General features: G+C 41.8%; 4 protein-coding genes and 3 long non-coding RNA genes across 9 annotated transcripts; 3 read left to right on the top strand and 4 right to left on the bottom strand.

The window, feature by feature from the left end:
* Positions 1-3,316: 3,316 nt before the first annotated feature.
* Positions 3,317-20,895, bottom strand: LOC137847693 (uncharacterized). Its single transcript, XR_011091028.1, has 3 exons — positions 18,489-20,895; positions 9,604-13,400; positions 3,317-9,514 (listed from the first exon to the last, which is right to left on the bottom strand). It is a non-coding gene; the product is annotated as an uncharacterized lncRNA (long non-coding RNA).
* A 6,418-nt stretch (positions 20,896-27,313) lies between these two features.
* On the bottom strand, positions 27,314-32,663 carry LOC137847694 (uncharacterized). Its single transcript, XR_011091029.1, has 3 exons — positions 32,321-32,663; positions 28,194-30,198; positions 27,314-28,115 (listed from the first exon to the last, which is right to left on the bottom strand). It is a non-coding gene; the product is annotated as an uncharacterized lncRNA (long non-coding RNA).
* Positions 32,664-62,528: 29,865 nt separating this feature from the next.
* C1QTNF3 (C1q and TNF related 3) lies at positions 62,529-78,024 on the top strand. 2 transcript variants are annotated; one of them, XM_068667080.1, is made up of 6 exons: positions 62,529-63,049; positions 68,064-68,175; positions 70,367-70,521; positions 74,045-74,174; positions 75,627-75,726; positions 77,199-78,024. In XM_068667080.1, the coding sequence occupies exons 1-6, from the start codon at positions 62,762-62,764 to the stop codon at positions 77,356-77,358; spliced, it is 945 nt and encodes a 314-aa protein (XP_068523181.1). In that variant the 5' UTR covers positions 62,529-62,761; the 3' UTR covers positions 77,359-78,024. The 2 variants fall into 2 exon arrangements, with proteins under 2 accessions (XP_068523181.1, XP_068523182.1); XM_068667081.1 differs by having other exon boundaries at positions 62,538-62,845.
* An 8,824-nt stretch (positions 78,025-86,848) lies between these two features.
* On the top strand, positions 86,849-107,091 carry AMACR (alpha-methylacyl-CoA racemase). The gene is made up of 5 exons (XM_068666461.1): positions 86,849-87,277; positions 89,516-89,659; positions 92,232-92,392; positions 97,158-97,344; positions 106,067-107,091. Exons 1-5 carry the CDS (start codon positions 86,995-86,997, stop codon positions 106,474-106,476), a joined length of 1,185 nt encoding a protein of 394 aa, XP_068522562.1. The 5' UTR covers positions 86,849-86,994; the 3' UTR covers positions 106,477-107,091.
* On the bottom strand, positions 96,380-102,772 carry LOC137847856 (uncharacterized). Its single transcript, XR_011091098.1, has 3 exons — positions 102,661-102,772; positions 96,582-96,734; positions 96,380-96,542 (listed from the first exon to the last, which is right to left on the bottom strand). It is a non-coding gene; the product is annotated as an uncharacterized lncRNA (long non-coding RNA).
* Positions 107,092-107,231: 140 nt separating the features above from the next.
* On the top strand, positions 107,232-126,276 carry SLC45A2 (solute carrier family 45 member 2). Its single transcript, XM_068666460.1, has 7 exons — positions 107,232-109,041; positions 110,169-110,345; positions 113,248-113,564; positions 117,361-117,504; positions 118,144-118,267; positions 119,226-119,431; positions 122,409-126,276. The coding sequence occupies exons 1-7, from the start codon at positions 108,603-108,605 to the stop codon at positions 122,631-122,633; spliced, it is 1,632 nt and encodes a 543-aa protein (XP_068522561.1). The 5' UTR covers positions 107,232-108,602; the 3' UTR covers positions 122,634-126,276.
* Positions 126,277-132,771: 6,495 nt separating this feature from the next.
* RXFP3 (relaxin family peptide receptor 3) lies at positions 132,772-138,129 on the bottom strand. Of its 2 annotated transcripts, none has more exons than XM_068667139.1 (2): positions 135,572-138,129; positions 132,772-134,852 (listed from the first exon to the last, which is right to left on the bottom strand). In XM_068667139.1, exon 1 carries the CDS (start codon positions 137,964-137,966, stop codon positions 136,626-136,628), a length of 1,341 nt encoding a protein of 446 aa, XP_068523240.1. In that variant the 5' UTR covers positions 137,967-138,129; the 3' UTR covers positions 132,772-134,852; positions 135,572-136,625. The 2 variants fall into 2 exon arrangements, with proteins under 2 accessions (XP_068523240.1, XP_068523241.1); XM_068667140.1 differs by having other exon boundaries at positions 135,861-138,129.
* Positions 138,130-141,546: the final 3,417 nt, after the last annotated feature.

Raw genomic sequence — 141,546 nt, 5'->3', positions numbered from 1 at the left:
AACTTGCTGTGATTATTGTGCAATTGTTTTTAATTCCGGTTATTTTTAAAAGCAAAATACACGTGTACAATATGGTTAAAAAATATCCTGCCTGCTTCTTCAAACACCAGCAAAATTACATGTAATTGTGCGTGACCAACATGAAAATGATGTAATATGCAAGTATAATCTCTTACATTTTGAGTAGTTTGACCATTATGAAGTTTTACCTGCTTTCATAATGCCAGAATATCATGAAGATGGTTTTTCAGTATGTTTGCATAGGATGGTCACATACAACACCTTAATAACAGTTAATATATTTTGGCTATGGTGTGATAAAACATTCATTCCTTGAGGATTGGGAAATACAGTATTTACTAGTTCCCAGAGAAGTGTTTTTCACCATCTCATAAACTGTGGTCCAGGATAAAGGCTTTGGGCTTTGTAGTGGCAGCTAGCTTAAATTTGTCAAACCAGACTGATGCCTTACAGGTCCTGACTGCCCTCTAGGTTAGTCTCCTTTAATGGAAGACTGTGCTTTCATCTTTTCTTCTCTGAGCTCCCTTTTGGGTTCCTCTCCAAGGGCAGGGCACTGCCTCTGGTTCAAAACACTCCTGTGTAATTTTGTGCCTCTTCAGGCAGAGCGCGAGACTGGGAGTCAGGAGATTTCATGCATAAAGCTCTGGGGTAGCCACCTGTGCCACTACTATCTATCTACTGGGTGAGAACCATTCTTTGAAACCTGTAGTTAACAAATGCTACCTGTGAGCTAACAAAAGTTGTTAGTAAAATGGAGACAATCTAATCTGCAAGAGGCGGAAGGTAGAGCATATCCAACACAAAAAAACAAAGTCAAAATGACAGTATTAGCATGTCAGCTGTGTGACGTGCCTGTCCCATCTCCCTCCAACCCTTTGTACCACAGGCATGCAAAGAGGGTGGGAGAGGAAGAGAATATTGTCTTCTGCTCAGCCTCTCCTGGAAAAGCTGGTGTGCTTGCTGCCAGTTGTGACTTGGAGCTGCTGCCCACCACAGTGAGGGTGTAATGAAACCACCTGTGCTTTCCTTGCTGCTTTTCCAGAAGGAAAAGGCCTGGAAGTGGCTTAAAGATGTCTTCAATCACACCTTATCACTCTACTGCCTTGATAGCATCTGCTAATTATCTTACTTGGCATTGTTAATTTTTTTTGCTGCTTCTGGCTACTGCCTTCTGTAGAACACAAAGTGCCAGTCACATCTCCGCTTAGAAATCATTTGCAAAGGAAATCATGCTCCTGAACAGGTTCATCACTTCCCTGCCATCTTGCAAGCCGCATAAACTTGTTCTGTGAGCCCCAAGTTCCGCATATTGTCTTCCCTCATTGAACTTGTTTTGGTCTGATTGCTTCCAGCCTGAATATAGTTTGTTTTGCTAATCCTGGCTGATATTTTTACTGAAGAACAATTTAAATAAAGTTTATTTTTAGATTTTGAGGCTTTTTTTTTTCTTTTTTCTATTTTTTTTTTTTCCCTGAACAGTTCTTTGCTTACAGGAAAATATTTTTTTTTCACACTTTGTGAAAGATGTCCCCCCAAAATGCAGGAATCTCTGTGGTAACAAATGAGAGATAGTTAAAAAGTGTGTTTTGTATCTGCTTCTGCCAGAGCACTTTCTTTTTTAAAAAATTTGTTATCACAGTACAGTTACTTGATGTCTCTCTTCTGTCTCAGTTCACAGCATGACATGTTTCACCCAGTGGGGAATTTTTCTCCTTTCCTGTTCTGGTACCACTTGTGTAGCACCAGCAATGGGCCTTCTGATGCGTAAGAGAAACAGGGACAGCAGAGGAAAATAATGAAAACTGATAAAAGTCACAACTGGAGATGCTCAGACAAAGCTTTTAACTGAGGTGACACCTTGAGAGTGAGGACAATCTGTCTAGGGACTTGTTTTTCTCTGAAGTGACCTTTTAAAGGCTAGAGAAGATAAGTCCAGAAATAGTTGCAGGGAATTTTCTAGATTATTTCAATTTTCACTTGTTAGATGGGTATTTCCTTTGCCTCCATCAATCTTCCTTCTCCATCATGGCTTTTACGTGACGTTATTCTTTTCACACCTTTCTGCATGGAATCCCAGTCCCAGTCCCAGTCCCAGCCCAGTCCCAGTCCCACAGAGTCTTTGACACTCATGGGACCTCTTTATGGTCCCAGGTAATATTTCTAGAAAAATTGCATGGCAATTCACTTGTTTTGTCAGCTTCTTTCTGCACCACTGAGCCCTGCTTTGCCATGGCAGGAGATACTGCAAGGCTGGGCTGCCATCAGCCGGGCCTCATAAATCTCTATATTCCTCCTCTGCCATAGGAGCAGAAATAGGCTGTTTGTGTCACTGTAGTTACATTCTTCAGGAGTTTTGCAGCAAAGATCACCTGGACCTTGGGGAGCCACCCTTAAAGAGCAGCCTTACCTGGGTGGGACTGAAAGGATCAGAGCTTGAGCTTGAGCATGTGTCTGGTTAGGAGGGCGAACAACCCTCCAGAAATGTAGTTTACTCTTCTGTCCCTATGAGACGAAGGACATTATCTGCCTCTGGATATGTTTTTTTTCAGTTTAGCTTTAGCCACTGGGATATACAAAAGGAATTAATGCAATCCTTCTTAACTACAAAGAGTAAAAATCCTCTTTTTTCCTTTCACTTTCTCACATTATTATGGAAATTTGTGCTTGCTTTGATATGAATGTGCTTTCTGTAGGTTTAACTAGGAGAAAAATAATTTCTTGGCCCTTTCACTAACATCCAGTGCAGTGTAAATTCACTATCTTATACATCTTTGCTGTGGGGACCACAGCTTGGAGCTGCAAGGCAGTGAGCTTGATGATCTAATGCAGCTTTCCCACAGAGACTCATCCGCGGAATTATCCCATAACGTATTTCATTTTAAAATTATTTTCAAAGCACAAGTCCATGGAAACAACAAAAGAAGATTACACACTCCCCACAAAAACAAATTGTGCCTAAAATGGCAGTGCTTCTATGTGAATAATTTAAAAAGGAAAAAGTGCTTATTTTCTTCTTATAGAAAAGCTCTGCAAGCAGAAAGGCAACAGTCCAAATAGGCAAGAAGATTTTTGTAGGTAAAAAGTAAAGCTTTGTTAAAAACCTACCTCAGAATCAAAAGGGTATATTTCAGATTACCATAAATGAACTATTTTTCTGGAGCATTCCCTGCTATTATTTTATTTTATTTTATTTTATTTTATTTTATTTTATTTTATTTTATTTTATTTTATTTTATTTTATTTTATTTTATTTTATTTTATTTTATTTTATATTTTATTTTCTAAGATAGTGTCTCACCTTCACAGCTATTCCTGCATGGAGCTGTGAAAATTCTGAGTTTTGGCTCATTCAAATTTTCCCCTTTTTTTCACAAGCAAAAGGAAGATTTTCTGCTTGGCCCAATAGATGCTCCAGGAACAGCTGGGGACCAAGATCACCCGTGAGGAAATCCCTTGTTTCCCAGCCTCTGTACAACCCAGAGACCTCCTGTACAACCCAGAGACCTCCTTGCAAGCTTGAGGGTTTGAGACATCTCTAAATCCTGATGGCAACGTCTGCGTGAAGCTAACCGACTGCCAGAGGCCAGGCAGAGCACACACTGCAGAGAGCTGACTCCAACCCCTCTGCAAACATAAAGGTCTCTTTGAAAGCCCACCACGGAAAGTCCTGAAAGGCCAGTTGCCCGAGAATAACCACGAAGATTATACTAATCTGCAGATCACTAAAGAGTAAAACCCTAGTATTCAATTACGCTGGAGAGCACCTTGATTATGTTGTAATAGCACAAAAGTCAAAGCAGTTCCCACAGGCAGAGGCAGTTATGTGTCATATATACTCCACGCCATGCCAGGAGTTGCTTTGTCTCTGCTCTTGCTGTAAGGTTTCTCTTCCATTCAGGACTTGTAAATCAATTTCCTCTTCCCATTCAAAACGAAGAAATCCACATTCCTGCATATTTTATATGACTATTTGCATTACAGAGAAACCAAGCACCTTGAAAATGGCATTTCCTAACTGCTTTACTCCTTTTTTTTTTTTTTTTTTTTAAGCTAAAACTTCAGCTCTGTCCCATGCTGTATTCCTGTGACACAATTTCTGCTGTTGATTTTGTGGCGGTGGTGCAAAATCCCATATAAATTCTATCTTTGTTGTTGCTCTTCAAGCTTTTGAAACAGAAGTTTCACTTACACCTACAGAAAAAAAAAAAAAAACACTATGTCAGTCATCTGTTTTGTTTTTAAAAATGCTTCCTCTGATACAGAGACTTTCATACCATAATTTTGTTCTATGATTCTTCATTTATTTTGAGGCATTAAGATCTTTCTTTTGTATGTATAAATCATAACTTCTAAACAAAAGAAGAAACTAACAGCTTGTTTGGACCTGATTCATATTTGTACTGAAAGCCCCCTGCCTCTGCTGGAGCTGTAGTAAATGAGCATCAGACCTTCCATTTTATTTCTCAGAGATGGCTATAGCGTACATCCTCGATCATAAGAAAAAAATATCAAAGGGTTGGAAATTGGGATGGGATCCAAGGTTAAGACTCTGCGATTTAGTGTGCAGACCTTGGAGATTTCTGCACTTTGCACAAGGACAGATATAAATCTTATGTAATCCTGCTCCAGCAGAGAGGCTTTGTGAAAGGACTTCTACAAATGAAGCAGCTAATTACCACCAAATATGTAGCAAACAAAGGAGTGAGAGTAAGCCTTTGATATATTGTACCAGTTTTTAGAGATCATGACAAGCCAAAACATCACAGAGGAATGCAGTTTTATATCAAAGACTATGGATATGGATCCAAGGACACAGTTCCATGAGCTGATGAGATATGGGTTTGGCACATCAAAACCCAAAGCCACATTCTGCAGAGCTGAACCAGTATTGCATACCTCTACAATGCTATGGCTGAAATGTCCTCCACTCTCACAGTTCTACATTATGTGCATGCTCTGTCACTTGAATGCTCAGTCTCAGACATTTCATTGCCTACCACCAGAGAAGACTCAATCAGTCTGTTCAGCAGATTCCTTTAGCCTAGAGTGAAGAAATAGCTTTGCTGGCCTGGAACAACTCACAGGATCACATCATCGTGTGCGAGAGTAATGTCAAAATGTCATGGTGGTCACCAGCTGGGTTATCCCCCTCTTCCTGCTCATCCAACTTTCATGACCCATTGTGGATTCATGTGTCCACTACTGAGTCCAGGCCAAATCTCACCCTCCTTTCCCAATCTCAGGAACAGATAACAACAGAAGTCCCAGCATGCTCTCACCACAAACCCATCTTCTGCTTTCCCATTACACCAATCATAACATGAGTCTTTCTTTCCTAAGAGCCATTGAGACTTGTTCCTCTGCCTGTGCTTCCCTTCCAGGTGGAGATCTGGGGCAGACAGATAGGTCTGGTATCAGCCACACTGTCCCATTCACCAGACTGTGGTATGGAGGAGAGGGGAGCTTGATCTTCCAGTAATTGCTGTGTGAACATCTTTTATTCTCTTGCTCAGAGACCTGGCATCTGGGAATGAAGACACTCAAGGAGCAGTCATTTTCTTTAAAGTTGCTGAGAATGTAGGCGCTGAAAGAATGCAAAAAGACTAAACAAAATGAATGGTCATGATTGTGGGAGGGGGACATCAGTCCACTACAGGCTTGGAGCCCTTCCAGAGTGCATTAGTAGTTAAGGGGAAAGCAGAATGCAAGGGATACCCAGCAATGAACTCCTTTGTGAACGACCATGCTAACACCATGAGGCAGCTGTGCTGTTGTCACCAGGTAAGATGTGCTCAGATTTCAGGCATATCGAATTTGTGCTGAGAGGTGACAAACCATTCAAAAATCCACTAACAATCACCTTGACACTAAGGGTTGTTATAGCAGATGGTGTACAGAGATCCTAGAAGTCCAGCAGTATCTTGGAGTGTCTTACTGATGTCTTTCAATATACAGGAGGTCCGGATTTGGATTCACCCATACCAGCTCTTTCAGTTTCAAACTTTGCCTGGATCTGAACTGCTGTATAAGAAATGAGAATAGAATGCCTTCTTAGAAAGTGTTCTAGTTTATGCAGGAAGGTTGGATCTGGTCTGGCGGCACCAACCTCTGAGAAAATACAGAACCTGACACCATATCCGGGTAGCTTTTGCCCTGGGCATAGAGTTCAGTTCTTGCAGGCCATGACTGTGAGAGCCCAGCTGACAATCTGGTGCTGCTTCCATTTCCTCTAGCTTTCAGGTTGAATAAACATCATTAAATATAAAAAGTCAACATTTGTTTCTAGTCAGTTGCTAGTTATTTCCTTCTGCTGCCCTGGAAGGAAAAATGCAACTACTGAGAGATATGGATACACTTTATTAATTAACTTTTAAGTGCATTTAAAAATAAAAGCCAAGAAACTGCAGCCTCGGGTTGAAATTTTTACTGTAAGGAATGGAACTATTTACAATAAAATATAATAATGAAGCACAGACAATAATTAAGATAGAATTGTTTACTTGGGTACTTGCCTGCCATTATATTTTATTTTGTAATTTTAAAGCAACAAAAATATATTTAAAAAAAAAAAATGTAGATGTTAGCAGTAAGGATGTTGTCAATTCCCTTTTTAGTAGTTGAATAACAGAAGTGTGTCTGCAATTGGATACTGAAGAGTGGAGACAGATGGATACACCAAACACTTTTTCTATGAGCATTAGATAGGTTGGTACTTGTTGGAACTGAGTAAATACCAAGTACCTTAAAATAATTTGACTGGATTTTCTCAGCATTTGTTTCTGAAATCATTCATGAAAGTAAGAGGCTTTTGTTTTGAAAATTCAAAGAAAGGAAGGGTTTTAAGAACATTTATGCATATGAGAGTTCACAGAATGTCTTGTAAACCATCATTTTCTGTCGTGGCATCAAAAAGAACTAGGTGCCCTTTCCAGTTTCATCATGAACTACTTTCTGCCTTCCATACTCTGCAACAGCATAATTTTCTCTATAGAGTTGCCCTTAGAGTAGCCCCATAATAGAAACTGATTGTTAAGTGATATATTAAATGTATTCATTGTAAATATTTTAGATGGAGATTTTTATTTTCTATCATTAGCTGGAACTGTATCTGTTCATTATCCAAAATTTTATTCCTGCCAGAAAGTCTCAGCCTCTGCTATTCTGACTTTGGGAATAAGTTCCATATACTCTTTTTGTCTCATTGAAACTCTAAGTTTCAGCTCAGACCACCTTCAGCATCATCCCACCCCCTGACACAGAGTCCTTCCCCAGCTGTCCCGTAACCCCCTTTAGGCACTGGCAGGCAGCTGTAAGGTCTTCCCAGAGCCTTCTCTCCTTTGGGCTGAACACCCCCAGCTCCCTCAGCCTGTCTTCATAGGAGAGATGCTCCAGACCTCTGAGCATCCTCATGGCCTCGTGGCCTCCTCTGGACTTGTTCTAATACATCCATGTCCTTCTTGTGCTGGGGGCCACACAGTGACTTTATCTGGAAAATCTGTTCTTCAAAGGTTGCAAAGAAATGGTAGCTGGTTGCAATGAGATGCCTACTGGGGAAGACTGCAGCCTCTGCAACTGAATTCGTCCTTCAACATATCCTGTGCTTTGAGAGGTTTTTTTGCAGCACTGCAATTATTGAAGAAAGCAAATAGGTCTCTTTGCTTTGAAAATCTCTGTTAATGTAAATAATTGAATCAGAAATTCCCTTGTGAATGGCAGTCTTGTCTCTTAATTTTATTTTTATTTTTTTACTTTTATTTCTGACATGACTTTCATGCAGCTTTTGAACTTCCCTCGACCTCTGTTTTCATCAGCATCATTCCCTCCCAAGACTGTGCTGACTTCCAGGAACCTGACCTTCCCCAGATGTCCTTCAGAGTATATCAAGCCATCCCTTTTCATCTTCTGTAAAAAATGCATATTATACAAGTGAATTGAAGGTCTCAGTGAGAGACATCTTCTAAATGAGGATGATAACGACCTGTGTCTACTTCACCGAACTATTTGGTGCTTGAGGGAGGATGAGAGCAGCTGGAGCTAAGGCCCCTGTATTTACACTGCATGCAGCTGTGCATTTTTCCTTCAGATATCATTCAGTCTGTTCCCCTGAGCACAGCATCCCCAACACAGGTGTTTCAAAGACATCCAAAGTACAAATTGTTGACTTAGACCCATGTAATCCCACAAGGATGTGGAGCATGTTTAATGAGAATTTGTAATGGAGATTCTTCTATGTCTAATTCATGTGGACCAGAGCTGCTCTGCATGCAAATCAAGCCAACATGATGGGAGGTTCACTCCCAGCCACACCAAAACAAAATGTTAACATAAGCACAGACAAACCTTCCTGATGTGTTTTCAATTTGTTTACTTTAACTTGGTTTAGGAATCTGGACAGCCCCTATGTCTGACTACGTACTAGAAAATGCCTGTCCAAATTCCTTCTCTGCCTGCAAGGAGGTGAGATTACATGATATGTATCCGTGCATGAAAGCTGTATCAAACTAAATTGAATACTTGCCATGCCAACAGGTTTTAAAACCTCAGTTCAGTTCATGATGGAGTAAGATTGCCATCAGTATTTAGGAGAACTGAATCTACAAAGTAGCATATATTGTCCTATACAGCCAGTATTCAAAGAAGCATTGGTCTACTAGGAATGGCTTCATGCCTCACTGGACCAGAAGGCTAGCAAAGACTGTGATGTTCTTTATAAATGTCATGACTGAATAGTTTATAGTAATAGTTTATAATAATAATAATAACTATGTTGCAGTTAATACCTGAAATAAATAAATAAATATATAATAAAGATACGACTTACCATTCTTTATGCTTTTTGGCTTTTTCCTCTCCTGGAGAGTTAGGGAACAGTCAATTTGTGCTTGGTCTGAAGGTAAAAACATTAGCATAGAGATCTGCTTTGCTGTGCATGGGAATTGTTTTTATTAACCCCAACTTTTTTATTTCATGAGGAATATTATTAGTCAAGAACTCTGAGAAAAAATACAAATCTTAATTTTGTGCCAATTGGATCTAATATAATAATTGTATTTTCGTTTACATTTATAAGGGTGATTTATGCTGTTTATTGTGTGTAAAGTTCCTTTAAAGCAAGTCCAATTACATTTTCACTGCTTTATTTCCCTTGTAAGTAAGAATCTATCTGTACATTTTATTCTTTCCTTCAGCTAATGTTAAGTAGGTATCTGGTCTTGTAGCTATATCTGCTTTCATTTGCACGGTTACAGCTCCCAGTCATACTTTAAAACCAGTATGGTGATTGGATCCTTAGGTTTTATCTCATTATTAAAACTAATCATGGGAGAGTTAACAAAAGCTGAGTAAGCGCTGAATCATAAGATGGTGACTGTATCCTTACCAACATTCCAGCCATACCAGTATAGATGGAAGATTGGACTGCTGCTTTTCATTGGTTGCAGGTTTTTAATTCTCCTTACTTACCAACTAGAAAATACAGGCTTGGATTTACAGTCTGTAAAACAAAATAAAAGTGAGTAAAAACCCTAATAATCTTAAATCAGAATGTACCATTGATGCAGACCTACTTATCTGATTACGTACCTGCTGTTTGTCTAGGTTGCATCTCAAAAGACTAGCTCAAAAATGGTTAAGCACACAGCCAAGCAAGCCACATCTTTGCACAGAAATGTTATGATTCTTGTTAGCAAAATTAAATTATATTTATAAATTGCTCTGTCAAAAAAAAAAAAAAAATCTTTTTACTGCATTTCCCATCAACTTATAATTGTTGGAGTATTTGGTTTGAAACTGCAAAAGAGGTTTATTGCTGCTTCCTGGTCCTTGAAATTCTCAAAGGGCAAGCATTCAATTATGGAATTAAAATGAAAAAACACAGATGGCCAGTGTTGATAACCATACTAAAAGCAGTTAGGGGCCAATCCTGGAAACATTTACTTACTCAGATAGCTTATTCTCACGCAAATAGCTCTAGTAAAACAAAAGGGATTACAGATATGAGAAAGGTCTGAAGTGCATAAATATCAGACAAGTAGCTAAAACCTGTAGCTACATGTATATGCATATTATGTCTAATTTGAAGTATCACAATACAGTCATACTCCTCAATCTTTTTACTTTATGCACAAGTACTAATCTAAGATTTTCTTTTCTCTGCTACTAAAGTGATCTAAAGATGTGCAAAAGGGAGCAAATGTTTCTCATCAAATCTCTAGGTAGTGGCACATTGAGGCTCAGATAATCAATAAGATCAATTTTGTCTAATCTAAATTTTAATCAGTAGGAGCATATCCTAAGATTTTATTGCTCTGAGATGAGATGAAATCCATAAAAAGAAAGAATACATGACGAACGTGAAATATTTCTACTGAATATTGGGGCAGTGTCTATTAAACTGGAAATTCAGTGTGTAAGATTCTTTCATAGACTATCCCCTTGGGGCTATAAATCAGAAGTGAGGGCAATCTTTTCTAATGTCAAGAGCAGCCATTAAACATCATTTATGCTGACGGTTCCCTTCACTGATCAGAGGACAATTTGGGCTTCATAGCCAGGCATGCAAAGAAATGCCCTGTGTTCAAATCTTCCCATGGAACACGTGTACGTTTTTGAGAGGACCGTGCATCCATCAGCTTTTTTAAGACATTTCCATTAGTAAATGACAAAAATTGATGGAATAGGTTTCTCCCATTCCTTCTCTCCCATATCGCTCCCCCGCACCTTTTGTCTCGCAGTCTCCATCTCATTTGCTCTCTCTTTGTCTGGATTTTTTTCCTTTACAGCTCCCCTTCACCTCTGTGCCCTCTTCCATGGCCTGTGTTTTCTTTTCTCTGTTTGCCTCTGTGTCTCCCACTGTTGATTTAACATTCTGCCTCTCTCCCTCACTCTTTCTCTCCCAGCCCATGATTTCTTCCCAGGTGCTGTGTCAGAAAGAACTGCCACAGCAAAGTGATTCAGTTTTTCTAAGGTTTTTGATCATATACTGGTCTTTTTAAAGACTATGTTTTAATGAATATATCTAGATAAATACATAAGCCTGTGTATTTACAAAATGAACAAAATGAGAATTGTTATATTGTAGACAAACAGAAAAAAAGCTAGCTTCTGTCTGTCACTTAATCTATTTATACAAGCCATCACTGCTCAAGACACACTGCATTCCCGGAGCCCAGACCTCATCACTTCCCCCATTAATTACCTAAGAAAGCAGAAGCAGACTCTTGAGCATGCCCTGAAGGTCAGAAAAATGTGAGCAAAATCCCAAAGCTGGTAATAAATTCCCACTATTTACCAGGCTAAAGTGGGCAGGATATCCAGGGGTGGACAGAACAGTTTGCTGCTGAGCTTTCCCATCCAGCTCACCAGGTAGCTATAGCTGACCTCATGTACCTGTGCAATTTTAGTTATTTATGCATTTGGAACTCAGTTTCAGTTGTATAAAGCCTTCTTTATGTGATGAAAGGGGAGCTTGGAGTGGCTGTAAATTACATTCATATATCAGGCCGGTGTGGTGGGTTGTTAGAGCACAGTGTTTGCTGGCCCCCAGAATTCAGCACCAGCTCAGAAGGAGTTGCCAGGAGCAGATGGGTGCCTTTCAGGTGAGCTGTGTGGGGCTGGGTGAAAGATTAACTGAGGGAATTCTGCGACACAGGCTACACCTATGATGGGAGGGAATACTCATGGTAGATGCTTATAACAGTAAACATCCATTCATCATTACTTTTTTTAAAAGATATTTATCTCTTTTTTATTCCCTGCAAATAATAGGTACAGCATTTTTGCAGTAGTAGGTGGATAGATACAGTAATGTTGTTACCCTTAAACAGGATTAACGTAAAAAAATCAGGAATCAATTTTCAATAGAAGGAAAAGCCATGTGAGGGACTGTCAATGTGAACATGATAGCTAACTTTGTATTTATAAACTCTGATGTTTCTGAAACAGATTTTGAATGGAAACCTCATACCGAGGTCATTGATGAAATCATTGCTATTCTGGTACTGTGATTAACTTTACTCTGTGTCCTTCCCATTTGGCTGGAATCTGCCCCTATCTCTCCACCACAACCTCCTCTGTCTTTGAGGATTAACAATCTGGGAGACAGGAATACATGATAACACTGTGATTATGCTCTGAATGCTCTGTAAATGTTTTTTTAAACAATAATAAAAATGTGTGAGCACAACCAGATGACCTTGGAAAACCTCTCTTATTACATTTTAAACTTCACTGAAATGTGTTTTCTTTTTCTGTCAACAAAAAGACATTTCTCAGGAGTTTAGGTCTAGATCAGGATTTCCTAAATTTGTAATCCCAGCAAGATATTCAGAATGGGTGGAATATTGGCTAGGGCAGCATGACAAAATTCTGCTGTTGAGTAAATGCAACAGCACAGCCTCAAATAAAAGATTCTTCTGTGGCTGATGCAAGGTTTTGCAGACTGCTGGTGGCTGGAGAGCAGGAGAAGAGGTGGGGAGAGAGTGTTTTGAAACCCTTAAGCTAATGATAACCCTGATCTAGATCAGTTAAAAAAACACAAAGGTCATACTCCTTTAAAACCTCCATGTTGGAGTGAAAGAACATTCTGTCTTTGAAAACTAAGGAGAGTTTTACCATATAATTTCCATAAATACCACAAAAATATGTACAGAATAACCTCCCAAGCAATTGTATCAGCTCAGCTTTGGAAATTGTGAGCCATAAGCCCAAGTCTTAGGGTGGAGTGCGCAATAGAAATTCTTTATGCTGGCCTTACCACCAAGAAAAAAGAGGAAACATGTAGAATTCTATCCTAAAAATTGTGCTGCCCGTGTGCTTTTGAGCTGTGTGTATGTTTGGTTTAAGAACACACGATACTCAACCTGAACTTCAAATGAGATTTTGAGAGGGAAAGTTGAAAATGTTTGTGTTTTTATTTATAACCTCGTTAACATTTAAGCATCTCAGCAAAAGCATAAAACATACATTTTTTTTTTCTTTTATGTACATGCATGAACAGAAATTTATTGCTGTCTGTGAGTATAGCTGTATCCACCTAACACTGAGAATATATTATGAAGTGGGTGTGGGAGATTGTTTTCTGGGTGTGAAGGAACAAATAATACTCACCAAAATATAAATGACATCTCAGTTCAAAAGTGTGTACTGAACACAGCTTCAGCATATATTATTTATTTTTGTTGTTGTTGTTGTTCTGCTTTCCAAATGGGCCCTTTCAAAATTTTTCTTCTCCTTTTTCCACCTATTCATGGCTTTTCTTTGTTGCTCCTTGTCTCTTCTTTCCCTTTATTTTTTCTACTCTGTCCAATTTCTTTCTTTTCCTCCTCTGATTTCTTTCATTCCCCGTTGCTGGAGGTATTCTTTTAAAAATGCTTCTACTACTATAGAGACAAAAATAGATCATATAACCATACATGTTTACAGTTTTTATAGATCTTTTGCTTTCTTCCCATAGCCTGTCTGTGACTGTGTAATCACTGCACATGTTGCCCTGAAAAAAAGCCTGTGGGCTGCTGCTATGAGCCAATGCCTGTGTATGGGTGAGCATGGTCTACCATAGACCATTGCCAGCTGAAGCCACACAAACACTGAAGTAGAACAAAAGGTTGTGGTCCAATTACTTGAGAAACTAACCTTGGCCATAGTCAGTAGCTGTACAGACTCCCAAATGAACTAGCAAGTGGGAGCTGATCCATCACCTACAGTCAGCATTAAGACCTAGGGATGCAGACATAAGACGTGTGCAGAATTTACAAATGGAAAGGGAAAATGGATTTTAAAGATTAAATAAAACAGAGTAGGCACGGCACTTCTATACATAGTACCATAAAAAGGGAAAGTATTAAGCAACAAAGCAGAAGAAATAAGGAAATGTCATTCTTCAGTGTTTTGGGGGTGTTGATGCACATTGCTGGCACCAGCCATAAAGAGGTTCTTGCAGGCTGGTTTCCAGAGCCCAGGGAGAAGTGCTTTGCAAGAGACTGAAGATAAATTAGTATACCCCCATTGTGCACATTAAAGCCCTTCCTTGATGTTCTGGAAAAGCAATTTAGAAAAGCCTCTCTGTCCCTTCAATGCAATCACAGGCTCCATAAACAGAAATTCCTCACGCATTGAAATCAATCTGTCTGTGTTACTCCTCCCCCATCACAGACAGAGCAGTAAATTCCTATTTGGTTCCAGAAGCTGGCCTTGGAGAACTGCTTTTAGGGTCCTTACAAGTTCCAGTGTATTTGTATTACATAAAAGTCAGTGACTCCAGGACTTTGCATTTCCTGCCTGACCATGGGGGAAACGGAATTCCCTGTCTGTAGTTTCTAGCAAAATTAGATAGCTATGTCTGTCTAATTACAGGAGGGAATCAGTGTCTTTCAGCCACAGACCTGGTTCTTTGTCAGTCCGTTTTTCCTTCCCTTAAGACTTCTTGAGGCTCTGCATCTTGTCATGTCTACCCAAAAGGCGGTCAATACTTTGTTGACCTTACATTGCTTCCCTGCAGCCCAGCCATAGACAACAGCAACGTCGATGGAGATGGAGGAGGCTGCCAGAGCAGGGCTACTCTCCTCAGCCCATAACCTCGGCAGGGAGAAACGCACATTTTTTGAGTTATGAAAGCCTTGACCCTGCTGGTGGTAGGTATTTAAAAACTGCGTATCTTGATACTTGGAAGGGAAAAGAGAAGAAAGCTAAAGAACACACAGCCTCTTACAATTGCTCACAACCGAGTGAAAATCATACAGTTCTTGCTTCACCTTTACTCTGGACAGACAGGCACACACAACCCATAGACAGTCTGCTGGAAAACTCCCAAATTCTTAAGGCAATAGGCAAGTTTGTCTCGAGCAGTATCAGATTAATCTGTCCCAAATAAAATAGAAATGAAAGCCACAGAGCTTGACTGTGTTTTTAAAGGGAATTTTAACTGCCAGCTCCCTAATTATATTTACATGTTTTTCTGCCCAAAATGCAAGTCATGGTACACTGGTGAAATAGGAATCTTCTGCATTCCAGAGGGTCCAGACATCACAGAAACCACTGTGAAAAGTTCACACGGCCGGTCAGCTCATCCCACGTGTCTTCAGCCAGGCACCGTGCGTGTGTGAACTGAGAGAGTCATCATCAGCGCAGCCCTGGCAGGAGGGCAGGCACACCAGCAAGTGTGCCAAAACACCGCTTAGGGCTGTGCGGGCGTGCGAGCGAGGTGGTGTTTAAAACCATTAGCTGTCTAAAATGAGTGTACTCACTGTTAACTGAGAATATTACAGTTAGGTAATCCCCACTTGAGCTGATTTTTAGCTGCCAGGTAAACTTTATTGGAGATACAGTGCAGATCTTTCCTTGGCCCATTTCCCTGACACAGCAGCATTCTCTGCAGCTACTTAAAAATGACAGAAGTCAGTCTAAATTCCTCATATGATGAACATAAGTTCTTCATGGTTATATATATATATATATATATATATTGCTTTCCAGGCTTGACCACAGGGCCATTATGCCTTCAGCCTTTGTTATTCTGAGAAAATTCATCAAAAACAGGGCTTAAATTAGAGAGGAGCCAGAATCAAAGACCTGGATCCTCACCAGCACTCTGACCTCGGGCATGTTTCAGTTATTTTCCGAGCCTTTCAGCTGGGCCACTTTCTATACTCTAGACCAAACCCAAACCCTTGATCTGGACCTGCTGAAACTTTGCAAAGGGATTCAGTTTCAGATCTAAATAACACAGTTAGAGCTTGCAAAGAACTGAAACCCAAGTTTGTTGGTATGAAATAACCACTTTGTGTGGCTCCATGTTGGGGTGTTGGAAATGAGATAAAATTAAAGATCAAAGATCATGATTTTTTGAATGCAGGTGCTTGAAACATTTTGAATATCCTGTTGTTTTAGAGAGATTTACACCTCGAATCATTTATTACTGTTTAAAAGTCTCAGAACTCTTTAATTGTGGGCAGACCTACTTGCAATTCATTGTTTCACAGAGAATAAAGGATTTAATAACAGAAAAATGTTTGATTCTATATATATTAACTCACCTCACACATTCTAATGTATTTTAACATCTAATTCAATGTGTACAGCTCTATGCTTTCTGCTTTACAGCTTTACCAGCAATACAATCTGTATTGTTCAATCAGAGATGTCCACTGAAATTTTACCCTTGTGAAAATGGCAACAGAAGTGAAGCCCAAAGTGAAGTCCATCCTAAAGTTAAACCAGTTTTATTATTTATTTAACATTTATTATGTTGTCCATTACACTTCAAGCCAAACTTCAAGTTCATAAAGGTCTGTGATTGCCTTTCAGCAGAGCAGTTCATACTTTCTTCCTTCAAATAGCACTGCACCGAGACTTTTGCTGTAACACTCACTGTTTACTGCCCTTCCTCTGTCAATGGCTGTGCTTTTTGTATGAAAACAAAACATACGTTTTTCATTTCCTTAGAATAGCAAGAAATCTTTTTACAGAAACTGCCGCCTAAGCAAATTACAAGTCTATAATATTTCCATTAAGAGATCTTACTTTCCCAATGTTGAGTGCTTTTGGTGGTGTGTTATGGAGTCCAAAAACATGAAGTGAAAATTATTCCTGTGGCCACAGAAGCATTTTAGATTTTTCCAGTGAGGCCCATATCCAGGTCATTTAAATATGTTTGATTTATGTTTCCTTTTTCGCCTCATAAGTTATAGGGATATGGAAGAGATACAGATTTCTTTCTGAAGAATGTTGTCTAACTCGGAGCAGAGTAACTTTTACAGGACTTATGCTACACTTTGCCTTACTGGGGAGAAATCGGCACATCTGGATGGTAGGTGCAGCAGCAGCCCACAGCTATCTCAGCATCTTTATGGGATTGTTGCTGGCTGATGAAAGTTAAAACCACTGTAGCTTTCTAGGGAGCTGATGGGGTAGGACACAGAGGAAGAGTGGAGAGAAGCAAGCCCTCAATTCCCAAAGTGATTCACATCACTTTTACTCCCCACAGTGGTCCTTCTTTTGGGAATGAAAGAACTCTGTTGGGCCCAACATAGAGAAACAAAGCAACAAAAGTTAAAGCTGACTGTGGTAGAATGTGTTACAGTCTCAAATATATGGCCTGAGAGCCTGATTTACCTCTATGCATGCAATTAGGAAGTTGTTGGCCTTTTTATACGTGTACTGTAGGTCTGTGTCACACTGACCATCATGCTTACTAGTCAGGTTTCAGTATAACTGCAGGTGCAATTTCACAGTCATGTAATCACTAAATGACTTTTGCGGGTAGTGTGGTTGTGTGTCAATGTCCTAGGAACTTTCTAAACTGCTTGGTTGTATGCCTGCAGACTGCTGAGGACCAGTTCCCAATGTAACAATACGTGTGTGTATATCCAGTCACAGTTTTCTCCAACTGGTTTGCCGTGACGTCTACTTCCCATTTCGCTCAGACTGAAGGAGTCAAGGGAGGGTCCTAGTATTTTATGAAGCTGAACAGATGTCACAGTGCAAACACCCCAGGGAGGCATGGTACACAGCACTGTATTTGCATTAGTTATTGGAAAAGAAAAAAAAAAAGTCACTGAATCTGAGAGTCCCACTTGGACCACCTCCAGCTGCAAAGGAATGTAAGGATAAAGACAGAGTAAGAGTTTACTCAGGAAGAAACACAATCTGTCTTTGCATTACAAGGCTGGAAACAAGGCTACAATGAGTAAACAAAAAAGAAAATCTACTTCTTCACCCGGCTGTCCTTCACCCGTAATGCCTCCAGCCTGCTCTGTACTGCATAGGCTGGGGCACACATGCCTGGCACCCACTGCCTCAGCAGCCAGGGGATCCCATGAGAGTCAGGCTTCCCTTCTGCTCCCCCAGTCACAGCTCCCCAGCTCGACTGGCCCTTTCATGCCCATGAAAGGGCTGTGATATTCAAGTACTGTTTGAGTGCTTCCCTTCCTGCCTGTCCTTTGTGATTAGGAAGGCCACCGTCTTACATTTTTCTCCAACCTCTCCCTCTCCAAGCAGCAAAATAAACATAGGAAAACCCTTTTCAGCTCTGCCAGGTTTGCATGCTGCTATGTACTCTCTGTAAAACAGTTCTGTTGTGTTAGGTGGTTGCAGTTTGCCACCAAAGATCTCACATGGGTGTGTTGACAAGGCAGCCCCTGCTCCAGCTTGCTGGGAGTGGTCAATGTACAAGATGCAGGTTCAAGCTGGTCAAGTTCATCACCCAGTTAGCACTGGGTTTGGAAGGAGAAAATAGGAAAAGAACAAAGTAGGAGCTGCATGATTAGACCTAGGGGAAAGGCATCTCTGCCTTAAGGTCGGGATGGACTAATGAACAAAGGTACCCACCCAGGTACCCACCCACGGTCATTAGTTCATTGTCAGAGCTGGGAAATTCAAGTGCTCACATCTGGGTTGGATTTGACACTAGTTGTGAAGGGGAAGGGAAAAGTCTGGTCAACAGAAGCTGATTAGGTTCGGATAGGACTTACCCCAAGGGACCACAAAGGGTTCAGGTTGAAGCTAGCAGGGACAGGCAGGGCGGCTCTATGCTGACCATGCAGCAGGGCTCACATTAATCTCAGGAGAGCTCAGAGATTGTATTTCGGTTGTCAGGAGCTGACAAATTGGGCTGTGGTTCAGAGGTGGTGCTGAGCTAGGGGAAGCAACTAACAGCTATATTTCAGATTGGGGCTGGCTGTGCACACATGGCCCACGAGCCTGTTTGTTTAACATTCCTGTTTGCCAGGAGTGAGTAGCCAGCTGGCCAGTCAGATTTCCTGTATCTCTTGGTCTCCTGGCTGGCTGTGATTGCCTCTTTATCTACCCCCTCAAGTCACAATAAAATAAATAAATAAAAGAGTATTTGGAGAAAGGGGAAAGTAGAAATAGTGTGTGGGGGGAGCCGAGAAGGAGAGATGTAAGCAGTTAGTTTTTCCTTGAACATGCCTAAAGATTTTGAGCCAGTGTTAGATTTTTAACCAGGACATCCATTCAAGTGAGAAGTAAAGTAGGCACAACTGCTCAATGTACAGACACAGTGCGTCTTCCAGGCCTGGTCCTTGGAAATGTGTGAATCACGCTGTGACAGCAAACAACCTTTCATTCAGTAGGCTGTATAAAAGTAACAGTGATGCACAAATCCATCATCTCTTCCGCCTCAAGAGCAGAATCGGGAGAAGAATCCATAACTTAATCTTAAATCTGTCTCTTCCAGACCTGTCTGACATGCCATCAATCTAGCTCCTGTTCCTTTCGCTCCACTGACACTCCTCAAAATATTTTTCTCCCTTGTTTTCCCTGCTCCATCCTCTCCCGGCACTCCTCAGACCCCACTGATTTTCCACACTTGTTCTGTGGGTTCATCATTGCTTTCTCCAGTGTATCAGGCTGGTCTTTGTGTTATTACCCCTTCTCTCTTTCCCCTACTTACCTGTGGCTCAGCCTCTCCATTTCTGAGCCAAACTTGGTAGATGCTTTTCCCAACAGCTACACCTGCCTAACCAGTTCCCACCCACACTCCTGGTTGTGTCATCCTCACGCCTCCCTCTTCTTCATGCTAAAACAAGCGTTAATAGTGTCACATGTGATGTTACATGTTGGAGCGGATCAGTCAACTCCTGTATGCTAGAAACTCATGTGGATACGGAGAAAAAGGCCTTGCCTGTTGCAATTTGCCTCTGAGCTCCTTGGGAATAACACAGGGGCAGTGCTGGGAGACAAACGAGTGCTGGGCGTGCTCGAAAACCACAGGCTTCACTTGGCTTCCTCCAGACAAATGCATTGCTCTGGGCAGTTTTCTGCACCGTGGTGAGCAGAAAGAGCCTCGCCTCGCCCACTCTCCATGCTGCCTGAGAGCTGTGCGACAGGAACCATGCAGCCCAGGGTCCAAATTAACAAGCTTCGTTAAAGACAAGGCGTGCTGCATCAGCCTTACGCCACCCTCCCCTCTGCATCGCGTGCTCGTCCCACCACTGACATGGACAGAGACAAATTCCTTTCTTGCCAGCCCCCTTCCTCTCGCAGAGCACAGCACCACAGGGGCTCCACATCATCCGTGTCCAGCACATTTTTCCCGTGATTTTGTGTGCATTCCTTGGATGTCAGTCTCACGGACTTCACACAGTCTCTGTGCATAACAGTGGTACTACCTAGCAGCTCTGGCTTGCTGCTTCTTTTTTTCTTTTTCTTTCTTTTAAATGGAAAAGCATTTAGCATTTACTAGGGATGAAAATAATAGTAATGTATTGAAACAAAGCTGGAAGCCTCTGGGATATACCCAGCAAATGAAAATTCAATACTGAATGTGATCCTTCCAGGCGAACTTTTAGCCCCATCCAAGGAATTTAATAGAAAATTCTATCCCTATTATAAAATGCTATAGATTGGTTTAAATATTTTGTTCAAAGGCACTAACCTTCTGTGAAACTCTCTTGGACTTTTCCATAACCTTTCTCAACTCCATCTGCTTAATATTCTCATTCTGATGGACAGGGTTTCCTGAAGATGTTTATGCTAAAGATTCATAGTCTAGATTACACTTTCTGTCCACTGGTCTAATGGCAAAATTAAATAGAAATCTTAAAATATCAACTGATTGGCATATTGGTGAGAAAATATCCAGAGATGAAAACTAAAAGGTTGCTTTGCTATGATGACTGGAATTCTTTGGCGTGCCAACAGAGTTGCCAGCTGGCTATAGTAGAAGAAAAATGAGCAGAGCATCTGCAAGATATTTACAGTAAGGGTAGAGGGAGGAGGGGAACAGCTTTCAGAGTTTATCAGTGGTATGCAGAGGTCAAAACGTTTATCAAACCAATTTGATGTGAAAAACCCTAATGAGAAGGGGATTCTGAATATTCTGAGCAAGTCCCAGACTGATGAGTTGTGTCTCCCTAAGTTCCCTTGGGAATTGGAGGGAAGGGAAGGGAAGGGAAGGGAAGGGAAGGGAAGGGAAGGGAAGGGAAGGGAAGGGAAGGGAAGGGAAGGGAAGGGAAGGGAAGGGAAGGGAAGGGAAGGGAAGGGAAGGGAAGGGAAGGGAAGGGAAGGGAAGGGAAGGGAAGGGAAGGGAAGGGAAGGGAAGGGAAGGGAAGGGAAGGGAAGGGAAGGGAAGGGAAGGGAAGGGAAGGGAAGGGAAGGGAAGGGAAGGGAAGGGAAGGAACAGTGCAGAACCACTATCCTGTCACCTTTGCACAGCCAGAGGCTTAGCTTGGGCTGCCTGTGTTGCCTTACCCACCATCCCCGTTCCCTCCACACTGAATAGATTTTGTTATTGCTGTCTGGAATGTACAAGACATTTCTTCCAGACAGTAATATACATACATAAACAAAGTGAAAAGGTGGAGGAAGCAGATGCTGGTCCCCCTCAACAAACTGCTGCGTCTCAGCTGACCCCTGGTAATTTCTGTCCCAAAAAGGAGGCTGGGAGAGGAAGGAAAAGGAAAATTCCCCTGCAGCCCCCGGTCCTGCTATGCCCGGCTGCCAGCAATGCTCCTTGCAACCCCTGCCCCCTGCTTGGGCTTTCCGGGAAGGCGACAGTGGTCAGCCCTGGCTCTCCTCCCCAGCCAGGGCTGCTGGAGCCGGCGGGGGATTTCCAGGAATGGAAATTTGCCGTCATTGCCGGAGCACAGGGGGCTTTCCAGTGTGCAGACTCTGCTTTCTGACACTGACTCAGAAGGAAGGCAAGGAGGGGTGTGTGTTTTAGCCTCTCTCAGGGATGAAATGTGAGCTTCAAATCCCCACGTTTAGATGAACTGAGGTCCTCTGGTATGAAGGGTTCGAAAGCTGGTATGAAACAAGTTTTTTCTTCCCACGTTTCTGCTCTCATTTTTCATACACGAAGGCAGGTCAGTTCAAGGTTTCATCTCTCCCCACTAAAGAAAGTGTGCGACTCCTTGGCCACTTCTTTCTCTGCACAGAGAGAGCTGGGGCTCTGCTGGAGGGGAAATTTCAAATTTCATTGCCAGGGGAGTTCACCCCATCCCTTCCATGTCCTCTCCATGTCCAGTCTCCACCCAGCATCGCGTTAATGCTGATCCGTGCAGCCAGAGGCAAGGTGCTTGGGCTGGGAAGGACAGACGGGAAAGATCAGTGATATTTGCACTGTTATTGGGCAATGCAAAGAAGTGTGCTCACTGGGGAGCTCCTCCATTGCTCCTCAGAGGCAGTCTATGGGGCAGCAGGACCGAGCAGCAGAAATCTCCCACCACAGCCATTCCTGGCAGGTTAGTCACTGGCTTCCCAGGAAATGGGATCAAGTCCTGAGGGTCTAACATTGTTCTCTGGTTTGTCCATGGTGGTTGGGGTGGCTCCTCTGAAGCAACACGAGCACAGAACTGGTTTAAACAAGAGCCTTTGGCTTTTTCCCTCCACGCCCTTGCCAAGGACTTTTCCTAGCTGCTGGCGGTGGTTGTTGAGAGGGACACAAGTGAAAGCATGCTCTTAGACCTCAGCTGTGAGCAATGGCAACTTGTTTCAGGCTTGTGACTTCCAAGGAGTAGTGGCACCTCCTTGTTCCTCACGCTGTGGCTGCACTGCTTGCAATTAGAGTGCAAGTTAGAGCTGCTTTCTGCCTGCTCCCAGTGAAGTTAATTAATCCTGAGAGACCAAAACCACAGCAGTGATAGACTATGTATAGTCTGTTTTACCTATTCTCCCTGCCCTCTTTTCCTTGACAAGCAACCCTAGCCTGAGACCTACCTGAATCTCGTGTGGATGTGAGTCCCCTGACCCCTCTTCCTTCAGCCCTTTGGAAACATCTGTACAAAATCCTGCAGCAAAGTGCTCCAGTTAAATGTACGTGATCAAGTCTGTCAAGGTTAGCAGGCTACCTACCTGGCCTCCCAGTAAAAGTTACATTAGCTTATTAGCTGCTGGTAATTTCCCTCCTGCAAATCAAAACCAAATAGAGGCTGCAGGGTGGTTGTTTTGATTAAAAAGCTACAGCTGCCCAGAGTGCAGAAAGCCTGGGCAAGCTGCAGGCAGAGAGGAGCAGAACAAACTCACCCCCTATTTCTGCAGCATCCCGTGCTAAGCCTTCCTGGCACCCACAAGCCACTCTGCTGCCCTCCTAGTACCCTGAGATACATTTTGAGAGAGGAAGAGTGCCGTTTTGGAGAGGGCAGCATTGGCTGTGCAAGGCTTCATGAAGCCTGGAGGAGAGCTATGCAGGAAGCTTGCAGGCCCCTTCCTCCACCCCGGTAGTGGAGGAGGGTTTGGTGGGGAATTTAGTCTGAGAAAACAGTGACAAATGACTGGTCTGTGGAGAAGGGATTAGGAAGAAGGGGAGAGGAGAGAAAAGAGAAGATAATAGGGTAGGAATGTTGTTCTTGGAAGAATGTTTTAAAGAGGAAGCAGATCATGTAACAGCCATGGGCAATACCACTCGCATCTTTCATAAAACCAAGGAAAAACAGTGTAATGATTCACCTCGTAGTGTGACACCACGAGTCTCAGACAAAGGGGCAGTGAGGCTCAGGGCTGACTGTGCAGCTGTGTCTCTTGGACAGTCACAAGCTGCCTGCTTCCCTCGCGACCTGATTTACCTGGGAAATCGAGTCACATCCCTGGCACTACTGCTCCATGGTGCAACTCACCTCTGTCCCTCTCGGAAACGGGGCATAAACCCACTCTGAGGCTCAGACAGCGTGCAGACAGCCCTGCTCCACTCCAGATCGTGCCAGAGAAGAGGGATGACTGCGGTCAGCCCAGGGAGCAGAGGGCAGAAAGAGTTTTAATATTCGTTTTAATATTCCTGTGTTTCATTGCATTTGAAGGCGCGGTCGCTGCCCCATTGCACATTGTTACTCAGCACACTTTTGCGCCTGGGACTCCCACCGGTGCCTGTAGCTTATTTAACTATCCCTGATACATCAGGGAAGAAACCAAACCACGTCTAGGAGCCCTGTCATGCCTTCCCTATGCCTCTTTTCATCCTCAGGAGCTGCCTGACTCCTTCCGCTCCCTCTGAGCGCCTCTGAGTGCTGCCTGCTCCGTAACCCGCTTCCTCCTGCCACGCAGTTCCTTCAGAGCGTGGACTCCGCCTGGAAGGGTTGTGATAGCTTGTCATCTGGCAGGACTCATTTCCTGTAGGTAAAATGCCTGTTTTTACACTTGGCAAGGATGACAGTTTCCGAAACAACTTTCTGCAGGGCAGTGTTAACACAGAGCATTTTTTCCTGTTGCTTTGCCCCAAGGTTTCGGTCCGAGGAGGCTGTTCGGATGGGGATCTCTCCACAGAAGCGCGATCTCCATAGGGTGTGAGCCCACCGGGCTCCTCACTGCCCCTGCACATTTCTGCAAAGAGTGTGCCACTGCCCTTGTCCTCCCTCTGGTGCCAGAAAAACACTTGTCAAGCATAAATAGGAAGGCACACCCAGCACTGCTGGAAGGGTTGCTCCAAGAGCTGTTAACTCACTGCTTTCATATTTTTTTTTTTTTTTCTGTTTGCCACAGGCTCCAGGAATGGGAAAACAAATGCAGAATAGTCTTGGTTGGACAAGCCTGGCTCACAGTGCAGAGAGATGCTGGGGACATCGCATCCCAGCGTGTCCATCCGTGACAGGAGCAGGCGGCCGGAGGGCTGCTGCCAACCTCAAGCAAAGAGCTCGGGGAGGATGCTCACGGCAGCCTGGCCATGCTGGTCTCTCACCACAGCACGAATGTGGCCTGAACCTGGACCAGAAGCCCACATACCACAGCCTGCTTTTTCTTCGAGGCAACCACAAGCAGACTGGTTTGTCTAAATGAAGGGGAAGCAACAATTTTAACTCCTTGCTGGTGCAACTGTTCAGTGGATTGCTCCCTTGTGTAGCTACCTACCAGGTGGTCTGAGCCTCCCAAGTCAGAGAGCCCTGGGATTGTGGGATGCTTTTTTTAATTCTTCCTGTCCTCGGAAGTGATGGAGACCTCCCTCATCACAGGAGTTAACACTTTAAACCACCACAGCTGTTCCAGAAATGATTTTTCCCTGAAAGCTGTCAGAGATTTTTGCTGTATGAACCACCCTGGTTTCAACATAGCTGTGCTGATTTTTTTTTTTCTTTTGTTTTGTGCTCCAGACACTTCGAAGCAGCAGCTCACCCTCATCCTGTAGGTGCTAAGTCTGTGCCCACGCTGTGCCCCTTGCAGCGCTTAAACTTTTGCTTACGCTGGGACTTCTCAGCTTCCACCACAGGCTCCGCAGAGAAAATACCACTGACCCTTGGCTTTGTCCTTCTGCAACTCTGCTGCCTTAGCATGTGTCGCTTGGAAAATGCAACCAAAGCACATATCGATGCTGCAGGAAATGTGCTTGGTGGTGTGAAGGCTTCGTTCTGCTCCCTGCCTCAGCATGGGAACTCAGCTCGCTCCTCGCATCCCACTGCCAGCTTATTTTCTGGGCTGTGACATTTTGCTGCGTAACCTTCCTGCTCTGTACCTTATCCAGCAGAACCAACCCGACTTGTTTTTAACAGCTTCGCCCTGAGCTATGCAATGGTCTATTATTTATAATTTTGTAAAACATGCTGAAGCTTTAAGAAGGGACACGGCTACATTTCTACTCTTCTCTGGCAAGCCTTGCTCCTCTGTCAGGAGGTCAGAGACTGCTTGAAACTCACACCGTTTCTGTACAGCTGCCGTAGAAAGCCATCAGGAGAGGAGAAGGGGAAAATAGGGATCAGGGTGCAGACTTCCTCATAGTGTATTTGTTTAGCCATGATGGCAAGTGGTGCTGGTGACTCTGGGCATATGCAGGGGCACCAGACATGCCCACGACACCCAAGGCTCCACCGCTGTAGCACCCAGCCCTGTGTTGTGCTGCTGCTGCCCATCTCCTGGTCTGTTGGATGTGCTGCTGAGGCTCAGACCCCAGGAAAATCCCCCTCACTCCAATCTTTGCCTCTCGTGTTTTCACCCTGCATGTTGGTTGAAGGAAAATGTTCCAAGAAAATGCTTTTTTTCTAAAAATAAATGTTCAGCATTCTGTTAAGTGTCTGTGGACCTCAGATAATTTAGCCTGGATTTTCTTTGGGCTCAGCTGCCTGGGGCCCTATTTGTCCTCCTCGGGAATTCTTCTAATTGCACTGAGAGCCGAAACCCTGCTTGGACCGTGCTTTTCCAAATATGCAAGAACACTTGATGTCATTTCACTGCAAGTGAAAGATGGAAAAGCTGCTATCTTTTACCAGAATCACTGGGCAGAAGACCTAAAGACCTTTGTGACTACAGACTGGAATACCACTTGTTTAATTTTAGCCATCTAAAAGCAATGGCATCTCACCTAAGCAATTTGTCTGGTCTCTCTCTATAATCGGTGGCAGGCGATAAGCCTGTCTGGGGATGACTCACTCCATCTATTTTAGGGTGGGCTGAATCACCCCCTTTGCAGCTGCCATTCTCTATCTGTTCACTACACGAGGAATCAAAACAAATCCCTCAGACCAGAGATACCTAATCTGAAGGAGCTAGAATTACAGATAGAATCCCTCACTCTTGGTAATACTGAGAAGCACAGCCCAAGAACACCTTCTGCTGCCTATGTGTTGTCTCATCCAGCATCCTCATCTCATTTCTACACGCTGCTATGAAGGACACAGCGGTGCCTTTTAATCTACAGCATTTTCACTTTCTGTGTGTTCCTTGGGTGCCAGCGGCATTTAGCAGTTAAAAAAGATGACTGTGTTATTTTAGTTAAAGAAGAAGACAGCAATGGAGCTGTCCCAGCCTGTGTCCCCATGCTCCCAGAAGCATGAGGTGATGGAGAGTCTCCCCAAGCCACACAGCGGACAGGTGGAGGAACTAAAGTCAATTTCCTCCACAGCTTAGTCCCAGATTGCTGGCTGGCTGCAGGAGCAGGAAGAGCATAACATATGACATAATGTATAGAGTAACTATACGTGCAATTAAGCACCACCGTGCCTTTCCTATGACTTTGACCCAGAGCTGCCTCCGTTCTCTATTTCCTTTTGTGCGTAAGAGCTCACTTTGACCTTGCTTACAGCAGCTGCACACCGATACATTCCCAACTGAAATATTAGTCCAAGCGAGATGTGAATCAGGCCCAGCTCCTCAAGCAATTGCTGCTATATGCTGATTCAACAAGAGCAGCTGCAGGGGAAAACTCCTTGCCTGGCCCAGGTGGCCCAGCTTTCACCATAGCTGCCGCACCTCCACCCAAGGAGGTCTGCAAAACATCACCGGGAATGTGCTGGGGGACCAGCAGATGCACCATGTGGGCACATGGCCTGGCTTGGCCCTGTGGGAAGCTCCTGTGAGACTAAAGAGGGGTGGTGTGCAGCAAAAGGAAAAAAAATAAAGAAAAACAATTTGGAGGGAGAGGCAAATGGTTGTTTTTTTTTTTTTTTTTTTTTTTTTTAACGGGTGTGTAACATCACTCTGTAATCTCTGTCTTAACATCTATGTAGGTGCTCGGACAGTCTCGCTACTCCTGTACTTTTGTCACCAACGAAAAGTGCTTAAGCTGTCTGTAAATTACAGTTACAAAGTGTCCGTGCTAGCTCGTCCTGCGGCTGGTTTTGTTACTCAGAAGTACCTGGTTCCAGGCCAAGGTCTTTTCCGCAGGATGCCAATGTGCTACGTGGCGAGCAGCTTCTGTTTCAGAGTTTTCCATCCAGGCCTTTGGATCCTAGGCCATTGCCAAGCCGCCTGCCAGGCCAGTTAAGAGATCGCTCAGGGTAGCAGCCCAGCATCTGTTTAACCAGCATTTTCCTACAGTTACGTAAGGAGGGTGTAGAATACCCATTAGGAGGAAAATTCCAGCTTGTCCCTAAAGAACAAAGCGAATTTCTCCCATCTCACCTGCAATATCTGACCTCACCCTCTACGCTTGTACCACCAGCTCTCAGTCACTCGATAGCTGTTTTCACCCTTTATGCTACCGCTATTGTGGAAACCTCTTGTAAGAGCTCGGTCTCTGGCCAAGAATACTTGCTTACTGAGTATTTCTTTATCAGTCCTGGCTGATGTGTGTTCCTGCGGATTGCAGCTTCTTCTTTAGCTTCTTTTCCAGTATGTCCAAGCTGGCAACGTCATCGGCACTGGTTCTGCAGCGTGTCTAGTCCCACCTCAGGTCCCTTCCCCAGGGAGGAAAAGATGCTGCTCAGCTGGAGCTCCTATCTCTGCAAGGCAATGAGAAGTCAAATCCTCTCTGGCCATTTGTTATTTTTTAAAGAGCAATGATGTGAACCCTGGCATACCTGGGCAAATTCCAGCTGGAAAATCTTGCTTAAATGAACTTCCTTTGGTAGCGACTACAGGAAACGTTATTCTTCCCTCTCTGTCCTACTGAAAGTGGGTGTGATCTTGTTGCTGTCATCCCATCTTTGGCTGAATTTCAGTGGGGGGATGGAAATATGATGAAAATGGTTTAACGACAGATTTATATGAAAGTGTCCTCAAATAATTAATAAGAGGATCAGTCTAGGGAAAAAAGTTATTAGCTATTCACATGTGGGTGTTAAGTATCAACCCCCATAAACTGCCTTCCATGAGTCACCTTAGAATACCCCGGTGATACAATGAAAAATTTTATCTGAAAAAGAGTTGTCATGGAAACACAAAAATAGCTCTAGAAGGGATGTTGAAGGGCCAGCTAGTCACTTCCCCTGTTAGAAGATAGGATCAGATATAATTTAACCATTTCCAAAAGAATTTCTCTAACTTGTTCTTAGAAACCTCATCAGACTCCCAAGGTAACCTGCTATTTCAATTTCTCTGGAAAGAAAACAGTTTCCAGACAGCTGTTCATTCTTCTTGGCATCCTTGCACCACTTGGTCTACCCCTTTTATGAAGAACATTTTCCCAAAACAGACGGGTTCTGTAGGTGCAGCTCTACCAGTGCTGATTTGTGGTGAATTACTATTTTTTGTGTCTTGTTTGTCATCTCGGTATAGAGCTTTTATTTTTGCACCAGGATAGCACTGTTGGCACATGGCAGGTTGTAATCTGCCAGAGCTCCCAAATAATATATTAATTCTCCAAAATAGAGTGAATGAAATGAGAATGCATTGTGTAGTGCTAGCCTGTGTACATTACCAAGGGAGCCTTCCCTTTCAAGAGCAGAGCTTTGAAAACCTTATGTAGCCGGCTAACATGGGTAGTGGGAATCACGGCTTCTGGACTTGAAGGAGGATATTTCAAGGTTCAACTTCTCTGCCAGTGAAAAGCTACTTCTTGCTCCCAAATGGTAATTTCATATGGCAGAAATAAGAGAGAGCAGAGGTGTTGGAGGCAAACTTCCTGCCAGTCTTTGTCAGCCGTGAGCAAAGAGTTAAAGCTCCTTGGCTTTACATAGCAGAGGTAAGCATGTAACCAGTAATTTCAATCTGCTTGCTATCAGATAAATGAAAACTCTGCAGGGACATTGTTGGTTTAGTGCTTGAACAGGCATTTGACATGTGGTGAAGTGGCGGGTGAGTATTGCTCAGGTGGAGACCTGGATATGGTTCAAGGGAAAATGTGCCTGGCAGGAAAGGAGAAGGAACTTGCAATAAAAACAGCTTGTGGTGACCTTAGAGCATCCGTTCCAACCCTGGCAAAGGGTATGGAGGCCACCACATGCAGCCCCTGGCCAATTTGGGACTCACCTTGGGTCAGGAGAGGGCTTTGTGCAGGGGAACTAAATCCAAGTCACATTTGCATGGGCCAGCTAGAGTTAGGGGCCAGGGTTCACACAGCCTTTCCCTGCTGCTTAATCATGAGTTCGCATCTCACACTATCCCAAACAACACCAAGGTTACCGGGAAGCATGAACCAGGGGCTGGTTTTGCTAGGGCAGGGGTGGGTCCACCCTCTTTTTGAGGGAGAATAGCTGTGAATATTAACATTTATGTGCTTGTAGCTCTCAGGATGCCATTGTTTCCTTGCTGAAGAGAATGGGGATCAAATGAAAGTGTGGGATTCAGAGGACATAGCAAGCAACCTCTACACATCCACTGCAGGTGTTTGAGGGAAATACACCCTGCCTTCTCCTCCAGCATCTAATCAGATGTGCTCCAGAGAAGAACTATCATCTCATCTCTGACCAGAGCCTGTTGGGTGTCCCCAGCTGGATGTGCGTCCATCACATCCCGTCTGGATCACAGGACTGAGTGTCACATCAGCATCCCGATGGGTGACTGGAGGATGAGGGTCTCGTGCCTGTGGCCACGTGGTTGCACATCTTGGGGACTGAGGAATAGGTGCAGCAGTTCAGACAGATCCTAAAAAAAGATGGTACTCTTGCTGTTTATGTTGGCATCTGCTTCCCTATATTTACCCTGAGACATCATCCTCACCTCTCCTACCACTGGCTTGCCATGCCAGCACATCCCCATGATATCATTTCTAGTTTCTGTTAGGCAAAAAAAAAAAAAAAAAAAAAAAAAGTAGCAGTGAAAACGTTTTCCCCATTTCTAAAGAAAAGACAATTAAAAGGCTAAGCTTGATCTCTTTTCCATTCCCTAACAAAGACTGACTTTTGCATAATAAAATTATGAGCACCCAAATGGAAGAGGGGCAATCACTGAATTAGAGGCCAGATTTCTAAAGCTAGAAATGTGACTCAGTTGTCTGAATACCTGCATTTCTCTAAGCAATATAAAGGAACTGTGCTATCACCTTGCTTGCTACAGTAGATAGAGCCAAGACATTTGAAAATGTCTGCCTGAAGCTGTGTCTCCGAGGTCCACTGTTCAGCCATCTGAATAAGCCGACTGATTTTCAGACATTCTGAGCATTTTACAATTCCCACGTGATTCTGCTAACAGAAAATCTTGGCCTCAGAGCCTTGCTGTTAAATTAAGCAGCACCAGGTCTGGCTGCAATTATTGGAGCTGAGAAAAGCCTCCATTTGTGTTTCGCTGCATGCCCGGCAGAGCTGGCCCATGTCCTGAGCAGACCTGTGCTAGGTCGTCCTTTCAAGCAGATTAGCACAGCTTTGCTAAAAACAATTCTCCCAAAAATGTGATACCATGTATAAAAGAGTCGAGTGATAGGACTCCTGTAACTCCAGTATTGCTGCAAAGCAGCTCAGAAAATAGAGTAAGGCACCAGCAGTGGAAGGGGTGAAACACGCTGCGGTGGAAGAGGCTGCTGGGATCTGCCCGCCTGCGGAATTTGAAATGTTCTCAGAAGTGGAATTGAATTTGCTGAGGTTTCAACTCAAAAGACAGAAGAAAAAAAAAAAGTCCTGTTTCAACATATGTTTCTAGTTTGTATGCTAAACTGCATTTGCTTCAATGTTTTTGTGTATATAAACATCTTTAAGTCATATATTATATAATGAAATAAAAAATACAAACAATTCTATTTTGTGAAAATGAAATTTGCATAGGCTTGAGAAAAGGTAGTGCTTCATTTTTGTGAGACAAATTCAGAAAGTTTATTTCAGCTTCAAATGAATCAACCAAAAAAAATCTTTAAATCTTCCATAGAAGACAATTTTCTTCCTCCAGACAGAGCTCAGCAGCTGCCACAGCTGGTGTGTCTGCCTGGATCAAAGGGACCCAGAAGGGGCAGTGAGACGGTGTAACATTCATCCAGCATGTGATAGTGAGTGCAAAAGTTAGTGCCTGGAATCATGATGTCATTGTATGAATTACAGAAAATCATAGGAGTTCAGGGAAACTTTTATATCCCTTTCCTGTTGTGGAGAATACTTATGTTGCAAACTGGCTGTGGCAATATTTAATCACTAGTTATGGTCAGTCAAACCCTTACATTTCAGTGGGAGTTTTGCATTAATCATGAATAAAGGATCTGAAAGATAGACTGTCACTTTTGCAGATCCACTCTACTACTTGCCTATCAAGACTTGAATGAGTATCGAGGACAGAGACTTGAGTATATTGAGTATCCACTCTACTTGCATATAGAATCGAGTATTTCATTTTCACTAAATGAAATACTTGGCAACAATACTGGGTTTTAGCATGTTCATCTTGTGCTGTTTTTTTGAAGGAACATTACAGTGTCAAGGTTAATTCAAAGTAACCCAGAAGTTCCCACTTTCCAGGTGACTTGTTTTGAACATAAACAGTGAGTTCGTGTGACTTTGAACTCCTGTTGTACTCCTCCCTCAGTTTTAGTTCTTTAATGATGTCTTTTTGTTGATTCATTGTCTGTGAGTGCAGAGATAACCTCTCCTTTTCCTTGTTGCTCACATCATGAGCACAATACAGACTAAATGATTCAGCTCTGATTACCAGAGCTCCCTGAGCCTGGAAATGAAGCTTCAATTCCATCAGTCCATCAATTTCCAGATAATCTCTGAGCAAAGCAGTTCATGAATTATAAATCACAGCCCTCACACACAGAAGAAAACCAAAATCGGTGCAGGTTTACCTTCACAGCTGGATTATAGTTTCTGGCAGTGGTGCTTAAGGAGACCTTTAGCTGTGTCTGCAATTGGGGTAGGAACCTCCAAAAGAGGGTGGGGTAAAGGGGGATCAAGTGGTCAGGTCAGCTCTCCCAGACTGGTAATAAGCCCCTCTTAGTGAGTCAGAGCCCTCACCCCAGCTGAAGTCATTAAAGCTTTATGTGTGGGTGTCAGCTGCTAGTGTTGCAAACCACGCTTCCTTGAATGGGTGTAGTAAACCGCATAGGGGGAACCACAGACACTAATTTTTTATTTTATTTTTTTAAGAAACATAAAGAGCTTTGCTTCAGGACCATTGTATCAGACAGGTTTATGTATGTAACTGCCCAGTGCTTTGCAAAGTGTTTGTCGTTGTTGTTATTGCTCTTTGCTTTTTTGTTTTTGTTTTGCTCAGAAAATGGAAAAAGTCATTTTAAACTAAATGAAATAATGATGATACTTGATAGCAAAACTCTGTTGGTGTAAAACTTCTCTGGGAGTATATTCCTTGGAAGGTGAAGGTGATTTAATACTGTCTACATTTATCCAGGTAACTAGTAGTAACTAGGTAAGTAGTAACTAGGTAAGGCTGATCCAGTCAACTCTTCACAAAAGGTGTGCAGTGGTAAGACAAGAGGTAATAGATACACGAGCTAGAGCATGAGAAATCTTCATCAGATGAAAATAAAACCTTTTTCTCTGTGTAGGAGAACAAATCTTCAAACAGAGACCAGAGATGTAGGGAATTTCCGTACGTGGAGATCTTCAACACTCAGAAAAGTACCTGAGCAACCTGATCTCACCTGTGTTGAACTGTGTGTGTTGGACTGGGAGACCTCTACTTTGGTGTCCCTCCCAAAATAAAATTAAGTTCTTTATATCCATGGCTGAAAAACCTATGTATTCCTCAAAGAAAAGCAGGTTTGTTAAGAAAAAGTTGAAGTAACATCTACAAGTAACATCTAACAGCTCCCAGCCACCAAGAATGGTAAGTCCTGCCCCTCTTGCTCACTTCTCTGATCCCAGACATGTTTTGCCCTTTCCTTGTGTTTGTTCTGGCACTTGCTGGGCCTTTTACAGATCCACCTGGATCCCCAGCCTGGCACAGCACTGTCGGAGTGGCACAGGCCCAGGGAAAGTCAGAACTGGCAGAGCGAGGGTGTTCACTGTGTTTGGGATGGGAGGGACGTGGCAGAGAAGGAGCCTTCCTCCTTCCTTCTGGCCTTGGTGACCCACTCGATTAGCTCAAGTCAATCTGCGTAACTGCACCCTGTTGAAGCATCCGTGAAGGAGACAGTTTGAAAAAGCACAGCACTTCCAATTCAGCATATGGCAAAGAAACCTCAGATTTATTGGACAATTATCCCTAAACAGCTCTCAGGAAATATTAGGAAATCTGAATACCAGTGTGCTCATGATACAGTCACTACGTACTGTCTGTTTTACGCTTCCGGACAACTAAACCTGGGGAGCTTTGCAGGGATCTTGGCCATCCTAGACCTGCGATTGCCATCTAGTGGGCTCTGCTTTTCATGCAAACTCGAGAGAAAAGTTGCTTCCTGGAGCAGCCTGCTGGAAGCGGCTGTGCCCTGCATGCCTTCTGCCTTGGCTGGCTGGTAGATTGGCCTGGCCTTCCTCTTCTCCAGTGCTGTGTGTCCCCCCTTGCTCTGTCCCACAGACGTTTTCAGCCAGGGCTCTCGCTGACCCCACGCTACCCAGCCCCGTGGCTGATACCCAGCTGAGTCCCCATTGCAGGGGACAAGGGACGTACAGAGGAGACCAGGAGGATACACGTTCACCCCTTGTGCGAAGATGAGTGACCAAGGTGTCCTCTAAAAGACCCAAGACACCGTATTGATACCCAGCTACATGACTCTGTCCAGAGAGAGCAAGTTTGGGAGGTCTCTTGCTCAAAGAAGGTAACCCATGGTGTTTTCTGAGCAGTGACAATGCACAACACCAAGCAGGCCAGATATAATATCCTGGAGCATGAGACCATTTTCCATCTTCTGCTTTCTTGCTTTGCAAACTGCCTGCACAGATGGTCTTCTCCAGTGATACAAGGCCCCTCTTCTCTGGCCTAAGACGGTGGCGTGAGCTCTGACATGGCCTCTGCTAGATTAGGCTGCCTAAGGGATTGCAGTTCATCCACAGAATGTCTTCCCACAGTACGGGATGATGTATTTAGCCTTAACCAGAGCTCTGTCCGGGAGACAGAGACGGGAACCACTAGTCAGGTATGGAGACTTGGGCCTCCCACCATGTGCCAGGAGAGGGAGAAGCCTGTCTGGGCAGGGACTGGGTTCACCTGTGACCACACATGGCCTTGTGTGATATGCCTGTGGCCTGAGGATGAAACTGCTTTATTTGTCTGACTTGTGCAATTAATTGGGCCTGCTTGTCCTTCCCATAGACTCGATGGATGAAATCTTCCCTTAGGGGAGGACAGGAGAGTAAGAAGCCACTAAGGAAAGCCATGTAGAGGGATGAGCAGCCCTTGCAGGACTAGGCCATAAGGCACAAGCCAAACTTGAATGCGAGCCATGGTCAAACCTGAGCTGTGCCACCCTCCTTCCTGCTCCCAGGCATCACTAGAGGGAGATGAAGCACTGCCTTGTGGCACTGCCCAGAAGCAGCTCCTTAAGCCCCAATTCTCTATGCCTTTTCTTCCAGTTTGAGGTTATTCCCAGAAATGCTGCACTGTGGAGTAAGATGGACTCTTGGGGCCCTCGGCCTCTTCCTACTGCAACCCTGCCAGCAGCAGGGACACGAAGCCCTGTGATGCCAGATGGCACCAACACACACGCCTCCTGTCTGTAAAGCAGCTAAGAAGCTGTGCATACATTAGGGTCTATAGCAAACATGTAAGAGGACACGACAAAGAAGAGCCAGCTGTGGAGGGTTTAGGCTGCTGTACAGGAAAAGCAGCACGAAGTTGCCTGCTGGTCCCACTGAGCAGGAGTGTAAGTGGCAGCTGGGGGATGTGAGTAGCTGAGAATGGTCAAGCTGCAGAAAAATGCATGTTCTGAAGAAATAAATCTGTTCTTACTGAGAAATGCCCACAAAAATACAGCCAGAAGAGACTGCTCTTTGCATGCACAGCAGATAACCCAAAACTTGGGTTAAAGCAGTGGGTGACTGGGAGCTGAGCAAAGACTGAGTAACATCTGCAGCTGGCTTGCTTGGTCACTCCAGATCCAAAGGGACCATGGGGCAGAGCTGGGATTCACCTCACATAACTTTGTCCCAGAGTACAGATGAAGCTGTCTCATTTCCCAATCCAAATAACAGAGAAAGACAACCCAAAAAGGCAATTCATCTCCTCCTGAGATCGGTGTTTGAGATAAATGGTGTGATTCATTCTCTTGGCTTACCTTCCCTATTGACAACAGAACAGCCTTGACACCTCACCTGCAAGTGCTGTTAGATTGTCCCCTGCCTTGCTGTTAGATTGTGCTGGCTGGACTGAGTGTAACTTTTAATCTGATCCATGGTGTATCTGTTTTAGCCCATACCACAACACCCTGTTTCTCCTCCATCAAGCAAAAACAAGCATGTCTTCCAGCAGGATACCTACCAAACATATCAAAGACTGGACAATGCACTACTTTAACAGTTTTTCTGATTTCTGATTTAAATTCACCTGGTTTTAGGGTCTAGTCACAAGTTCTTGCAATGACTCCATTGGCGTTTTCTTCCCATTTATTTAGACACTATATACAAATGTTCTCGCAATTTTCTTTTTGATAAAGAGATGAAGGAAGATAGTCTTTAAAGGCATTTTGAATAATTTTATGATGCTCTCCTTACCTTCTTCAATTTTTTTGAAATCTTTAAAAAACACTACCAGCAGAACAATTTGCACGGTTCCAGAGCTGAGCTCATCAAGACTACATACAGGATCAAAATTAACTCCCTGATCATGTAGGTTTGTCCCTTAGGTACAAACTCAGTTTTGTTGCATCAAAATGGGAGCTAAGGTTAAGCTGTTGGACCACAATGGCTGTTGTATTGTTTCACTGCCAGAGTTTCCCAGGATAGGCTTCATAGCATATGCCTGGTATTTTTGTCTACAACTTCGTAAATTTGCTTTGGTTGTATCAGAAATACATTTTACAAGACACTTGCAAGATTAATACTGTAGTATTAGAAATTTTGCCCCTGGATTTTTTCCTAGTTGGAGAAATAAATGTTTTTAGAAAAGGCTAATTCTATGTCCTGTATTTACGCCTTTTCTGCCTTGCCTCAAGACAGACTTGCAGATACAGATGAATATGCATCTCTCAAACATTTGTTTTCTAGTCTTTGTCATGTGGATTATATTACCAATTCAAAACCTAAGGAGAAGCAAGCCAGTGTTTGCATTCTGAAATACGTATGCCACATTATATGAGAAGATTAAAGCAAACAGCATGAAATCCAGCTATCATGCTGCTCTCAGCAGTTATTTTTCTCTGGTACATTATACTTGTAGATTTATGTCACTGCTGGTGTAACACTATCGTATGTATAATATCACTACAAATTTTGTTCTTGAGAAGATCTTCTGTTTTCTTCAGACTTTTTTTTCTAGAGAAGGGAAGAAATGCCAGTGACAGAAGTGGAAGTGGGAGATACTTGGGAACTGGGGACTGAATTATAGCACTGGCTTTGACCAGTGGTGAAATAAATCTCTTTTTATTCTATTTGATTTATGCATTTGTCAGATAACAGCAACTATAGTGCCATACTGCAATAGCTCACAAAGTGATATGAGACCTATTGACAGAAAGTATGTTTATAAATAGAAGTTTAAGATTAGAAAGAAACAATCTGCATAGCATGATCTATCAAAGTGCATATAAAGGAGGTTGGCAAAAGTACGCTGTTCTACTCATATTGTCATCACAGTCCTGAGTAAATAAAAACTCCCTTACTGCAGCACAGCTGTGGTAAATGAAGAGGAGGAATGCTGGTGTCTGGGAAACAGCTGGCTCTGCTCCAAGGACCACACCAACCGGGGATGCTCCAGACCTGTCGGCAGTGGGAAGGAGCAACCTTCCTTGAGCTGCAGGGCTGTTTGGTCTGGCCAGAGGAGACTTGTGCTCTCCTCTGAGAGTATCACTTCTGACCCTTTGGGTCCACAAAGCTTTTCACAAATGCCCCCTTCAGTGGGGTTTGGCCGCCTGCCCTGCCCGGCTGTGTGAGCTCTCAGTGAGGCTGGCAGCTGCCTTTCATGCTGTCAAACCAAGCTTTTCATCATCAGAAATCATTGCCTCCCTGGAGACCCAACAAACCACCTCCCAGCTTTCTCAGAGACCATTAGAAATGCCAAGGCACTACAAGACTGCCTTTTTCCACCTCCGGGCAGCCTTCCTGGCTAAACAGAGCCCTTCATCATTTCCTGCTGAGTGCAAGCGCTGCACAGGGTACTGCAGGCTCCCAGAGCTCTCTGCCCATTAGCTTGTGTTACTCTGCATGCTATCTTTTATCTATCTCCTCTTTCCTGAGCCAACCTGATCACCATCTCCATTATATCTTTAAATAAATGTTCATCTATGGAGTCTCCAGGGTGGTATACTAGCCAGGAAAAGAGAGGGAGAGAGAAAGAAGGGAAGGAAAGGAGGAAGGAAGGGAGGAAGGAAGGAGAAAACCCCAGCATTATTTCTTGGTCTGAAGGATTGGAAAGCAAGGGGTGAGCTCTATGCTTTGATGTAGCTGTGCTCCATCAACAGAAACAGCTAAGCAGAGGCTGACTAGAGTTATATTTCACATACCTGTAGTAGCAAACTGTGCCTTCGTTCGTGGTATTAGGAAGCATGAGTAAACTTTGGGGAGAATAGAAAGGGAGGAAGGGGAATAGAGAATACAATCTGTTCCAGTGTGGATTTCCGGAATGTTAGTGGCGCAGTGAGACCCTCAGGAAATGCTCCAATTCCCTGCCTTTTTTTAAAGAAGAAAATGAAGATGGGCAAATTTACACAACCATCACAGTTCATTTATTTTTCTGACAATCACAGAATGGGTGAGGTTTACAGGACCTCTGGAGATCATCTGGTCCAACCCCTTGTTCAAGCAGGGACACCTACAGCAGGTTGCCAAGGACCGTGTCCCAGTGGCTTTTGAAAAGCACTCTTCAACTGCTGATAAAAAACTCCCAAGAAAAATAGTCTAGTTAATACGGGATCCATGCTACAGATCAGAGCTACAGGTCTTGCATCTTCTGTGATTGCCTGTGACAGAACCGTGACATTTGGAACAACATAAAACATTTAAAATCTGACATGTGGGAATTCTCCTGTTAAAAGTTCTCAGATAACACCCCTTGTAACACTGGTATTGTATTTTACAGATGTGGCCCTCTGAAGCTTGTACATTCAAACTCCACCTCAACAGTTCAAAACCCCTAAAAAACAGTGAGCCTTGTGTACTCCTACGTGTATGTTACGTGTTCCTGTAGCTCCTTTCTGTCCTTCCCACACATCCACTGTGAGTTCTTCTCTTGCCTTTTCTGGACATCTGTGACCCCTTCACTGCCCACACCGTGCCAGGGATAATGTGGGTGCACCCTGTTATGCCCTGATGATGACACTGCTCTCCTCTGTGTGTGCCCCTATTCCTATCTCTGCACCATGCTAGGGGCTCTTCACGGCCCTCAATTTGTTTTCCTACAACTCCAGTTCTGCCTTTCCCTCCTCTCACAGAGTGCCCCGCTGCATTTACCTTTACCCCCTGCTCTCTGCACAAGGGCTGTCACATAGCCTTCAGGCCTTTCTCCACCTTTAACTCCTCGCCTTTCAAAACTGCATGCCATCAAAATCCTGTCTGGTTCATGGATTAGAAGGGGATGAAATTCAAAATTGATCATACCCAGGGATCTGTCAGCCAAATATTTCTGAACATTTCTGAAATGGAGATACTATTCGTAATTTCAGGCATGTCGGGCATTCAGACATTTTCTTACTTTTGCTCATGCATGTCTTGAATTAAGACCCTTAAGGAATAGCTGTATGAGTATGCAGTCATGCTGGGATCCTCCAACAGATGCCAGGAAGAGTCACTGACCCTAGGCAAACGCTTCTCCGCTGTGGGGGGAGCTGTGGCACTGCACCTCTTCAGCTTGAAACAAGGGGGCCGTTAAATACCCCTGCCTTTGGACAGGGTTGAGACAATCAAAACTCTTTCTCTTTCTGCTTGTTCCATCTGTTTGCAGGGCCACAGGACTGAGGGTGTTACCTGTTCGTAAACTGTAGTGCACTGGAAAGATAGCTGGATTGTGTAGTCAGCTTTTTCCTCTTAACGGAAACAAGGGCCCACATATCACTAATCATCTTAATTGCAGGCAGCAATGTGACTGATTCAAGAAGAAGAAATAAATGCCTATTTCCCAGAAGGAATCTCCATGGCAACAGGAGGATATGGGACTCATCTGGTCCCACATTTCCAGGATCGATACATACATTACAGATAGCATTAACCAGTGTGTGCACTCCCATCACCTGAAATAACAATCTGCCATCAGCCTGTTCACATCTGTCACAGCGTAATTTCGTCCCACGGGGGTGAAGTTTGCTCAGCCTTTGAAAGGAACTAAGTGGGGGGCAGCATAACTGAAGGTCATCGTGTTCCTTTCTGAACCTGCCTGCCTTCAGCAGTACCCAGCTGAGCTGCTTCAAATCCTTGCTTGAGGATGTGGAGGTTGGGTGGATGGCTTGCAGTTACGTGTGAGAGCTGTGGGTGGTTCTCTTTGGATTACACTAAGCTCCAGACCAAAAGCTTCTCCAGATGTCTTTTCTGGAGCCCATCCTATTAACCAGCAGATTAATCCATAGGTTAATAACTTGTAAGGTAAGATGCATATGTGCACTGAGTATACAGTTTAGCTGTGGTGTGTAGAATGATGTCTTGTGCTAGCAGTTAACCTGTATGAAGGACACTACGTGCTCCATGCTTGCATGGATTTGATTCTGTTATTTTGAACTCAGATGCAAATGTCCAGTCTTGGCTCCATCTCTTCTAATTAGGGAGGCCTTATGCTTCACTGTCATTAGATTTAGTAGATCTATGTGAACAAACTTTGAAATATCAAAATTCCAGGGTACAAAAGCTCCTTTATAACCTTCATTTTAAATTAAGCTTGTGCTGCATTCTTAACATATTGAAATGACCCTTGTCTTGAACACTGCATCTTGTGATGCATTAATTGACTACAGCAAAACGTTTCTAAACTAATGTAACTGTATTAATGCAATAGTTGTAAGTCCTATCTACATATCTCTGATCTAGGGAGTCGTTATATCACAGTCCTTACCACAGCAAGGGAGAAACAGCAATGGAGTATTATTCAACATTATTGTGTATGAACAGCACATTATTTTACAATATTTTCGTAACATGAGTCTGCTCCAAAACCCAACTGGAATATCCAGAAAATCCCTCTTATTGGATGGCTCCAAATTCCCGACTGTCACCACGTTTCAAAGTGGCAGCTCTAAACTCCTCTGTCCTTGCCTGCATTTCTCATCTCATCAGAAATATACATTATTTACACATAGTCTGGCGTAACTCCAAGGAATCTGTTATAATTTATCAAGCAAACACCATGCATTTGGAAATTGTCTGCATACTTATCTACACAATAGACTTCTCTGCTACACGAACTCCCACATATTCCCTGGAGACACAGCTCCTTCCCGAGATCCCCCCCAGCCTCTTCTTGTGTTTCCTTCTCTATCCTACCGCATGCTGGAATTTCTGGCCCTGTGCCTCGGTGCTCTGACATGGCTTTTTGGGAACAGTGCGTCGCACTGTCTGCTGAGACGCTTGCTCCTTGCTGCATGCATCTGTGTGTGCAGTGCTTGACGAACATACCTTCATTTAAAAGAAAATCATGTGTATTTTTTCTGGAAGTTTTAATGCACATGAATAAGCACTGCTGAGGTCAATCCATTTCCTGTTGAACCTGCAAAGTGGCCACTTTAATTTAGGCAAGAATAAACCTTGTCTTCCATCAGAATCATTTTCATAACAGACCTATAATCCTTGTATAAATTAAACTTCACTTTATACACCATACTACTTACTTCACTTACCTGATACTTCAGAAGTAGGTTTCACTAATCTGAGCCATGTACAGCTCTGACTAAGCCAGCCTTGTGGCCTTCTCCCCCAGAGCTTGCTCTTCCCACATGAGCATGCTCGCAGTTGTCCTCTCTGCCAGCAGAAGCCTTTCACAACGCATGGCTCAGCCACGTGAAGTAGTTGCTCTGTTTTCATTTATGCTGTAGAAGCAAGCTCCAGGAAGGACCCAGGCTGAGCACTGCTTTCAGTCCCAGCTACAGCAGCTTGGGGCTCCCTGTGGCTTCACTCAGACTGGGGAGTGATGCAGAAACCTCTTCAGCAACACAGGCAGACACACCAGCACAGTCCCCTCTGTCCGCTACAAAGATGGGACAAATACTTCCAGCTGTCAGGATTTCTCCCTATTTTAAGCCACTTTGCCTGTCCAGTTGGGTGGGAGGTAGCATGTGGATAACCACCACAGAGCACACAGCACAAATGCATTTACTCACATGGAGGCAGCAGCCTGTGCAGAGGTTGGGCTGAGCAGGGTGTAAGGTGGGATCATGAGAGACACAGAGGAGAGTGGAAGGGTTTGTAGCAGAGGTGAAGATATGAACGGTTATGATTTTCTAAAAGAAAAAATTAACCTTGCAGCTGTGGTTCTTTCTTAGACCCTGTTTGTCAGGTCATCAGCAGGTGCACTGGGACTCCCAATTGGGAGGGAGCTGCAACTGGGCTTGCAATTAGTAACAATAAATGAGGACATTTACAGCTGGCACTGCTCCTCTGTTCAGGTGGGTGCATCTATGGTAATGTCAATGTTAGACGTGTCCTAAAGTTATTAGTTCAGTCCTATTGAGAAGTCTTGCTTATACAGAGTTCATGCATGCCAGCTTCTCTTGATAGCTGTGAGGGGCTATGCACTCAACATGGAAACCCAGTGATGAGCCCAGAGGTAACCACTTGATCTAAAAAGCTGGGCTGTATGTATATGCAAAAAGAGTTTGTGCATGATGTACAGTATAGACCCTGGTGCTGCTCACAGCCTGCCATGTGAATCCCAGTCCCTGTCTATATTGCACTTTGAAGTTAGCATCGAAGTCTGCTGTGCTGTACTGTGAATTTCTTGACCATGGCACTAAGATGTTTAGAATACTCCCTCACAGAGCTGGACCCCTCCTTCTGAGCTCTCCTCTTCTGGCAAGAGCACAAATGGGTGCACAAGATGTCAGGAGGAAGGAGCTGGGAGTTTTGGTGTCAGCATGAGAGCCCAGTGCACTGCCTGGAAAGGGGGAGCTGGGCAGCTGCTGTGAGTTTGAGTGCTGATAGTGGAAACAGGTCTTGCAGGGGCATGAAGGTGAGTTTGAACTAGTGGGAAGGAGGTGCCCGCGGTGCTGCTTTGCACTGCCTAGACTACTGCAGGTAGGGAGATGGTTTATTTTATACATCATACTAATTAATTCACTCAACTGATACCAGTTAACTTGAAAAAACAGCTGGTTTTCAACACTATCCAAATTTCTCAGGACTGTTTTGACAAAATCTTCAGACACTGATTTTCTGTGTGACCATGTGTGAAAGCTGCAGGGGAAGTTCCTTTTTATCACCCATATGGGGACAACCAAGGGGAAGAACAGCCCTTCTTAGCCATTAATCTTTCCCTCAGGAGCATGGATAAAAGAATGCTGCAGCATAGAAAGGATATGAAGCCAAAGGACCAAAAATATAGCAGATGTGAAACTACAGAGATCTCCCCTTTCAGACAGATTTTGCTCCCATTTCCTCCCTAACCTACTTCAGGCACCATGGTGCCATCAGTTTGAACACTATTGCTTTTTTTTGTTTGTTTGCAAGAAGGCCTTTGACACTGGTATCAAACTGTAGGTCTCATCACCCCAGGACACAGAATGTACTTGTAAGAAACTCAATAGCCACTGCCTTGGAAAACAGCGTACAAGAAAACACTTGAACAGAAAATCAATAATAGATTTTTTCCTCTTAAGTCTGCATTGCTAATGCTTTGTGGGATTACTTTTGTGTTTCTTTTCAGGTCATAAAGAACATGCTAGCCCTGGACACACATGAAAAAATGCATCAGAATTTAAGTACTGAAAGGATTGTTCTTGGACTAGTGTGGTGGATGTCTCTCTATAAGCAACCATCCTGGATGTTTTAAGAAATACTGAGTCTGGGATGGTGCTGGAGCCTGAGATGGACGATTGGAGCTGCCCTTGCCAACAAAAAGAACAAAGCTGGCTCAGGGCTACCTCCAGATGTGGTTGATCTCTGTGGGACTGCTCCAAGCCAGGTTGCAGTTTTCTTTTCCCACAGTGATACTGAAATCCTGAGTGGAGGTGAACAGCACCGAGTAGCTGGAGAGGGAAAGGTGTTGGCTCATGACATGGAGGAAAAGGCTTGGAAACATTTGACGATTCTGGTATTCCTGACAGCTACAAGCAATCAAAAAACTTGCCACCTACCTCTGTTTCTTCACTTTGAATGTTATACTGAAAAAGATACGTCTTCTTTGGGAACTGATCAACATTTTTCACAGGGATGGGGAAAGTGCAAGGCAGAGGAGAGGCTCATATGAACACCACCAGCCAAACTGCAAAAAGTATCCAAAGAAAGAAGGCAAAGAGACAGGGTTGGAAGCTTCCTTTGAACCTTTCTTTCTCCCACTCCTCACCCTTAGCTCAGAAGACCCTGAGTAAACAGGGACAGGCCCCTGAGGTGTGCCATGCCTGCCAGGAAGCCTTGGCTGTGCCAAAGCAGGACAGAACTGTTGCTGCCATCCTGCGGCCTCTCTTGAAGTTTTTGTGTTCAGGCAGAAACAAGGATGGGTTCAGCTGTTACCACAGCTAGTTTAAATAATCTTTTCTTAGGGGGATGGTTGTACAATACCATGCAGTCTCAGAGACCCAAAGACAAAAGATGACTGTGTGACAGCAGTGTTACACCCAGCTTTTTTTTTTTTTTTTTTTCCAGTGCTATGGCACATATTTTCTGGATGTCTTTGCAAGCATACACACTCAGAAGTGCTCTCCCCAGCAGCAATGGAATCTCTGCTTTATTCAGCATGTAAGATTCAGCCTTGCTGGTTTGCTGGTGAGAAATTATTCAGGTTTCAACTCTACCCTGTTGGACCCAGGACTGCTGCACAGAGCTTCATGCTATGCTCTTCACTGCCTCTGGTCTGGTGACCCTTTCTGTGGGTCAGTCTGGCTTCAGTTTGCTTTTTCAGCTTTCAATTTTTTATTTTTTGTTGTTGTTTCCTGCTATGGTAGATCATATTTAGATGTTCTTCCTATACTGTGGAGCTGATGCCACACCACTAGAAATAAAAATGTTTCTCCGTACATTTTTTTTTTTTTTGGGGGGGGGGGGCGGGGGGGAGGGAATGCTTTCTCTGAGCTATTCCTTTTGTTTTATCTGACAACAATAAACAGAATAGACTAAAGCCAAGCACTGACTTATGAATCTAATTTCTTCAGTTTTCTAGATTTGATAGAGGAAACACCAGCGCACCCAGACTACGCACTTTTGACTGAAGCGCAGTGTTATCTTACTTCTTCTTCAAGCAACAGTTGCTTTCCTAACCTGGATGCAGATAAGTTAGGAGGGTGATATTCTGCTATGGTTGTGCCTTGTGCTGATCTGTGTGCTGCAGTGGTCAATGTGAATGAAGGAGATGCCCCAGCTGCATCTGGCTTTTCTGCAGAAATTTAATCTTGAGCTGACAAGTCAGATAAGGGAATGAGTGTATAGTTGGAGGAGCTGATAAATTCCTCAACTTACATCATAAAGTTTAAGGCAAGTTGCTAAAAGATATATCCACATCCAACTTCTCGTGCTAACCTGGGCATCTTGTGATCAGCAAGTATCACATGACATTTAAAATGATTATTGCCAATTTCAGCCATCCCCACATATTCTGTATACATAGGAAGGGCTCTTCAAACATTTTGGCCAAATAATTTTCCATCTAAGTCTGCAATGTAATTAACCTTGAAACATTTTTTTTTTTGAAGTAGCTTTGATTTTTGACAAAGACCTCAGCATGAAAAGATTAAATAACCTAGTGTTGTTCTGCAAAACAATTAAAGAGCAAAAATGTGACTTTTAGTTTCACTGCACTATTTATTTTTCTCTGTTTCTGCCTTTTAAAACTCCATTTCCCCCCCACCTTTTTTTTTTTTTTTAATATCTCCCCACTTTTTTCCAAGGGGTAAGAAGAAAAGCCATTCCACAAAAGTGAAAAGACAACCACTTTTTTATTATTATTATTATTATTATTATTATTATTATTATTATTATTATTATTATTATTATTATTATTATTGTTGTTGTTGTTGTTGTTGTTGTTGTTGCTGTTTTCTGCACATGTTAAAATTTGAAGTCAAAACTGGGGCTTGATGTGAAACCAATGTCAGTTTTAGTTTGGTATTTTATGTAAAGAAACCAAACACCTGACTGGGGAAAAAGGAGGGGAAGAAATCTCGTTTTCTACCAGGCACCCTTAAGGTATCTTGACCATAACTCCAATGTCCAATTTTCCAAACTCAACTTTGAAGTGAAGGAGAACAGCAGCTGCCAGTCTCTGCTGAGCCTTTCAGCACTCTCCTTTGATCACTCAGAACAAAGTAATTTGTTTTTCTCACTTCATTTCCAAAATTCATAGGAAGAAAATTACTGGCGCTAGGCCTGTGGAAGAGAATAGGTGAGGGCTGCAGTTGTGGGATGCTCTCCTCTGGTCTGTGAGAGGGCTCTGGAGGTTGTGTGGATTTTTTATGTCAAAAGATGCTCAGGATGCGTACCTGGGGAGCACAGGACTGAGCAGCGCTTTTGCCCCGAGTGAGCTCCTGGGCATTGTTGCAGGCCCCATGCAAACACGCCATGCAATATGTGGACAAAAAAAGCACCTTCATTGGTTTCCTAATAACAGTCAAAACTGAAGATTATAACTTTCATAGGTTTTTCTTAATAACTTAGACTATAAGACCCTCTTTGCAGCAGATCAGCTGAAATAGAAGGTCTTCTCCCCCAAATCTGGTTATATGACAGGGCAGAGATTGCCAAGCTCACTGGGCTCCTACACCACCTGCACCGTCTGAGTTCCCAGAGCAGGATCTCACAGCTGAGAGAGAGATGCAAAACCTAGACAAACAGCAGTGTTTGTCTGCTAAACTGTGGGCAAGCATCTTCACCTCCAAGAAGGAACTGTGAAATGGTGAATGGCACAAGTGCAACAGTGCAAGAACATCCTGTTAAAATTTCTGCCATGGTTTTCCCATGTCTGTGCTTACCCAAGATGCTTTTTAATATATTGGCTCACACTGCACTGAATGGAGAGAAATTTTCCACCATTGCTATCAGGGTTCAGCCCTGGCAACATGAGAGCCCTTCTGTAAAACAGCTTTCAGCTGGCAGCAGGGTTTTCAGCAGTGTCATCTAACCCTTCTGGGAGTAAGTGTCAGGAAAGCAGTCTGGAGAAATGTCTTGTCTCAACCAGCCAAATAATGAATGGTGCTATTTGGATAAGATGCTCCACTAGACATATACTCAAGCTGACATTTAGGGATCAGGATAGACCAAGAAAATATTTTCCATCCCTAGTGGTTATAATTTTATGAGGGTCATTCCTACATTGCAAGACTTCTGGAGAAACATGAAACTGCTTTTGCCTTCTTTTTTTTTTTTTTTTTTTTTTTTTTTTTGAATCTCATTGATTGTTCATTGTTTTTGTAAAATGAAAAAGCAGCTGTGATTCTTCCCTACACATGCAGTGGGTCAGGTTAAATTATTCCTGTCCAAGCACACCTTGAAAATAAACATTTTCCTCCTCATTTAATTTCTGTTGCATATGATTCAGTTCTTGTAATCATCTTCTGGGCAGCAAAAAAGTTGCTGTGATTGACAGCATAGAGAGCAACAGATGGTGCTGTTTCTGTTCCATTGAGAGCTAGAGAAATAAGCCTATTCACTGGCATTACAGACTGACTACTATAGATTTAACTCTTCATTTTATCTCAATTTTTTTTGTGTGTGTGTGATGAGCTCTGTTAATGCTTTTTAAATCAAGCACTCAAATAAATATGAACTTTAAATTAAAAATAAAACCAAAATCATTTATAGTCTTGCAATCTTTACTAATACTTCTCACAATTTTAAATGCAGAATGTTTCTCACACAAGCATCAGTAAGGTTGCTGGGGTGCAGAGCAATATATTCATGGTGCAAAATTCCAAGGTGATCACTCAAGGCTGGTACTACTCATTATGTTGTACCATGTAGGACATATGGGAGGCTAAAAATCATTGCAAATTTCACAAGAACAAGAGCAGAGTAAGTTGGTTGCTTGAGTGTATATCCAGAGTAATTGTAGATATTGCTTTGAAATGTATTGGCATAAGTGGGAATACCTTGTCTGGGTAATTTAGATAAAAAGTGCACAGCAAGTTTGTACCTTGGATTTCCCAGAGAAGGCCTTTTCATTTATTTATTTATTTATTTATTTATTTATTTATTTATTTTCTGTGCAGTCACAACACAGCAGGGCTGGCAAGTAAAGCCCCAGTAATCCTGACGCTAAGGAAATTTTCCATGCAAAGGAGAATTTCAAGCTGCTCGTTTATCTTTCCTGATATTTTCATGCAGGCTTCTGTATGGTTTTGAGTGTCTAGACTAGAAATTTCTATTCACCACTACTGCATTTTCTAAACTTTATCTTTCCCTCTCTGAATCAATTGTTTTCTAGCTTTCCACATCACAGTGTAAGTTACAAAGCAGTCTCTTGTAGGACATGGGATGGACAAGGCATTACCTCAGGGCTGTCATGTGGATACACTTTGCACTGTTTGACTGCTTGTCAAGTCAAAAAGGTCACCACTGGAGCAAATGTCAGTTGCAGTGCTGCTGATGCTAAGCCAGACCAGGAGAGCAGCACAAAGGCTTTGCTGAGTTGAGGGAGACGTAAACACAGGTTTAAGGACTTTCATTAATTGGGACCAGAAACTTTGGTGCTACCTCTGAGTTGCGGGGACATACAGTACTTTAGAGACTTTAGTTAATATTTTTGCCAGATATGTTTTGTAAACATATATCTTCAAAAAAAAAAAAAAAAAAAAAAAAAAAAAAAAAAAAAAAAGCTCAGAAAAGCTAACTTTGCTGTGAGGTGTTTTTTTTTTTTTTTTTTTTTTTTTTTTTTTCTCAAAAGGCATTTACATTGCTCTTATCCAAAATTCCTGAGGTCTGTGTGTATGAGAGACTAAGCACTTTAGTCTGCTTAAGCTTTGCATGTGTTTTATCACAAAACCATGTATAAGTCAATCAAATTTTGACACAAACTCAGTGTTCAGGCCTGTGAACTTGCATTAAATTATGATCTTGTGGCTTGTAACAGTAAATAAATGAATAATTACAATGCAAGTAAGATTTGCAGTGATTTTTGCTGCCCTATTACACGCTAAGGCTCAGACCCATGCAAATGTCAGCAATGGTATGTAAATGTTCAAAGATTGTTCAGTTGCCACAGAGAGGGCAGTGAGCTGTAGCACAGAGCAATAGAGGGAATCCTATAAAACCTACACTGTTCTGAATGCAATTCTGTTCTTCAGTTAATACATGAAGAAGAGACAAAATTCCTGAACCGAGTCCATGAGAGCCACGAGCAAGACACCTTGCCTACAGCTTTCAGCATGGATTTCTGAAGTAAGGTTCTGAAGCCATGGGTGGATAGGTGTGTGGATGGATGAATGGATATACCATAAGAACAGCTCTTACCACATGTACAGGCTACTAAGTAAGTAGATCCTATGAGTGTGGTACGCTTCAGTTAATGTCCCTGAATCTGAATGCCAGTTTTCTGCCCTCCATGTTGGAATGGGAGTTATTTGGTAGGTAAGTGTATTCCTTCACTGAACTCAGTCCTTTGAACACATGCAGTCTGATGTTTGGAAGGTATTTCCACAGTATAATGTGTTTTGTAAAGAAGCAACACTCTGTTCCCATACAATCAAAATTAGGTTCAGTTACTTCAATATTTTTTTCTCCCCCTGCCCTTCCTACTGTCAAGAAGAAGCTTATGGTCATGTACCTTTTGCTGTGGTCAGGTCATTCTTTTCAGTTAGCACAGAAGAATGTGTTTGGTAACTCACCCTTATCCCACCCCTACGACTCCAAGCAGAACCAGCACAGGGACAGCAGCTGCCCCACAGCTGTCTGCAGTGCTCGCCAGCAACATCCTCCCGCTGATGGATGTGGCTGACCACTCCCTGGCCACAGTCCTCATATAGATTTGTTTGCCATGTCTGATGCTGGGTCCAGTTCCAGTTTTCTCTCAGTTAAAGGAGATGTGTGGTCTCATTTGGCAGGATCCATCTCCTTTGTCAGCAAGCTGCCGGCACGCTACGCGCTCTGGGTGTGGAGATGTGTTGAGCTGTCTCCTAACATGGCCTATCTCTCTCTGCTGATGGAGTTCACACCAAATACAAATAATTTTGTTGTGGATTTCTCTTCCTGTGGTTCATCCTTCATTCCCCCACTGCACTTTAGTGGGTCTGCACTGCACAGCGCCCTGGAACACGGATCTCATGGCAGCTTCTGCTGCTCTGCTCACTGCATGCATAGCACACTGGGGTCCTATTTGCTTTCAGAGCGAAGTAAAGTCAGACCACTAAAAATCATTGTCCTTTCAGGGTCTTCACCCCACCTGAAAGCAAATTTTTACTCTGTCTGGTGCCCATGTTAGCAGGACCCCATGTTTCACTGCAGGTTGCTGCGCAACATGAACCTCAGTTTGGATGCAGAAATGAATCTATAGCAAGACCCCAGACCACAGCAGGCAGAAGAGTATTTTATAAAGGACATTCAGATATGTGATGGGCAGCCTCTGACAGATATTGTGCAGACTCAGGGCCTCTGCTTAGGTTCACTGCCTGAAAGGAGGCAGGTAAGTCTCTCTCAGTGATGGTTGCTGTGTTAGGGGGTGCTGGGACAGTTATGCAACCTCTGTTTGAGTCTAGCAAACTGTTTATTTGATAGATGTAAAGCTTCAGCAGGTCGCTTTGAATCCCCTCCAGTTCCATACACATACACTTCACTGTGCTGGTAAATCTGCATTTCTGAATTGCAGAAACGCTTCTCGCCCACCAGGCTAGGTGAACACCTTTATCTCCTGTCTCTGCTGCTCATCCTTGCCCTGTCGGCTTAACCTCCTGGCACACTTCTGCTGGTGGGGATTGTTTTTTCTTGGTTTTCAGGAAAACATGTGGTTACCTGTTGCCTAGGACACTGCTAATCTGTGCAATGTGGTATGTTTCAGGGGAAAATCGGGGTGAGGACTAATGGCGGAAAATCCCATCAGCTGGAGCACATGGTAAAGATATCAACCTGAGGATTTGCAGAAGTTACTTGAAAGGATACAATTTTCTTTCCAAAGTCACCCTGAGAAGCACAGTTTTTCTCTGGAAAGAAAAAATAATATATAAATATATAGATATATTAAAAGGAGTGCCTGTGGCTAGTGTCCTGGATCAGTTTTATCAGCAGATAGGGGAAACAAAGTCTCCAAGAGGAGCTGAAAGCTGCTGCTCTGGGGAGAAGGGGGAAGATGAAGACCCTCCAGTCCAGGAGCACTGCTTAGGCTGTGTGAGGTGGCCCTGCCCTGTCCAGCCTCCTGCCATGTTCAGTCCTTCCATCTGCCTCAGCCCCGGGCTCTGTTGTTGCCCAGCATGTCCCCACATCCCCGAGGCCTACCTCCTTCCATGCCTCCCCTCCCTGACATGGCCACCTGAGGGAGGGCAACCTTGTGCCTTGGCCCCAGGGGCCACTCAGTGCTGCAGTTTCTCTCTCTGGCACATCTCTGGGATGCCATTTCCATCCTTCAGGCTGCTTTTGGTGGCAGCTAACTTTACCCATGCCTACAGCTGGCCACAGGCACTGACCACAATGATGGTGTTGCTTTTCCCACATACCATCCATGCAGCTTAGCCTAAAGGTAGAGGCTGGGCTTGCTGCCTTCTGTGTTGGGAGTTTCTTTGCTCAGAAGCTGGCTAACAGTCCCATGGCAAAGCCTTTCTTAACAATACTCAGGTTTCTTTCCTGCCAGAAACTGAATCCGACATTACTGATGAAGTTAATAGAAGTTACAGACATGGGGCGAGACTTGTTGAGCCAAAGTGTCCCACTGCAGAAGATCTTTTGGCCATAATCCAGCATCCCATCTGTTTTTCTTATGAACCAATGAGGAAAATTAAAATCAGATCAGTAAATTTAATGTCTGCTTTAGCAGCTTCTGTGTCTTGAGGTTTTTGAGGCATTTCTAAAGATGTGTCGCAGGAATAATGTCTCTTTATTTCTCTCCAAGGCCCATGTTGGCTAAATGAATCTATACAAAAAAGAAAATTACACCTACCCCATAGCTCAAGCTCCAGAAGGCAAAGGCAGGGACTGGGAGAATGAAGAACCTCCCACTGTTGGAGAAAATCAGATTCAAGACCAGCTAAGGAGCTTGAAGGTGCACAGATCCATGGGACTTGATGAGATGTATATGGGGGTCCTGAGGGAACTGGTTGGTGAAGCTGATAAGCCACTATCCATCATATCTGAGAAGGCATGGCAGGCCAGTGAACTTCCCACTGATGGGATGAGGGGAAATACAACTCCCATTTTTAAAAAGGGAAAATGGAAGACTACAGGCCAGTCAGTCTCATCTCTGTGTCCGGCAAGGTAATAGAGCAAATCCTCCTGGAAACTATTCCAAGACACATGGAAAATAAGGAGGTCCGGGGACTGAATTCCTGGTCACTTTTATTAACCAACAAAATAGCAGCAGTGCATTTAAGAAGCGCTTGGACTGTGCACTTAGTCACATGGTCTAAACTTTTGGGTAGACCTGTGCGGTGCCAGGAGTTGGACTTGATGATGCTTATGGGTCCCTTCCAACTCAGGATATCCTATGATTTTATGATTAGTGACAGCTAATACGGCTTCACTAAGGGCAGATCGTGCCTGACACATCTGGTGGCCTTCTACAATGGGTTTACAGTATTGGTGGATAGGGGGAGAACAACTGATGTCTTCTACCTGTACTTGTGCAAAGCATTTGACACTGTTCCCCATGATCTCTTTGTCCCTAAATTGGAGAGACATGGATTTGATGGATGGATCACTAGTAAGGAACTGTCTGGATCATTTCACTCAAAGAGCTGTGGTCAACAGCAAAATGTCCAAGTGGAGATGAACAATGAGTGATGTTCCTCAGGGGTCAGAACTGGGACCAGAGCTGTTTAACATCTTTCTGGGTGACATGGACAGTGGGACTGAGTACACCCTCAGCAGTTTTGACAATGACACCAAGCTGCATTGTGCAGATGACACACTGGAGGGAAGGGAAGGGAAGGGATGCCAAGGGCAAGGCCCTGCATCTGGGTCAGGGCTATCCCAAGCATAAACACAGGCTGGGAGGGGAACTGATTGAGAGCAGTCCTGAGGAGAAGGGGATAGGGGTGATGGTTGACGAGATCGGCATGAGTCAGCAATGTGCTCTTGCAGCCCAGAAAGCCAACCATGTCCTGGGTTGCATCAGAAACAGTGTGGCCAGCAGGGAGAGGGAGGGTATTGTCCCCCTCTGCTCTGCTTTCATGAGACCCCAGCTGAAGCCCTGCACCCAACTCCAGGGCCCCCAGCACAAGAAGGACATGGAGCTGTTGGAGAAGACCTAGAGACTACAAGGATGCTCAGAGGGCTGGAGCACTTCTATGGAAGTGCTCAAGACTGGTCTGGATGGGGCTTTGGGCAACCTGGTCTGGTGGGAGGTGTCCCTGCCCATGGCAGGGGGGGTGGAATTGGAAGGTCCTTTCAAACTCAAAACATTTTGTGATTCTATTATATCCTTCCTGCACTTGTCAGCTTTAAATTGAAAAAGGTACCAAGACAATTGACTTCTCTAAAAATATTTATTAAGGACATTTTTCTCTCCTAAATAGAAACAACAGTGAGTCAACAAGAAAGCAGATTAATTTATATACCTTAAGGGTAATTGGTTCAGGAAACAATTTTTATCTCTGTCTGGTTTTCCACAGTAGAAAGAAATGTTTTCTTTCCAGAAAGCATATTAAAAATGGAAAGCAATATCTTTCCATAACATGATTCTAACAAAGTAAGTAGATATAGCAGTACTGTGGGTGGCCATAACAAATTAATTACAGACTGATAGGGAAAGTGTTTTTGGAAGTGAACATTCTGGCACAAGATGATAGCGAAGATATCAGCTCAATCCATGCACTTCTTAAATGAGTCAAATATTTTTTAATTATTATATTTGTTTTTTTTTTTTTTTTTGGAGTAGGGCTTTAAAAATAAAACTTTGTGATGTGTAGTTGAATCTGTACCTTTGGCCGGGTCAGCATCACCTGCAAGAGGCAACTGGGACAGCTTTGACAGTCTTTCACTGACCTGCCTCTTATTCATGTGTGGTTTACACCTTATGTGAGGAGAGGAATAGTTTTAAACAACGTCCTCGGTCACTGGAATGACTTTTATTTTTATGCTACAGAAAAATAACCTTTTTGTCTATCCTATTGTTGACAAAAATCCTGCATGATCAGTACATCATACATGGTAAGAGCAAAGTAAGGATCCTGCTGTCCTGAGTACCAAGGTACAGAGCAATTAGAGGATTAACTGACATTACACAGATCACGTCACTGTAGACTTGAGAAACAACTAACCCTTGTTAGAAGCAATGAATAAGACACAGAAATTGGGAAGAGAAGAAATTGTACAAGAAATCGTACAAGAAATTGCCCATCTGCAGGTTTCCTGAAGCTGCACTTCAGGACTGAGCACTTGGCTCAGGAAGAACCAGAACTTATCTGTGAAGGAATTAGCTGTGATTGTACAATCCTACATCCATCTCAGATGGAAACATCACTGTCAGCACCCAGACCACTGTCAAAAAGGCTGTTCTAAACTGTTTATGGAATATCCCATCAGCCTTACCAAGAAAGTGGTAGGACCTAAAACAGTGTTGCTGGCAGAAAGAATCTGGGGAAATCATACCACACTTGCAGGCATAAAGGGCAAAAACCTTAGGTAACATTGCTTTTCAGATTATTTTTACACTGTTTGCAGTCTGTATTTGATTTATACTGTGACAGAACATACTATTCATTTTGTAAATGTGCTCAGCTGTGCTCATGGAAATCAGCTCACATGATGCTTGCTGTTCCCTCCAGGGCAGCACACCACAGACTGGACATACTGTGCCTGACCTCCCCATGCTAGCAGGAGAAGGGACCACCCCAGAGTTGAAGGACTCCCCCCACATCACCTGGCTAACACCAAAATATTTTATAACACTCAGAAGTTATCACAGCTCTCAGAAGTACCTTCAGCTCTGTACAGCACCTATTCCTATCATCAATATCTTCTGAAGAGACTATATTGATGTATTTGGCAGGTTACAAGATCACAGCCTTGATACATTGCCATAAATAAGCTGTTCGGGTCCTTATTTTGATGCCCCAGTAATTTGGGTCCCTAATTACAAACACCTGGACAATATGTAGCATTTGCTTTGAGATGTAAACTGCCTCCCTTATGTAAAGAGCACTTAGAGAAGACAATGTGTGGATACTCAAGTGTCAGACATGAAGGCAAAGTACAGCAAATAGCCCAGGAGCTAGCATACTACTCTCCTTAATACAGTGAAAAATTCAATTAAAACAGACACCTGATGCAGACAGAGGAGAACTATGGCACTGCTAGAGAACAGAGGTGTCCAGCCAAAAAAATATTTAGGTCTAGCTTGCCACAGATACAGACAGCCTTTCATAGTTTTGGGCTTTTATTTCCACTTCAATCACTTCAAATCAGCCTAGAGGATGTCATAAGTGGAGGAATATTTGGTAACAGCTGGTGCTTCTAAAAACTGGACAAACTCCTAGAAGTCTTGCAAAAGCCATCACCTCAAACAGAGGGAGTCATTACTGACAGTCTTGAGACTAAAGGCCTGGACATGGTTGGTAACAGATCTAGAGAAGGTCTGTAAATGTTTGGAACATTACAGAAGGTTTGTCTGCTACTCCCCACCCTTTCCTATAGATGCAAAAGGAATTCCTCAAGTGTATAAGGCCATAATCTTCCACAAATGCCATTTAAAAACCACCACAGTGATATATTTCAAACTATCTTCTTTTCTTCTCTCCATGAAAGTGAATACTTAGAAACCAAATTAGGAAGACAAACACAGCTTTTTCTTTTTTCTTTTTCTTTTTTTTTTTTTTTTTTTGCGCTGCAGGAAACTCATTCTTTTCTGTTATGAATGGTGCAGCTTGGCTGGGCTTTTACCCAGCAAGGGCTGCCAGTTTTGTAAGAGAGGTTACTCTTCTCTCCAGTCCATGTGGCTCTTTCCCAGTTACTTTTATAGCATATATTTTTAAATATATTTTTAGACCAAACAGGCAGGCAATGAATGAAAATTAACAAATTCTATCTTGTGCTGTGCCAGATGTCCCTCTTGATTCATGGCAGCACCGTTTTCTGACTCTTTTGGGGTAAAGAGATGTCCATGGATTGGGCATTTATCAGAAACTATTTACAAGGAGATGAAAAGAAGCAAAGAGCTAGTCCTGCAGCACACTGTAGTTGCTGGGTTTATATGCTATCTTGGCATCTGTCCTGGGTTGTTCTGATAAGCCCAAACTTTTTATCTCTTTCTAGGGCTGGCTTCTAACTCCTTGAAAGCCAGCCCATTCAGAGTGTGTAGTGTTGGTAGGAAATGCAGATAGGAACAAAATCAGATCACTTGGTGATGGACACCCTTCCCTTTCCATAACGTGATTTATTTAAACTGTTTTGTGATCTTTGGATCCCAAGTGTGGTGGCAGAGGTTTTCTCATTTTGGAGCCTGGACACAGTGTGTTCACAAAGCAAACATTTGGTCTTCTCTCCAGAAGATCTCTGCTGAGCTCACCAGAAGGATATAATCCAGAGCTTTGGTACTGCCTTCCTGGCATTTGCCTAACAGCCCAGCTCTTGAACTACAGTGTCATAATACAAGTATAAAGCAAAGACTGATAATCTGATATGAATTGTCAAGAACTAGTCCAGTGATCTTACTGGGTCAACAGATCACAAATCAGTCACAGTTCACCCAGTGCCCAAGTCGGGCACTTCTGGAGGAGTCTGATTACTTATACAAGCCCCATTTTTCACTTGATATCACACTTTTCTGAAGACTTAAAGTCTTTGATATGTCTTGGGAATCTGAGAAACTCTGATAAATCTGGACCTTTAAAAACAATATATGTGAGATCAGGTCACCAAAGCAATTCTGCTTACAGACCCTGGACAAATGTGTAATTTATTTTTGACCTCTCATGGATACTGGGGCACAGTGAGAGCATTTTGTCTTTATGCTTTTCATCCAGGCCTGAAGATTAGCCTTGGGTAATAGTGTGCCTGAAACTGTGTCTTAGCTTCCAATCTAAAAATAACATACCTTATCTGAACTATCCACACCTCCTGCACATGCAAAACTTGAGTTCAGGATGTACTCAGAAGAGGATTTCTCACAAGATGTTCTTTATTTCTTGTTGGGTGGTTAAAATAATGAGCAGTTGTTCCTGTGGCATTTCATCCATTACACTCTTGGTCCTGGCCAGAATAAAGAATTGCAGAGGAACACGTTTCAAGTAATAAATTTAAACATTTTGAAACTTGAGAAAAAGGTGAATTAAGAGAAAGCCAAAGATTCAGGTTAGATCTTGTTTAATCCAAACCAGGATATCCATCCCTGACAAAAATGTTGACCACGGCTATTTTTTGGCATGGTGTTTGTTCTCTCCCCACCCTGGTTTCTTGGAAGTCACTGTGCTCTGGCTCTTCAATTACAGATGGATAATTGATGCGTTGCAGACTGGAAAAAGCTTATCACACTGCATTATTTGTTCCACCACCGGAGCCCTATCACCACTGTGAAATCTATTTCTGCAAGCTTGAAAGAGACTTGGATAAACCACCTGGCGATCCTGTCTGGGACTGTCGACAGTCTGATCCAGGCAGTTTTTCACGGACTCTTAAAAATGGCATTGACAGAGGGAAGGGGTCTGTTTCACCAGTGCATATTTTGGAGAGAGGGTTGGTGCAGACAAACTGATGGAGGCTGTGCTGCTTATTAGAGGATAACCCAGACTGAGGCTCTGTTCAGAGCCAGGAGCTCAGGACCAAGTTTCTGCCCATTGCTGTTCACACCAAATTTCCCCACCTCATCCCAGCTTAAAGCCAACCTGAGCCCTACAAATTCTGCTATGCTTTGTGGTTTGGACAAACTTGTCAGCAGCTGCCACATCCCTGCATTGCCAGGCTGCAGTGAGGCAGCAGCACATCCTCAGACCACTGGCCAAGAGTGCATGAAGTCTTTTGTGTACCTTCCTCTGTGGCACCAAGCAGAGGGTGCTTAACGATGCCTTGTCTGGCATTTAAAGCCAGCCTTCCTTTGCTGATCCCCACTGGCAGCCTCTCAGAGAGGCTTTTACTGGCACTGAGCAGGGGAGCCAGCCCTTCATAAGCCCCTGCAGGGATAGTGACAGGCCCCAGAGGAAGAGACCTGGCCATACTGGCGGCATGGTGAGGAGTGACTTTTTCCACCAGGCATTTCCCAGGCATTTGTGGTGTGCTTGGGGCATGTGGCCAACCTGCCATGGGAGGCCAAAGGCCATTCTTGGGTGCACAATGCTTGCAAATCCCCATGAATCTGCTTTCCCCTTGATAGTCCATGTCTGTGGGGGCTCCCTCAGGGAGGAGGGTGGTGGAGTTTGCCTGAATTCCAGTTACTGACCAAAACTCCTGAAGAAATAAAGAGCAGATCTCAGAAGCTTTCAGCAAAAATACCTCCCTTGCTTGGTCCTGTGGGGTTGCAGTGGTCAGCACAGAGGTGGGAAAAGGCTTCAAAGCCATCGTATGAAAAGCAGCTGCACAACTCGTTGGCTCTTCGTCTTCCTTCCTGGCTCCTTGGGGACAACACTTGCAAATCCCACCTGAAAGGGCTGTCTGTGTTCTCCCCGCAGCCACGCTAAGGTCTGAGGGCTCTGCCCAGCCGCAGCACGTGGCTGTTGCAGGAACTAGACAGAGGATGGCACAGTGCTGGGCATTTTGCATTGTTGCTGGAGAGGGGAGGCTTCATCCTTGCGTTGCTGCAGGAGCAGCGTTAAGTGTCAGCCTCATGGGGGGAGCTGGTAGCCCGGCAGGAGCAGAGCTGGTAGCACACCTGGGAATGAAGGAGCCCAAAGAGTCACGGTGGAGTCAGGAATTTGGTGACAGTCGGTGCATGGTGGTGGCATAGTGCTGGGTGGCCTTTGTTCCTTCAGCTGTGGTCTGGCGCTCTCAGTGTGGCTCAGTGGAGATGACTTGTGAAAGAGCAGGTGCAGGTTACCTCTGTGTTTGGTATGAAGGAGTTAACACTGCAAACAGAATTATTTCCAAGTGAAGGAACTGCGAATGTTTAATTACAGATAAAACTCTGCCTCAGCCAGAACATTTTTATTTATAAATAATCATTTTGCTTTGCTGCCTCTTGAAATTATGTCCTGCAGTTTTATATAACAACCTCATTAATAACCTGCTTTCCCGATGTCAGTACTAACACGATAGTAATAAGAGTCACCTTTCTCACAGAGTAGCATTTTTGCTTGCACAGAAGGTGGGAAGCAGTTTTTACCTAATAGTTATTGCATTTTAGCTGATATCTAATTATCTGACATAAATATACCCATGTGCTTCCCTTCATCTTAAACTGTTGATAATGAGGCAGAGATGTATCCTGCTGCTAGAGAACTTTGTCTATAGAAGAAAGGCAATTATGGTGTGCTGGAGCTTATGTAGCAAAGGCTGGAAGGACGATGCTGGGTGGGCACGCAGCTAAGGGGCGGTATGTGTGTGTGTGAGTGTGTCAGATTTTATTCTCTTTTTCATCTCTCTTGCACTGTTCACTGGCCCCACAACTAGAAGCAGAAATCAACCTTGTGGTCCCTTCTTGTCTCCAGATCAGTAGGATCTGTGTTTCTCTTTGTGAAGCATTCTTGGTATTTTATTCCAGCACAAAACAAATTCAAAGTATTGCTGTTTTGATACTGTATTATTTTAGATTCACTTCACACTTTTGGACAAGTGTATTTCACCATTTGGAGATCAAGAATGGAGAATCAGTACCTCCACTGCTTTTTACTTTCAAGTCCAAAATTTATGCCTATAGACAGTGACTTTGTGGGCCAGCTATTCCTTGTGGAAGGGACAGAGGAGAATGATGTGCAGCAAAGACTTCTGCGTACAGGAATTTGATCAAAAGATTGAAAATAAAAGAGCAGAGGCTAAACTCTATCATTAATTTGAACCAAAAAATGTGTGTAGCATCAAACCACCAGGACATGATGGGCAGGAACCAGGTGGACTCTATTAGAAAGTGAGGAAGGGAACATTTCTTCTTTCTCATAGCTGCCAAGAAACATGCTTGTTTCAGCTTTTGCATGAAATGATAGATGGGTCCTTTGAAGCCCAAATCTCTCTGGTTTTATTCCTTCTCACTTTGGGACATGGGTGCTGGGGATATTCATTACTCATATTGGAAACATTTGCCACAGGAAGCTCCTGGAACAGAGTTTGGAAAGCCATGAAAGCCTTAACAGCAGTTGAAAACATCAGTGCTGTCCCAGCACTTGCTGAATCAAATTATTGAGTGCCAAGATAAATTAATGTTTGTCTCTGAGTCATTCCCAATTTTACGGAGTCCAGGGTTTTCAAGCTCCTTTCCTACCAAGAAAATCCTCTCTCCTTGAAAAAGAAATCCCAGTTTGGTGGCAGCAGCTTCCAAAATCTGGAATGGTGTTTAGAGAAGACTTGCTTCGTTCTCCAGTAAATTCCTTTCCATTTCTCCTTGCCCAGTGAAATAACTGGAATATTTGCATTTTTTTTTAATTTTCAAATCAGGGTTTTCAGTTGTCGTAAAGCATAGGCTAATGAGCCTTTTCTGTGAAACTATCTGGTTGATTAACATTTATACAATGAAACAAAGCTCAAGGGCTAATCTATGAAGTATATTTAATGATCCTGAACATCTGGCTTGAGAATCCAGGATTTCACTGAAATTGAATTAAGATTCCTGTGATTAGAGATTCAAAATAAGGGAGATAAAGGCAACGAAAACACAAGGCCGGGAGACACAATTCTGCCTTCCAAGCCTGTGGAGTGGTATAACGACAAGCTGCCCCTTTTCCTGAGGTTGTTGCTGAGATATCCAGGATGCTGCAGACAGTGGTCAAGTTTATCCTTGTGGGGAAAGCTGAGGTCTCTGCTCCTATGCCACACCTGGCTAATGGAGTAGGATAAAATGGGGTAGAGCTGCTCTTGGTGACTTCTGCTGCTGGCAGGCCCAAGCACTGCCTCTGGACTGGCTCAGCTTGTACCCTGGGCATCTGTGGAGTCTGGCACTGCCTTTCTGGGGTACCAGCACAGCCCCATACCCCTTGCTGTGGGCTGCAAAATTGCAGGTCATGGAAGAGACGGGCCAGGTACACATCTATGCTGACATCTTTCCCAGCGCTTGCACCAGCAGTAGACATAACCCAACAGAGCATTGCTCACCCCTTTCCATCATATTTCCAGACAGTTTCTCCTCCCACAATGTGACACAGAAGGGATAAGAATATAAACAGATCACAGTTCCTCACCATCATTCAGCAACCATCAATTACTCAAACCTCCCAGCACCTGAAAGGGGCTGAACAACCCTCAAATCACCAATCTCCCTGCTGTGTCTTCCATTTAGACAGGACAGCTACATCCCCTTTCAAAATCCTTGCTGCTTGAGACTTCTTTTCCTTATTTGGGGTAAAAAAGAGGGTTCCCTAAGATTTCACAGGGATGAAGATGAGGCTTTATTTCTTAAGATGCTCCATATATCTCAGCACTCTGTCAGGCAGTGAAGACCTGTGATGGCTGCCCCTTACAGCTGCAGTCAGTGAATCTGGGGCATTTTAGCAACTCTAACTCATTTTCCTTGTCTAGCAGAATCTCTGTTGTTAGCCTTTGCTGCTATAGAACACCTAAGGCTTTCTACATTGACAGATAATTTAGCACTTAAATTTCACTTGTGGGTCCTAGACTTCTAGTTGTTTGCATCCTGGTTTGTTCCCAGAATCTCTCTTGGAGCGCCCTGGAGTCCCAGTCAAATGTTAATCAGAGCAGTCATCCTTGAGCAACTTCAGAGTGGTCCATCATGTTGCAGGGTCAAGGATCATTCCCTGGGACGGATGCCATCAGTAGTGATATTGTCATGTACTGGGGAAGTGTTTCTCATGGGCCAGAATGCTCCTTGCTCTCAGGAGTGCACACACGTGTAAGCCCATATGTGTGTGCATTTGCAGGACTGCATTCTGCAGATGTGGCATTCTAGAGGATACTAGTGGGTGGTTAAAAATATAATAAGGATATTATTATAGATATATAATTTGATTCCTTTAGTCTGAAATAAGCCCCCGGTAAATTTATATTTACTTGGCAGAGAAGACATGAAACTTGGTTTGGCAGTTGTGTTTAGCAAAACACTGGGAACTCAAGGGAAAAAATATTGCCTGGCTGAGTAGGTTGAACTAAAGCTGAGAAACGGGGCTCTGTGAATCTGAATTCAACCCAGTTTTTCAGAGCTACTTACCCAGTCTACTTCCACCATTGGCCAACTGACAGAAATTCAATATTTTTCTTTTAGTGAATGAAAAGCATAGTCAGAAACAGCCATTGGGTCAGAATCATATGCAAAAGCTCCTCTTGTGCTTTTGTTTCCTAATTGCTCTTGGAAGGATTTTTCGGACTGGGCTGACGCAGTTGTGTGTGTGAATTTCCTGGCAAATAAGGAAGGTGTCTGTGTCCAAAAGACATTTTAGAGTGTGAATTCACAGCTTTTCCATGTCTAATCAGGGAACGTAAACCATTAGCCACATGTTCTCCATTTCCATCACATTTTTTCACACTTAAACAGAAACATGCCAAAGAAAAGGTGCTACATTCTTAATGCCCCCAAATAGGAACCACGGGAGTCCGTTAAATGCTGTGGCCATTTCCAGCATACAAATCAATTTTCCTTGTGGTGGTGAAGTGGTGAATAATGCCTGGTTTGTTTAAAGGAGCATGACTGATTTTGGATGAAGGATCCTGTCACTTTGGCATTTTTAGTTTTATTTATTGCACGCAACCGTATAAAACTTGGTACTGGTCTCAGTGCCAGGCTTACTAGTGGAAAAGCTGAAAGGACCACATAACTCCTGGTGCAGCAAAGAGGTTCTCCTTCTGCAAGGCATCCTCTGGACTCCTGAGAAATTATTTTGAATAACATGGCAGAGAAGGATTTCATCAGTTGGCATCTGCTGGCTTTATTTTTTCTTCCATTTTGCCTGTGTCAAGATGAATACATGGAGGTGAGCAGAAGATCTTATAAACCAGTGGCCAAAGTATTGCAAAGTCACCACCAGACTGGCCATAAAGGTTCCAGAAGCAGGGAAATTTTGAAACAGCGGAGTCAACTTATAGAGTGGACTGTTGCTAATAGCTCTTCTACAGACCAAAATGTCCTGAGACCAGAGGTAGATGATGTAGAACTGACTACCTCAGATAGAGTCCAGGTACTCTGAATTAATCTTCTAAAGATAACTTTAAAGCTAATGAGAATATTTTTTGTTTTCTTCTAAGATTATTAACAATATGTTTATGAAATGAATTTTATTATAGCTGTATATTGGTCTGTATCCTGCTGGGTTGCTTTATAGGATCTTTAAATGAGCTGGCAGAGCCAGCAGTGTTTTTGGGACACTGGTAACAACATAGACAGAAGTCCTCTTTAGCTGAAACTACGATACAATGCAATTATATATTGTGATATACAGTCTCTTAACTATTTCAAGGTACTACTTAATTAATATATCAAGTTTTAGATTCAGTTAACTCATTTGGATGTGAAGGAAACTTAGAGAATTTATAGAGATATTTGGAAAGATTCAGTTAGAAGAGAATGAATTTCATTGAAAACTATGTATATAAAGTAGATTCTCTTGGGCTTGAGACAAACATAATGAAACTGAGTATTCAAAATTATTATTCTAAGGGATAGCTTGAAAAAACAAACAATAAAGTATTGAAGTGTTTGAGATCTGAATAGATTTAATAATGATATATATCTGCTTAGTGTCAGTGGAAAAAAGATTTGGAATGAAACTTTAAAAATCCTCTATAGTATCTGCTTTTTAAACTGAGGATCTTTTTATGCCTCTTACATGGCATTTTATATGTTAAAATCGTTAGCTCACAACAAAGAAATAATTGCATAATTTGATTATACAAAAAATATTGCAATCCAAATTTAAAAGGAAAACTGAAGGGCAGAAGACAAAGCTTTTCCCAGCACAACAAAATGATGCTCAAATGAAATTTTTGTTGATTGATATTTCTTAGAAACAAGAACATGAGTGTTTTGCTCTTATTTCTGATAGAAATGTTTGAGTCTTATGCAGTCCACAATTTATCCTTTGTGATGTAAAACAAATTTTCAGTTTGAACCATGACATTTTGAATCCCAAAAAATCACGGACATATAGACAAGTGTAGAATAACAATTTACTTCATGATAAGCAGAGGGGAGATTTGAGTTTAATCCTGTTTTAGGCTTAAAGAACTGAAACACATCTGAGTAAGGAATGAATTTAATACACCACTATATGCCCTGAATATAATATAAATGTAAATATATCATTTAATTTTTGTAGTGCATTGTATTTCATATTTCTTGAGCAGGAATTACATGTTTCTATAGTACACTGAACAAGATAGATATTTAACTGTAGGTATGCTAAATTACACTTGCAGTATACAAACAGTGTAAGCAAACAGATATACATGTATATATTCCAATGAGTCAGTTACCATGTGTGTTCCTCTTTACTGCATAGAGAACTGTACAGCTGCATACTATAGACCATATGTTATTGGTAGTTAAAGACAACTACTAACAAAATATCATATAATGCAGTATTTAATGCAGCATAATGATTTTTTAAGGTTAAAGCTCTCCATTACATGAAGTGCCACTGTTTTTAGGGTGCATGTGTCTCTCATCAGAGAGTTTAGTACATGTGCGGAGTTGCCTGCTGGGAGAAGAAGCTGTGACATTAAAAATGAGCCCAGCAAGCCTGAGTACAGCTGATGGCAGTCATTTACCTGCCAGTCCCCTCTCTGGGAAGCAATCTTTTTCTGGGGAAATGATGCAAGTTTTGGCTTACCGAAATGAAATGGAGCGCTAGCAGATGCGTGACAGGGCCAATCCATCACAGAGTGGCTGACGCAATAGGTATTTTCCATCTCCAAACTCCAGGGATTTCCAGGCAGAGAAAGAAAAGAGATGGTAAAGACTTGTTTTAATTTATGTCAAACTTCTCCCCTCCCCCTGAGCTATCTAAAAGCTGTTTTGCAGCTGCTGAAGACAACCAGTCTGTGAATGGAAATGTTTCACCCCTAAATCCTACTTTGCTGCTTATCCTAACTGTGAGTGGAGAATATAACCATCTAGTTAAAGAGTTTTAAAGATCTTATTCCCTGTTGTGGCACTGAGACTCTAGCATTTGTCTTTACTGCACTGGGTAAGAGGTCAGTTTCCACACCCCCAGTAACTTACGAAAAATATAATGCGTATTTCTCAAGCACATGGTTTCTTAATAAATGGAGAGAGCCATGCCAGACACATTTGTCCTTTTTAGCTTGCTCCTTTAAAACCTTCAGGTACTAGTCAAACTACCGGTGTTTTGCCTTGAAATCTGGTGGCTTGTTTATTTCATTGCTAGAAAAGGGGCATGGAGGACATTAGTGTCCACAATGAAATGCTATTTTACATCCAGAGCAGGAGCCAAGGACGGTGGCTGTACATTAATTGTCTCCTGCATTGTCTTAGATAGCACAATGAAAACCTATAAAATTATTCAGGAATTGAAAAAGGATTGGATTGCTTATAATGATTAGTTCACATCTTTAAATTAAGGGAATTTTATAGACCATCTGCTGCCTGGAACTGCCTCCTATATACTAAATCCTAGGAAATTCAACAAATATCTGCAATGTCATTGTTTCCAGTTTTCTAACTTTATTAGGATATCAGTGTGGTAGATATATTTCAAAAGCCCCTAAATCATACTCGTGTTCCAAAAGCAATGCCAAAGATTCATTGTGCAATAAAATTTATGTGCAAATGGCTGCATAGGACACCTTTGGCAAGTAGGCTGTAATTAATCTCTATGTCCCATTTGGGTGTAATTTTACATTAGCCACAGCTTTTTCTTTTAAATGTACTTTTCATGAAGTTCTCTGTTTTCAGAGATTAAAAAAGAATCCTCAATATTCATTGTTCTTGGCAGCCAGCTATGAACATTTTTTTCTTCCTCGTCAAAGGATTAGTAAAGATAATAAGTCAATACTACTTTATGACTTCCATAAGTAGCTATTTTCAAGTCAGTGGAACTGCGCTAGTACAACCAGGCTGGCAGGACTTGCCCCCTTTCACACATAATCTATTGAGTTTTTGGAGAGATTGTGTCAAATAGCTTTTGGCTATGACCAGCACTGGTATCTGTTTTGCAATAAAACTACTGCTTATCTAATAATGTTGGCCAGGATTTCAGTGCACTTTGTAAGAAAATAAATCTTACCTGTGCAGAGACTTTCACATGCCTGAGGTAAGGTTTTCTGACACTTGCAGTTCATTTTGCTGGACTCATGTTTTCCCTTACCAATTACCCAGAATTCTAAGTATTTAGGTATTTCCAGGCTGATAGTACTTATTTGCTCTTGGCAGAAGTGTATATAGTTGGCCCTCTTGTTTAATATGAATATCAAGCTCTTTCAAAGAAAAAGATGGAGATTTTATTCTTAGCCCATACTTGACATTAACATTTCTGATGATGCAAAATGTTTGCACAGTTCCAGTCCTCTTGTGTTTGGCTCCCCTTCAAGAACTGAAAATGAGCTGAAAGTAGGATTACTTCTTTTGTCATACTAGGAAACACTTGAACAGTGTGTCTGCTGATTATCAGATAAGTTCTTTGTAAAAACAGGGAGAGACAAAACAGCAAGAAAGATACAAACAGGTTCTCCAGGAAGAGATAGTCCAACAAGTAGAACTCATTTTTCTTTTTCAACATAGACCTTATCCAAAAGAAAGATGAAAAACATCTCATTGACCAAAATACCATAAATCCAAAGCTCTTCTGTCCACTGACAGGTCTTAACATTTCAACAAGTCTTTGAATATGGAGCAGGTTTGTTGAGCTGTCAGGTCAACCTTTCCTCCCATGGTAGCCTCACTGTCAGTGGTTCCAGATGCAGAGGAACATGTCTGTGGCATTGGAGGAGTAGCAGTATTTTGTTGGCATGAAAGGTGTTTTCTGTATTTATGACATAAATTCCCAAGCCTTTTGAAATGAATGAATTCTGAGGGTATGAATTCTAGGGACATGCTTGGAAGTGTTCAAAATGTGGGCAGAAAACCAGTGTTTCAAATCCAGCTGTTTACCTTGAGGACAGGAATACAGCACATCTGCATGTTCATTTGGCAGTTCCCATCTCACCAGAGGATCATTTGCTGCTGTTAAACCAACAGGTCTGCATTAAGTGAGTAATTTAAGGATGATAAAGATGATGGAAATAAAGGAAAGGAAGACCTATAAGAAAATTGAAATAGAAGATGTAGTTGGAACTATCCCCCTGCAGAATATAAGAACTGCAGATTTGTGCCTCTGGATAATAGCAAAAAATTGTGAGGGAAAAAAAAAAAAAAAAAAGTAGAAAAAATGAAGAATCAAACCTAGCACTTCTTCCTCAGCTGACCCACCAGAAGTTTTGTGACCACTGAATCACCACAGTTACAAAATCTAACCAGGATTGGATACGACTCCACTAGTATAAATACAATAATTTGGGAAAGAAAAGCACTGAAATGAAGCTATTATCAAACTACTATTACAGAAACTGAGCTGTTTGTAGTAAATGTATTAATTTATTTGTGTTGCACCTTGGCACTTTTTTAGGTTCTCCCAGCTTTAATAGCCTGTAAATATGCAAATCTGAGAGCTTTAACAGGAATATGCTGCATTTTTGAGTATCTCCTTCTGGCAGTGTGACCCAGTTTTCTTAATGCTAATTGAAGAATTGTTCATTGCTGATGGACAAATGGAATCCCTTTTTTTCCTGCCATTTGTTGCTCCTAGCCTTGCTTGTCAACAAAAGGCCAGCTGAAATGTGGGATCACTGAAAAGCAAGATAGGAACTGGAATATTCAGCTAACTTTCATTATTTGGTATTATTTTATTTTCAAAACCCCCACTACATTTGTTGACAACATTTTTATTTTGTATATTTATATTTATTTAATACTCATATAGGTCTTAGAACATTTGAAGAGCTTTTGCCTTAAATCTTCCAGAAATTACATCTTTAGGGAAAACCCAAGTATGAGAGATTTCATTCCAGATAAGAAATGTTTTGAAAACTTAGCAAATACATAAACAGAGGCTATGCAATGAAGACCCTGTAAGTGACATGTATATGATCAATGCAGTCCATGAACAAGTTATTTAAAATTTATTTTTGTGTACTTAGCCCCCGCAAACTGGACCACAGAATCCAGACTGTAGTTCCTGCTGCCGTGGTGACTTTGGAGTTCGGCTATACCAAGGACCCCCAGGACCTCCCGGCCCTCCTGGGATGCCAGGTAAAGAATGCACTGTAACTGATTTTTGAACAGTCTAATTAGAGACTACATATTACAGGCTATTCTTGAAGTACCAGAGAATGGTCCAAATCAGAATCTGGGAACAGATTCGGAAGCAAGTTTTTTCTATAATTTCTTGGGAAGACAGAGGTTTTCAGTTAGATTCTAAAGACTTTCCCAGTGTAGAACCAATTGTTAATAAAAATCAGCTTTCAAAAATTCATATTGAAAGTAATCTCCTTATGTTTCTAGGCCAAATTGTTCTGTCTTCTTAGAGCAGCATGAAGCTTCCATTAAACTTGGAAGAACTTGTTTCCTGGAGTTGATTATTGCTTTCACCTCTGAATAGTGAAGCAATAATGGATTGCTGGATAGCAATGCTATTGTGTACTGTATGCAGGAGTTTTTTTCATCTGGCACACTGCTAGCCAAATTTTTACAAAGAGACACACATTCTACTATTTTCTCATGGAAACTTCTTCTTTTTCTTCTTTCTTGCTGTCTTCCACAATAAAAAGTAGTTCTTCTTTAAATTAAAAATGCACACGGAAGAACAGGATACACAAAACTAGAAAAAGAAGAGCCTACAGAACGGAAAAAGCTAGTTGTATGTTTGTCTGTTTGCCACAGCAGTTACCTTCAGGGATTTGAAAATGATCATTCTTAAAGCAGATGTATAATGTAAATAAATCTAATGGTGAGGCTTCTTGTACAGAAGTAACTGCATTGTGTACTAATACATAGTCAACTTCTTAGAAGTTGCACAAAATTTTTATTACACCCACTCTTTTAAGGCTGCAGGTCAATAAAGTGGGACGCAGCCCAGTCCCAGCTTTGCCCTTTCCTCATGCCAGGATGTAACTCTGTCACACTCTTGTGTTACCAAAGGATGCCACAAATGTGTGGCAAGTGGCAACCTTACACAACCTAGAACTTCTGTTTCATTCAACTGCTGCGTTTCCTATCATTGTGCACTTGAGGGAAATGACAACAGCTGTTCTTCCTTTGATTGAAACAAATACAAATACCACTTGTACATTTCTGTTCTGAGCTGTTAGAAAAGTAGTGCTGTTCTTTTAGGAAAGATCATTCTTGTTATTTTTAGGAATTATTGATTTCTCCATTCAGACAAACAAAAATTGGTTCATTTCTTCTATTATCTAGCTTGTTAGTTTGAAGTAAATTTTTTCTTAGTACAAAAACTTTAAAGAATCACGTATTCATACTTGATCACAGACAACATAACTCTTCTTATAAATTCATAACTAAAGTGACTAATCAGAGAACAAGCAGAGTGACAAAGAATCTAATTCAAATTCACATTGAATTAGAACAATGATGACACCAATTAATCCTCTGAGTACTTAATTGAAAGGTCAGGCTCTTGCTTCAGTCAGGCATAATAACTACTCAGTTATTCTGGCCAACTTTAACATTTTGTCAGTCGCATAGTCACACATGTTTGCTCAGTAATTTCCTCAGTAAACACTGGGAAGTAAGTAATACTGCAGATACAGAAACACATTTTTATAATGACCCTTTTTATAAGAAGCCATCTCAGAAAAGTTTCATTATAAGGCTTTTGTCTTTAATCAATCAACCTCTTTGAGCTAACCAGCACCCTAAGAATGTAGCTCCTCCAATTCTTTACACAGATGGGTGATTTAACTAGTTTAAGATTACATCTACTCTCCATTTGTGTGGACAATTTCTAAAGACAGCAAACTGTTCTTCAAAATTATCTCATCTTATACTAGTTAACTTGAATCAACAGGAAATAGGTTTTTACACAAAAGAAAAAGCAAGACTATATATGTAGTCACCAGGTACGTGTCAGCTGGCAGTGGCCTTCACTTTCCCTAAGCCTCATGTCCACTGAGGTCTCTTCCTTGCATACTTCCCCAGTAGCACAGTGACCCAAGAAACCTGCCGTTTATACAGCACCAAGATAGCATGAGGATTAACTCTTAAATACCAATGTATGTCCTTCTGGAAACATGCTCATCAAAACCCTTACCTTCATCCTAAACACAAAACAAAACTGTTTCTTATCCATCACAACTCAATATGGTTTTTATTATGAAAAGTGCACGTGCTGAAAACCTGTAGAAAAGGACCCTGTCAAAGGTAGCTGTTAAAATGTATTATATGAAATAATTGAAGTTAAACAGAAAACTTTATTTCTTTCAAGGAAATCATGGAAACAATGGAAACAATGGAGCAACTGGCCAGGAAGGAGCCAAAGGTGAGAAAGGAGACAAAGGAGATATGGGACCAAGGGGTGAGCGTGGCCATCATGGACCCAAAGGCGAGAAGGGTTATCCTGGGATTCCTCCAGAGCTACAGGTACAAAACTGCTTGTGTCAGCTCCAGCAGTAACTAATGCAGGATACTTAAGCAAATCCACCTGTAAATGAATACAGTGAAAGATCTATATAGTGTTTGTCATGACTGGCAAATATGCTCTGCATGATCTTTCTGGGAAGGAAAGGCATCAGGGCTTAGCCTTTTTTAGAGTAAGGTTCCAGCTAAGAAATGGGCAGGAAGAAACAAATGGCTCCTTTTTATGACAGAAAGACAGTACCTGGGTCATTAAAGGTGAATAATAGGGACTATAATTTTTCTATTAAGCTGTACTATACACATAACTCTGTGCTTCCTAGGGCATGTGAAAAGAGTAAAGGATTTACTCAGCCTCATGTTTCTCAAGTCAGTCAGGCCTTGTGAGATTCTCATAAGCACATGTAACCAAATCCTTAAAGTATTGGGTCAAAACCTTTGAGTGCAGACCATAACCCTCTGGTTTTGAAAAATACCCTTCAGTTATCAATCTGTGGTTTTAGAAGTCTCAATATCTGAAATATGTTGAGAAACATGTAGGGTCTGCCTAGGAATGAGCAAGCTGAAAGCCAGGAAAGCATAAAAATATGGGTTTGAGCCTGAGCTGATAAGCTCTGCTGAGGAATGGATATATTTGTTTGGGCCCAATATTGTGTTGACCTAATCCCCTAGCTTTTGGATTAGAATTTATTCATGTCCCAGGAATTCAGCAGATGGTGGAAATCTTACATATATAAACCTGCAGTATGGCAGAGGCATGGTGTAGTCTTGTTCTTAAGGCAACCAAAAGCAAATAGGACTTGAATAACTAGGACCTTTGACTGCTGCTGAAAACAGGATTTAAGAGTTGCCCACACTATACACTGCATTGTGAGTATATTTGAGCAGTTCATCAGCAGTAGCAGGAGTAGACTTGGGTATGTCTATGATACAGTGCAGCATAGGTGCTAAAAGCAAAATATAGATGCATGGTAAGCCTTTGGATGTATCCCCACTGGTATCCAGCTGCCACTATGGAATGGACTTCTGTAGGTATTGTCAGATCAGCCAGTCACATACAGGGGAATCCTAAAGCACTTCAGATAGTGCTAGATACATTTGTGTGGGCACCTTGTTGGGAGTCAGATTTAGCTCCAAATTAACATAGTTTAGGAGGCTACTTACGAGGAAAGCATCTGAACTCCCATTACATACGCATTATATACTCATTATGTACTCCTATTTATACTCATTGGGGACCTAGAAGAACAACTCAGCTTAAAATGACGGTCATTGCTGCTTTTGGACAGATGTGTCTTCACATTCTGTGGACTATACTGTCTTGATCTCCAGTAACTATAAGGGAGTTTACATCCTCACTCGCATGTACACCCTTAAATGGAAGTATCTTAGTCTTGAGCTGATTCCTACCCCTAAACTCAGTTTACCACAGAAGGTACAAAATGGGATGTAGTAAACATGCAGGAAAAAGAATCCCACTTCTAAACCCTCCAACTATAAGCAAAACTGAAATTCTGATCTATTTACAAATCTATATCTTTTAACTGAAAGGTATTGCTCCAAGTAACAGTCATTTACATGTTTTATATCCTCATAAAAGTATGCAAATTAACAGCAAAATCACCAGTAGAGACAACCTGTGTAATGTGGGGAAATGACTGTAGATTTCTCAGCATTGTGTATGCTTGAATTCTCAGCCTTAGGTTGCACAAAGATGCAATAGTTGCACAGAATAAAAAACACGATGAAAATAGCTTCCAAAACTAATGGACTTTTGTGATATAGCAGAATTATATTAGCACTCTTTAAGAATTAACCAGAATTAACATTATAGCTGAATATCTTGAAAAACATATTGGTTGTAATTACATTTGGCATAGACATTTTTGCAGTTTTAAAATGAGTGATCAGTATTTCTTCTTACACATAGTGGTAGGAACTATTTTTAATAGTTACATTTAAAAATTCCTGTATTGTAGAGCATATCATTTCTTATTCATATCATGTTTAAGAACTTTAGAGAGGGGATAGAGTGGCAAAAAACTTTTAAATACAATCCTGGTTTAAGCACACAATTATTTTGAAAGACTTGCATTTCTATGTTTATCTGCTAATCCAAAATGAGACAGAGGAAAAAAGGACATCTTTTTCAGCTGTTTTGGTCAGCCCAAGAAAATAGCTTAGGGTCAAAAAACGTGAAATGGAGTCTAAAAAAATATTATAAATTCCATCAAGTGGCCATTACGGCTCCTATGCTTTAACACATGATGAATTTTGATGTGATCCTGGCTGAGAAACAAGAAGTTAACAGTTTGCTGTCAGAGAAAATGTATCAAGCATGGATAAAGAAAATCAGCCCAAACTCTCAGCTCACATCTGGAGTGCCTCAGATTTCTGAGCAGATGGCTAATGATTTCCATTGTTGGATCTAACCTGGCATCTGATTTTGCCTTTTTCAGTTTTGTTCTCATTTGTATCTGAAATCAAAAGAAGTTTGGGGTGGTTTTATTTGTTTGTTTGTTTGTTCTTTAATACCATTGTAGCTGGAATTTCATGAAAAGTATTGTTTTTGTGGAGATCATTAACAGCTGTAATTGAACACTTTCCTTCTAAGAAATTAAGAGACAATAATAAAGTGTCTTTCAAATCACTGTGTGACTTTCTCACATCCAGGCATTGTAATTCTGCCTCTACCCCACCCACTGACAATCAGATGGGGGTATCACAGACTTAAAGAAGAGATAATCTTCCTTACCCATGCAAAATAGTTCTATACAGGTCATTCCCTGGTATCTTACTGGGAATAATCAAAATTGTCTAGTGTGGGAGGTTTTGCACTGCTCCTTGTGAAAAATTTTTCCATGGCCAGTATGTCCCACTGCAAGAAGTATAATATGAAGTTCAAGCACAGTTCTCACTTTCTTAGTTTCCTCTTTTTATCTCCACCACCCTTTGTTGTCATGACTCAGGGGTACAGGGCAAGAAAGAAAAAGTGCTGATTGCTGAATCTCACTCACTGAACTTTTAGAATATCTCTGATAAAAATGCTTGATGCATCTCTGTAGGTAGTTAGCAAGAAACACCACTATGTATGGGTTTTACCAAGATTACATTTTTAAACATTCAGTTAGGCAATGTCCAGCCTAACTGCATTGGCGAACATATAAAAATTAACTACATCACATGTATCAAAAACACCATACATTTCCATAACAGTTGTCTATTGCATCATTCTAGAGAGAGTCAAAGGTAAATAAAATCCCAAACTAAGGTTCTGCTCTGCAAATTCTTGCCCATACACTTACCTTTACAGTCATGAATAGGGCAATTGAATGTAAGAAAGCTAGCACTCTTCCAGTTTCCTTCAATGGGAGTGTTGTTACTGGTGTTTAATGGCCTTGGATCAGGCCCTAGAAGAACATCTCTGTCAGGAAAATAAACAGACTGCAAATACAGGAATAAAATTGTAGCTGATTCCTCTATACATGTACACGTAATGGACAACTGACTGAGAACTGCATTTTTCCAGGTTGCTTTCATGGCTTCCATGGCTACTCACTTCAGCAACCAGAACAGCGGGATCATCTTCAGTAGTGTTGAAACCAATGTTGGAAATTTCTTTGATGTTATGACTGGGAGATTTGGTGCTCCGGTGAATGGTGAGTGCTTGTGAAACAAAATAATGCAGTTCTGGAGCTCTGGGGAGAAGCGTGATCAGTAATGGTGAGAAAACAGAGCTGTGTTATAACAAGGAACTGATGAAATATTATGATTGCCACTTGCTTTCAGGGAAATTATACTGGAAGCTGAGCAAGCCAAGAGAAGGCTTGCTAGCCAGCAAGTTAGTGCTAGCACAAAGGCAGAAGAAAGAGGCATTACCAGATCTGGGGAAGGAGCAAGATGGTCTGCTTTGAGACCTTTAGCCCTTCCGCCAGTGTGATGGTATAACCATGGCCACATGTTGCAGCAGCTTCTCATCCACCTCCTGCCTCCAGCCATTCACTCCATCCTTGTCTTCCCTTGAATCTGCCCATCTGTGAGATGGCCAACAGCAGATGTGGCTGGAACCAAGGCATTACAGTTTTTCCTGAGTTATTTTTCTGCTACATCAATCCCCCCTCGCAGCTGTGGCACAGGAGGAACAATATAAGACGGGGGAGAGAGGGCCATAACCAAACACACATGTAGGCAAAGCCTAAGACCATCTTCCTTCACTTGGCCTTTCTCACCTTTCCATTCATTTACCCAGAGCTATGAGAAGTGATGTTAGATTAAATGGAAGTTAGGCCCTCCGAGCTTGCCATGGCACTTGTCTTACTGGTGGCTAGAGCTACCGATCACAGCTCACAGCTGCCCTCTTTGGAGCTTACTATATATGTGGATGTTAAATTTTGACCCACAATGATTCAGTGACTTTGATGCATTCTCCAGGCTCCCACTGTAGGTTCAGTGCTACAGAATTACTCTTCAAAGAGCAGGAGCTTGTCCTCTCTCCTGTGGGTGTCTTGTATATCTCATGATACATGGCACAGTTGCACAGACAGCATTGTTGGCACCTTTCAGACAGTGAAAGAGCTAGAAGGAAAAAGGGTGATGGCAAGGGATGCATTGTTCAAACAGAAGTGGTGGCTATGCCTACATTTTGGGGGATGGGATGTGGCATGGCCAGGAGAGCAGCAGCAAGTACCAGCATGCTGGCTGCATGACAGCCTCTGTGGCTGAGCCCAGCCTGGCCTGGAGGCTGCCCTTTTAGGAACAGGCAGCAGCAAGAAAGCAAAGATTAAAAAAAAAAAAAAAAAAAAAAAAAAAAGGTGAAAGAGAGCTCACAGAACTCAGCCTCTGGGAAATTTCTCTTTTGGTGTGATGGAAGGGATGGGCAGTCCTGTCATGTTCAAGTAAAGTCTGAAATAGGATGTGGCTTAACCCCTGCCATAGGCAGAATAAAAATGAGACAGATTTTGGTCTCACTACAAGCAGAAGAAAAATACTCACTGATAACTATAAGCGATTTTTGGTCTCAGTTGTTTGGCTTTCTAAGCAAGAAGCATAAGCCTGCAGTGTGACTACCTTCTTCAACAAACAAAACATACTACATTTTGCCATCTTTTCAGGGGTGTATTTCTTCACCTTCAATATGATGAAACATGAAGATGTGGAGGAAGTGTATGTGTACCTGATGCATAATGGTAACACAGTATTCAGCTTATATAGGTAAGTAAAGGGTCAGGCCATTTTCACTGCAAAAGACATGTTTGCATAGGTGTGATTGGTTGCTCACGTTTCAAAAAATATTAAGTTGTTCTTTCTTTGAAGAAATTCTGTAGGGTGACAAAAAAAAAAAGAAAAAGTACTATATTTTGCTCTCCTCAACTTTCAAATTTGTATCCTACCTGCCACAGATGCTGGACCACAAATTCTGCCTTGATCAGAAGTTCCTCAGTGCTGAGGGGAATGTAATTAGCACTGCAATTCAGGGTTGGAGTTCACTGGTAGCATGATGTAATTCTGCTAATACATATCTTCATCCTCACTTTGTCTGTCAGAGAAAGGGTGTAATGAAGTGTCCAGCAGCTAATAATAGTCTTGTGAAAGACTATTTTCCTTAAAGGTGGAGAGCATTTAAACTGCAATAGTGAAGATGGGTGAGAAGTGAAGGTGTTCCACTTGCTAGCTTTGTTATCTTCAACACACTTTGAATAAAAAAGTTTCTGAACTTTTATGAAGTTAATGTTACTTGAAGAATCATCAAGAATAGGATCCATTTCTAGCTTAGTTACTCCTATAAAGACTACGCTGAGAAGCTTGTAGCCAAGTGGACATCTGAAAAAAGTGTTTGGAAAAAAGTTATTTTTTTGATACAAACATAGAGTCTGGTGCCAAAATCAAGTTTTCCTCCAAAGTTTGACTAAACAGATATGAAATCTTAGATTCAACACACTGGATTTTAGACACTTAGACAACAGTGGCTTCATTTAAGCTGCCTTGTTGAAGCTGCTTCTTCAACAGCCAGTAACAGAAACCACCGAAGCGTGCTTCGTTCCCAATAGATCTTTCCTTCAAAACAAAAAGCACCCAGATCTTTTCCCCTAATGTATTAATGTCAGAAAAGGCAACAAATGGAGGAGGAAAGGGAACTAACACTCAAACAAGTTGGTGGGTTGGGTTAGCCCACATGATACACGCCTAGGTTCCAACAGATGACCTCAGGATGGTGCAAACTTCCTGTCTCCATCTTTTGCCCGTGCAGGGAGCTCAGGGACTCAGCCTACAGGAGAATCCCAACCTAGAGGCATTTAAAATTGACTGGGATGAATTACAGGGAAAGAGAGAGCATCACAGGAAGCCTGGAGTGTTGTGAAGAATGAGCAGAAGTTTATTTTAAAGCATAAATTCATATCTGTGTCATGGGGAAAACAAAAACAAAACCACATAATTTAAACTTCTAGAATTCCAGATTTTCAGAAAGAATGATACAATTAATTATATAAGGTGCAGAGGTTGTCTAACAGATCAAATGGACAGAAATGCCAAAGTTTCCACATAAAGCTGAAAAAATGTTGGCAAGCCTTTCCAGGAAGATTTGCTCAGGATAACAGCATGCTTTCTCATGTTCTTTTTTAAAGTTGTTTGCATGATCATTGCTGACAAAGAAAAAACTGATTTGTTAAAATATTCATCCTTAGCTATGAATCGAAAGGGAAAGCAGACACTTCAGGAAACAGTGCAGTGCTAAAACTTGCCAAGGGAGATGAAGTCTGGCTGCGAATGGGAAATGGAGCTCTCCATGGGGACCATCAACGCTTCTCCACCTTTGCTGGGTTTCTTCTCTTTGAAACCAAGTAAAGAGAGAAACAACCAAGTAGGTGTTTACCTGAGGAAGCTTCTTATTGGGAACTGGCATTTTTCTTGGACTGTGGAATTGCATTATGACATGTAAAGATCAAGAAGGCTTGTTTTGATGCAATGTGTTGCTATTTCTGTATCAGAGATGAGCCGAATACACCAGGTAGTTGACACAATTACAGACGCACGGAGGGTGTATTGTCATCTAGGCTGAAGCTGTTCAATGTTGTGATTGCTGTCTTCTCCAAAGCGACTGAAAAACAAAGGGGAAGGAGATTTAATAATTTAGAGAGCAGTTTGCACAGTAAAGCCAATTTTGTCTGTAAATATACTCTAGTTAAATACACACCAGGAAGTGAACAATTGATTCATGTTTTTCTGTTCTTTTATTCAGTTCTTATGACATGTTCATTTAAATTTGCATCATAGAAACAGGCCTGAATGAATTGTAAGTAGGCTCTGCTGAGACCAGATTTAAAGGAAGCTTGGACTAGAATGAACTTTACAAATAGAAGGAAAAAAAATGTGAAAATTAAGATGTCAAGGATTCAGGTTTATTGCATCCCCATCTCAAACCTCTGAAGATAATTTTTGATAGAGTTATAGATTTTTAGTACATATTTATGCTTGCTCTCAAAAAAAAAAAAAAAAAAAAAAAAGTAATAATTGTTGCCTTAGTAGGAGCTGAAAGCTAAGGTAATTTAGTCTGCAGGGTGCAGGAGACTGGACAGGGGAACTATAATGTTTCTTCCAAGCTTTTCAGCTGTTGAAACCTGATGTAACTGAATGCAAGCTGTCAAAGCAGAGGTATATATGCTGGAGAAGTTGGGATATGTCAACAGCACAAACAGAGAAACAGACTGTGAAGTTTGGAGCTCTTTTAGAAGGATGTATATTTTAGTATGACATATTTACTTAGCAGCGAAGTTGTTGATACAGTTTTCTTACCAACCTTCCAAGAGCCAGTATTTCAGGAAAAGACATTGCAGCCTGGCAAAGCAGCAGAGATCCAGTTCATATTTAACTGGTGAAAGCAAACACTGGCTGGCTCAGTAGTTCTGACCACAGTAAATCAGGTCATTCTTCAGCATTAATATTTCACTAATATTTGCCACCAGTTTTTCAAAATGTGGCTACCTGAAATCCTGTCTTGCTATTTTCTTTTCATCAGAATCAGCACCTAATATGCTAAAACAATATTGAAGTTTGTATATATTTTCTGCACATTCTGTCTCTCCACACACAAGCTAATGAAATACAAATTGCATTTTAAAAGGGGATCACACAGACACTACCTGTCATTATTGTGTAACAAGCAGGTGAGGTTAGGGCAATATTTATCTTAAATTCTCTTCTATTGGCTAAAGATACTATTATCTCTCCAATAGAGAAAGTGAATCAAAATCTGCCCTATCGGTGTCTGTGTTCTTGTGCGCTTTCCTAGTGTATGGAAACCATGTCTTATGATGAAAAATGCATGTTGATACTTGATGATTATGACTTGTGATTTTTTAGTTTTATGCATCAACCACTGAAAATACTAGCTTTAATGAACTGTCCTTTGATGACTTGTATTTTTTTTACATGTTTTTGGGTTGGGTTTGCACCACGTATGTTTTAAAAACATGAGACCATGTTATTTTAATTCGTATTTTAGTAACATTCTGGCATGCCTTCAATTTAAAACTCACTCACCAGGTAATCAGAAAATTTTATTCTTCTGGAGTAAGTGCACAAGGTGTATGAGATATATGGCACCATGAACTAAGGTTCACAGTCAGAAAAATCTTGAAAAAAAATATTTCTTGTTTTTTTTTTTTTTTTGAATGTTTGCTTACTTTGTAAAACATATATTTACCCAATAAAGATTAATAGACATAAAACTGTAATGGTTTGTTCATATCTATATTTACTATAATACTTCTGAGATCAGCCAAAGACAGCTACCATTTGGAGGTTACAGAGATACATTCATAATATGTATTTCTCAAGCATTAATTTAATTAATCTAAACTGGAGAAAGACAGTACTTCAGATCAAAAATACACTCATTTATATATACATATGCATACATAAGAATTTAAATAACTAAGATTTCCTTTAAGGACTTAATTTTCCTTTGTGGCATGACTACTTTAATTCATTTTGGTCAGAATAAACTGCTTACGAATGATGATACATACACTCATTTTAAGGTTCTTTACATTATCTCTTGTAATGGCCATGATATAAAAGAAAGCCAAGTTGTACCATTCTCATTTTATGTCATTTTCATGAATTTAGTACAACTTGGACTGCTAAAACAGGGTGAAAGGCAACTGAGAATAACCATGAAAGCTTTCTGATGACAGCTATATGGTCTTAGTTCCGATGTTAATATTAACAGTTTGGTTTTTTTTTTAATCAAAATTGAAACTTCCTGGCATTTATAAGAAATCTCTACAGACTTTTCTGTGCAAAGTTACTGCATGTAATCTCTGCTGACTGATTGCTGTGATACTTACATTTTAATTGCTAACTTACATATTAGTTTCAAAGATCCTTCAAAATATAGCAGCTGATGTAGAAATCTATGTGTGTGTTCCCATCCCTCAAAATATTATCAAGTTTTATATTCAGTAAGTTTTGTGGAACATGTGTTTGTCTCAGAAATGTTTATGAAAATTAGTCACCTTTCCATTGCTGTCAATAATTGAAAGCCTTTAAGAGATACTCTCCCCCCCAAAAAAAAATAAAATAATAATTTAAAAAAATATATATATATATATAGTCTTGTTAACAAAGACTTTTCTTCTTTGTTTTAAAATAACTGATTTTGATTTCTTGTAAGTTGTGTTACAAGTGAAAAAAACTCTTGGAAACTCAAAAACACTGCCCCATACACAGTTTGTGCCCTGCTCTGTATGAATCGCCAGCCCCTACTCCTAGTCCTCCTTTCCCCCAAGGACCTCTGTCCTTCCCTGTGACAGTACCCTGCCTCTCAGCAGCAGCCTTGCAATGTGGCACCTCTCAGCTCCAGCTGTATTAGGAGCATTAAGGCTGCATTTTGCAAAGGGCTGCGTGTCACTTGAGAGATGATGCGGCATGAAATGAAACCTAACTGAAGGAAAATGTCTTAGGTCTGAGTCCCAGTTTCACGACTGGTGTTTTAAGAAAGCAGAACTTGCCAAGAAAGAGAATTTGGTAGGAAACAGTTTGCAGGGAAAAGCATAAAGCAGGAGCAATGGGGAGTTTAGACTTCAAGTGAGCAGAATGTAGATGAGTGCAAAAGAAAGGCAAAAAACTTGTTGTTGTGGTCTCTGGTATGGCCTGGCAGCACAAAGGAAGTGCATGTCCAGAGGAATTAGTTGGGAAACATTGACATCAAAAGAGTAAAGCACTCAGAGTATTTATTTGTGTTTGATAAAGGACCAACAATTGAATACACTTCAATTGAAAACGCATATTTTGCATAAAAAGCTCTGTTAAATTTACCGCTGACTCTGTAGTGAAAATATACTTGAAAAATTTGTGGGTTTAAGCAAAGTGAGTAGGTATTTAATTACAGTGACACTCAGATCTTCCATCTTCCCTATGAAATTTCTAAATGCAACTCAACTGCTTTCTGAAGAAATGTTTTAACTGTTTGTTGTTGTTGTTGTTGTTGTTTTGGTTTGGTTTGGTTAAAAAACATTTACCTCATAACTAACAGGCCTGATTAAAATGATGTTTGTGCTCAGGGCCCAAAAAAAATTACACAAGAACAAAACATGCAGGGAGGCACAAAGGAGATTAGTCTCTAATTAATTGTGAAATGTACAGAGATCTTAATTTTGAGAATAAGTAGCAAAATGTTTCTGTTTTGCAGTTGGTGGCGCTAACTTCCAAAAAGAACTTATGAAAGTCTGGAAGATAGCACTTGTCAGGGGCTAATGACATTCTTGGGAATATCTTGGTAACATAATTATACAACCCATCAGTTTTGTAAACACAGCACTACAATGCACCCATTCCCACATTTGGAAATTCTTGTTGCTGTTTGAATCACTAGTGTGTACATGGTCCTCAAGCACTTTGCAGGCTGACAAAGGAGTGGTAACAAGAATGAGAAGAGACTATTCTGGATTTGTGAAACTGGGAGGAAATTTTAACTGGCCTCGTCCCTCTCCTCTGCCACTGGGTTGATAAAGTCCAGCTCACAGAGAACTGGCATGAAAACTGTAAAGATGACAGTGGAACAGGATCAACATTGTGCAGCTGCATTTGAAACATGGCAGGGCATACTCCATGAACACATTCACAGAATAATAAAACCCATGTGGTGCAGGAAAGAGACTCCTTGCATTAGCTGCTGAAAAATTGCACAAATGGGGTTTTATCCTGCTTTTCTGAAGACAATCCAGCAGACCTGAGAAATTCCACCAATAATTAAAAAAAAAAAAAAAGGAAAAAAAAAACAACAGTGTGAAGTTTATTGTTACAACACCAAGAATAGTAATACCCACATTAAAATCATATTTGATGTCTTAGCTCCTGTTTCTTGTGAATGTGCCTTACAATGCATTCTTCCCTTCACATAGCCATATGCTACTTCTTGGTCTTCTCCAGCAATAATTATATAGTGTTTGCTAAATAAGCTGAGGGCTATATACTAGAATGTGATAGCCAAAGATGAATATAGAACTTCATTCAGTAATTCCATCCCACGTATACTTAATGAAGCACTGTTATTATACAATACAGATCATACTAATACGTTAAAAAGAACAATGTAATTTAATTCACAGCAGCAACCTTTAACCTTTTTTTTTTTTTTTTTTTTTTTTTTTGTCATTTCTGAGGGCTTCATTTAACAATCTTAACAATTATTTGAAAGAAAAATGCTCCAGGCTCTCTCAATGTACTAAGAGAGTCAAGGGTGTCATTAAGGACTGGAACTTCAGGCCAGAACATGGGAATTCTGAGCTCATGTTATCCTGTCTTGTGAAAAGCCCTGGACTCCAGAGGAGAGTTAATTTGTCTGCATTTCATCTTATAAACTACAAAAGAGTGTACCATTGTTTCAAATGAAATCTTTCTCGTAGTACATCAACGCAGATCACTGCTCTCTTCCCTCTGAGAATACATGTACATGCTCCTCAGAAAAGTCCAGATTAGCTTCCTCAAACCATCAAAGGGACAAAAAATGAAGAGGAACGTGATTTAGTTATAGAGTTATAAATAAATAAAAGTTGTAAGTAAATCATGGCCATAGCTAAGGTGCAAATTAGTGGCTTATGGGCAACAGTGTGGCTCTGTGCTAGAAACAGTTCATAAAAATGAAGGTTTATCAGCCCAATCACACTAGCAATGCTGGAAAAAATGTCTATAATGATTGTTGTGGACAATGTTATTCAGCAGAAATGGCCCATTGGAAAGAAGTGAGGGTAAGATTGCCAAGCAGTGGTGCCCAGCAGAGAGCTGAAGCTCAGTATCCAGGCAATCAAAACCTGAGAATAACCCTGGTTTAGTTTCTAGCCCCCTCAGCTGTGGTTAATAATAAACTTGCAGGAAAATATTTATTTTCTACAGCTTAGCCAATATAAAGGTTAGTTATATAAAGCTGTTTGCCAGTTTCTTCATCTAAATCAAGAAAGCACAGCAATATCATAAGGTACAACTCAAAGATGAATACTTTATTCCAGGTACAAGGGTAAAGGTCCAAAGTACAGGAGTCATTGTCACAGACATCAGTAATTTGTTCTCCTATTTCAACAGAGTAACAGGAGGCAAATTTCTTACACTGTGAAAGTTAATGGCAAAGCTTGTTTATTGTGGCAAAGCCAGGTCTGCACCTCAGTGACTGCCTGGACTAGACAACTCACGAACAGTAGATTTTCTAGGAGATGTTGATTTTAATGAAGTAGCACAAGGCAGTTTATGCAACTACTTCCTGTGGATGAGAATGATATAAGTCTGTAAGTCATATTCTCAGACAGACAGAGACAGCATTTCAGGCAGTATGAATTCACAGCTACTTTAGAGGGATGTACTGACCTCAAGATAGATCCGCTTTTGGGCTTGTGTGTGTGTTGGGATGCACTCTTAAAACAGAGAGTAAGGAAGTGTCAGTTCACACTCACAGGGAAGCAAACACAGACAGGCAAAAAGATGCTCTGTCTCCTAGATGAATAACCTATTGAAATTGCAGAGATTAGGCTGCTGCATTTGAGAAGCATGCTGTATGAGGGAGAGTGTGCCATAACAACATGTGATACGAGGTCAGAAGTGTGGAGTAAATTTACTCTGCAAATATTGAGAAGTATTTTGAATGGAGAACAGCCACTATTCAGGCAAAGGATAAACACAGGTTTGGGGATAATACTCGAAATATTATTTATTATTTAAAGCTTACGAATACTCGAAAGCTTTGATAAATCTGGGACACAAAAATACCACCACAAATTTCATGTGAATCTTTAAAGTTCTCAACTTCAGATTAATGCAGATATGTTTGAATGTATGAGGGAAGTGTCACTCTATGTTGTGAATTTTTAGGCAATGATAATTATCACGTAAGGTTTGAAATATTGCAACAGAAGTGAGCAATTCTTTTGCACTTCTTGCTTTTTCATTTTAGTGAAACCAGTACAAATGGAACTGTTAGTAGTGTCTCTTAAAACCATGCAGTGGAAGAGATTAAATTTAAATAATATAGTTGCAAAAAGAAAGAATCAGGAGAAACAAGGTTTTGGGCAGAGCTGTAATTCACATTTCTGCCTTGGTGGTTTTCCAATGGACTGAAAAATGAGGGTAATTGTAAACAACAACTCTGATACGAACTGTAAAAAACTGGCATGCAGTCCAGCCAGCTTGCATCACAGAAGTTTCTGTACTTGTGTCAGGAAAGTTGATGTAACATATGATACATTATTTCATTTTTTTCAACACTGACTGTGGAATACCCTAGCTTCAGTATAGGACGTGTACACTTTCCAAAGGATAACATGGATAGTGACTCACTGAAGTAATTTAATCAAGCCCAAAAAAGCAGCCTGGCAAGATCTGAAACAAAACTGCCTGCCCGGCCACCCAGATAGGGGTTTTAACCTCGTAACAACCTCTCTTCCCACACCTCTGCAGTGCTGAATTTATACAGCCTACCCCTTGCTGCTGCTTATTAATGAAACATATTAAATGGTATTGCATATATCAGCATTGCACTGTTCTTACTGCAAGCCTATGTCAAGAGATAGCTCTTTGTGTTCAGCACATGGTTTCTGCTGGGCAACTTACTGCTTTGGGGGAGATTGTTGGATTCAGATCATCAGCCTCATCCCTTGGTGAATTAGGATCTCTCTTTCTGTCCCACACCATGTCTTTCTTAATTTGTTAAAAGCCAATTTTTCAAAGTGAAATTAATGCTCATGAAGTGGTGCCCTTGCTTCCCTGAAACTAAGGTAATTTAATAAGGTCCTGACTTGAATGTTTCTGCCACAGAGTATCTATTGGAATGATTGATGGCAGCAAAAATGCAGGTGTACAGCCAGAATAAATGCATTGCTCAGTTAAACCATAGCAAAATCCAGAGGTTACACAGGTTGTGCTTATAGTGTTATTTGGATGTGCTAACCTAAACAATGTCAGGTGAAATGAAAAAAGGTGAAATTGCCTGTTCCTATTCAACACACACTCCAAGACCCTAAGCTGAGAGGAGACAAATGAAACTGAAAATCACTTAGAGAAATGCAGTGTCCCAGTAATATCATTGTAACTGTGGAAACAAACCTGTGTAGGGAACAGTGTCTCTAAGGGAAATGGATAATAAAGGAAAAAAGCTGGCTTCATTTGAATAAAAAATGCATATTATTATTTTTTCTCTCCACCATTTCTTGTGGATGACAGCATACATTGGATACAATCAGTGCCTGCATTATAGGACCAGGTGTCTACTTGAAAGATAGAGTGTTCTAGAAATAGACCTCTTCTATTTGCTAACCATAGCAGTTAAAACAAATTCTGTATGTGTATTTGCAGCCTTGACACATTTTTGTAGTCCAACAAATTTAAATAAATAAATGAAACAAACATGAAATTGATTGTAAGGGCCTCTTTGCTCCCAGAACCTGAGATACTGGGAGCAGGACATAAATGTGAAAAGCTCTGTTAATCTGATGCCTGTTCCATCACTTTTCCTGAACGGATGTCCATTTCTGTCAGCAGCCTATACAAATAATAATAATAATAATAATAATAATAATAATAATAATAATAATAATAATAATAATAATAATAATAATAATAATAATAATAATAATAATAAACAAAAACAAACTAACAAACAAACAAAAACCCACCATTTCCTCTAGTCAAATGTGTTTGCTTTTCAGGCAGGCAGAATTAAAAAAGCAACTGTACATGAATACAGGCTTTATTAAATCGGGTATGATTTAACCAAACAGAAGTACCCATGCTTTGTGCATGGCAAACAGTGAAAACTTCAGGAAAACTTCCTTCTAGTATATAAACGAGGCCTGCAAGAAATCTAGGTAGGGACTCTAGAGTGTAGTGATAGGACAAGGGGAAATGACTTTAAACTAAAGGATGGCAGATTTAAATTAGACATTAGGAAGAAGTTCTTTACTCTGAGGGCAGTGAGGCCCTGGCACAGGCTGCCCAGACAAGCTGTGGATGCTGCAGTGTTCAAGGCCAGGCTGCACGGGGCTTTGAGCAACCTGGTCTGGTGGGAGGTGACCCTGCACATGGCATGGGGTTGGAATTAGGTGGCCTTTAAGGTCCCTTCCAACCCAAACCTTTCTGTGATTCAATGATGAGACAGGAGATATTCCTGGCTCAAGCTCCACGATGCTCCTGATGTGCAAAGGCAGGGCTGATGGCCCTCACATGAATGATCTTCCCTTTACGGCACCGAGCTAATAATGGCTCCACATGGGCAAGATGTGAGCACTAAAACCTTGGTTAAGATCTGTATTTAAAATCTCAGCAGCAAATTTGCCACGAACAGCTGTGCCAGCCCTGTCTCAACCAGATAATCTGGTCCTGACCAGCTATTATGAAGTGTATGAGATGTTGCTATCCTAGCTTTGGGCACTGCTCCTCTAGCAGAGGTTACAGCTGCTGTAGCAGGACCAGACAGGCCAGCTGAACAGGCAGATCTGGTGGGAGAAAAGAAAACAAAAACAAACACAAAGGAAAATGAACAAGAGTTTTTAACATCTCATCCACTGATGTCCTGGAGTGTGGGTTTGAGCCGTCAGGGACCCTCCGTATCAGCTTCACAAGGCCAGGACAGACAACCGGAGTGGAGTTAGCTGCCCTGTAAACCACAGGGATTTTATTTTGTGTGTGTGCGTAAACTGGGTGTTGATTTTCACATTCCTTACTATCCACCCAACTCTGAGCCGCGAGGGATGGCACCCCCGCACGCCTTGATCCGACTGAAATCCTACTGCAGGCGTGGAAACCTGAAGACGAGGCGGGGAAACCTGCCACTAAGAAGAGGCAGAGGCAAAGGGGCACAGGAGCACGAGCCGTCCCCACAAGCCGGGGACGAAGTACGGGGTCTCGGCTCCCCGCCCTGTCCCGCCGAAGCGCCTCAGGGCGCCGCCCCGGGAGTCGTCGACCCGTTGTGGCCGCTGGGCGCGGCGCCGAGGATCGATGTCTCGGCGCTCGGCAGCCGCCATCCCCGCCATGGCGCTGAGCGGGCTGCGGGTGCTGGAGCTGGCCGGGCTGGCTCCGGCCCCGCTCTGCGGCATGATCCTGGCCGACTTCGGGGCTTGCGTGGTGCGGGTCGACCGAGCGCCCCGCTCCGCCGTGGCGGTGGACGTGCAGGGCCGCGGCAAGCGCTCCTTGGCGCTCGACCTCAAGCGGCCGCCGGGCGCGGCGGCTCTGCGGCGGCTGTGCGGAGGGGCGGACGTCCTCATCGAGCCCTTCCGCCACGGTGAGGCGGGGCCGGTGATGGGCGCCCCCTACACCACAGGGGGGGCGGCGAGAGGGTCGTAGGATACACGGCTGGGGGGGTTTGGGGTTAGTTTGTGGGTTTTTGGGGTGTCACGGGGAGGGGGAGGCGTGGTGGGAGTTGGTTTCCCGTGTTTGGGTGGAAAACGGCTGGGAATGGGGAAAAGGTGGTGAGCAGCACCGAGGTGAAGTCAGGCTGGACGAGGGTGGTGTGGCAAATAGTTGGGTGCCACAGAGGAGGAGGTGTGTGCGGGCCTGTTGGTGTACTTCAAGTCCCATTTGTAGGGTTAGTGCCTTGGGAAGACGCAGCAGACATCAAGTCTTACTATTCCTCTGCACACAGCAGCTCTCTGCCCTCATAAGCCCTCTGTGGGCATTCAGCTGATGCTCATGCACGGGGTGTGCCTCTGTGTGGTTTAGGAGTTCAGCGACACGGGCTTTTCATTCAGAAAACTGGGGTTTATGAGTATGTTTTGTTGTTGTTGTTTTTTCCTCCCTGAAGTAGCGCAGAGAAAGTAAGAAATTAAATTCAGCTTTTCGTTGTAAATTGCCTCCTGTTTTCTAACATTTTTATTATTATTATTTAATTTTTGCATATAGTGGAAATTTCCATGCTCTTTGGCTTTATAAACACTCGCTTTTATTATCTGGTAACGCAGATAATTTTGTAACAAGACATTAAAGTTCACAGGTCTGTGACCAAACTAGCCAAATCCGTGATCCTCCAGCATGGAGCTGGTGGAAGCAATGAGACGATGAGGGCCCATGCAGCAGGAGAGGTTTTTTCAAACACACACGTACCATTGACCTTTAAACAGTGATTTTGTGGCACCGGTGGTTATGGGACACTCAGTTCTCACTTGTGCTTTTGGGAATTTTGCTCACACATTAACGAGGCAGTCACCAGAAACTAGCATTTGAATTTATATATATATTTTTTCTGTGTCTTTGCTGTCATGTAAGCAAATTTATGAACTGAATGTATTTGGTTCTGTAAATAACTCTTTTTCATTGAAAGTTTAAAATAATAAAGCACGCAGACTGTTGCACTAAGCTGTTGGAGTTTTATACAAGCCAGTCCTGAAGTTTGCTTGAAGCTTCATGTCCCTAGTTCCCATTTTAAACTATGAATCCTAAAAACTCTGCTCTTGCACATAGGGAGAATGTTTTTTCCTTTAATTTAATTTTTACAATTTTCTCTTGGCAATTTGATGGATCTGGCTTCTCAAAGTAGGTTCTAATTGTTAGAAATATGTTACAAATTTCACCACTTTTCTCCCTGGCATTATCATTTGCCACTGCCCAGTAAGCAATAGAACAGAAGGAGATCTTACGGAATTTGAAGATGTAGTGATTTTAAAGTCTATAGTAATTGGTCCTGGGGTAGAATGGGCCTTGAAGTTATGTCAGGAGAGTAGATTTGTTCCCCTCCAAACCGCGTCTCTGCAGTCCCGTTACGGATCATAAGATATAGTCTGACCAACAGACATGGAGCCAACAAAAATCTGTGATTTATTTGCAACTTGTATCTGCTTCTTTTAAAGCCACTACTTTGACATGCAAGATCAAAACTTTATGCTTGATTACTGTAGACCCAAGCTGACCAAACCTATATTTCATTGATTTTTAAAAGTTCCTTATTGTCTGCATTAGAAAAAAAGCATTTTCTTTAATGTAATCATTGCAAATAGGCTTTGGAATATATGGTGGCATGGCCCGTTTGCATCGGTGAGGTAAAAGATACAGGAACACACAGTGTACTGAGAGGCTAACGTGATGAGGAAAGTACATTCCAGTGAAAGGTGGAAGCAATTTCAGGTCATTTTAATGTGGAAAACATAAGAGTCTGCTATTTTTTTTTGTTTGTTGTAAAGTAATGCCTGCCTTTGGTAGCTTTCTTGCTCATTCAATGGTACATAGAGTATAGCAAGCTAAACGGCAGGCTTTTGGGGAAGTAAAAACAGAAAAGAGGCTGAAAAAAAAAGAAAAGACCCTAAACTTTAATTTCCTCTTACTTGGCTTGCATACAAAATGTATACAGTTTGTTGGTAATTTGTAACATTCTGACTGTTATTATTTTACTATAAATACTGAATTGGAATGTATTACTTCAGAAATTTCAATTCATTTCTGTTGTTTTATAATTAAACTTCGAACCTCTGTATTTTGTGTCTTATTAAAAATAAATGCAAAATAGGATTTTGTGCTTTGTCCTGTTAAGGTGTCATGGAAAAACTCGGTCTTGGTCCAGAGGTCCTTATGCATGAGAATCCCAGACTCATTTATGCTAGACTTACTGGATTTGGTCAGACAGGAAAATATGCCAAGTCTGCAGGACATGACATCAATTATGTGGCTTTATCAGGTAAGCTGTAAATTTTTCTGATGAATAATTTTTTTCCCATTATGTCAAGACTCAAGAATTTATTGAAAGATTCTTTGCAGATTGTTACGATTACCACTAGTTTAGTCTGATGAAACAGCTGAGCAGATCTGAAACATCCCTGTCAGTGAAAGGAAGGTTTCCTTCTCCTTTACTGTGCTTCTCCCTGCTTGTTTCTCTCCAGTCAAATCTGGAGCTTGCTTAACCCCTGTGTGAGCTGTCTCAGCTCCCTAATGAGTCAACAACTAAGTAGGAAAAAAGAGGATGTTTTTCTGCCAGGTTATTGAGGGGAAGCAGTTCATTAGGAGATCTAACAAACACAAAATGTTGGTACAAGAAAGGAAGAAATGCAGGCTAGACTGGACTGTTCTTTTTGGCAGCAGCAGTGAGCTGTTAGGCTGGATCAGCATGACATCTCAGACTGTACAGTATTTTCCTTCCTTTATGTGCCATTTTATCTGAATAAGTTTTTTTCTCTTTAAAGAAAGGACTGAAGTTTTAATGTGTTTTTGTCTTTCTACTGGGCTTCTGTCCTAGAAAATCTTTTTACAGTCCCTAAAGGGCTGTAGACTATTTTGTGTGTGTTTGTGAGCAGCTGCTTTAAAGTAAAGAAAAACTAGGCAACCTAAGCCATTTGAACATGCTCATGTTCTTTTCTTTTCTGCTATAAATGTCTCTAACGATACCAACTGAAGGGAAAGGAAGTTTAAAATGAAGCAGTTTTGACTGCAGCGTTATGTTTCCTTAAATTACTGTTGTCAGAATGCTGATTTTAAGTATCATGATTTCACAGGTATGCAATAAGAAACAATAACAAAATCACCCAACTCTGATGGTAGCAATCACTGTGTCATCAGTGCTGTCATGCACGGTCCTGTTTACTGCTGTTCACACTGCTTCTGTCACTGCCAGCGAGGGAGGAGAGAAAGTGGGCCAAAACTTCTCAGCTTCCCACTGCATGGTACATTTCTTTTAGCCCCAGAAAAGGGCCAAAGCAGAGGTGCTGCAGATGTGATACACAATCACCACCTGTGAGGATCTACAGTGTTGTGAAGTTTTGTCTGGGATAGGCTTGGTCTTCCCTCATTATGTAAGATTGTCAGGAAGTCAAAAAGAGTGAAAGATACCTGGCTTGGAACAGCTGTGACTTCATGCTGAGATGATTTCAAAGTATTATGATAATTTGTTATTAACATAGGTAGAGAGTCAAACATTATTGTCTATTACTGTCCTAGGCTGTAGTACTTCCTGTTTACAAAAAGTGATGTTTCTGTCTCTGGAGCTGATGTAATCAGTATCTTAGTTGGCGCTATCTTACATCACTAAAACTTAAGTCATTCTGTATGAAATTCTGAAGAAATAGGACAAGGTATTTGGGATGTATCAGTCCTGAAAAATGAGATCTAACATTGTAATTTCTTAATGAGTGTTGGCTTTTTTCAAATAAAACTGGCTTGCATTAGAAACTCCAGATACAAGTTACTGTGTTAACTGGATGGTGCCCGTGACAACCTTTAGACTGTTAAACAAGAGATTTCAGTCAGTGACAGGGCTTTATGTTTGTCCTATATGCTCTACAAACTTCTTTATACTGTGAACTTGTTTGTGTGAGTGTTGTTTGCACTTAGGAAGTGCATTAGACTGTAGCTAACTAAACAATGCTTTACCATCATGCAGTTCTTGAGAAATTTTGACCATGTGTATTGTGAATCTCAGACCTTAGGCTATAGACTTAGAAGAGACATGACCATATGCAGAGTTTCGTATTTGCCTATGAGGCAAATAGGACTTTCTTACCTATGTGGGAAGTACAAAGATTGAAGTGACAGTAAAGAAGCTCTTCAGAATGGCAGAGAAATGCCAACAAATTCAGAGGCAAAACTGCCTTTGCTCTATCCTTTTTCATTTCAGCATAATTTCTGGCATAAACATAGTTTCCCTGTGTCTATGTTGCATGCAGTCAGAGGCAAGCTTTGTATGTTATATTCATCCATACTTCTGATATACAACCTGTTTTTCAAGGCTACAGTGGGAAGAAAGGACAGAAGTGCAGTTGTCAGTGTGAAATCTTTTGTTATGATTGTTAATTCATGGGTTATGTGCACAGAAGACTGTAAATCTGATTTAAAAATTTACTGAAGTTGCTTGAAGCACATTCATATTGCCTAGTGAATTCCTTTGTGGTAGGTTCTATGCGTGTACAAAGTACTAATACAGAATTATTACATTCAAGTTTTTGTATGAAATTTTGTCCTCATAGAGCCAAATGATCAACGGATTATCTATAAGATACTATCTATTTTATTAATTTATTTAATTAAATGCATATTCACTAATATGATTTGAGATACTCTATTAATAATTTTGTGAATGAAGGAGTAACTATTTGGTAAGACAGAGCTGGAGCTGAATCAGAAACTGTTGGTAGAAGTTTACTTTAGCTTTTATTTACTCACATAGATTGAAAAGAACAAAAATTTGACCATAAACATTGCTTTCTACATTTCTACAATTAACTTTATACTTAAGTTTGCTTTGTTTCCTGTACTACCAGGTGTGCTGTCAAAGTTAGGTAGAAAATCTGAAAATCCTTACGCACCAGTTAATCTTCTGGCTGATTTTGCTGGTGGAGGTGTGCTCTGTGCAATGGGCATTCTCATCGCCCTTTATGAACGTACCAAATCTGGCAAAGGACAGATCATTGATGCAAGCATGGTAAGTTTTCTCTTGGGGAAGTGTGGGTGGGGTGACTGGATTTGTTTTGTTTTGTTTTTTGTTTTCCAACACTAAGCCTGTAAAAGGAAGGAGGTTGGAGCTAATGGTAAGGTTTAAAATTGAGAGGTTGGAATGGGAAAGTAAGTCATCACATAAACTGGCTATACCTTTATTGAAAGCAGTTTTCACAGGTCACTGTTGCCATGACACCCTTACGACATGGGTGGACATACTGTAGCTCTTCCCCTGTGCCGTTCCCTGTGTTTCATTTTACCAGTCTATCTTCTTCAAAAAATGTTAGCTCTATATATTTCATAACTAAGTTTGGAGTATGGAAATATAATAACAGCCAAAATGTTGATCCTAATAAAATAAAGAATTGTGGTAGCTTTATTGAAGATACATCTGCCTATGAATGTGCTTATGAGAATCACAGTTCCCAAGAAAAATTAATGGCCATGGATAATTGCCAGGGAGTGCAATTTCAAACACTTTGCAGTAATATGCTGTAAAATAAAGGCTAAATTTTGTGCTTGCTTAATAATTAATACTAGAGATTTTTTCAGTGCAAGGCCACCCACTTATATATAGGGGAAAAGTATGTATGTACATTTATCCTTGAAAACTATATTATCTTCAAATGTGCTATCTCCCTTGCCCCCCTCCTTTCTCTCAATATGCCTCTGTGCAATTAAAATTTGACCTGCCTTTGAGATGTTGTAATACAAAATTTGACCTGCATTTGAGGTGTTGTAATACAGTGTAGGCTATCATTTAGATTGTAAATATAATTTGAAAAAAGAATTATGTAAATTGGAAAAAAATCCTTTCATTGAAGAGGTCTTGAAGGTGGAAGAATAGCAAGAGGTGCTAGCTATTTTGACTTATTTTGCTTAAGGTTTTGACAGGTTCAGGTGACATTCCTCAGAAGTAGTCCATAGCAGTATTATCCTGATGAAAGTCTGTGCAAAACTGGTTTAGTGTTTTTACCCTGGCAGTAGTTATTAGTAGTTGATTGCCGAAATGAGAATCTTACCAAGCGAAGCTCCATGGGTATCTTGTTTATTTTTTTGTGTGTGTTTTTTTTTTACAGTAAGATGAAAGATGGGTAAGGGATTGTGTTTAGTAAATTCACAGATAATGTGGATGTGGGAAAAACTACAAGCATGTTGGATGACAGGATTAGAATTGAAAATTACCTTTACAAATTATAAAATGACCTGAAAAACACGGCTGAAATTTATCAATTCTGCTGCTCTGTAATTTTCTTAGGCAAAAACAATTAGCCGCACAAATATAGTGTGAGAACAATTGGCTGAAGTATGGTCCTGGGGGTTTGTAATAGTCACAAGCTGAACATGAGTCAACAATATAATGCTGTTGTGAAACACATACATACTGTATTAGGGTGCATAAACAGGAAATAGTCCCAGCAAGGTTTCTTAACTAATTCTTGTCATCTCATTGGCATTTTAAGGCCACAGGAAAGTACAGTTTCTGGCACTGGCCATCATCCTTCCCCCCAGAAAATCACCAATTCGTAGGGGTCCAAGGAACACAACAAAAATGATTGCAAGTCTGAAAACATGACCTAGAAAGGAAGGTTGAGAGGGTTTGTGTCTTTATGAAAAGAAATGATAAGTTTCAAATACTTAAAAAGATGCTTCTTCTATTTTAGAGTAGAACAGAATAGTTCAGTTGGACAGGACCTTCAAAGATTATCTAGTCCAACTGTTTGGAGTATTAGTTTATCTTCACTATTGGCGCTTTTAGTCATTAAAAGAATTTCCTGCAAGAAGAATCACTCTGAGTCTGGTAATATCCCACATTCCAGAGTTCTCATTAGGACATCTTTGGTTGTGTGTGTGTTTTTTCAGTTGTTTCTTCGATTTTAAAGCCTGCAAACCTTCTCTCCTTCGTTTTTTTCTTGTTTCATTGTTAATTGTGGAATATACAGTTCCCTGCTGATTTTCCTGGTGTCCTGCAAAATGGATGGAAGTGTTGCTGGATGTATTTTTTCTGGAAAGTTGTTATGAAATGGTTGACTTTTATTTGAACAGACTTACGATGAGACAGTTGATGAAAAATATATGTCCATCATAAATAGCAGACAGTTTATTTAACTGTTTTGATGAATCTGTTTTTATTTCTAACTTTGTTTCCTGGAAACAGAGATTTTTAAAATCACAATACTGCGCTATTGGAGCTGTCATTTCATTTTAACATTCTTTTTTATTTAATAGGCATATTAAGTTGCTGTACAGTTTTGTTAGTCTGGATGTGTTAATGAGTCTGACACATGGTGGAATTTTCTAAGGTAGAAGAGGGAAAATGAAGTTATTATTTTTAGCAGCTTTGTGTCCTCAGAATTACTTCAGTTTTTATCTTACTTCATGGATTGTTAAAGTGACTGTGTTAGTTTTGTCTTTTTATTGCACTGTAAATTATTCTCATCTAAAATTACAATTTTTTTTGGCTTTGAGGCTAGTTTGACAGAATTTTCCTGATGAAAGCTAAAAAGTTGTCTTGGAAGCACTCTAATGAACTGTGTTATACATAAAATAAACTCCTCTAGTTAGTGAAGGTAAACTGATAGGAAAGGAGAGTATAACTGATCAGGCCTGGGGATGTGTTTGCAGAATTTGTTCAGTGTCCTGTGTTACTGTTGCGCTGCATAGAAAAGCAGACACCGGGTCCTGCATTTCAGCTGCATAGCTCAGAACCCGGTCTGAACTGCTTCGTGTTATTTGCTGTCTCTTCTCATTGACTCTGCAAGAGTTATAGGTTTCTGTGCCGTGACCCTGGTAGTTCCCACACGCTGCGTGGGACACGGGACGGATGCTGCGATACAATACAGTAGGCACAACGATGCAACTGCACTCTCACACTCTTCTGGAACAGAGGGATGCGAGACAGGGCAGCACTTGAGGTTCACTCAGAATTTAGACGCGATCTTCTGCTGACGGTAGGCATCTGACCAAGAATGACTCGCTCTTTGTGAAAAGACAGCCACAGGAAGATCATGATAATCATCACTTGCATAATAGTCTCATGGTGAGAGCTGTCTGCTGTTTGACAGAAGGCTGGGGTTCCATTTTTTTCTCAGCCTGGAGGTATTCAAATCCCAAACTCCCACATCCTAAAAAGAGTTCCTCAATCACGAGGATAGATTAGGTTGGTGTGCATTTATTCTCCGCTTTGTTTGAAATGTTTCACTCTACAGAAGTACCAGAAGACTCACAGAGCTAATAGAGGTCACCCAGTGGGACAGTGCCTCTGGATTCTTGTCTCTACTTCAGAGGCAGCGTATGCTTTTAGGGAGTCATTAAATGAAACGCCTAACTATAACTGTAATCACTGTACAGTTGGCTAAAGTGGAACCTTCCAGTGTTACACTTTTCATGGTTTAAAAGAAAGTTTAAAAGAAAGACCACATCAGTGTGTGTGGTGCCATTTGGAGACATGCCTTTAGGGATTTGGGGCGAATGCTTGGCGCCTTTCATCTTTGAAATGCAGCAGCCCTCAGGCAGAATCTAGCTGCCATTTGCCCAGCTGGGGGTATTTCTGAAGTGCATATCCCAGTCCAAAATAAAGGAGCTATTCTATTTAAAGTGTCTACAGGGTTGGTAGCATGGTAGATTGTTGGTGGTTCTGTCAAATTTTGGAACTAAAATCTAATTTCTATTTAGAGCTTATTCTAATATTGTTCTAGTTTGCTAATACCCTTACTTGCAATTTTTTGTTATTAGGAGCAGTGAAAGATAAGATCATTAATAAAGCAGACACATCTGCAATTATTTTGCAAACATGCAGAGGAAGGTACATAGTGTTTTCTTATAGAAACGTAGGGCAAAATTGTTCCAGCATTTGTGGCAGGAACTTGGGAAAGAGGCCAAGCAATACGTATTAAACAAAGAAGCCATAGTGCTTCAAAGATTTGCATATTTTAAATTCTCACTTAGAAAGGTAGAAATGAATAGATATTTCCACATGAAAAATCAGTAGTTTTTTATTTTCATACTTTCATACATGGACTGTTAAAATTAGGATGACTCCAGAGGAGGCCACAGAGATGATCAGAGGGCTGGAGTACCTTTCCTACTAAGACATGCTGAGTGGGCTGGGGTTGTACAGCCTGGAGAAGAGAAGGCTTTGGGGAGACCTTATAGTGGCCTTCCAGTGCCTAAACGGAGTTGCAGGAAAGCTGGGGAGGGATTCTTTGTCAGGGCCCGGAGTGAAAGGATGAGGGGGAATGGCTTTAAACTAAAAGAGAGGAGATTCAGATTAGACATCAGGAAGAAATGCTTTACTCAGAGGGCAGTGAGGCGCTGGCACAGGCTGCCTAGAGAAGTGCTCCAGACCAACGTGGATGGGACTTTGGGCAGCCTGGGCTGATGGGAGGTGTCCCTGCCCATGGCAGGGGGTTGGAACTGGATGCAGTTTCAGCTTTCCTTCCAACCCAAACCATTCTGTGGTTCGAAAAACTAGGAAAATGTGTTGAAAGTGTGTGATGCATCTGAAGCTGCATTATTACATTTGTACTCCTTATTCTTTAACTCTAGACAATTTTACATATGCAATACAAGTAGAACTTCTAAATTATAAGAAATTAAACTGCTTACCAGAAGTTTTGACATAAATCCTGACAAAGGACAGACCTTATCGTAAGTTTTTGTTGTCTTGTTTTATGTAGAATTAAGGTAATGTGCCAGCAAATTTACTGAAGCTATTGTTTTTTTTTGGTTTTGTTTTGTGTATCTTTCAGGTGGAAGGAATAGCATACATAAGTTCTTTTCTGTGGAAAACACAAAGTTTAGGAATCTGGAACAGACCTCGAGGTGAGAACTTACTAGACAGTGGTGCACCGTTTTATGAAACCTACAGGACCTCTGATGGAAAATTCATGGCTGTTGGTGCTCTTGAGCCCCAATTTTATGAGCAGTTACTAAAGGGTAAGTAGCTTGGAGTAGTTGTTTCATATCGGCAAAGCATGATTGAATGAGTGCTTTAATACTTTGTTTTGGTTCATGACATCAGTTATGTTGATTTCTTTGTAAAAGCCAAACACTTTTCAAAAACAATTGGGTAGTGTGGTAGCAGTTCAACAGATTTTCTTCTAGCAGTTGATTTTCTTTGTTTTTCATCCCTTCTTGACCTTATCCCCAGACACTACACTTAAATTAAAAATTTTCTTCTGAAATTACAGCAGTGGTAGTCTGTGGTCAGGCTTAAGAACTAATCAACTATTTTTTGATACTACTTTATTCAGAGGCAAGTAAATATGCCTTTGTTCCTGCAAATAAAAGTGCAAGCCATTTCATTTATTTCTGCTATTAAATTTTTAAAGAAACTATTTTAGAAATGAATGCTCATTGGGATAGTTCGTAGTATTTCCTAATAAATGAGAACTTTTTATAATATCAAAGCTTTATAAATTATTTTCCATCACAGAATTGAGTGTTTTTTCTGTCCAGCTATGGATATGATTTTTATATTTGACTAAAGACTTTTAAAATATTACCTGTTTGAAAAATTAGAATTGGTCATGGTACTTCTAATAGGTAAGAAGGATATAAAACCATTAGAGAGTGTCCAAAGGAGGGCTACAAAGATGGTGAAGGGTCAAGAGGGCAAGATGTATGAGGAGAGTCTGAGGTCCCTTGGTTTGTTCATCCCGGAGCAGAGCAGGCTGAGGGGAGGCCTCATGGAGGCCTGCAGCTCCCTCAGAGGGGAGCGGAGGGGCAGGCGCTGAGCTCTGCTCTCTGGGGACAGCGACAGGACCTGAGGGAACGGCATGGAGCTGGGACAGGGGAGGGTCAGGCTGGGGGTTAGGGAAAGGGTCTGCACCCAGAGGGTGGTCGGGCACTGGGACAGGCTCCCCAGGGCAGTGGGCACAGCACCCAGCTGCCAGAGTTCAAGTGTTTCAAGCACCCTTAGACATAGGGCCTGAGTTGTCCTGTGTGGAGCCAGGAGATGGACTCAATGATCCCTGTGGGTCACTTGCAACTTGGGATGTTCTATGCAAAATCATTAATGCATGTAGTCGAAACAGACACACGCCAGTGCCTCTTTACCTTTGAACTTTCTGTGTACTTTGTGTTTTTGATCAGATGTGCTTTTAGCTTCCTATTGGTTGTTTCATTTACAAAAAGATTTCTTCTGCTATGCTCCTTTGGTATGTTATTATGCTTTTCATACAGAATTTGTAAAAATTTTGAAAATTCACAAAATAATTTGGGATATATTTTCTGTTTCCAGTGTTATGAGTGTGAAATATATCTAAAGTTCTCAGTCTAATTTTAGTTGTGCTTAATGAGTAGGAGTACCAACGCAGAATATACATGAATTGGATGTTCCCAGACAGCGTTATGTATACTGCTTCTTAGTATGAATTGCTTAAATACGATAAATCTTTGCTGAGTGAGGGTGGCAGTGGAGCAGCTCCTTATTGATGCTCAGTTCGTCCCCACTGGTTGTTTCTTCAATTGTAGGGGTATACCTTCTCACGGGCAGTTACTGTCAGCTCCTGCACTTCCAGGAGCTTTCGAAATTCAGGAGCATGGTTAAGACAGGATGAAATGAAGGTATGGAGTTGTGAGATGGGATGTGCCTTTCCAAAGAAAGTTCTTGAACATCAGTGGCTGTAAATGGCTGTTCATTTGCAGAGAGGATCACAACTGTTACATATTGGTATATGAAATTCATAAGGCAGGCTCACAGAGTGATATATCCAACATTACATATGGCACCCAGATCAGATGCCAAGTTTGGAAATGTAAGCCGTCCTCCTGGCTGAAGATGGTGGTATTCCTCTCCTCATTGCCCTGAGAATAATTTTTCTGTTTTTGAGCTCCAGTTATAAGCTACCTTTTCTTGAAAGAGAAAACACAGTTGCTTATTCCACGCTTAGCAGTTCTTTGAAATGTTATTCTCATCCAATCCCTTGGGATTTTTGGGTATATATTTTCTTTTTGATTGCAAGAAGTAGTTGGAGAACAAAAATAAATATAAAACTGTATCAAAGTAAAATTGAAACCCTTGTTATGGAAGTTAGGGAATTGGAATTCCAGTACATGTCCTTAGGGAGAATGCCCATATTAAATACAAAGGAAAAAAAAAGAATAAAGCTGATTACTCAAACACCCATATGTTTGGCCTGAAGTGATCAAACACTGGCCTGAAGCATTTATGGCTGCAGTATTTTATTATTCTCTGAATAATACTTACTTATAAGCTGCAGGAATGGGAAAGACTCTATCCTTGTTCTTAAAACAACAAATTCTGCAATGAAGTCAGATGTTGGTTTGTTACTATTCCTCAGAAAGCCTTTGCCGGACGCTCTGGCATCCTGTGTTGATTGTTGCCACAGGGTGAGCACTCAGCCTTTTCTCTGTCAGCTAGCCAGCCAGCCATGTTATATAAGAAGATCCCTGTAATGAATGAATCCAGTGTTAAGGTGATATAACATGACCACTGACCAGTTTCTGTCTTATCTAGATAACTATTTCTCGAGGAAAATGCTGAAATTCTGTTTTTCTCTATGTGGTTTTTCAGAAATTTAGAGCAGAAACTATAAATTCATCTGCCTATATTGGGACATCACTCAATCGTTCAGCAACATTAATTTCATGCCTGAAAGTTTTCCGTCTGCTTAAAATGTACATAAATGGCTTGTTTTTTAACGGCTGAAATTTCAAAAACAGTTACTCCACCAATAAAGAACCCATGTACTTAGATGTAAGTAGATAGATGACGTGTACTCACAGATGCACCTGTGTTTGTGTGCTTCTGTCAAAAATTCAGCGTACAGACTGCAGTCTTCATGGAAGTGCTGCTTTTTGCCTGTTTTTTTTTTTTTTTCAACTTTTGCTTATTTCCATTCACTAATTTTCTTTGTTTATTCTGTAAAAGTGTGTTGTTTAAAATATCAGATGTTTGCACAACAACGAGCTTAAAATAAGTGGTCTTCATTATATTTGTGTGACTTGCTCTGATTTCAATATAGAAAATAATTACCCCCTTCAGTAGCTCTTCTTGCAGCCGTTCTGAAGCAACAGTGTATTAAATTCAAACAGCTGGTTCTTCTTGTGGCTTAGGGTTTTTTTTTTCCCCTTTCTGGGGTATCTATTGCAGAAATTCCGTTCAGAATTTAAGCCTGTGAATGTTATAGGGAAGAGAAAGTTGCTTGTGAGAACTGTATTGCTATTTCACAAACCCAAGGAGCTTAGACTTGAGTCGTCTGTTTAACGCATTAACTCCATGCTTTGAAGTAGATTTAAATGGTATGTTCCAGTTACAGTTTCCATAATTTTATTTCACGTTCCCCCTCTCCTCCCTTAATTCTGGTCATTTTTCTAGTAAACAATTTGATGCTGTTCCAGATAAAAATAAATTCAAAAGCCACTTTGTTTCTCTGTCCATACTTGGAGAACAGGTTACTTTCCCCACTCCTATATAATGAGAACACAAGGATTTGGGTGTTGGAGAAGTAATGGTCAGAGATTTAAAGAGTGCAGAAGTGAGAAGGAAACACGATTTCTGAACCAGCTGTCAGTGCCCACAGAATTTCATTGAGCAGAAGTGAAACTATCTTCCTTTTGCTTTGAGTTTACGTCATTGTTTTCCTGCAGAGTGAGGAGCTCAGTGGATCTGAGTGCAGGTAATGAAATAGTGAGGAAAGTTTCTTCTTAAGGATCTGCAGAGGGAAATTTACTAAGTTTAAGAAAATACAGTATCTTAGTTTGAGATAACTGTTGGCTTCGTGGATTGTGCTCAGCAGAGAAAATTAAATTTCTTCTTACCACAGGTTTATGAAGTTAAAGAAAATTGGTTATATGAGAAACTGAAGCTATATAAAATAGATACGGTAAATAATTGCTGTAATAGCTGCAGTATCAGGAGTTGTATTCTGATTACATTACAGACTGTTTCCTGTTCACAAACATGCTGTAATCCTTTTGCTTATATTAATTTTATTACTACTAAAGTCAGCCAATGAATAATGAAAATACCTTTGCATCTTACAAGAAATCAGATGTAGGGAACATGTGCTACTATGGTTAAGTCTCAATATTTTGATAAAAAGAGACAGAATGTCTTCCAGCAGACCTGTAAATTGCTTCTGCAAGTTTCTCTTAATTTTCAGCAGTACGTGCTTAGTATTGTTGTAGCCAGTCTAGGGGAAGCATGCACAACACAGTAAATTTCATATATCAAGTAAGAAGCAAAGGTTGCTTCTGCATTATCATGTGGCATAAACTCTGCTATATCAGATGAACTTCGTGTAAATTTACAGTTATGTGAAAAGCAGAAATAGCCACTGAAGTTCTGAACATGTATTTAATAATCTTTTCACTACATTGTATGTCTTCTATTTAAAAGGATGGAAAAATGTAGGAAGCACTTGAAGAACACAGTTTATGTCATTATGAAGGATTTCCATGGAGCTTTCCATTCAGTGATTTAGTGATTGTGTACTGTATTAAAAATCCATTAATGTACTGAATTTGATACAACGTCATTATTAAGATGTGTATGGTGGAAAAACAGTTTCCTTCTTACGTTTTAAACACTCTTGTCACACATTATGTTAAGTTTTACTTGAATTTGTTTATCATGATATGCCTTACATTTTGTACAGGAATGTAGCAGGGCCAGTTTCTTGCTGCACCAAAACATTGACAATTGTTACTATTACCCATGCAAACCTGGAGAACAGCTGTGGGTGCTTTTAGTGGCACTCTGATGTTAGTCTGGTAGTCTTTATGAACTGTCACTTTCTAAAAATATTATTTCAGAAGCTTTAAGCAGAGAAAATAGGTGCCTAATTTTATTACAGTTTGTTTGTGAAGTTCTGCAGAAATAGAGTTGCTTTAATAAATAATTTGTAGATGTATCTCTCAATAAAGGTGTGTCACACTCTAGAGTACTGCTTTCAGAGTTCCCAGCATAAGGACATTGACCTGTTGGAGCAAGTCCAGAGGAGGCCACGAGGATGCTCAGAGGGCTGGAGCACCTCTCCTATGGAGACAGGCTGAGGGAGCTGGGGGTGTTCAGCCTGGAGAAGAGAAGGCTCCAGGGAGACCGCACAGCGCCCTGCCAGTGCCTAAAGGGGGTATGGGACAGCGGGGGGGGGACTCTGTGTTAGGGAGTGGAGTGACAGGGCAGGGAGTAATGGTTTTAAACTAAAACCATTTTAGGGAGATTTAGATTAGATACAAGGAAGAAATTCTTCGCTCCGAGAGTGGTGAGGCCCTGTCCCAGGCTGCCCAGAGAAGCTGTGGCTGCCCCATCCCTGGCAGTGCTCAAGGCCAGGCTGCATGGGGCTGGGAGCAGCCTGGGCTGGTGGGAGGTGTCCCTGCCCATGGCAGGGGGTTGGAATTAGGTGGTCATTAAGGTTCCTTCTTTAAGGTTCCTTCAAACCCAAACCATTCTGTGATTTTATGATTTAAGAGAGACTTACAACTATAGCATTACAAGGAGACTTACATTTTCTTTTTCAAAAACATTACGTCAAGGCTGTACTAGAGTAGGTTATTAGGCTTTTTTAAACAAAAATCGCTAGATGGAAATCTGAGCAAGAAAGACTTGGAAACAAGTTTTGATTGCTCTACCAGATATTCTTTGTAAAGGATATTTTGTTTTTGATTATATTGGGTGAAATATGTCATTCTGTGGTATCCCAAACAATTCTGTGCTGTGTAATTGTTTCCTTGTTGACTCAGTCACTCCTGCTGTGATTCTGTTCATCTGCACCACAAATGGTTAGCACAAGCTGGAAAATTAGAAGCTTTAGTGCTTAAATGCTGTCAGTTCATACTATTTAAAGTTGAGCTCTTCAGTGGTCAGTGGAAAATGAGCATGTAATACTAAATTCCAGGTTCTACATATTGTTCTATTTTACTAGAGCATGTATGGCTAGATTCAGCCAACTTTCCATCTGGCATGGTCTTCAAATATAATTGTGTAATGGGATAATAGTAGAGCTCTATTCATATTGAGCTGACTAGTGGAACCCAAATATAATTAATAAGCAAATCAGTGTTTATCAGACAGTGTTTCCAATAGACAAGATTTCATGCACCGAGACAGAGTCTCAAATATATGCTGTTGCTTAGCTTTAACTGTTGTGGAAGATAAATTTCCCTCATTTCCTGGTTCTTAGGTAAGCTGTCCAGCACTGTTCATCTTCAGTACTATATTTTGAAGATTTTGTAAGCATCATTAGGTTCAATTTAATTATGGATACTTAACCATTATGAGTAATCTTTTGTTGATGTATTTTTGAACATGATATGAATGGTTATAAATAGTAGATTCCAAGTTTAGAGATTTAAGGTGCATGTGACATGGTAACTTGCTTAGGACAAATGTTTGCCTTGTAGTGATACTTAACCTGATATCTTTGGGAATCTCTGATAAGATGTGAGGATTCTTATTCTGCCTTTGGCTGTGTTGATTTGTTCTAAATTTGATCTATTTCAAGGCAGTATTTCTGGATCTGGAGATAAGCAGTCTCTCTGCATCATACTTTTTGCAACACCAAAATTAAATTTCAAAGCACGTGTTTATTTTCAAAGTTACTATTTAAGAATCTTGTGAGCAACAGTGAAACTCATTTCATATTATGATACCTATATAATTCAGAAGAGACTGAAACCCAACAATGTAACATAGTAGAGATGATAAGGAAAAAGTAAGATATTAAAGAGCAGAAGAATGGAGATGATCTTCTTCTCCATTCTGTGTTTTGCTTATCTGTATTTTTACCTCTTTAAGTGATAAGGAAGCTGTAGAAATAGTGGAAAATGTAAACAAACAAACAAACAAACAAACAAAAAAACAACAAAAAACCACAATTTTTTATTTTTTATCTACAGCTGAAGATGAGAGTTCTGTCTACATTTTACATGCAAACAGGCATCTAGTAGCCAAGCCCTGTTAACAATCGCAAGTCAGATCATCGATCTGATAGCAGCCATATCAAATATAAGAAGTCTCGACATTAAATATTTGCAGAGCTCCATATTTTCGCTGCCTTTTACAAAAAGCAGTTTTCTAAGAAGCCCCTTTTTGTTTATTTGTAAAAGCATTATGATAATAATTGTTCGCAAACCTTTCTAAATTTCTGAGATTGACTTCTCTCCTGCCTCTCATTCTTCTGGATTTTATCTGCTTCATTCAAGGTAGTAAATTTAAAGGTGTGATTATTTGGGCAGCCTTCAGTATACCACTTCTGAATTCTATTTGATATCGGTAATTAAGTTTATGCTATCTCCAACTTGAAAATGTGGTTTAATTGTGTTGTCTCTTTCTTGTTTCTTAATTCCTTTTTGTGGTAAGCCGGAGAAGAAATTTTAATGATTCTTCTGTCTCCTTGGAATACGGAGTACGGGGAACAGGATGAGATGAGAACAGAAACTGAGACAGGAAACTGTCTGCACAGGAGAGATGTGAGCTCCACACTAAGAGGAAAAGTGGTGCTTAGTTGGGAAAAGGAGATAAGGGTCCCCTAGTTCAGAAATTTTTTTGTACAAAGCCTGCATGTCGATCTCATGCTGTTGTGTCTCAGAAGGGGTGTGTGTACTGCATACCTGGTGGTCCATGTGAGTGACTTTCTGGGAAGCTGGGTTCTTAAGCGTGAGTGTGAGGGCTGCGGGTTTCACTCGTCCAGAAGAGAAGCAGCAGGAGAGTTTGAACGTGGGGACCATGCCGAGGAGGTGAGAGCAGTAGATGCTGCTGTAATCTGTTTTGACTGAGGCAGTCCAAGAAGCATGTCCGTTAGCCTGCAGGCATCTGCTGCCACACTGCCTTGTTCAGATCAAGCCCAAGTTTATCCACCCACACCGTCTTCTCATCTCCAGCGTGGAAATACCTGGTCATGTTGGACTCCAGGCAGCTTCTGTGACATAGCTTCTGCGATAGAAATTGTTGTCAGGACAAAATATGATCTTGAGGGAGCTGCTGCCCCTCTGATGTTATAAATTGCAGAAATGAGCATATATGTGAACTTAGTTCACAGAACCGTAGAGTCATTCAGGTTGGAAAAGACCTCTAAGATCATCTAGTCCAACCTTTAACCTAGTACTGACGAGGCCACCACTAAACCATGCTACGTCTACACATTTCTTGAAGACCTCCAGGGATGGTGACTCAACCACATCCCTGGGCAGCCTATTCCAATGCTGCATAACTCTTTCAGTGAAGAAACTGCTCCTAGTATCTAACCTAAACCTCTCCTGGCGCAGCTTGAGGCTATTTCCCTTCATCTTATTAGTTATTGCTTGGAAGACGAGCCCGATCCCAACCTCACCACAACCTCCTTTAAATAAAGTAACTGTGAAGTACAATAAGGTCTCCCCTGAACCTTCTTTTCTCCAAGCTAAACAACCCCAGCTCCCTCAGCTGCTCCTGGTAAGACTTGTTCTCTATGCCCTTCACCAGCTTTGTTGCCCTTCTTTGGACACGCTTCAGCACCTTGATGTTGTTAGGAGGCGATAGCTGATACAATTTAGTGTAATGCAATAATACAACATTTGATTTTCCTGTTCCCTACTCCCCCAGTCATAGATATCCCAATGAAGTTTTTTTGGTTACTGTGCTCTGCTGTGTTGGACTGCCTGCAGAACAAAAGCTTCCAGAGAAACATGCTTAGCTTTGATCTTCTTCTTTCAGGTCTCGGGCTCGATTCAGACAAACTTCCTGATCAGTTGAGTTTCTCTGACTGGCCTGAAATGAAGAAAATGTTTGCATCCATATTTGCAAAGAAGACACAAGCTGAATGGTGCCACATATTTGATGGAACTGATGCCTGTGTGACCCCTGTTTTGTCCTTTGATGATGCTGCCTCACATCAGCATAACAAACAAAGAAGTTCTTTTATCAAAAATGATCAGGAAGAGATAAGTCCTAGACCTGCTCCTCTACTTTCAAGGACCCCTGCTGTTCCATCGCTTAAAAGAGATCCTTTTATAGGCGAGCACACAGAAGAGATACTCCTGGAATATGGATTTACTAAGAACGAGATTGCTCAACTTTATTCTGACAAAGTAATAGAATTCAACAAACCTAAAGCTAATTTATAATCTCTGACTATGCAAATCAGACAAACTTCAGGCTGATGTAGTAAGATTTTATGTATTAAATTTAATTACATGACAAATAAAAGTTTGTGTGCTACTACTTTTAAATGACTGAAGTTTTAGATTTAATGGGAGTTATATATTTGTGTGCTGGGATGGTTTGCAGTCTAGGATGATAATGAAATTGTGTTCTCAAGTTCTACACTATTTGCCTTAGCAAGCAGATGTAAATCCTCAAAATATTTTAAAAATACCATATCCTGTGAATTGGTTGGTTCTTTTGACTCATAGTTGATCCATTGCTTTGTTGTGTTGCAATTACCTGAAGGCCTTACCTTTTCATAAAATATAGTCATATACTTCCTAAACATATGACTGTTTACTCATAGATTAAAGGGGATTTTTATTTTTCTGTGTTGATTCATTTGCTTTACCATGCCAAAACAATTATACAAATAACGCTGTTTTCTTATGTATTGCTGTAGAGTTACAATGATAAAGTAATTGTATTTAAAATCCTGTCTACATTTTCTTTATGCAGTTGCCTGGTTATATTAGATTTGACATTTCAGTTTGCCTGAAAAGTCATTTCAGAAATAAATTTGTTATTACAAAATATCTGCCAAGTATTAATCCTTTTCTTTCTTTTTGGAAAAATGGTAGGCAACTTAGCTGCATGGGTTTTAAACAATGGTTGTTCTATGGTGGTTGTCATTTCCTTCAAATTAGTCATTTGAAGAAGTCTTTGCTCTTTCAACACAAATAAAATTACGTTTTTAAAAATAATTAGCTATATGGTCTTAATACAATCATTAGTCCAATGTGTCAGGAATTAAGGGGGGTTGGGGTTTGTTTGTTTTAGGGGGTGTGGGAGAGTGATATTTTCAGTGTTTACATTGGGGAAGATTAGCTCATTGCTTGCAAAGACTTCCAAAGCTTATTTTAGAGATGTCATGCCAAAATGTCAGCATTGCTACTACCAAAAATCCTTTTATATCTTACTACACAAACACCTGCATAGAAGGAGGAATTATTTAGTAGGTATTGACAAGTTAGATATACAATTAAACAAAAGTATTTTAAGTTTTCAGCAGATAATCACTCTGACGAATTGCTGAGTATTATGCACCTTTGCACTATCAGAGAATATCCTATGTTGGAGGGGACCTGCCAAGATTATCGAGTCCAACTCCTGGCTCCACACTAAGATCTGACAGCTTGCTTAGTCCCAAATGCATCTGCTTGTGTTGGCGTAGAATCAACGTTGTCAAACTTACTTTACAGCACACCCAGGTTTTGACCCAATATTTGCTGAGGTCAATATAAAAACTACTGCTAAGTTCAGCATAGGTTGGCTCAGCTGCCTGTGTCAGGTGGCTGACCTAAAAGGAATGGGGTTTGGTGTGTCACTATAGATTTCTTCTAAAACCTCCTGTTTTCTTGCCAAAAGTTTATGTGGCAGGTGAGACTGTTTCAAAACAAAACAAAAACTAAGTGATCCTGATACCCCGTTGTTTTTTAGAAACCAAGAAAATAATCAGTTTATCGAGGGTGGCACAGAGCAGATGCAAAAAAATATTCAGCAGTTGCTGTTTGACAGACTTCTGTCAAGCTGTGTGTCTGTCACCAGCAATAGAACAATAGGTAGGCTCGCTTATCTTCATCAAGTGCCTCGAAATCCTTTTCTGGATATGTGATTATAGATTTTTATTTGTATTTTTCCCCCTCCTACAGGAATTCAGCCCTCTGGCGTGCGGGTTGTTTGCTGAGTGGAGAGATGAAGGCTCTCTATTCCTGGTGTCACCGCTGTCTTGCAGCAGCAAGAGGAGCAGATTTGTGCCGGGCTGATCCTGCGCCGTGCCCATGTGATGTATGCTCCCGTTGTAGGCATGTTTCACGCTTCAACAGTAACGCTTTAGTCCTGCTTTGCAGACATCCAGGAGGGCAGATCTGCTAATGTTAGCGCTCATCCCCGCCCCCTTCCTTTCATAACTTGTGATCGCAGAGCCATAAAAGTATGTGAGTCCCTCCCCCACTGCAGACCAAATCCACCCGGCATATGACCCGCGCTCCATGTCAGCCAGAGCAGGCAGCACCGACTTGCCGGGCCAGGGCGAGTAACCAGAGCCATGACCTTAACCAAACAGAGCTTCCACAGGGCCCTTCCACCCTCTTCTGAGGTGGCCATGACCGACCTGGACCACACCAGAGGGAAAGAGAAGGCTATGCAGCAATCCGTGACCAGGACCGGGATGGTGGTACCGAAGAAGCGACCGACGGGAAGGCTGGTCATGCACAGCATGGCGATGTTCGGCAGGGAGTTCTGCTATGCTGTGGAGGCTGCCTTTGTCACGCCGGTGCTGCTCAGTGTAGGGCTGCCCAAGAGCCTCTACAGCCTGGTGTGGCTCATCAGCCCGATCCTGGGCTTCGTGCTGCAGCCCGTGGTAGGTTCAGCCAGTGATCACTGCACCTGTAGCTGGGGCAGGAGGCGACCGTACATTCTGGGTCTGGGCATCATAATGCTGGTAGGCATGGCTTTGTACCTCAATGGGGACGAGATGATCTCAGGTGAGTGAGGGGAATGCGCTGTGCTGACAGACAAAACTCATGCCGGTGTTTTGAATTGGAAAGAAAGGAGGGGTTCCTTTATTTCCCTGTAAAACTTGGGTGTTAACATTGGGTAGCACGTTACTCGGTGGCACTGAAGCAGCTGAGGAGCACTGCAATCTATGTTCAGCCCTAATGCTGCATGTTATGTGCCCTGTACGTACTGTTCTGTAGTTTGTGCATGTGATTACGGTATTTTGTATGTTGATCTGCTTGCCTGGTCGGTTCATACTCTGCTTGGGCCTAGAAAAGTTTTTAAGAACTAAAATCTACCTTATTAAGTTAAATGGTTTATGTTGTTTGTATGACGTAGTACAAATCTTAAGAGAATGTCTATTAGTCTGTATTTTAGATGGGTCGGCATTCAAATTTATCTGTAATTCATCTTTTGATGTAGCTTTAATTATTGCAGCACTTGCTTGGCTCAGGAATGTGTTATGCTGGTGAATAATACAAATCACAACTCCTTGGAAACCCTGTTGCACCTGGAGCGTGCAAAATCAGATAGGAGTGATGTCCCCAGATGCTGTTTTATTTTATCTTGATATCCAACTTCTCAAAGATTTGCTAGAAAGTCATCACTATCATTGTGGCTTGTGTCTCCTTCCTGTGGGGAGGTGCGTGTTTTCACAGACAGATTTTTTCTCTGTTTCCGGATATTGCTGCTGTTGTATGTATGTGTAATCATTTACCCAGAAAGAGATGTTAGCCAACTCTTGACTGTCTATAACAGAGCAAGGGTGGAACAAAAGGAGTAAAACAAATAAATACTCCAAAATGCAAGTATTTTAGGCTACCAGAACATGCAATGGAAGTGCATAGAGTAGAGAAAGGCTAGTGATGCTCTCGATTGCAGAGCCTTGAGCTGCCAAGTTCCTGCTTGTGTATAAAAGTCAACCTAGCACATCTCAGAGCTACGCAAACTCAAAATATAGTTATCCTGCTTCTTAGATGTCATTCTGTTATGACTGAGCTCTCATGCGTAACAGCATTGTTTAGATTTGGAGGTTTCTGGAAAGAAAAATGGGGTTTTGCAAAACATGACACTATTGCTGTCAGAATGAGGCTTTTTTTTTTTCTTTTTGTAGCTTTCATCGATGGGAGAGACAAGCAGCAGACGTGGGCGATAGTTGTTACCATGCTGGGAGTAGTGCTTTTTGATTTTGCAGCTGACTTTATTGATGGCCCTATCAAAGCATATTTATTTGATGTCTGCTCTCATCAGGATAAAGAGAAGGGTCTGCATTGCCATGCCCTCTTCACAGGTACTCAGATCCTTTATTTTTCTTCCTACTTTGATGGAGGGGAAGGCAGTTGCATGGATTTTATAATCACTCGGTGCTAATCTTGAATGAACTGATCATCTGATTCTGTGCTTCAGTCACGGGTCTTTTGTTGCTGGGTTTTCACTACTTCAGAGCACAGCAACTTGTGATTGCTGCTACAAGAATTCTGCTGCAGAAGGCTGCAGGCATAAACATTTACAGTAGTATAGCCACGGTTCAATTAAGGGTAATTAACAATTTAAAAAAAAATGAAGTAGAGTTTAGTCATTTTGTTCTGATTTTCTTCAAGTTTTTGGTGAAGGAAAAATTAAGAGAAGGATCTTGTTTCCTTGCTGTAGCACTTACAAATAAGTATTTTTGACTCAGCACATGACAGAGCAAGTAACCAGCAGTACAGCTGGTTTCTGTTCTTCGACAGTGCTCCAACATATGCTGCCCTCCACTTTAGAAATAGAAGTTTATGTAAAATCACTAACTTCCAGAAAATAAGACCAAGGGGTTCAGTCCAAAAACTTGCTTCATGTGATTGCCTTTAGACGTTTGAAAAGTTGCTGAGTTACAGAAGGAAAGAGTTCATGTAGTGCAGAAGGCTTTGCCCTGTGTTGAGGAAACAAACAGGCAATGCACATAAGGCTGCGCACCTGTAGTGTGACTTTGGAGGAGCTTCCAGCTGTGTCTGAGAGCAGTCACTGTGAAAGGTCTAGACAAAAAACAGGCTAGATGAGAAGTCATGCAGTCTGTATTGATGCAGATTCTTGTGGCATCTGAACCATACCAAGAGCAGAAGCACATGGATTCGGTGGTGGTTACCCCATTTGAGAGGGAGGTGTAGTAGCTATTGGCAACAGATGGATTTTGGATATACGAAATAGCTGCATCCTGGAACCTGGGCACAGATTCTAAGAGAACCCTGAAGCCACATGGGAATGAAGTCAGTATGAGCCATTAGAAACCCACAGACAACATTTTAATCAATCACTCATTTGGACAGAATGAGGAGTGAGTCTCTAAGTCTCCTGCCTTCAGCAGAACTCTTTACTATTTTTCCTACTAAAAAGTTTTGATTTCTACATTCAGAGCTACTGAACTGATTCATTTGTGTGGTGAAAAGTGATGTAAGATAAATCACATTAAATGCAAGCAGAACAGATTTCTCCATATTATTTGGTCCAACACCTTGTCACTATATCAAGATCTTCTGTGCCTAAACCCATTTGGATGGGTAGTTGCCCAGCTGGAGATTCTGCAGCCCTCCCAAGGCAGCCTGCTCCAGCATTTCACTGGCCTTGCTGTTAAATGTTTTTCCCTAAAATCTAATCTTAATATACATTTCCTATAGTTAAAATATATTACTCCTTTTCTCTGTCTCTATTAAATACAGAAAGCATCCTTCCTTCCCCTTTTTAATTGCTTCTGTTTTATGTATTATTATCTTTCCCCTATTTAGCTCCTTCTTTTTACATTAACTATCCCCAAGACTGCTCTCCAATTTGTCTTTGCCATTTTTAAAGTTCAAACATGAAACTGGATAGCTTGCAGATATAAAACTGAGACAAGTAAAAGAAAGACTGCACATACCCAACACACAACACACAGACTGTGCATTCCAATATCATGATTACTTTTTGTCAAAACAGTATGCAAAAAAGACCTCGAGCATCAAGCATTAACTGCTGTGCAAACATTTAGTGTAAGTTTTCTTCCAAAAGATATTAACAGCTTAATTGTTTTTCATTAGAAAAGCAATGATACAGTCCCCATCCAGTAGGGCACAAGGAAGGAGGGCTGTGATCAGACCCAAGAGGGAAATAAGTACAGAAAGCCCAGAATGGAATGATAATGACGTGGTGTTTAGGCAAAGCATACGTGGTTCTTGTTACCTCTGTTACTTTTTGTTGGACAGAATGGTTCTGCCGTGCATTGTCTCCAGTTCTCCTAAGCAGAGGAGCAGAAATACATCCAAGTCCTTCAGATGCTTCTGTGCTGGGTCACTTCCACGTCCTGCAGAACCACCTGGTTAACGAGGTGGCAGGACTGTGCAAAGCTGCCTCCCCTGCCAAAGCTACGTGCTGGATGTAACAGTGTACACTTGTACCTTGTGCTTCTCAAACAGCTTGCACTCTCATCAGAAAGAAGGAATTGTAAAACAATAGACTGAATTCTTTTTTTATTAACTTTGAGACACAAGATAGAGTAAACAGTAAAATGAGAAGGCTAAATTTTCTGAGATGGGGAAGCTCAATAAGAGGAATTTCTCATTTATATTCGTTCCTTTTTGTTTTCCTTTCCTAGTGGAGAGGTACTTGGATTTTGGTGATTACAAAACAACGGGTTTTATTTCATTCCTTTCCTAAAAAAACAACACAAACAAACAAACAAGCAAACAAAAAACAACATGGAAGCAGTATTACTGTTCAGATTCTGCTGTATAAAGTACATTTTACAAAGTCTGAAGTACAGATAGTCTTGATGTAATAGGAAAATTGTTTTTTCTATGAAGTTTCAGAAAACACATGTTCCAGTAGAGTTTTATTTTGTGTTACTCACTGTTTCAAAGAAAAGACAGCTTCAAAGAAATGTTTCTGAATCATACAGAATATTGGCTGGCAAAGAGATGGAGGTCCATGTTGCTAAATATTTGGGTCTTTTTTTGAGAGCTCCATCCACCAGAACCAAGGATATTTTCCAAGAGACATTTTGGTAACTGCTCATATGTGTGAATAGCTCAGTGTTCCACTTCCTTGTGATTCTTTCCACGTATAATGATATCTGAAGGGTGCTTATTCAATCATTACTAGAGGGAATCGAGGGTATTGTGTGCTGTTTGTTTATTTTGTGAATACCAGTAGATTTTTTCCCCCTTTTTTTTTCCCCTGTGTAGGCTTAGGAGGAGCCCTGGGTTACCTGACAGGTGCTGTGGATTGGGGTCAAACCGTACTAGGATATTCCTTAACATCGGAATTCCAGGTGATTTTCCTCTTGTCAGCCTTGGTTTTCCTAATCTGCCTTACTGTACATCTGCGCAGTATTCCTGAAGTCCCGCTCAGATATAACAAAGAAGAGACAAGGTTATTGTTGGAAGTGACTGACCCCAGGAAGTATAGCTCCATAGAGGAAATCAGGAATGGATACATAGCATGTACTGAAATAAATGCTGCAGCAAAACCAAAGAAGCACGCTGCTACATCATGTACAGAGGTAAGTGCAGAGATGATTTTGTAGCCCATATCATTCCATCCTTGGAGACCAACAGCCTTTTAATTAGCTAATGCTGACTATTTAAAATATACCCCTTTCACACACACGCTCAGTAAAAGAATCCTCCACCAGGATGCAGCATCAGTAGAAAGTCTGCTTTCTTTTCTTTTTTTGTTATTTGTAAAGTATTTCCAGCAAGACAGACGGAGACAGACTAGTCCTGATGCTTTGAACAGTTGGCAGGGATGAGGGAGAACCAGATTCAAGTTTCCACCCTTAGTCAGTTTCTTGTATCCTCCTCATCTGAAATTTGTCAAGAGGATATAATTTGTCCTTCAGTCCTGGCAGAATTAACAACACATTGTGGACAGGAGCTACAGACCATTAATCTTTGATATAAATGTGCAACTCCCATTGATGTCAACACGCTTCCACATTTAGTACATATGAAGAGTTAGTTCCCTGGTCTGATAAACATTTCAGTTATGCTACTGCTCGGTATTTCATTGAGGATTTATTGATGGTGTTGATTTGTTTGAAACTGCTACTTAAGCAACAGTGCGACGTCACTTCCAGGGTTTTAGTTTTATTCTGAAGTGATGGTGTAGCTGTGCCTTTGGCAGAATTCTAGGTGGGAGAGAATACCCTGTATTTGCAAGTAATCACTGGTATTTTGTTCATGCTGAATTCTTATGAGAGATAGCTTCAAGCTAAGGCAGCAAAGAAAAGGTGAACCTACCTGAAAAATATCTGGGGAACACATTTATAGAATAGTCTTAGGAACACGTAGTGGTTTTCACTGTTTTGTTGATGACTTTTAATGTGGAAATTCTTACCGCCCTTTCATGGTATCCTAGGTATGCAAAGGTTAATATATATGTTTGGTTCCTAGTATGGCAGTAAGTAATGAAACAGTTGGCTGTTTTAATTTCACTTCTTATCTCTTGGCATTATGTGTATATATCCCTGACACAATTCTTAGGAAATAAGCTAAAAATTAATGAGAACACACAGATGATTTTAAGTTAGAAAACCCGAATTCATATTTAAAGTACCAATATAATGGATTTATTATCTTTTACTATTTAACACTTGTATTCTAGCAGCACTTGGTAATCGCAACCCAGATAAGAATATTATTATAGCAGACACCACACAAAGCCAGAATAAAAGATGTACACTGCCTGGTGAGGATGCCAGACACACGGTGAGGGACTGGCAGCAAAGCATTAGTGTCAGGAGAATATGGCTACCACACTGCAGTGTTTTCCCCGTTTCCCTACCTCAGGCCAACCTGAGCAGACAGCATCCTTCAGCAGCACTGTTATCTCTGAGCATCCTTCAAATTGTCAGAGACACTCTGTGTCATTGACTGGGCAATGCAAGCTCCAAAAGAAAGGAAGGGCAATGAAGAAGAGAGGGGGCTGGGCTAGCCTCTTGCTTGGCAAGAACTAATACCAGTGAATCAGTAGCATCTGACACCCGAAGAAAAATTCTGTCATGCACTGCAGGCCAGCTTCTGCTGTTGCCTTTCTTTCTAGGATTTTAGCTGGACAGCCCATCAGATGCTCATTGTGCTTTGATCTGTCTCATGTTTGTTTGATGTGCCTGGGCTTGTGCAAATTCTGGACACTCTCACTACCGCAGTGGTCTGCCTCCTGTGGCACATGTTTTCTGAGTTCATTCATTACTGTAATTACTTCCTTGAATAAATGGTTTGTCTTCCTGTTTTTCTGTGTCTCTTTTTTCACCGCAGGCATCACAGCCCTATTTCTTCTAAACTAAGGGCTATGCTCTTACATACTAATAGCGTCCATGGTTATTAATGAGATTTGGCCTGTTATGGTATGAACAGAAATCCAAAAATATTCTTCTCTTGTTCTTTATTTTGATGCCAAATTACTCCGGATCTATGGCCATAAAGCTTGTAATATGAATCCTTATGAATCAGCCTTGAGTTGTAGCAATTTTGTAGAAAAAATGATTAGGTATTGTGAGATTTTAAATGATTGTGCATTGGAGGGCACTAAACATATGTATTAAACATTGCTGTTTCCATTTCTACTCTTTAAAATATCTAAATAGAAAGAAAGCATGTCTAACTGTCAAATTATTATTTGGAATTACTGCCCCTTTAATTTTCCTGACCGTATCCTAATACCTTGAAAATACCTTAGAAAGCCTATTTTGAAGAACTTTGTGGAAGAGTTGAACAAATTATATAAGCTAAGTCAAACAATAGCAATTATCCTTGAAATAACGCTAATGAGTTAGTGTGGAACTGCCTTGTTTTGTTTTGTTTTTTGTATAATTATAGTTGAATAGAATGATTACTCTGTTTAAAATACAGTTAAAAGAGACAGTGATACTGAGAGAAATTCCAAGGGATTTAGACAATATGCAGTTCAAGGTAAAAGTCAGTGACTTGAATTTTGGCATTCCTATGAGGATTAAAAACCTCACACTGGAGCAATGTGTTTTCCAACTTTATATGTGGTGATTGTTCATAGATCAGCTTGCAGGATAACCTAGTTCAAAGGAAAGCAGAATTGCGAAAAGTAGCTAGAGCACTAAAGGAAGGAGAAAAGTTATCAGCTAACAGCAAATTGAAGACACAATTCAGCTTTCCAGCAATGAACATAACATTAAAGTTCATCCACATTTAGTGGCCATACAGCTTTCCTCACCACCTCTCCACTGTTGCGACCAAATATTGCTAGAGAAAACTGGAAGTGTTCCATCATGCACAGAATAGTATTAAAAAATAACATTTGTCTTTCTCTGAAAGTAAAGAACTGTGCAGGAACTTTTAAGTAGTAAGGACTCTACATGTATGTTGCAAATGCCTGACATCAAGCACACCTGAAGCACCGAAGAAATCAAGCGAAAGAGGTGATCTGACCTGATGTCTGTGACTGAAAACAAAACAAAATAAAAAAAAAATTAAAAAAAAAAAAAAGGTTTTGGGCACAGGGTTCAGACAAGGAAGAGATAAGGTAGGGCATTGAAGGTGGCAAGACTATTTGTTTTTCCATGTCAGTGAGATTTGTTAACCCATACCTATAATGTTTTTGATGTTGTATTCAGTTGTTTTACCCATGAGGTGGGGGTGTTCAGGTGCTGGAGCTTACATTATCTGGACAATAGGGTTTTGGGTGGTGCTGCATCTCCTGTCATGTATCACCTCTTCTTGCCTCTTGAGGGGGAAGATGTAGTGGAAATTCCATAGTGATTATACACCAGAAGAGGTTAAGTTTCTTAGGGAACATAGGACATAGAAAGAGGAATGGGAACAAAGTCTCAGAACTGCAATACTCCGCAACTGATATACTTTAATTCTGAGGAGATATTTTTGGGTTTCATTATTTTCCATGGCAGCTTTAAATCTGTGATGGAAAGCTAATTGTCTCCAGGAAATAATTCTTTTCATGTTTGTTTTCTTTTGTTTTTTGAGCCCCTGCTGAATGTGTTTTGGCAAAAAATTTTCACTAGTTCTAGTGGTAATCAATAATTCTACTGCCTGTAACAACAAGCAGTGTTGCTACATCTCTGCTGGTGTACCCCAGCTCCCCAAGTCTCTGTGATCTTTCAGATGACTTTACTATACAATGGCTTTACAAGTCAAATATACAGTGAAGGACATTCAGTACTCAAGCAACCCATCCTAGCAATAACAAATAAAACACTTTGGAAGTTTAGCAATGAAAAGATACTGAGGCCTTCTCCATTTGCCGCCAGCTATTTTATTAGCTTTCAGGGCAATAATACAGTATTATTGTTAAATACTTGCTTTTAGACTCAAAGGCGGATGACCCTTAAGTCACTCTTGAAGACGCTTTTCAGCATGCCATCCCACTATCGCTATCTGTGTGTGAGCCACCTGTTTGGATGGATGGCTTTCCTGTCCAACATGCTCTTCTTCACGGATTTCATGGGACAGGTAAAGGTGTAAAATCTTCTTGCTTTTCTTCCCTTGTAGCATCTCCTCCTCCACCAAAAAGAAACAAGATATTGTTACAAATCTGAAGGAATGTCAGTGACTCCCATCCAGTATGCCATGTTTCCTTGCCTTTTTTTGGTCTCTTTAAGTGAGAGGGAGTTTTGGTTTCCTGCAGTGTATATGAACACCTAAAAGAAAAATTTTGCTTGGCTGGATAGGGGACTGAATAAGAGAATGACTGATTGGAACGACGTATGTGCAGCATGAAAGAAAAAAAAAAAAGTAATTATAGATAAATTAGAAAATAGATGCTAAAGCAGGAAAGCAGAAGCAGAGAGAGAAGGAGAGTGGGAGATGGGACACTCAAAGGAAAAAGGGCAAATGAGTGGACAGTACAGAAAAAAATTGAGGGTAAGAAATGAGGACAAATCTGGTACGTGAGAGTCTGGGAGAAATGAGTGTGAAATCTGAAGAACTGCAAATGGATGATGGCGGCGCCGCTTGAAAGATTTCTTGGGTGCTAATCATCACCCCTGCCAGGGATGAGGCCCTGTCTTGAGTCCCATGTTATGGTAAGCAGGAGGTATTGTATACATGCAATGCATCCTTGTCTTTTGTGACCTCTATGGTCTCTTTCAGGTTGTATACCGAGGTAGTCCTTATGCACCTCATAACTCCACAGTTTACCTTACCTACAGAAGAGGCGTAGAGGTTGGATGCTGGGGGCTGTGCATCAATGCAATTTCATCCTCAGTCTATTCTTGTAAGTATCCAGGAATGTACTCCAACACTGTTTTAAATCAGTGTTTATACTGCTTTCAGTTTGCCATTGTTTAAAAAAATAAAGTGATGCCAAATATTTTTTTTTGCATGAAAACTTTAAGAAATATTACATTCTCAGCAGCGTTATAAATCTGTATCTTGACATGAGCAGTTCCTGTTTGGACCATGTGATGAGGGATCACTTTAAGACTAAGGCATTGTGCTGCATATGAACTGACCCTAAACACTGAATATTATCCTAAAGTTAAATGTCAGAATAAAATCGAAGCCGTGGTTATCATTCTGAGATGCTCTTTCACCTAGCAGACCTGTAGCATTAGGTTTTCAAAGGTCTGATGGTCTCTCCCCATCTGCATTTCTCACAAAATGACCTTTTCACAGTACAGTAGAAGTTCTTGCCAAAAAAATGAACCTTGCTCTCAAAAATTATGTGTAAATACTCTAGCACAGCTTCTCAAATAAATCTCACCATAGCTCTTACCCAGGATTTAAAAATTTCTTGCTATCCAAAAACTCAAATTAGGAGCATTTTGGGAATTGAAGTGAGCATCTAAAAGAAGCTTTCTCATTTGGAGCTTAACTATAGGCATTTATGTAGCACCTCTTTCAGCTCAGACAAGGGCTGATGCCAAATGTTCCCGTTGTAATCAAACAGCGGAAATGTCTGAGGTTGTCAATGGGGCAGTTCTTCCAGAATGGCTGTTAACTACTTCTTCTCAGAGCTTGGTTATGTCTGAATAAATGTATCTCCAGAGACAGTTAGCAGTAAGAAGTATTCTGCAGCAAGTTTATAACCACAGTAATTTAAGGCAACTTCCAAAATCAATACCTTTCTCCTTCATTTCATCTTACGAAATAAAACTCCTTAAAGGAATTCCCCAATGAAATGTGACTTATTCTGTTCTAGTCTCAGCAGCATTTTTTCTTTCTTTCCCCAGACCTGCAGAAAATCCTTCTGCAATACATAGGATTAAAGGGACTTTATTTCATTGGATACCTACTTTTTGGATTAGGTACTGGATTAATTGGCTTGTTTCCCAATGTCTATTCCACTCTGGCTCTGTGTTCCCTCTTTGGTGTCATGTCCAGCACACTGTACACAGTGCCATTCCAACTCATTGCAGAGTATCACAGAGAAGAAGAGGTAAGTTCAATGTCTAAAGAAGGATAAATCTGTTTAGTCTGTTTTGGCAGAACATTGGATAGAACTGGCAAACAGGTTTTAATTGTAATTTCAAACTATTTATGGTGACATATTATGAACAGAAAGTTTCTGACATAAAGATGTTCAAGACTTTATTAAACAACACTAATATTATTAGTTGTCATGTAGCTACATGACACCTCGCAGCTAATGTCCCAGCTCCAGGCTCTCCAAACAGAGTCCTGCATTGAGACAAATAATTATTTATCATCCCAGCTGAAACAAAGCCAGTCACAATACATGTTCAGGCAGGAAGAGGATAACAGGGCTCCAATTTGCGTTGCTTTCAAAGACTGCCTTCCTGAGAATCAAATCTAAACCACTGCTCTGTGCACCATTGATCTCTCATCTGTGTGTGTGTGCCCTTGTTTCTAAATGCAAGGGGCTCAGGCTGAGCAGCTGCCAAACTCAAATTACTTCAGGGAAGCATAGCCTCTTCATATTAGCTGAGGAGCTGACTTCTGAGGCCCTAAAGTTAATAACCAGGCTGTAAAAGCTGTCAGAAGTTTCAGCTAACTGCAAAGTCTTACAAAAAACTGTTAGCTGATAAAGATATGCAATTCAAGTATGAACAGCTGAACAGCTTTATGTAGTTCAGTAATAAATTGTACTCCACATTCTTGTTCTCCCTCTAAATGTCTGGGGTTGTTTTTTGGTCTTCCACAGCATGAAATCCTGATTTCCAAAGGAAATCTGGAAAAGCCTGCATTCCTTCTATCATGTTACTGGACACAGCAAGATCTTAAAGTCTTGTGAAGAGTTTAGCTCTTTAATGGAAAAGTTCTCTCAAATTAGTAAGAGAGCTGGAAACAAGAAGGATTAAGGAGAATTGGGAGGACTTAGGAAAAGTTCTCATTATGTCCAGTGACATTCGAAGAAATTAATATAGAAAGTGTTGAACAGTTGAAAAGCAAAAAAAAAATATATACTTGAGATCAGCACAGGACTAGATTAAGTCCATGAGAACATATCCTACTGTTCTATATGACTTCTAAGCATCATCACCTGAATGATGAGTACAAGAAAACCCTAAATTACTCTGTTGAATCCTAGGAGGATGTTTCAAGGTGAATAAATATTTCATAGATCCGATTCGCAATTTTTCAGTTAATTTCCCCATTTCTTCCAACAGAAAACAATTACAATGCAGAATTTCAGAGGGATTTAACAAAAGACAGGGTCTGAACCCAGTTTGGGGTAGGATTACAACCCTAATCTTAGGCCAGCCAGCTCAGAGAAAGGGAGTAAAGTAGTTATAAGTAAATTATAGCCCATCTCTGACTCAGACTTGTTTCAAGATAGAAGTGAAATAGAATATGCTGAGTGTGAATGGACTTTGTACTTAATAGGCTTCAAATGTGAGTTGTGAGAGAACTGATTGTTTCTTGTTTGGTGTATGGTACTTGCTATGCCAGACGTTAAATGATAATTCTACTTGAGATCTGACATTAACAGAATTAGGTTTGTCCCAGACCTTCTATAATAGGAAAAAAAAAGGTAAGTAAAGAGGAAACATCAAGTGCAAGATTGTGTTCATTCACACATTCATATTATTGTGGTCGGAACTACTGACACATAGGAACCCTGGGCAGAGCACAGCAAAACAGTTGTAATTCCAAAGAAATTGTGTCTAAAATTGAAAATACTTCAGAGGAAAGGTCTGCATTATTCCAAAACAAAGAACAGACTTTTTCCCTCAGTATGCAGTCAGCCAAAATCATGTGCTGGTTTTTAAAATGCTGCCCTTTCAATTCCTGTTCCATGCTGCTGTTCCCTGGGATCCAAATTCAATTTCATCTACGGGATTAGGAAGACACTGCCTCCAGTAATTTTGAGCTTTGGGTGGTAACAGCTCAAAAACAATATAACAGGTCTTGAAAAAAAACATCCTAATCACAATCAAGAGCATTTGGATAGAGACCAGCTCAGCTGGCACACAGCACAGAAACCCTCTGTGTGTTACAAAGCAACTGTCTCCATTCAACTGCAAGAACAATAAATACGTAAACTTTTATGTAATTTTCCAATGAAACAGAGCAGTTGGCACATTGCCTGTGATCATGTCCAGTTCAGTTTTGAAGGTCTCCGTAGGTGGAAGCTCTACAACCTCTCTGGACAGCCTGTTCCAGTGTTCAGCCAACCTCACATGGTGCTTGTATATGAGATGCTCATATAGAATAAAACCTTTTCCTCTTCTATGTATGTCATTTGAATGTCATAGCTGATAATGGCCTTCTGTAATGTAGAAGAATCCTAGTCTGTACATTCATTCTCAGACTTTTTTTTTTCAGAAATAAAAGCATTACAGTTAGATTTTAATAGTGAACTCCTTTATGTGCTTTGAGGCATAACTTCAGAGCACAAGAGCTCCATTACAACAAATTATGATCTGTATGTGTGTGGGACATACTATGTCTCAATACCCCCTGAGGCTGTCCTTACAGTTGGACCTGATGATCTTGAAGGTCTCTTCCATTCCTTTTCCATTCTGTCATTGCTAGATGATTGTATGATGCAGCCATGTGAGAGCTGGAGTGAAAATATCCTTGACAGGGTGTCCTGTACAGTGAATTTTTCTCCTTATATTAGTTTGCCAGAGCTCAAGTAGACCTGAACTTCAAGGAAAGGATTGGTTTTGCTGATCATTCTTCGATTCCTTCCTTGAAAGAAGGGGTAGAGGGAAAAGTTGGAGGTGGGAGAAAAGGGACAATTTGGAAAACTTACTATCACTTGTAAAATCTGTTTGAACTTTGTAACCTCTGTGGGACAGGCAGGAGAAAATGGAGAGGAAAAGGAGAGCTATTGGCTTGTTTTGCTGCACTTGAATGTCATGACAGTGCATCATCAGCTGAGAGGTGCAAGTTACTAGCAGTGTTTAAGTTCCCTTCCCTGAATCTTGTTTTTTGCTTATTTGCAGGTCCAGAGTCTGCAGGAAGACGAACAAGACACAGATCACAGGCGAGGGAAGGGCATCGACTGCGCTGCTCTTACCTGCATGGTCCAGCTGGCCCAGATCATTCTTGGTGTGGGCCTGGGGCTCCTGGTTAGTGTAGCTGGCAGTGTGGTCACTGTGATTTCTGCATCGATGGTGTCACTGATCGGCTGCTGCTTTGTTGCTTTTTGTGTTCGATATGTGGGGTAGGACTGCGTGAAGCAAATGGAAGAAATTCCCCTAGGGGAATGTTTTCTTTTTGGGTCAGTAGCACTGGTGTTCTTGCCATGCTGATGCTACTGGTACACCCTCCTCTCTTACCTGCTCAGAGCAGTTGCAATTCCAGAGCATCACTTATCTGCAAAGTGAAGACCTGGTAAAACTGGTTGCCTCAAGCCTCAGATTGAAAGTTTCTCTTTTTTGGGTGCTTTACTACTTCCTTCGTGCTGACCTCAGTGTATTAACACACTGTATTGTATGTGAAGACATGTCTGCCTGTGGTGTCTTGATGCCCTGCTTGAGAAGCCATGAAACTTACTATCAGTTTGTGGAAGTAGATGAAATGTATGATAAATTGAAGAAGTGATAAAAATGGACAGAGTTGGGATTAAAGTTGTTATTTATCTTGTTTTAAAAGTATCTTAAGTGTGGGGCTATATTCTTTGGTAGTCAAAAGCTGCAGGAGTATCAAACAGGTGTCATAAGCCATGGTGCTTTTATGTCATGATTAGCAGGATCATTAAATGGTATATTAACCTCCTGGCTATCATAAAAGGAGATTTGGGTGTGGAAGGTGGTTGGAATGTAAAAAACGTTGAAGCTTATTGTTTAAAAGCATAATACTAAAGCAATTATTTTATACTGGATCCTGCTGCTTGTTTACAAATGAAATGAAAGTACTGGCTGGCTTTGCCAGTTTTGAAAGTTTGGCTAAGGCTGCTCTGCAAATCCATTTTTAGGCACCTAAACAATCAATCTACAGGAAACGTGCAATTTTTTAATTCTTAAAAGTCTGTCCTCTTGACTTTGATACTATAATTGAAAAAAATAAACTTGGTGAAAATAAGAATTGTATTCATGGTGGTAAGCCAGTCAAACCTTGGCATTGGAAATAACAGTATTTACCTTAATGTAGTATCTGTTTTCTCTGTTTACCTGCATATGTCTAGCCTTGAGTGAAATGTTTTTTGTTCTTTACAGAATGCTCTAAGTCAATTCAGTTCTGCAAAGGTTGTCATGAATTGTTGTACATATGTAACTCTAACCTCTACAGTCCAGTTATTTGTGTTTAATTGAGTATGGAGTTTGATTCCTATTTTTATTATATTGCCAGAGTTTCAAAGGCCCTTTGTTTGTGAAAGTGATATACTGTATTTATGCTAAGCTTCCTCTATTCTGGAGATTGTCATTTGTTATGTTACGTGCTAAGCACCATGAAGCTATCCACTAATGCAATATTTTTAATGAATGGGGATACAGAGAAAGACTGCTGCCAAGTATGTTTTTATATACATGTTGCACATGAGCAGTCTTGACTGTTCAGCAAGCTAGCTGTTGAGCTCATCATCTCCTGGAGTAGCTCCACACAGTGTGAACTGACATCAATGCATGCAAATCATTGGATTTGAGCATGAGAAGCCCCTGCACAGGTACACCAGCTTCAGCTTTGTTTTTAAGAGTGTGGCAAGTCATTTATTCTCATGGGGAAAAAATAAATAAAAAATTACCTTATATAAACCCATTAATTATACCAAGCCTGTGAAAGCCTCGGCTGCCTTTTTGTGTCTGTCACCTCTGGAAGCCTCAAATGGGGCTCAGTTCGTGGCAGACTGTACCTTTCTCCACAGCTCCTTCATCCTGCCTTGTGAAAAATACAAGTGTTATGGTTTCTTCTATTTTGTGACTCTTCATTAATCCTTCTCCTGTTATACTCAAGAAAAAGAGCTTGTAAGAATTAACACCCTGGACTGTGCTTGAAACACTTTGTAGGTGCTGGGATGGCTGGAGCACAAGGGCCTCACCCAGGACAAAGAGGAGAAGGCCAGAAAATGAAGGATCAGTTCGCTTATTGCCATCATTAACTTGCATTGATGCAGCATCTTGCAGGAGGAGGAATTTTTAAGGGAAGAGCAAGACTTCTGTGGAGCCATAAAAATAAGGAGAGGGGGAGGCTATTTACTTTTGTAGGACGAGAAGACTCAAAGCACCATGTAGACCTGTGCTTCAGGAGCTGAGAATGGGTTAACTACATAAAGCTCTAATTCCAGTGTGAGGATGGGAAAGGAAATTTGCAACATTTACTTCTTTTTTTTTTTTTTGGTAACATTTTCTTTGAGGTTTAATACCATCAGAACATTAAAATTTGAACAGTCAGTGCTATCTCTGCTCTCTCACACAAAGGGAAAGCTGGCATTGATTCAGGCCAACGGAGTGACGGTAGGTCTGTAGCAACATAAGAATTGTGAACCTGAAAAGAGAAGGGAGATGTGACTATCTTAAACATCAAAGCTTTTATTTACAAGTCTGTTCAGAGAAAAATGTTTCAGGCACTCACATCATCTTTCTCATTATCTTTCCTTTTTTCAGATGAGTTGTGTGCTACAGAGCACACAACAGAATAGATTCAGCTTTTCTTTGACAGTCGTCCCATAAAAACATCCTATATTTGCTTCTAATGCTTAAAAGTAATGTCCAACTTAATGTGTCTTTGTCACAAGCAAGCAAAAAAATAAGTACAATTTGGAAAATTATTTAAAACAGAAGTATGGTTGTGCTTATTCTGAAGCAAAAAAATATATATTTCAGGTGTCTCTGGAAACAGTCAAAAATGTTGATTCATGACAAGAGAGAAAAAAAAGTATTTTTTTCAGTTACTGAGTTACATTACAGGCACTGAAGAACCACATTAGTGCTACTAATTTAAGAAGTTCTACCTTTTCTGTCTTTCTACATTAGTTCAGGACTTCATTTGAGTTATCAGTATGATCAGTTTCTATATTTAATATCAGTTTCTATTGCAATTATGTGAGTTTGAAAGTTAGAAGGACCCTGGGTCTGATCTTTCTCATCTAATTTTGCTTCCATATACATAAAATCAAATAAATATCTATGTTGTGTCTCAGCAAACGATATATCTAGATGAAGACGCAGATATTTTGCAATAACCAGCCTTCCAGCTCTCCCACTTTAACAGAGCTAGTCATGGCAGAATGAAAGGAGGCAGGAAACAAACCTGCTGCCTTATCTTCCTGATGCTTTCCTTTTTCTTTCTCTGACAAGTGCCTGTCATTTTCTTCCATTTAATAAACTGGCCTGTCATGTAAGTAAAATGTTTTAAGAAGCTTTGATTCTCTTGTTTAGAGTACTTGCAGTATTAGTAATGTCACAGATGCTCCCACACACGCACAATTTTCATTCTTTCTCAGCAATTTCAAAAGATTTCCAAACAAGCAAAAAAGGTGGTTTGTGGGAGACACTTTTCTTCAAAATAAATTAGGTATCTCAGGATGAATCACAAAAGCCTTTGCCTTGGTACAACTCGGTTTTAGCATTGGTGCCTGCAAATCACCAGTCCCTGCAATGGGCCAAAAGACAGGGAGATGGTGATGTAAATAGGATACGTGTTGATGCTGACATTTGATATTTTTGGACTGTAACGGAGTTGCTTCATGAAGGAAAAGGGTGGAGGTATCTGCAGTAAAATGTTTTCACATTATTTTTGACATGATAAAGCTGTACAAAAATTACCTACAAAACAGAGCTTTTCCATTTAAGTCTCCAGCATTCATTTCTCATTCCCTAGCTGCTCTACTTTGTTTATTTAAACAGCAAATGTTTGGGACCAGTTGTGCAAAACTAATGATAAAGGTTTAAAAACCTTTAAAAAGTTTTTTTTTTTATCAGAGGTTTTACCTTTTAAAAGGTAAAACCTCTGATAAAGGTTTCTTAATTCTGTTGCCTTCTATGCTGTATTCAATTTCATACATGCTTGTTTGGTTTACTCATGTTGTATTAATTTGTTGTATCACCTGAAGTATTTCTGCTTGAAAATGAACTTACCTCTCCATGTATTACTATTTTACCTGTTTATTAAAAGTAACGGCTTCATATCATGCAGGTCCACCAAACCAGAGAATACTGCCTCGTGTTGCTTTAGGTAACTACTTGCAGTAGCTAGAAAACAAAATTTCGTGCTCTCCACTATGGAGGGTGCAGTAGGCTGGGAGAAAATTACCCGAGACCAAGAATGCTCCAAGGGAAAGGGAATGGGTCTGCTGCCTTCCTAAGAGCCCAGCACTTCTTTCCTTCCCAAAGGCAGTGTGCTTGTTTGCCCCCCAGTGTTCAACGGCATTATAGCACTTCCCTAGGGCATGGGACCTGCCTTTCCCTATTGCTTTCTAACCCAAAGCCTGCCCCTCTCAATTTTGTCTTACTCTGAAGTTTCCTTATAGAGATGCCCTGCTGCAGCTCATTTCTCCCTCGTGTGTCTGCAACAAACGAAAATTTGCTTGCTACGAGCTGTAGCACTGCACAACGCTGATGAAGACACATCCATACAGACACCTGGTGGTTGGAGGCCACCCAGGACTTGTCTAGCATCCAACTCATGCTAGGATCTGGCCTTTGAAAGCTTCAGCGCTAATGCCAAGAGTCAGACCAGTACTGCAGCTGTCCCCTGCTTGGCTGGCAGGTCAGTTTGTATTGCGCTGGTCCCCAGCAGCATTGGGTGGCAGGAACAGTGGTCACAGCACACAGGGAGGACAAGAGGCAGCATTCCCTGGCACCTCTGTTCTCGGGGCTCCTCTGCTCAGTAGGTGCTGAGGGGCAAAGTGTGGGGTCTAAGGAGTGGCAGGGGGAAAACGAAAAGGTCCTGGCAGTGATGCCTTTTGTTAGAGGCTGGGATGACTAGCCTGGAGTTGTGTGCTTGGTAGATAAGTGCAAAGGTATCCGAGAGGATTCCTTTTGTTTTTCAACATTGATTTTTTTTTTTTTTTTTTTTTTTGTGAAAAAAAGAAACTGTTTTGCAATACAATTTTCAAGTTCTCAGATTCCAGAGACTTTAAGGGCTGAAGTAATTTTTTCTTAAATAAGTGCTGAAATTCTAACATCCCATTTGCCAAGCCTTTAAGAAACATATCTCAAATATTGTTAGATTGACATAACACTGTAAAACTTGGCAACAAAGCAGTTGTTAAAACTATGGTTATCTCTGAGAGAGGGAGAGAGAGATGGCATCTTATCAGAAAGTGTTTTTCTTTTCTGAATAGCATGCCTATAAATTCCTTTTGTAGTGTTTAATTTGCAATTACACTATATCAAGTGTACTCAAAATCCAAGATTTCAGTTATTATGGTTAAACCCAGCAGGCAGCTCAGCACCACACAGACATTTGTTCACTCCTCTCCTCTCCTACCATGGGATGGAGAGAGATTTGGAAATAAAAGGTACCCTGAAGGGGTACCTTTCCTCTACATCTCACAGAAGTCACCACCAGAGGCTGAAGGTTTGCCCCTTTTCCCATTGCTTTGTCAATACCCCCTTCCTGGAGAAGGATCCCAGCTACTTGCCTCCGCCCCCAGCTAATTCCAGACTACTGGCCCCGTTATCCCAGCATGGGAACAGCCAGGTGACAACATGCCTACCTGGATGATAGCTGAAATACTTGTGTGTGCCTCACAGCTCACTCAGTGACAGGGATGAGGTGGGTTCTGCCTTGTCCATCACTTCTGCCTCTTCCTCCCAGTTCTCATGATGGCCCTACCTCAGAGTAGCTAGTCTCACCCACTTCTTTCCCTTCTTGGAGGAAGTTTTTTTCCTTACTAGTAAGATGATTTTACACATCCAGTGTTCCTTTCTGACTGTAGGGGTGGTTGATACCAGCACAAGTTGGTACTCAGGTTCAGATCCAGCTGGATCAGATCCAGAGGCATTTTCTTCCTCTTGAGGGTGCTGAGTACTACTGAATAGTGCACTTTGATAGATGCAGACCCCAACACAGTGTGGTGAGCTGTAAGTCTCTGGCATTGCCAGGACAGGGACATATCTTTTTAAAACATACTATCAATTTTTAGGATTAAGTTCAGGGATGAACTCCAAACCCATCAGAGGTGACAACCACGGTAGATACCTGCCCACATCCTCAGATACACCCTGCCACCATAACCACTCTGCTTCAGGGCACGTCTCTGGGTGGAATTCTTAAGCAGTAGTTTGAGCTCAGACAAATCTGGAAACACACATAGGAGACATAGCAGCAGGGTCATGCTAGTTTAAACAACCCAGGAATATTCAAAAATCTCATGAACTATTGTAACTTGCTTGGAGGAGAAGAGATAAACAGCGTGCTTATTAACAGTTGCCATGAGAAGGTTCCTGCAGTGTAAGGATGACGGCAATACGGAGTACAAATACCAGCATAAGTTCACGGTGGGTGTAACAAAAATGTGTGCTGTACAGACTGGCAAAGCCATTAGGCCAGACCTCAGAGCTGATAAACAGCAAGAAAGGAATTAAGACTAACAACCCTGAGAGCAAATAAAGCAACACGGTGAATGAATAAATCAACATTGTGACCAGAAGCTATTAAACTAATATCATGCTTACAACCAATTTGTTTTAACATGCTCTGGTCAGATCCCAGCCCTTCGTGCCCCACGTTGGGCACCAAAGGAGCTGTTGTTAACCCGGCAGGCAGCACAGCACCGCACAGCCGTTCACTCACTGCCCCCCAGTGGGATGGGGGAGAAATTTGGGACAAAAGGTGAAATCTGTAGCTTGAGATAAAGACAGTTTAAAGGACAGAATAGGAAGGGATAATAACAATAACCAACAAAACAAGTGATGTACAACTGCTCAGCACCTGCTGAATGATGCCCAGCCTGTCCCCAAGCGGTGGCTATGCACCCCTGGCCACCCCCCACCTCCCCAGATTTTACTGTTCAGCATGATGCCACCTGGTACAGGACATCCCTTTGTCCAGCCAGGGCCAGCTGTCCTGGCTCTGTCCCCTCCCAGCTTCTGGTGCACCCCCAGCCTGCTCGCTGGCAGGGTAACACCAGAGTCTGAAACATCCTTGTCTTAGTGAAAGCACTACTCTTCAACAACCAAAACATCAGTGTGTTATCAGCATTAGTCTTATTCTAAACCCAAATCATGGCAGCATACTAGCCACTATAAAGAAAATTAACTATCTCAGCTGAAACCAGGACATCAGTCCACATCTCTGAAAATGTAACCCCAAATCTGAAATTCAGAGTAGATTCATCTTTTCATTATTTAGGATCGATGGTACAGGTTCAGCTATTCTTTAATATTGTTAGTATGTCCTGAGAGCTGCAGAATCCCTGCTACCTTTGGTTCAGGAGCTCATAGGTAGCTCTCTGCCCATGTAGCTGCATCAATGGATTTGATCTGGAGCTCAGTAGGAAATGCCTTTTAATGAAACAAAATGTAAGTTGTATTTCTTCTGAACCCTCAGAGCTCTTTCAGTAGAAATAAAAAGAACAATAAAAACAGCTTTGAATTTTAAGTGTTTATTACCATAGATATAGAATAGGGGAAGATTTGAAATATGTAACAGGAGGTGATTTGAGGACATTGATTTTTTTAGAGGTTTTACAGAATAAACATCAAGCAATACAGACATATGTTGATTCCATTGTATCAGAACAAAGATATGTTCACAGCAATTCATTTGCCATTGTAGAATCAGACAGAATCACAGAATAGTTGGAGTTGCCTCTGGAGATCACTTGGCTCAATGACACTGCTGAGTGCAGAGTCAGCTAAAGCAGGCTGGTCAGGACTGTGTCTGGTCCAATTCTGAACATGTCCAAAGACAGAGACTCCACAGCTTCTGGGCAGCTGTCCTGGTGCTTGGCCACACCACAAAATAAGCTCTCTCTGTGTTTAAATGAAATCTACTGAATTTCAGCTTGTGCCTGTTTCCTCTTGTCTGTTCCTTGGAGACCACTGAGAAATGTCTAGTTCTGTCTTCTTTGACCTAATCCCCCACCCCAGCAGGAATTTGCACACATTAAAATCTCCAGGCTAAACAACCCCAGATCTCTTAGCCTCTCCTTGCATGTCAGATGGTCCAAGCCCTTCATCACCTTGATGGTCCTTCACTGGCATCCCTCCAGTGAGTCCCTGTATCTCTTGCCCTGGGAGCCCAGACCTGGACCCAGCACTTCAGATGTGGCCTCACCAGTGCTGAGCAAAGGGGAAGCATCTTCTCCCTTGACCTGCTGTTGGTGCCCTGCCTCATGCAGCCTAGAATACTGTTGGTCTTTTTTGCTACCAGAGCACCTTGCTGGCTCATACTCCATTTGTCCACCCACCAGGATCCATAGGTCCTTGCTTCTCAGTCAGTCTTCCTCCTGCCTGTACTGGTGTCCCCATATCATAGATATATCTGTCCCCAGGTGCAAGACATTTCATTTCCCTTGCTTGAGGTTCCTGTCAGTCCATTTCTCCAGCCTGCTGAAGTTCCTCTGAATGGTGGAACCACCCCCACAAACACCCACACCTTTTTTATCATCTGTAAACAAGATTGGATACATTCTGTCCCACAGTTCAGATCATTAGTGAAGATATTTATCAGAATTGGTTTCAGTATTGACGTCAGGTACCCTGCTGGTCACCAGCCTCCAGGTGGACTTTGTGTTTCTGGTCACAACCCCCTAAAACCAACAGTTTCAGTCCAGCTCACTTTCCACTTATCTGGCCAAACATTATCAGTTTGTCTATGGGAATGTCATGGGAGAGCACCAAAACCCTTATTTAAGTTGAGATAAACAACATCCCTATCCACCAAGCTAGTTGTTTCATCACAGAGAATTATCAAATTGGTCAGATGTGATTTCCCCATCATTTTGACCCAGGACTAACTGTTGGTAGCTATAAATTGATAACAAATTTATTATCTCAGCTTTAGGATTTGGCCTGAAAAGAAAAATAGAAAGGAATTTGATTTTCATATTTCTCATCTAAGCTGATCAGAGACTTTTACACAAAAACAGCAGGAAGATTTTTTTTCCTTCTTTTTTTTTTTTTCTTTTCTTTTTTTTTCCTACAATATGTCAGTTTTATCCAGCAGGAGGCTAAATGTGACTTCTGAATCAAAGTGGAAAGCTTCAATGAACATTGACACTACAAGTCCGTGCTGAATACTTAATTTGGTCATTCTGCAATGACCGCCCTCATTCAGGCAGTCTAAGCAAGGAAAGCAAGGAACAGCATGGAATATTAGCTCATTAGCGCAAGAAAATGAGCTACCTTTACTTTTTTTTTTTTTTTTTTCTTTCCCCAAACTGGTTAGTCTAAAGTGACTCACCTTAACTTTCTTTTAGCATTCCATAAGGAGATAGGTCAGGGTTTCAAAAATCTTGCTTGATGAAATAAATGCTTTCTGTCTCCAGCTGTTTTGCTGGGTTTTGGGTATTGGTTTTTGTTTGCTTGTTTCTTTTTCCACCAATTTATTCTGGTATCCTGTGAGTCTGTATCTTACACATAATGTTTAGGGAATGATTCTGAGGCTACAGACAAACATAGGCTGAGGAACCTGCCCATATGTGCAAGTCCACATGGATTTGAAAGCACTTACTCTAAGGAAAACAATTCCCTGCAACTGGAGAACAAGTCTGTTAACTCACTGCCCAGCCTTCTCTTGCAGACTCTGTTTCGATCACTGCTGCTGAAAGTGCACCTGGAGGGAGCTCTTATAACTGAGCAATCACGACAAAAATATATTTCCAATAGCCCCCTCTGGACAGCTTAATCAGAATTCTCTTTGGAAGCAAGAGAAAAATAACCCTCACTAAAAACTACAGACCAGGCTCCCACACTAATGCCCTCGAGCTGCTCTGCACCCTGCCGATGCCTGCTCAGCTCAGAGATATCTGTTACATCAGCTTTCTGTGCAGGCACCCGACTGAATATCCAGCTTGTAAGGCGGATGGTACCGAAACGGGATGAATGGGATTGCATTGCTTCACTGCCGAAATGAGCGCCAGAATGATTCAAAGAGAAAGCAGAGTATTTTTTTCTACCAAAGAGACATTTCAAAGGGAAGCCTGGAAATGCGATAGGAGGTTGTTAACATATTAAGAGCTTGGTTAGTTACTTGAGGGGTGTAGATATTTAAAAGTCCGGGAGCAGTCAGTTTGAGCGCCTCATCGCAATATCTGGGCTTTGCAGGCTCTCTCAGACTGTCACTAGATGTCAGTCTGCACCTTCGGGTTCCTATCGCTTCTCAGCAATGCGCACTTCGAGCAGCACCCGAAGAGCAATCTCCAGCAGGACGAGACGCATAAAGAAAAAAAAAAAATCTCTTAGAGAACTCTGTGAGTATCGCTTTGTATCCTTCAGCTGTGTTTATTTCAGTCCACGAAAAGGTGATTGTTACAAACGAACACACCAACATTTGGAGGAAACAGGAGCTTCTGAAGAGTGTTGTAACTTACTGGTTACTTAGGAAAACCCACCATACCCTGTTGTTGCTGTGAACACATAATCTCAAAACTGGAGCTGGAAAGACCCTCTGCTCCGGCCCTGTGCCTGATGCTATGTGCACAGCCAGTGCTCCCAGTGCCCAGGCTGGTGCCACTGCCCATACAACGCAGAGCTCAGATTTCATGCATGGGTAATTGGGACTCACAGCACACGTGAAGTAAAATTTCTCTGTTTGTGCACAGCCAGAGCAGTGCTCTTGGGCCACACTGGACACACACTGACCGGCTACACAGCCTGAGCTGCAGGTCAGACACAAACCAACTTTTGACCAATTGTGGATGAGTATCGCCTCTTTCAAAAACCACATCTGTGACCTATACCTGGTGGATTGGTGGCTTAAGAGAGAGTCCGGTCCCTCCCTACACAACCAGGATATTTTCTTATTTGGGCGATTTGCCACACATAAGGTTTTTATGTCTTTCATGATCAGATATCTGAGGCATCTTGACTATCTGAGTTGTTCTGAACTACGGGTTGTTTTTCTGCCACAAAATAACGTGTACATCGACATCCACAAAAGCACATGGGTTTTGTCATGCTGAGCACCACAGAGGAAGTCTTTTAGGCAATTCACTACTGAAATTCAAAGCTATATTTCAGATACCTGGATAGTTTTCTATGTAATGCACGAGAGCATTAAAGCATTTGAGAATAGGAATTACAATCACAGCAAGCCACACAAGAAGCTCTGCTGCTCAATAGCAAACAAGAAAAGTATCTGGCTTCAAGATCCATCCTCTCTTCTTAATTTAGGTGCTTTTGCCTGTTCTGTGGAGATATGCTCAGGTCTGTCTGAGCCCTGGAGTTAGATGTTCACCGCACACTTTTTCTCACACAACAGTGTGGTTTTCTTCATCTGCTAGCACAGGTATTAGGGCTTTCTCCCAGAACACGTTAACACCCAAATGCATTTCTTACAAATCCTTTGACACATTAGGCTGGTGGATTTATACAGACAGAAAGCTCACAGGCTGTGAAAGCCATCTCATCAGGCATGGCATACTGAAACATTAATTGAACCAGAAGCTGGGAGCAAGAATAAGCTTGTGATTATACAGCCAGGTTAATCATTTTCCTCTGGGAGGTAAAACCTGGGAGCCAGACCTGGATCCAATTTATCTTCTGTATTTATTCATACAAAGAAGGAATCTTGATTCTTCTCTAGGGCTCATGCCTGAATTGTTATGCTGCAAAGTAGCATTCAGTTCACTTTCTGAACCCGCAACAGTGAGCACCTGATGCATCTGGAAACTGTTTCAAGCCAGAGGATTCAAGCACATCCACAGAGAAGCCCAGAGATTCCCCAGGGATATGGAAGGTGGAAAGGAGCATCTCCCAGACTGTGGGCAAGAGTTCTGCCCACTGAAGCAATATTTCAAAAGGGAAGAGGAAAGAGTACAATCTGCACATGCATTTGAAGGCAGGACAGGAGAAGCATATTTAGAGATGCAGAGGGATAGGGAGAGTGAGTCAAGTTTGCAGCCCCTCCTAACGTGGTGTGGCCTGGCACAGGGTGTCCTGTGCCAGAGTACCCCTTAGGGTACAAACAGCAGCCAGTCCTGACTGCAGGATCCCCATGAAACGCACAGAGGTGCTACAGACATAAGCAGATTTAGGCATGCTCAGGAGCAGACTTCTAGGCACAAAAAAATTTACTGAAAAACTTTGAGTACCTACACACTTCAACTGGCAGCCAAGTCAGCATTTAGGAACTTAGAGGGACAGTTGTACAGTACTTAAATGCTCAAGTTCTTCTGTGGATATATCTGATTTTTCCCCCCCTTCCCCAGAGTCTTTGCATCTTTACAAGTCCATCAGCTGCCAGCTCACTTCTGCTGTTCTTCTCCAGGCACCTTGCAGATCTCAGTATCTTCCCGGTTAGGAAGCACCCAGGGTTGTAGTAGAAGTCTCTGCTGACTTGGAAAAAGGAACGGCTTCTTGTTACAAGTAGCAGAACCAGCTGCTTCCAGATCAAACTGGAATTTTACAACAGGAGTTATTGGCATGTACAGTAAACCTAAAGGAGTCTGCAAAGCATAATTGCCACTAATGGCACTGCAATTTTCTCTGGACAGAAATAGCAAGTTTGTTCTGCATCTGTGCTTAGAGGTGACAAACAACCCTCTGCAGAAGTGCTTCTTTTTCCTTAGCAGAGTCAGGCTACAGGGGAGGGAGGCGGAAATAGAGAGGGCTTTTGAATATTGTATCGATATATTCATCCCAGTTGCAGTTTTGGGTATTAATAAGCTTGTTTTGACAACAAAGCCAGAACTGTTGCATTTTTCCATCTTCTAAAGGAAATGCTTTGACCTTCCCATTTAAAATCATTTTCCTCATATTAAAAATATTTTATAAAGGAAAAGGAAATCTATAGCCTTACCATAAAAAGTTTCACAGCTTGAAATTACACTTTTTCATGCCATTAAAAGTTCACTTCAGACCAATCTCGAATTATTTCCCTGCTGTTTCTCTGTAACACCGGATGGGACAGGCACTCTCCCTGCCCTTCTCCGGGGTGAGAGCTCCAAACTGCAGCCTCTAGGGCTCCTCACACCAGAGGATTTGAACTTGAATTAATCAAAACACTGGCAAGCATCAATGCAGACCCTTAATGAAGACTTTAGCAGAACACAAACCTTTGTGCTTGGCTTTAGCTGAACCAAGAAGGATCCTGGAGCAAACAGTTTGAAGTAGCTACAATCTGTTTTTTCCTCTTTATTTACAGTCATGCTGGTCTCCTGGAGCGAGTTACCAAACAGTCTGATGTGCAAGGGCAGAGCCTGCAGCCTCTGTGCCCCTGGGGGGACACCTGCCTTGCCACAAAGTTTGGGGCTGTGGGTTCCCCCCAGCTGTGAGGCTGGAGAACATGATCTCGGAGGGAATGGGGGTGTCACTCCCTCCCCTCCAAACCCAAGCAAAGCTCACCATGAAGCTGCAAGTCCTGCCCTGGGATTTCTCCTTGGCTGTTCGGGTTGCTCTGTATCCTGGCGGTAGCAGAGGGGATGACGGAGCTGGAAAAGCAGATGCTGCAAGGATCTGGAGGGGAGCACAATGCTTCTTGTCCCTTCTTTCCTGGGTGCTTAAGAGAAGGGAAAGGATCCAAGCCTGAACAAGCAGACGCCTTGTACCCACGTTGACTGCCTGATGCCTGTGCCCTCACCGGAGCCTGGTGAGGGGCGACCAGTGCCAGGCTGGCATCATGTGCAGTGCCACACAGCAGCAAGGAAGCACCTCCGCTCCCCCCCCCCCTCTGCCACAGAGGGGCAGGAGAGGTGCTGGCCCCTTGCTGGCTGTGCTGCGGGGCTGTGGGAGCACAGCCGGGGCTCCCCAGCCTTGCTTCACCCCAGCCAGCCCCGTAAACCCAGTATCCTTCTGTGTGTGCCCCCAGCTGTGGCTCCAACAGGAGCTAGGACAGGTGCAAGCACTAAAAAGCATCTCCTAGAGACACTCTGATCCCCAGTGCACCACAGGCACCTTCTCCTACTCCTGTTCTCCAAGCTGGGGGGGGGAGGAGTGGAACACGCTTGCAAGACCATTTCCACCAACAAGCCTTCAAGAGCAGACAACCCCAGAAGGGCTTCTCCACCCATCCCTCCTCCCCTCGTTCCTACCAGGCGTTCAGTGTCCCAGGGCCACATCCTGCGCAGATCCCCAGGCCCCATCCCACCCCCGTACCCCTCCCCAGCCATCTCAGCAGCATTGCTCTGTGGAGGCAGCAGGCAGCACGTCGCAGCGGCTGCTGTACACCACCACCCCGGGCGGGTAGTAAGCCAGCTCCGGCTGCACCGCTGCGGCCGCAGAGGAAGCTGTGATGGGGTGTACGGGCACCAAGGTGTGCAGGGCCTGCTCCTCCTGCTCGGGCTTGGTGGTGTCGGTGAAAGGGCGCATGGTGGTGAGAGAAGGCGAGGTGATCCTCCAGAGGAGGCTCTTGAGTGCCTTGCGAAACTCCCTGCGCATGAGGCAGTAGAGGATGGGGTTGAGGCAGCTGTTGGAGTGCGCCAGGCACACGCTGATGGGGAAGAGGTACACCTGGGAGAGAAAGTACTCAGCGCTGAAGCGCACCACGTTGAGCTTGATGAGGATGCCCCACGTTGTCAGTGCTTGGTTGGGGAGCCAGCACAAGAAGAAAGAGAGCACCACGATGGACACCGACTTAGTCACTTTGGAGCGGCGCTTGGTGCTGGGGCCGCTGCAGGTGCTGCCAACATGCTTGTCGCTGATGAAGCGCACCAGGAGCAAGTAGCAGAGGCTGATGATGGCCAGCGGCAGCACAAAGCCCAGCAGCACCTTCTGGATTTGGTACAGACCCAGCCAGAACTGGGCATTGCTGCCTCGACCCTCGGGGAACTTGACAAGGCAGAGCACATCATCGAAGACGGTGGCAGTGGTGGAAAAAATGGCTTGGGGCAGAGAAGCCAGGATGGCCGACAACCAGATGAGCGCGCAAAGCCACTTGGCAGAGCAGCAGCCACCCAGCGGGTCACCTCGCCGCTGGTTCTTCAAGGCTGAAGCCACGGAGCGGTACCGAGCCACGCTCATGGCAGTGAGGAAGAAGACGCTGGCATACATGTTCATGGCCGTCACGTAGGAGACGATCTTACACATTGCCTTGCCGAAGAGCCAGTTGAAGTCCAGCGCGTTCTCCACGGCCCAGAAGGGTAAGGTCAGCACAAACTGGAAGTCAGTCACCGCCAGGCTGGTCACGAAGAGGTTGATGGAGGACTTCCTCCAGCCTTGCTTGCTCTTCATCAGGTAGAGCACCAGCAGGTTGCCCACCAGCCCCAGGGCGCACACCACCGAGTACACCAGGGAGATGACGATCCGCAGCACGTCGGAGCTGTCCCCCTGCATCCCATCGGCTCTCTCCAGGTTGATGTTCTTGAGGAGCTGCAGGAAAGCCGACGCGTTGCTCCTGTTGCCCATCGGGGCTCCCTCCAACCAGCCCAGCGCCGTGTCCCAGGGCTCCCCATCCGCTCCCTCCTTCATGCCGGCGGCTGCCGAGCAGGGGCCGCGCTCACAGGGCTCTCCCATCCCATGCTAGGGGAGGGACGGAGGGGAGAAGGGAGTGAAGAGAAGGCAGAGGGACGGCTCCGCGGCAGCGCTCCTCGTCCCCGGGAGCAGCACAGAGCGGGCAGCAGGGGCTGTGCAGGGCGGGCTGGGGGCGGCCGCCGCTGTTATATCCGCCCCGCGGGGCCGGGGCATGCGCGGCGGCGGCGCCGGAGCTCTCCCGGGTGCTGAGAGCGGCTCCCACCCCCCACGCCCCCCCCCCAAAAAAAAAAAAAAAAAAAAAAAAAAAAAAAACAAAAACCCAACCCCTCGTCCCCCGTCTCCTCCCGCCCCGGCTTTACGCGTCCCACTTGGAAACCTCGCCTGGGAAAAGCGGGCGGGAGGGGAGAGGGATGCGCGCCCCCGAGACGGGAGGATGCTCACCAACACCCTCCTACAGTCCCCCCCCCCCAAAAAAAAAAAAAAAAAAAGTCTGCACGGTGTTTCAGGTCGTGAAGAAGCCCCCCCGTCCCCTCTCTTTCGCAGACGTCCCGCGGCGCTCTCCTCCGTCCCCAAAAGATCCGCCTGCGGGATGGCGACGGGCAAACCGCGGAGCCCCAAAATATCCGGAGCTGGGCGTCCTGCCGATCCCCTTTCCACCCCCGAGGGTGTCTGTCCTCGGCTTGCAGGTGCACGGGGCCGTGCGGCTGCCCCCAGCCCCGGGGAGGGCAGCGAAGGGTCCCGGAGCGGCTCCGGCTGCCGCCCGCCCGCAGGGGGCCCCGCAGCGCCGGCAGCCGCCGGGAGCCGCCCGTTCCTCGCCCCCCGGCCGCGATCCCTGCGAGACCCCCGAGGAGAAGGAGGCAGGAGGTGGGGAGAGGAACCGGGGCTTTCCTATCCTCCGCTCCGGGTTTAGATAGACCGAAGTGAGGGCAGGTTTCGAGGGAGAAATGGATCCTGGGAGGGGATTAGGGGAAGGTTTAACAGGTGGCTTTTTTCTCCGTAGCCTCCAAGATGATTTGTTTGATGGAAGTTCCTGCACGGACACGGCTTTGTGCCATTTGTTGCCAGTGCCCCACTCGTCCCTCTGCTTTCCAGATGCGGTGACCCTGTGGAAGTACCAGCCAGCAGCAGTGCTAATGGGGAATGGGAGTAATCAGGAAGTTTTATGCATCATTTGTATGGCACATAACAAAGGAATAACTTCCTGGAGCCAGCAATGTAATGCCCCGGGAAGGCTTAGCATCCAGATGATTTGCTTTGCTAAATACATTGGTACCAGAATGAAACAAAATTTTGAAATAAAGTGCTTTAAAAAGGCTGGACACAGAGGGCCTTGCAAGACAGAGCTCTGACAGTTCCTCCCCACTTTCCTCCAAGTTATGGATTTCTTTCTAGTCTTGCATACCTCTTAATTACTGACCAGGGTTGCATTTGGGTAGTATTTTCAATACTAGGGCATTGATCTGCATCCCTTAGCCTGTTGAATGGCATCAGTTTCTGACATTCTCTCCCCCTGACTATGCCATGGTTGCAGTGAAACACAAAAGCCCCACCAGTGCTGCACAGCAGCCCATAATAGTGCTGGCAGGACAGAAGGTTTAGGATCTTTCTGCACCAGCAGTGCAACAACCATAACATACAGACACCAGCACGGTGATGGGACAGACAGTGCAGAAGTGGATGTTTCCAGATTGACTACTGCCCCATTCTGACCACATTGCTGCCTGCACACCCAGTTTGAAGTATTTTACTGGGAAAACTGCAGAAACTATGTATTGCACAAAATATTTTTTTTATTTTTTTATTTTTTTCCATATGAATCTTCCCCCACCCAGTGTATTCTGTTGGTACACTGTAGGCTGCACAGTAATAAAGATGCATCAGGAGGAGAGGGGGGAAATGTACCTGCACATACACTACTTTTCATTAGCCCCCCAGAAAAAGCCACCAAGTGTGAACTGAGGAACTGGTGGTAATACTGGCAGTGGGTTTTGAAATCAGGGCTGCAGGCATGAGATGCTTGTCCATGTTTTTTGCTACAGCCACCAGACAGATTTTTCCAGTCTCCAGTGGTTTGTCTTTTTCTTTTGTCATTCTTCACCTCAGAGAAGAAGTTTTAGAGGTAGGTAAAGGAACTCACTAAAGATAGATGAATAATAAAATAAATATTCACTGAATAATTTACTCATCATATTATCTGTACATATCCATAGCTGGAAAAATGTTAAAAAAAGTCACCAGATTTTTTGAAAAACTATTGCAAAATTCATCGGATACATTACCTAATGATTATTATTCTGGGAAATATTATTTTCTGCTTGTTCCATGTCAGCGCAGCAATGCTGCAAAAGACTTGTCGCTAATGTGAAACTTCCTGGAGTCTTCCCTTCAAAAAAGTGCCAGTGCAATTCCTGTCACTGGCTCAATCTTTTTGACAACCCTAAAAATACTTGATGGGCAAAGGCTTTAAAGGAGTGTTCTGGTGATAACAGAAATAAGGGCTGGTTTGCTTGCTTATGAAACCTCAGGTGGATCCTTAAGAGTTTTGGGAGAGGCATTTTGGTGTTAATTTAATGCTGTGCTAAAAGAATCCATGGAGCTAGCTTGGCTTGCTTGACTTAGATAGCGTCTATCTACAGAGGAAACTTGGAAAGCTTGCACCAGCTCACCCCAACAGCAACCACCCCCTCGTATCAGCGATAAATGTGCCCCTGCATGCATTTCCCGAATTGCATTAATAGTGTTTCAGATAAACATGCCAAATACACATTTGCTGAAAATGACAATTTTCATACAGTTCACCCTGCCCTGGAGGATCTATGTCATTTTTTGCTTCCTTTACAAAGCTCTTACAAAAACAAAGGACTGATTATGATTACAGCAGTGACTGAAGCATCTGTATGCTGTTCTGAATCTTATTCAGCAAGGGAGATGGGGTTTTGTTTTCAGTATGACAGCCTCTATTTTATTTTTATTTTTATTTTTTAGCTTAAAGAACATTTTTGAAATACTGAAATAATTTGAAATATTCAATCTATTTGATACATTGAATATTTTGAAATATTGTATCATTATTTCAAACAAAGAAACATTCCAAATGGGACTATTTCATAGGGCAAAGTATTTTTTCTATTTGACATATTAAAAAAAAAAGACAAGTAATGGTAAAGGTCTTGAATGGATTTCATTATAAAGAGTTATTAATGTGTTACTTAGATGGGTTTGACATTATTCTTAAATGTTACCTTCTTGCAATAGGATTCCGTTTTATGAATAATTCTTTTTATGGCATTTCCTTCTCATTAAAACACTTTTTTTTTTTTTTCTTTGAGCAGAAGGCAGAAAGGGAAAGAGGAAAAATGAAAGGACACTTCATATTTATTTATTTTCTCAGTGCTAATTTTCAGAGCTCATATGGTCTCGTATTGCTCGTATTGGCTTTTTATGAACTTGTGGATATGATCTCATGATTTTGACTATATTCAGATAGTGAATTGTTACAGTTTGAAAAGGGTTTTACAGCTCTACTTTCTACATCCTGACAGTGAAGATTTGGTGCAATTTGGTGCGTATACAGCATGGGAAGGCTTTCACAGTAATTCTTTTCTTAAAAGTGTAGAAGGAA

This window comes from Anas acuta, chromosome Z (genome assembly GCF_963932015.1).
Source record: "Anas acuta chromosome Z, bAnaAcu1.1, whole genome shotgun sequence".
NCBI lineage: Eukaryota > Metazoa > Chordata > Aves > Anseriformes > Anatidae > Anas > Anas acuta.
This window is presented reverse-complemented; position numbering and strand designations above follow the sequence as displayed.

Coding starts and splice junctions, on each gene's coding strand:
- SLC45A2 (XM_068666460.1), top strand. CDS start 108,603: ATGACCTTAACCAAACAGAGCTTCCACAGGGCCCTTCCACCCTCTTCT. Junction 109,042..110,168: donor TGGGGACGAGATGATCTCAG/GTGAGTGAGGGG, acceptor TTCTTTTTGTAG/CTTTCATCGATGGGAGAGAC. Junction 113,565..117,360: donor CTGCTACATCATGTACAGAG/GTAAGTGCAGAG, acceptor ACTTGCTTTTAG/ACTCAAAGGCGGATGACCCT.
- C1QTNF3 (XM_068667080.1), top strand. CDS start 62,762: ATGGCAGAGAAGGATTTCATCAGTTGGCATCTGCTGGCTTTATTTTTT. Junction 63,050..68,063: donor CTACCTCAGATAGAGTCCAG/GTACTCTGAATT, acceptor TTGTGTACTTAG/CCCCCGCAAACTGGACCACA. Junction 68,176..70,366: donor CGGCCCTCCTGGGATGCCAG/GTAAAGAATGCA, acceptor ATTTCTTTCAAG/GAAATCATGGAAACAATGGA.
- AMACR (XM_068666461.1), top strand. CDS start 86,995: ATGTCTCGGCGCTCGGCAGCCGCCATCCCCGCCATGGCGCTGAGCGGG. Junction 92,393..97,157: donor AGATCATTGATGCAAGCATG/GTAAGTTTTCTC, acceptor TGTATCTTTCAG/GTGGAAGGAATAGCATACAT. Junction 97,345..106,066: donor TTATGAGCAGTTACTAAAGG/GTAAGTAGCTTG, acceptor TTCTTCTTTCAG/GTCTCGGGCTCGATTCAGAC.
- RXFP3 (XM_068667139.1), bottom strand. CDS start 137,966: ATGGGAGAGCCCTGTGAGCGCGGCCCCTGCTCGGCAGCCGCCGGCATG.